General features: G+C 37.0%; 3 protein-coding genes and 1 long non-coding RNA gene across 13 annotated transcripts; 2 read left to right on the top strand and 2 right to left on the bottom strand.

The window, feature by feature from the left end:
* The first annotated feature begins 3272 nt into the window (after window positions 1–3272).
* Window positions 3273–32939, top strand: LOC113056914 (sine oculis-binding protein homolog). Of its 7 annotated transcripts, XM_026223837.1 has the most exons (9): window positions 3273–4022; window positions 10880–10951; window positions 11985–12120; window positions 14167–14364; window positions 17148–17299; window positions 18168–18191; window positions 24451–24534; window positions 27945–30011; window positions 30794–32939. In XM_026223837.1, the coding sequence occupies exons 1-8, from the start codon at window positions 3927–3929 to the stop codon at window positions 29997–29999; spliced, it is 2817 nt and encodes a 938-aa protein (XP_026079622.1). In that variant the 5' UTR covers window positions 3273–3926; the 3' UTR covers window positions 30000–30011; window positions 30794–32939. The 7 variants fall into 7 exon arrangements, with proteins under 7 accessions (XP_026079622.1, XP_026079625.1, XP_026079623.1 ...); XM_026223840.1 differs by lacking the exon at window positions 24451–24534; XM_026223838.1 differs by lacking the exon at window positions 18168–18191.
* Window positions 32940–38628: 5689 nt separating this feature from the next.
* Window positions 38629–42019, top strand: LOC113056918 (uncharacterized). Its single transcript, XR_003277765.1, has 3 exons — window positions 38629–39922; window positions 39999–40040; window positions 40116–42019. It is a non-coding gene; the product is annotated as an uncharacterized LOC113056918 (long non-coding RNA).
* LOC113056916 (rho-associated protein kinase 2-like) lies at window positions 41803–89560 on the bottom strand. 3 transcript variants are annotated; one of them, XM_026223844.1, is made up of 32 exons: window positions 88750–89560; window positions 61027–61108; window positions 59095–59195; window positions 58116–58253; window positions 57074–57334; window positions 56218–56362; window positions 55989–56127; window positions 55786–55877; window positions 54663–54822; window positions 54468–54525; window positions 54258–54269; window positions 54040–54168; window positions 53733–53960; window positions 52738–52984; window positions 52548–52654; window positions 52125–52284; window positions 51711–51871; window positions 50851–51035; window positions 50641–50710; window positions 50453–50556; window positions 50045–50231; window positions 49837–49930; window positions 49550–49644; window positions 49276–49467; window positions 49032–49200; window positions 48617–48687; window positions 47382–47470; window positions 47154–47232; window positions 46751–47009; window positions 46308–46521; window positions 44781–45047; window positions 43017–43236 (listed from the first exon to the last, which is right to left on the bottom strand). In XM_026223844.1, the coding sequence occupies exons 1-32, from the start codon at window positions 88846–88848 to the stop codon at window positions 43170–43172; spliced, it is 4461 nt and encodes a 1486-aa protein (XP_026079629.1). In that variant the 5' UTR covers window positions 88849–89560; the 3' UTR covers window positions 43017–43169. The 3 variants fall into 3 exon arrangements, with proteins under 3 accessions (XP_026079631.1, XP_026079629.1, XP_026079630.1); XM_026223846.1 differs by lacking the exons at window positions 43017–43236; window positions 44781–45047 and adding an exon at window positions 41803–42875 and having other exon boundaries at window positions 88750–88827; XM_026223845.1 differs by lacking the exon at window positions 44781–45047 and having other exon boundaries at window positions 88750–88827.
* Window positions 89561–90792: 1232 nt separating this feature from the next.
* Window positions 90793–94538, bottom strand: LOC113056917 (uncharacterized protein C2orf50-like). Of its 2 annotated transcripts, none has more exons than XM_026223848.1 (4): window positions 93902–94538; window positions 93549–93783; window positions 93156–93195; window positions 90793–91655 (listed from the first exon to the last, which is right to left on the bottom strand). In XM_026223848.1, the coding sequence occupies exons 2-4, from the start codon at window positions 93761–93763 to the stop codon at window positions 91458–91460; spliced, it is 453 nt and encodes a 150-aa protein (XP_026079633.1). In that variant the 5' UTR covers window positions 93764–93783; window positions 93902–94538; the 3' UTR covers window positions 90793–91457. The 2 variants fall into 2 exon arrangements, with proteins under 2 accessions (XP_026079633.1, XP_026079632.1); XM_026223847.1 differs by having other exon boundaries at window positions 93549–93789; window positions 93902–94535.
* Window positions 94539–132581: the final 38043 nt, after the last annotated feature.

The raw sequence follows: 132581 nt of genomic DNA on the forward strand, positions 1-132581 counted from the left end.
ATTATTATTTAATGCATTATCTTAGTGCCATGAGTGTTATGAAAGTGTTTGTAACTGTCCAAATAAAATCTGTATAACCTAAAATATTACTGCTAAACATTTGACAGTAAAATAAATCAGTACTATACATTTTATCTGTATTCACTTCTTTTTTTTCTTTAGATGAAGAATATAAGATTGTAAGATCATGGCTTGCTCATTACAAGGATTAATCTGGCAGTTTGTGTTAATCATAATGCCACACCACCCCATTCTGTTAAGAACCTATAGGTTTGAGAATAATGAGGGAGAAACAAACTGTTGATTACACATTCACACATGCTGCTGTGGGCATAGAGAGACAGAAAGACAAGAAGGGAAAAATCAAGGGCCTCTCTGCTCTCCTCTCTCTTTGAAATTCAATCAATTCGACCTTCTATTTAAGACTGGGTTGCATTACTTTAATCAACAACACATGGCACATGAATCTCAGATTCCCCACTCACCTATTTTGCAGTGAACTGTCTCAGAAGTTATTTACCAAAAGTCTATACAGTAATTCGGACAGACACCCTTATCAACACAGATATAATGCCACTTCCAACGACTATTCATTTCTGAACAGGGTCGATGAAAGCCTTCTCCTTCTGTTAGGACTTCCAGAGATTTTCCAGATCATTCCACACCCACTTCATGCTGTCTCTGGGTTTTTGATATCGGGTTAGGCTGAAGCTACTTATCTGGTGCATAAACCATGAACCAAACCAGTCCAGCCTTGGAAAATGTTTCCTGAGCATCTCAGATATGCAAGCCTTTCCACTGCCTTATTCAAAACCTTCACGTTTAGCATAAAGTTCTGCTCATTTGTCAGCAAACATCTCCACAGGTTAAAAAATGGATGTTTACTGCATTTACAGTTCCTCCACTCAGTCTTTCTAATGGAACTTGATGAAATTATACCAACGCCTAAATAATCAACCATCAGCTACATGATTCCTGCAGTAGAGCTCTGCTTTTTGGGTATCCACATTCAATTCACCTGTCGTTCTTTGTTTGCTACTGTACAGTGTTTGCTCACTACTTCATTTGTCTTTTCGATCTGATCTTTGTCATTCTTTCAATTGTTAACAAATTAAAGCTGTAATCATCACGTAATTAAGAGGTCTGTTGTGCACCATGAAGCAACTTAATCAAACCAAAATTCAGAAAACAACATTTGTCTTTCTATAGAGTTGTCTTTGATAAAACTGGAGGCAAGACAGCAAGCTATTGTGGTATGTTTGAGAGTTCCTGTTCAACCATAGTATCTAGTTTGGGATATAATGGTAAACCTGTGTATAAAGAGGAATTCATGGAAAAAACATCACAGACTATAAGTCAGTTACTGTAGTAAATATAGTATGTTTGGCTCTTATATGCGTATTGAAAACTCAAGGTTCATGCTTGATATGCACAACAGAATTCTGTCATAGCCCCATTGAATTAAACAGCAGTGGTTTAAACTTAAAGAAGCATAAAATTCATCCAAAGTAAAATGACAATAGTGAACAACTGAAAGCAATCTGCAATGGAAACCCACTTGTGTGTACTTTTCAAACGATTGTTTTGTACGTTTTTAATTCCTGAAATGATTTAGCGGAGGCAAGGTTGACCGTCCTTTGGCAGCTGTTGTGTGTTTCAGTGGTGCGCTGTATTTTGCATAGACTCTGTGAGTTACCCGAGTCCCATTAAAAGATACTACAAGGTGAGTTTCTGAATTAAGTTGGGGTGTGTATATTTGTGTGTGAAATAAAGAGAAGCTGCTAACGAGTTGATGAGACTGTTATACATACAATGGGAGAGAATGTTGCATTTTCAAAGCTTCATCTGTCCCTGTGATTGATTATTTTTTATGAACCAATGACGGATTCGGCATCCAGCTGTTTTACATCTACTTTTAATTCCTTTTGTAATACTTCCCTCTTGTAGAAATCCCATAAGTATCTTTTTGAAATGGAGACACACTAACACATGCATTTTCTCACACACACACACTTAAGCGGACACAATACACACACACAATATAAACAAGCAAGGATTACAATGAGAACAGAAAAGGCTGATGTTGTCTCATGACCACACTTTTTCCACCAGGCATTTCCCAAGAGATGCAAATTCCATCCTCTAATCTTATTTGTCATTGCATATTAGAGCCTTACTTGTGTTTACAAACCATATTCCTCTGCACTTGATACACAAGGCTAAGAGCTATGGAATCGAATCGGAGTGAAAGCCAATCCACGCTGGAGAAAACACAGTTTGGCCTGTTAGAGAAACGGGCTGAAGAACCTCCTCTAGTATCAAGAAGAGTAACAGTATCCCTGCTAGAATGTAACTGTTTATCATGGGCTAATGTTCGGCAGGGGCTGCCAGAGCTGTGTGTGCTAAACAATGCACTCATTCAGGCCGTCGCGCATCTGCTAGTGATCTGGGATGGGACGTCGATACGCTCTCAAGGACGGCGGCCTCTGGTCCGATCCAGAGGAGAGAGGAGGTCTTGTGCCATCCTACTCTACATGTGCCAAGCTTGAGAGCCAATTCACCAGTGGGCAGGAGATGGAGAAATCCAGAAGGAGGGAAACGGGGGAGTGATTTATTGAGGGTTAAACATACAGATTATTCTCTTTCTTATGAAAAAGACTTTTTAAAAGTAGTCTAGTAGTCCTTTTTGTGCACTTTAAGATGTCCTCAAAGTGGTTCTTAACCAGTAGATTATGATACCAATATGGGTCCAGTTCTGTTCTCAAAAGGTTGAAGGATTGCAGGTGCATTTTTAAAAAAAAAACTTGTAAAATCATGCATTGATAGCAATATGAAAAGAAAATGCTTCCCATATATTTTGTTGTTTGTGTCAAAGTTAATATATCAGTTAAAAATAATAATAGTGATGATGATGATGATGATGATGATGGTTCACAGCAAATTCACCTGTGCTTGATCCATGTTTTTCCTTTAAACAAATTCAACCACATTAGATTTACTTTGAAATAATTTGCAAATGATTAAAAAGAAAGGACAAGTAACTCATTAAAAAATAATAATAATAATTAAGCTGAAAGGCTAAAATAGTCATTTATTATTTTTTATAAATAAAGATTTATTTTTCACTTATCTTATGCTTCAGTTCAGACACTTTTTTGTGTGTGTGAGACTGAAAAAAGGCTAAATTAAGAGAGTTTTAGGGACATTTAAGTGGGTCCACATGGTTTAAGAAGCTAGTAATATATAAGCACAAATCTCATCTCTTGTAACACATTTGTTTTGCCTCTGTAAAGTCTTTGTCTGTCCCTCACACACACATTCAGTGTGAGTTTTAATTACCTGCAGATATCTGTCTCATAAACACTAACACCAATTATGATAATTCCACCCATTCAAAGATGTTTAATTAAAAGGAAATGATTAGGACCCCTTGACTGTTTTATTTCCATTAACTGTCTTGTATGACAATATCAAGCACCCCCTGCGGAGCGCTGATAACGCGCGCGGGGTGAACGATAACACATCAGACAACTGCACCTATTCACTCCTATCGCGCGACAACCACCGCCACGCGTGGAGTCCTGAGTGAAAACCGATCTGTGGAAAATTGGAGAGGAAATAGTCTTCCCGGGATCAGCGTGGCCGTATAGAATTACGGTGGAGGCCCCTCCCCCTGTCTGGCTCGCTCTTTTTTTCTCAACCTCTCGGTTGGCTTTCCGAGAGGGCTCGATCCTACTCACGCTCAGAGCGCTGAGAAATAGCAGGCAGAAGATGGCTGACTCTACCGGGCACGGTGAGCCCACAGCAGCAGCAGCATCAACTTCACCGGGGCTTCTCACGCGCCTGCCATTCGCTGCCACTCCGCAACTCTGAAACGGCCCCGCCTCGCTCCGGGCCCCAAATATTGACAGAGATTTAAAGAAAACATGGCTGAGATGGAGAAAGAGGGAAGACCTCCGGAAAACAAGAGGAGCAGAAAGCCAGCTCACCCCGTGAAGAGAGAAATTAACGCAGAGATGAAGGTAGGCTGTGCGCGCGCTCTCTCACTGGCGCCCATAAAGGCTTGTCATTTTTGGATGCGTTGAGCGCACCGCCGCTCCGCCCTCGGGCTGAATATAGAGAACCGATTCATTCAAGCGCTGTGTGTTTGGGGTTAATCAACTAAGTTAGATTTTTTTTTTGGTTGCAGAACAGGTCGGCATTATTTTCCTCCCGTTTCTTTTTTTGAGCTCAATTCACACACCTTCTAAACCACTGTAGTCTTGCTTTCCAGTGCTTGAGATGACCTATTTTGTTTATATTGCATTATGGATTTTATTTAAACATATTTGTATGTGTTTTTCTATGTCATGGTGTGCGCGTAAAGTATGAAATGTCCAGAGTCAGATCACAGTAAGGTCTAGAGTGAAATCCTCTTGCTGGCTCCTCTGTAGTTGATGGTAAATCCAGTGCGTCAGTCTCCGCGTCAAACTGCTGCGTTACTACTACTACTAGCGCGTTACTATCACTCTGCTAAGCAACACAAAAGCATGAGAACAGAGTAAAAGTCAATAATGAAATAGAAAACATGTTGGAAGGCTGCAGCTGTCCAGCTGTTCTGATGGGAAGCGCTGGTCACTCCAGATGTTCATCTGTTCAACACTGACTGAGCGCTGTCTGCTCGTGACAAATGCACATTTAATAAGCCTTTTGGGGTATTTGGTATATGCAATCATAGTTTGGTTCATTCAAGAACTAGGAGATTCTTTCACTTTTTTGCTCCGTTTGAGCAGAGCCGTGCGTTAGTATGTTTTGAAGGCGCACACAGGCGCTTTGTCTCCTGGTTTTGTGGAGCTCATTGTCTGAAGCGTTTGCATCAGCTGCCATGCAGCCCAATGTTTTGGAAACGCCAGAATTTATCTGTGCTCTTTATCAGATCAAGCTACATTCATTCTGATAGCACCATCGTGGTATACAGGGACGCATTTAATTGGTGTTATTATTAATTTGATAACGTGTTTCGGTCACTGTAAACGCGTGTGTGGCTTTGGTGAATTTGCTCCGTTCGCTTTTTTTCTTGTTGGTGATTATTTGACGGAACCTGCGCGAGGCTCTCCGGTCCGCCGGGGCTTTAAATTTGACAGATATTGATCGACCTGTAGCGGAGATTCAGGCGTGCGTCTCCCCGGTCTCCTTAAATGCCACCGATCTTTCAGTTTGACATAACTCACACACACACAAGAGAGAGAGAGGGATGCAGTGCTGCCCTTGCAGAAACTGACTTATTCTGGAGCTGTTACGTGTGAGATGTGAATTATTGGGGGTTTGAGGGGCCAGGACTCTCTTGATTAATCAGTCATCACTTAAAAATAATGTGTTAATTGCTATTTTATGTTTAGAATAATTTATTTATGATAATTATACATTTTCGAACTATGAATCTTGACGTTTCATTCAGGTTATTCTGTTTGACTTCATCTATCCTTGCATTTTCATTAAAAAAATGTATATAAAAAAATAAAAATAAAAACACTTCAGGTTAAGTAGACAGAGGTCCTCACTGTGATATCATTTCCTGTTTATGTAAAATGAGAACAAAACAGCTGCATGCATGTTGCTTACATCACTGACTTTGACTTGGCCTGCAATTTTTTTTTTTTTTACAAATAAATAGTTAACTGTTTTTATGATAATAATAATAAAAAGGATGAAAATTTAGTTTCAAGAATGTCAGCATTTTAATGACACCTTTTTTTTTGCAGTCTCCTGATCATTACACCACTTGGATGTTTTTGAATATCCATTTTGAATTTTAATTTATAAATAGAAAAAAAAAATGTAATTATCATCAAGTTATTTATTATCTGTTTGAATATTACTTGCAGTTGTAATTAATTGTGAATTTAAAAAAATATAATAGATTTGAACAAAAAGAAAAAAAAACTTTGATCTGTAAGATTTTATTTTTATTTTTTATTTTTTTGAGGAGGATTGCTGCTTCAATGAACTGAACTGAAAATACATCACTGCCTATGTAACACGTTCAGACATTGTCTTTCACACTGCTGACCTTTCCTTTAATAAGGAATCAATTTTTATACAGTCAGTTTTTGTCAGAAATGGATTGCTGCTCAAATGGGGTGAATCTTCCATTCGCTTCCAATTTTGTTTGTTTTCCATTATATTCTTTCCTTTCACATACAAAAAGTAGAACAAATAAAAATCTGTCACAATCATTATCAAATATAAACATGACAAATTAAAAAAGAATTGGCATTCTGTCTGGTTATGGAGACCTTGAGGACAAAACTTGACTCAAGCTGTAATATACCCATCCTTGTCACCTGAGTGAGGTAGACAGCAGCTTATAGAACTCAGTTTATAGGCTGTGGCTTATAACAGCTTGTGCACTACTCATCTTTAATACACTGAATTTAGTGCATAGTTCAATGATTTCAAACAATACTTCAAAATCTGTCACACACTTTCATCTTTGTTTTGGTCTGTAATTTACTATGCTCATCTCCAAAGGTCTGTGGTGTGTTGGCCTTGTCAGGGGTGTTGTGTGCACCAGTCAGGCACAAGTCTGTTATTTTATCCGTAAGAGTTGTCATTTTTACCACAGAGCTGTGGATAAAGCTGTGGTGCCTTTCTTTTGACAACAGCAGGATTATTTTTTTGTATGACATAAAGATATATATTCATCTCACAGACCACCTATACCCACCTATATTATAATGCATGCAACATGCATTATAAATTAAATGACAAACACATAGCAGAATTTATTACATATACATTAACATTAACAGATAATACACTAGTCATTGATAACATATACATACACCATATCAAAACACTGCCGGTGATCTTTAGTAACGTATATGAACATGCAAATCAAATTAGCTGAGGATGCTGGGTAATGGGTGGTACAATAGTTTGTACACACATTTAAAACAAATGAATAATGTGGTTTATCTTTTTTGTAATTTAATGTACAAGATGGACTAAGGCATGGAATTTCTCACTTAAATGCTTCATCATGGCAACTTCTCAAATAAGTGACAGAAGTTGAACCATAATTGCCTCAGCTATCCTGAAACAGACAGGTGTTTTTCACAGCCAGAACGAACCTTCTTACCCTGCAATCTCTCTGATCGGATTCTGCAAGTTAAATTGCCTCTTGAAATGAATAATGAAGAGTATTTTTTAAGGCAGTTATTCTGTTTTAAATGTTTTAACAAAAAAATTAGAGGATGATTTTTAGATTCCCCAGAGAACCTTTCAGCAGACAGTTCTTACAAGAACCATTTTGGCCTATTATGAGAAGCATTTCAAAAATCTGAAAAACCTTTTGAGCAATGGAAAGTTGCAATGAATATTAAAGATTATTTCTAGAACCACAAATGCCAATAATGACTCTTTATTTTAAGAGTGTATAATTCAAAATAGTGGTCCAACAATATTGGTTTTTCAAAGATTTGGTTTCCCTAATCCTGGATACGTGGTTACATCCATACAGCAACATCCCATACATCTTCACCAGACACATGCAGGTGCCCTAGATACCCCATGCAGATACCCCATACAGTTACCACAGACAGACCACAGAGACGCCACCACAGCCGAGGGCGGTGGTCCCATGCATATGCAAATGGGGCAGACGAACAATGTGTGCGTGTCACGCCCCACGCAACATGAAAAACAGGAAACAGCAAAGCCATGGAGACAAAACAAAACTTTTCCCCAAACATTTGCGTCAACAGACACAGATCAGGTTCTGTGGAATCAAAGCTAAATTCGATATGCGGTGTAGAGTAACCAGAGGAGGGTTTAGAGCAAGGGTCGGTTTGAGGGGTCTGAGATACATGCGCGAACAGGTGTCAGTAACAGAGCGAAAATCACAGTGAGGTTGAATACTTCCATCCCAGCTGTATTATCGAATGTGTCTGCCAGCTTCACTCATTTTTCATTCTTAAACTCAGTGAGTTCATGCTTTCCACTGTGAGCAAAACTGTGACTAATACCCTTTCAAAAGGCTATAAATATAAAAGTAAATAAGGGACCTATTAGCTCTTGTACCTTAAGATATCACCCCAGTGACAGATTTGATTCCCTTTTTCCTTAAAGTACTTATAAATTTAGGAAGATCAGTTGCTTGTTCTTTAAAGGTGAAGGAAAAATCTTTTGTCACAGTCACTTCCTGTTTGAGGGTCTGTACCTATGTAAAAAAAACTCACAACATGCAGAACCAAAGCATACTGTAACAGATAAAGAGCGTGTGTGTATAAATACAATCTGTGTTTTACTCTGCACTTCTCTCTTATTGCCTCAGTGAGAACTTGAGACTTGAGCATTATGAATTTCTCCCTCTCACGTATCAGATTTCCACCAACACACACACACACACACACACACACACACACACACACACACAGCCTATGAAGAGTCCCTCACTTTGGGGCTGTTTAAAACAAATCTTTGTTTAATTTTGCTCTTACTTACAAGAAAAGAGACAAAGGTAAAAAGGCAAAAAGAACGAACCAGAGAGATATGGTAAATTGTACACAATCAGGCCTTGTGGAGGAATATACCTCTGAGAGAGATACACAGAAGAGACGTCTGTGAGAGTGTTGCCTTCATCTCCGTCTGCTTTCATGTGCAGCATGGTAAAATAAGGCCCGTGCTGGTGATTGCCCCGGCGGAGAGGGGGATGAGAGAGAGGGAGAGGAGAAAGGAATGTATACAGCAATAGGCAGCCTAAGCTGTAAAAACTGAAAGCTGAGAATACAGGCCGGATCGGATATCAAGGAAGGTAGATGGAAATGAAAGCAGAGCATAGTGGTGGTAGTGGGGGGGGGGGGTGAAAGAAAGAGAGAGAGGGTATGGAAGAGAGAAAAAGAAAGTGATATTCAGTATGAGAGAAGGACAAGAGAAAAAAGCAAGAAGGGAATGGAAAAGTGCGGGTTGGGAGGAGAGGAGAGAGAGAGCGAGACGAGGAGAGAGCGGTTGGTCAGAAGGAAAGTTAGTGAAGGGAGGAGGGAATTTTATCATGGTGTACAGTGACCTACTCTTGTTACTGCGCACAGGGTGTCCGATTCCCCCCGCCGCCACAATCATGGTGAACAGAGAGGGAATGAGATTTGCTGCTTTGTATCTTGTAACTTTTCTAGCTGATGTTTCAGTCTAGCATGAAAAGCATTTTCTCCAAACATTCCCAATTTCATTTAGTCTCTATAAGAGAGGAAGCACAGTATATTTCTCTCTATCTGTTTTTTTTTTCATAGTGATTTTTTGGTTTTATCAGAGCGTGGGTAATTACCGGGCGGCCTTTAGAGGGGAGGAGTGCAGGGAATTTCAGATTGCAATTATGCATTTGAAGTATCGTTTAGTGCAGAATCCAGAGCCTTTGACAGAACTCAAACTGATCTGCAGCACTATTAAAGACTAACTCACAGCAGTGATGCACATGAGGATGTATGTTGAAAACTGTCAGTTTTCCTCTGTGCTTTGTAACACCGTTTTCTAAACTTGTTTTGTAATGGCTACATGTGCATGCATAGATTTGTGCATGCAGTTTGATTGGATAAAATAAAAACATTAATTATAGTAAAATATATAACAGATTGGCATTAAACTGTTATATAACTTTAGGTTTTTCTCCATTTTAAAAAGAATTTCAATCAGAGATCCCTAAACTAGGGCCTGCAAGCTAAAGTTGTCCCATGATGACCTTTGAATTGGCCTGCCATGCCAAATCACAAAAGGAAGAGAAAAAATAAGGGGGAGGGGGGCATGAAGCTTCTTAATTTCATGTTTTTTTTTTTCATTATTATTATTTTTTAAATATAAACAACAATATAAATAAATCTGTATAAAATAATTTGAAACTATATATATATATATATATATATATATATATATATATATATATATATATATATATATATATATATATATATATAATTTATTTATTTTTCAATTTAATACATTTTAATTTTCAAATAATACAACATTTAATTTGGCCCAAGGCCCTCAATCAAGTTTGTTTTTTTGGCCCTTAATATTTAAAAGTTTGAGCACCGGGCACCCTGATTTTAATGAGAATATTTTCCTTACTTCTGATGATAATTTCAACTCCCTTTCTATAATAAATGTATCAAAATTGTTAAAATAAATTTGTATTTAAAAAAAAAAAAATTAATAATAAAGAATCACTGTCCCCAAGCCCAATGTGACCTTACCTTTGACCCTGTGATGAGTATGTGTGACCCCTTGTTAACTCTGTTAGTCAGGTGAGCCCTCTTGAGGAACTGTTGAACCCCTCTAAAGTCAGCTCAGCTGGTGTTCCCAAACAATCAGACCTCTAGAAGTGTCCAAAAACTCTTCAGAGCGGAGCTCAGGTGATACAGCTCAGCTGCTGATACAGTCTAATAGGGTTTCCTATGGACCTGGTGTTATTACTGCTTTGTGACTGACCTTGTGAACCCAGTCCTAAAACTGACACCTCGCCTTACAGACCAGAGGCAGGACAGACACCTGGTGGCCATACATCAGAAGTGCAGGGAAAGAGTGGAGAAGGGCTGTGCATCAGTTTGTACTGTAACTCATACATGTGTGCTTTAAAATATGTTGCACAACGATCCAGTAGTTATAAAACATTATATTAAATTATAACATATAATATTACGTTAGAGTGAATCCCTCATTTAGCCTTTTTAGATAACATGTCTATGTGTGTTCATAAAAGCAGTGTGCACTGGTGAGTCAAATACAAACCACATTAACTGAGTATGTATATATCGCAGAACATATAACAACAGTATGCTGCTTGGTAGGTAATGTGATTAACTGACAGTTTCTGTGTTTGATTGACAGTTGTTGACTCGTGTCTCATCAGGTCCCGTCCAATCGGCCCCTCCCAGGGGCGGGGCAGGCAGGCAATCTCCATGGCAACTCGCCCTACTTGATGGTGAGAGCCTCCCTCAGACTGACTAAAACAAAAAAGTGAAAGAAAAATACATACATATACAGATAGAAATATCTGATTGTTAAGATGCTCCCTTATGTCTTATGAACCCACTGAGATTTGAAAACAGGTGGGAAAAATAATGAATAATAATTTAATATTTATGTATTAGATATTTTAGAATTAATGTAACTTATTTTTTAATTAAATGTATATATTCAATATAATTGTATAATATAATTTGATTTATAATTACTCTATCAATTAAACTGTGCTTTACATATTAGCCGGCTTTTATTCATTAAGCAAATATCTACTAATATATTTGACAATATTTGACTCTTTTGAGGTAACGTTTAAATATTAGTCAGCAGATGCAGGGTACATGGCTATCAAAATCTCAAAGTATGATGTTTTTTGTCTTAAGTAGGTTTAAGCTGCATGGATTCTGCTGTGGTCCGGTCAAGGCTGATTTGTTAATAATGCTTCTTCCTCTTCTGTTCTCCGGTTGTCTGGTGTTGTTTGCTAGGTAGATGTTTGTTTGATGCCCTGGTCAGTCTATTGCCTCTTCAGATTTCTTTCTTAAAGGGATATGGAGCTGAAACATTTGAAGCTATTTTCAGTCAGATTTGGTCTATCGATGAGCTAGTGGATTTCTTGAATAAAACTATTTTGGCCTTGGTACACAGTAGTCATGCAAACATAGGATTCCCTGTGGAGATTTTGTTTATCCGCTTTGCAAATTCTACCACATAGGTTTTTACATCAATTGTCTCAGCGCAGTACACCTCCCAAACAGACTGCAATTATTTATTCTTTTAGATTCAATGTGTGTGTGTGTGTTGGCCATTTCTGTGAGAATGCATTATGAAATGAGTAATTCTGTAATCAAAAAATAGGCTTTAGTAGAATTTAACTGATACGTGAGCACTGTCATTTGATTCCTTACAACTTAAAAATAGTTTAATATGAACAGCTTCTAAAAAGTAAAGTTGCATTGTTAAATTGTTCTCTCTTTTGCTTTCCCTCTCTGTAGAGTTTTGCCGAAAACACCATGAATGAGTTGCTTGGATGGTACGGGTATGACAAAGTGGAGTTACGAGACTCGGATGACATAGAGATCCGCAACTACCCTGACGGAGAAGTGCGGCAACACGTCTCTGTCCTGAAAGGTGAGAGCTGACACAAATACTGAAATGGATCTCTGAAAGGCATGCAAAATAAGATTTACACATACCGTAGCAAATAGATTGTCTCAACGTGTTCAAAAGATAGGGGCTGGTAAGATTTGTTTGCTTTCTTTCTGGAAAAACAATTATACTTTTATTTAGCAAAACCACATGAAACTGATCAAAAGTGACAGTAAGGATGTTGATAATGTTACAGATGATTTTGATTTCAAACAAATGCTGTTCTTTTTCTTTCCATTAAAATAATACTTAAAAATGTATCATGGTTTCCACAAACATTAAGCATCACAAAAGTTTACAGCATTGATATTAATAAGTAGGCCTAGTATTCCCTGAGCACCAAATCATCATATTAGAATGATCTTATTTATATTATATGATATTATTAAAATATATTAAAATAGAAAACAGTTATTTTAAAGTGTAATATTTTTTCCCGCATTTCTGTTTTTACTGTATTTCTGATTAAATAAATGAAAAAAAATCTTACCGACCCCAAACTTTTGAGCTATTTCTTTTGATTCGCTTTCTAGACAAGATTGTTTGGGCACCTGAACCCACTCACTTACTTCAAATTTAAATTCAGAGAAAGTCTCAGTATCTAACTATACCTTCTGGACCCTCAGAACACTTGACACTAATATGCATAATTTGCATTCATTTTTTAATCATATTATCATCCCTTAATTCCCCATAGGTTCTTTGTAGCAGGTTAATTTCACAAACCTGTTTGCCACCAGAAAGAGCCTAGGGAATTCTGGAGCAGTAATAAGACTCAAAATCCAGACAAGGACAGGAACGAAAACAAGGACTGTCAGATTTTAAATGTTGTTAAAAAGAGAATGCGCCATTAAATTCCTGAACTTCCTCTGTCGTTCCCCCGAGAGCACTCCGATAAACCCACAGCTTTATCTTTGCACCCTCCATGCTGTCTCCTGGCTGGCCTCTGTGCCAGAGCATTAGAGAGTCTTAAACTGTCAGCCATTTTTCCTGCGGCCCTGTGGGGACAGAGAAAGAGATGGCGAAACAATGAGCTGGCTAATTCCTTGCTAAGTCCATACTCCAGCCTCCATTAAAGAAAATGGTGATTTAGGCATTAGATGGTTCCCAGCTAGCACCACATTTCTCCAGCCTACCACGCCTGCCATGTGATGCTCGCCATAATTACTTTCTGCCGTCAGACAAATCCACGGCCGCAGATTACGATATTTCACTATTGTTGGTTGACGTTGCTGGAAGTGGAGAGATTAGGCGAAAGACAATCAGACTTAATTAACTTGCTTAGCCGTGATCGTCTCTAAACGAGCATGCCGTTAGAGTTACAAATGGGCTTTTCTGCTATCTACCAGTAATCTGTTTGGGTGCCCTCGTTGAATCTTGTCTTATTTGCTGCAGGTGGAGGTGTGTTATGTGTACTATGGGAATGTCTTCTCTAGACTCTGTAAGAGCTATTTTAATCAGTTTTGTGCCATTTTACAAGACAAAACAGTGACGTGATGTGTGCGTTCGAGAGATTGCTAGAGTCCCAGAGTTGTGAATTAAAAAAATAATACACTGATCCTGAAGAAAATATGTACAGTTGTGTTTGAACAGTTTCTTGTGCAGTAAAAACTGAATACGCATACCGAGTCTCACAACTAATTTTACTTTTGTAATGTGGTATTTTCTAGTAAAACAGTACATTAATCAGAAAAAAGTACTTACATTATGAATCAGAATAGAGACAGATATGGATGTGAGATTGTTAAAACAATGACCAAACAACTATATGGTTTTTGTCAATGCAAAATAATGGTTATTTTGATTAAAGGTTATGTTTTTATTTTATTTAAAATAGCAGGGTTTTTTTCTTTCTTTAAATCCATTAAGGTTGTTAAAATTGTCAGTTACTGACTATAAAGACCATGACAGTCAAACCCACTAATGACATTTCCCACAACAAATATAGATCCCACTAACCTTATGTATTTCACACTGTGACTGAATTGTGAAACATAAACGACTCGTCATTACCTCTCTCCTCTCTAGAGAACTCTTTGCCAAAAGCATCCACAGTGGAGAACAGTAGTGGTTCTCCTCCACATGCCAACAGCTCTGGCTCTACTCCGACATCACGGAATGGAGTGATAGCAGAGGCGTCTGCAAACACCTCCTCCTCTAAGGAGCACGGAGGCCTGCCAATCATAGTGCCCTTAATCCCGCCCCCTCTGATCAAAGCACCAGCAGGTAAGAAACACAAACCGCATAAGCATGCATGCAAGTATCTAACTTACAAGTGCACATTTAACTGAACAAAATATATGTGTATTGTATTTATTCATGATAGCTTACACAAGCAGGGTTTTCATATTCGAAATTCCAGGCTACACACATACCGTCAAGTGTTGAGATTTCACACTGTAACTTTATGAACTGTGTGTTACTGTTGCATATTCATCAGACTGATAACATTCATTTAATAATTGCTTGACCATTTGTGAAAATGTTGCCATATCTGAGGTTGTCGTCTTTTAAACCAGACAATGAAACAGTACTGTCCCTCTGTCACTTTAACGCCATGTAAACCATTTCCCTCATATGCTGAAGCTAAACATGTGAAGGTTTTTGCGACTGTACAAATATCATTGGAACAAATATTGATATAAACATAAATGTAAATAAAATGCAGCTTTACTTGCATTTTGACACTAAGAGTCCAGTCACATTGTTGTAGCGTAGCAGAACAAAGTCATGGTGTCTGATGGGACAGCACCATGATGAGGTGCATCCCTAAACCAGTGTTCTGTACGCTGGTGTGTTTGTGTTTGTGTGTGTGTGTCTATGTATGTGCACTCGTATTTATGTGTGCGTTAATGTGTGTGATGTGGTGAGAAACAGATGGTGTAGACTTGCTAACTACCACAGCAACAGAAGCCAACTCCCCCCTCCCTATCCCCGCCCCTAGCCTGTGGCCCTCTTAAATAATTCATGAGCATGCGCATAGTGACAGAGGGCTTTTGAAGTGCAGGTATGTACTGCTCTACCACCGGATGTCCCACAAACACACACACACTTGCACAATCCCTCTTAAATTCAGGATTCGGATGGAGCAATGAGGCTGTGCTGTGGAAAAACAAACAGAATTGCCATGGCAACGGTTTATATTCGAATGTTTGTATTTTGAGGGTTGTAGAGGAACACTTTGAGTCCTTGTTGCTCTGTATGATGCAGTTTGTTAGGCAAGCTCTTTTTATATCTTTATATACTTCATATTTGTATGTACTTTTTCCAGCCTGCTGAATCTAAAGTCATCTTTACAGAGTTTAAGGCTGCTCTGCCTCTGCTCAAAATTAAGTGTAAAGACCCAATGCCACATAAAAAATTACTCAATTATGCCTGCTCCGACCCACCTCAAGCTTCTACTATCAAAGTATAGAGTTGTAATTTAAGTGCAAATGCATGTATGTCAGCTGTGAGCAGCATATAACAGTCTGTATAAAGACACCTAAATGCCACTTCTTTGCCACCTTTGCTGTGTAAATTATGCATAAAAAAAAAAGTTTTTTTTCTCTCTTCTTTTTTTAATGCCTGAATATGGTATGGTTTGAGATTTTTGATGGAACAGTTCACACAAAAATACATGTTTTATGATTTATTTTATGGTTCCAGGTAAAAATGACTTTTTCTTTTGTGGAACACAAAAGGAGATATTTTGTAGAATGTCCTGGCAGCTCTTTTCCATACAAGGAATAACAGGAATAACACACTTAAAAATGAAAATTCTTTAATCATTTACGTACTAGTGTCATCCCAGACTCATTGATTTTCTTCCACCAAATACAAAAAAAAAGAGAATTTTTTTTAAAAGATATGTTAGATATGTTTAGAGCTTGATGGTCATCCTTATCCCTTTTTCCTTTTCGTAAATGACTCTTTGTACGTTTTAAACAGGAACTATGCTTGGTTTGGTGTTCTTTCCTCTGATCTCATCTCCTTATTCTGATTATTTTGATTTGATTGGTCAGAAGTGGATTTGATTAATGAAATCTGTTGTATGTTTAGCTTATGGAGACATGTTTAACATAATTCTGAATTGATTTCTATCTCAAAATATAACTCGCACATTACAAAAGAGAGGAGAAATAGAGAGAGAGCGAGAGGAGGTGAGAGGAAAGGTTAAGTCTAATGGGCAGACATTTTCTCTCCGCACACTCAGATTTATCTGATCATTAAGCAGCTGCTAGAGGGTGAGAGTGTAAAAGATCTCTGAGGAGAAGCCATTTGACATGGGCAGATGCATTAAAATTATCACATACTAAATTTGATGTTGTGAGTCCCATCTTACCAAATTCAACATTATGAAAACACCCAAAAAGTTTTCTGTTGTGGCAATGTCAATTACATTTGAATCAGTTGGCTTGGTGTGTGTCTTTGTGGACCCTAGAAGCCCGCTCACCCCATTCCCAAACACACTCACATATGCTCGCACTTCAAACACCCAAACCCGAACACTTGTGCCCGCAAGCTTCTAGTTGTTAGTGGAGCATGCTGGGAAAGATCTAATATCATGTGGCATGCGCTGTGATGTAGGCAGATTGACTGATGCACAAACACAAGAGAAATACATACGTATATAGTCTTAATGTGTGTGGGGTGATGCATGATGACAGGTTTCTCTTAACCCTTTGTGGGCTGGTAAGGGAAAGATTGCTTTTGCTGTTCAAACACCCAGAGAATATGTCTTTGTGTGGAAAAATACATAGTTGTTGAGAAAATTATCTGGTATATGACGTCTGGTTTATACGTATGAATTGCAAAGGCACTTTAGTCTATCCTTCTTCTTGCTAATAACAATAAAAGAAAATCAAAGAGATGCAATGCTTGTATATCTGTGTTCACATATGTTTATGTACTTGAATTTATGGTAAATGTGGTCTCAGTAATATGAAGAAAAACAACAATGGTTTATGTTGTATCTGAAATTTCACTATTTTTCTTCTACATTCTTTCTCTTTTTCTCTCTCTCTCAGAGGAGGACACCTCTAATGTTCAGATAATGTGTGCGTGGTGTCAGAAGGTGGGAGTGAAGCGTTATTCTCTCAGTATGGGCTCTGAACTGAAGAGTTTCTGTAGTGAAAAATGCTTCGCTGCCTGTCGACGTGCCTACTTCAAACGCAACAAGGTAAATGCCCAGTCTCCGCCTCTTCCTGTCCCCTCAGCCAATCAGGCTACTTCTGTCTGATGTCACTTCTTCTGTTCTGCCCTAACCTTCATTGTTACTGAATTCTCTGGCTCAAAACTTTAAATAATTCTTACGTTATTTTTTCTTTAAAATGTTTTATACATTTCAGACAGAGACAGGTTTAAAAAGAAGCAGGTATACAGTACGTAGCAACTCTCTGATAACAGTTCAAGTCATTTTCCAATAAACAGTCTTTAATCGGTTATTTTTGTGATCAGCTTAAACAATATTCAGTTTTTAATTTTCATCCATTATTGTTTTTACTTCACTGATATTTTTGAACATGGTCAGTTCACAAAGACAAGCTGATGGCATGAGTCATTTCTACTATTTAATACATTATAATGGATAGAATATTAAACTCATTATTTTAAGGATGGGAACAATTTTTTTATTGTAATTTTTTTTTTATTAAAATACCATAATTTTGGTGAAAATGGGTCTCATGGCCGTGGATTAGATCATCTTTGTGATGTTTTGTGGCATTAGCTGGTTTCTCTCACTCCACCCTGTTTGATAATATTATGGAAATTATAAACTAACTCACTGAACAATGTCTAGCTTTTACTCTGTCTTTTAACTTTGTTCCCATCCTGATTATTTTCTTGAAATTGTGTAAATAATTGATTGTTCCTGAAATTTACCAGAGCATATCTCTGAAAGACTATTTTCCCCTTTTAAAGAGATATTTCCTTACTCAAAAAGTACAGCACAATACACCATAACAGCAGTGAACCTCATTTAGATTTAAACCTCATGCCATCAGAGTGAGACAGATATTGATTGTGTGTTTTCTCTTCTATCTAAGCTTGGATATGTGAGGAATTGCAGTGTAAGTATACTGTGTTTGGATTTCTCCTCTCCTCGTGTGTGTTAGAGACTCTCTTGCACACTTATTCACACACTGATGGAACTCATAATACCATGGACGCATGTAAACACACTCTTAGGCACATACTCATGCATACAAAAGCACACACACCAGCACACACACAAATACACCTCACACATGCATTTGTTCACACACAAGAGTCTCACATGCATGCGTACACACTCCCACATGCATGCATGTTTGTTCACAGCCACCCCTTGCTTAGTGTGTGGTGTGTTTGAGGACAGAGTGGACAGCATGAACAGACCAACGAACATGCAAACATAAGCTTTACTGGCGCTACTACACACACGCATATAAACCTAAATGCATACAGTAGTCTCTGTGTCACACACACAAAAACATATGGATACACAAAACAGACGTTTGTATAAATCTCATAAATTGTTGAGCAGAGTAGATGTCCAGGGGCATAGAGTTTGTATATCTTCTTAAAATGTATAAAAAAAATACATACTTTGCTGTAGAAACCGTAAACCTTATCTATAACAGGTTCTACAGGGCATAGATATATATTATTTACATAGCTAAATATAAAACATGATTTTTTTTTGGAACTAGAATAAAGAACAAGTATATATATGTAGATGTGCATATATATTTTGATAATGTAAATCCCTACTTTTTTAAATAAATTCAAGAAATAAATCAGTTTGAAAATGAAAGCAACTTACAGTAGTTAAAAAGTGTAGGCAAAAACATGTAGTCAGAAAAACGAACCCCTCCACACAAATATAAAATTACTTCTAATTCAGTGACAGTGAATTCACAACTGTTAAGGACTGGCTATATTCATATGTGTGGGTTACATTTCACCCCAAATTCAAAAACAAACAAACAAATAAAATATAGGAAATTATAAAAAAAAAAAAAATCAAATTATATTTTGGTGAACAATTAATGGTTCTAAAAATTAATCCTATTTTATTTACTCATTCATTTTGCATTGTGACATTTCATGACAGTTGAACATTAATTAAGCACCCCAATTTTGATTATTACAAAAAAAAATCAAATTGTAATATTTATCTCTGCTGATTTATGCTGATAAAAAAAAAACAAAAAAAAAAAACCTTGCACTACAGTAATGCGATTCTAATAAAATGCCTAGACATAATAGTAATGAGAGTTTTGTGGGTAAAATCTGCTAAGATATAATGAAGAAGAAAAAAATCAGTATGCAAACAATTTTAAATACTTTAGTTTTAATTTCTTTCTTTTTATTCTTTGAATTTGGGGTGGAATGTGGCCTGGACAGATTCTCTTTTTGTGCAATGTACAGTATCCAAGTTATTGGAGGAATGGCCTGGACGTGTTTTTGTGAGATTTACTCAAACACCGATTTAACCCTATGAAGTTCACATGAGAGCGTGAGGGTCTGTTGTGCATCTGCAGTCTAATTTCCATTGTCCATGTTTTTATTATAAAAATGTCATTAGAATTATGCTCAAAGTCCAGATTTTCATAATTTATTTACTCACGTATAATAAAGAGAACGGGGTGTGCTGAGTGACATCATCTGATATGCGGTCAGTGTAGTCTGTGATTATATAGTGTAAACTGTGAGGTCGTTTTGGCACGTCTGTGGACGTTTGGATGCTGTATCTGGTTCTCTGAGGAGACACGTCTGTGGAATGCCAAACGAACGTCTGGCAGGAGCATGTTCATTTAATCCCACCAATCATAGAGCTGTGTACTTCACTCCTTTGACGATTCTCCTGGCGTTCTGCCACCACTGCGACTCCACCTTTATTTCTATAATTCATTAGGATGGGGAAACTCTATTATGCTCTAAGATGATATGAACATTTTCTCTTTCAGTTTTGTCATGCACACCACAAGGTCAGCTGCACAGATAAGCAGTATTATGTTTGTGTGTGTGAAATAAGACACTGGGAGGGGCTGTGGGGCGGTGGGTCTGCTTGCGGTCTTGTGTTACTGCAGTAAATACCTGCAGCTGCTACATCTGCAAAACTCCAAACGGAAAAGGAGAATGCATACACACACATACGTATCTCTATCATCCCACCGGCCCACCTTGGGTAGTAAAATATCCTCACACCAGCTGCTTCAGGTGATTATAATTCCTCCCTAATAAAGGTGTGTGTGTGTGTGTTTGTTTGTGTGTGAATAAGGAGTGTCCTCCTCAGAGGAAATGTGGTAAACCTCTGTCAGACACGCACGTGCACACACACACACACACACACACACACACAGTATTGTTATTGTATTGTGTTTATTGTGTCAGCCAGTGGGCTCGTTTTACAGTGTCCAAATCCTCCTCAGATTTGCATGTGTGTGTGTGTGTGTGTGTGTGTGTGTAGGTGCTGAGCTAATGAATTTTGACAAGATATTTTTAGCCTCATGAAACCTTAGAGTAACTGAATATTTGGAATACAGAGAAGTGTGCCCATATATGGTGATTTGTTCTGGACTGAGGTGAACAGGACTGAAATGTATTTGTGAGGAGCAAAGCTGAATAAGTACAATGAATTGGGGTCAGTCTAACTCGGTTACAGTGAGAGTTTGTTGTAGTCTAGCTTTAGTGGCAAACTGTGCCATGAAAACAGTTATCAAAAGAACATACAAACTATGGCATAGAACGTTTTAATGCCAGGCATCACAATCAAAAAAGTAGTTGTGTAAAGTATAAATAAGTTCCATATTGTGTTCTTTAGACATGCACACTTTTTGTTATGGGAATTATTAGTACAGGTTTTCTGAGCTTTGGCTCAATTCTAGTATACAATTTTTTCTTTCAACACTTAGTTTCTTGTTAACAGTAGATTTTATTTTTTTTATTCATTTTAAAAAAGGGATATGTGGAAAAAGTACATTACTGTAACCCTGCACAATAAATTGCATTGTAAAATTTATAGAATGTGTAAAACAAACAAACAAAAAAGATCCAAAGGGATTGAAGGAACACATGCTGCTGAATATTTTTTTATGGAAACCGTGCTAACATTTTTTCATTAAGTTTTTTTTTTTTTTTCAAGAATAGAATGTTTATAAAGACAGCATTATTTTATCACAAACAAACAATAGATACATTTTCTGATTATTATTATAATTAATGCATTTACTTATGGAACAGGGGGTGTTTATCATATTGCTATAGCCTTTATTTTATAAAAACAATAAGCAGCTTTAAAGTAAATTTACCATTCAAGAAATCTTTACCCCTAGTAAAATTGGCATACATCGCAATACATGGTATTATGAGTCGTGGTCTAGTGGTTAGAGAGTTTGACTCCTAACCCTAGGGTTGTGGGTTTGAATCTTGGGCTGGCAATAACATGACTTTGTGCAAGGCATTGAAACCCCAACTGCTCCCTGGGTGCTGCAGCATAAATGGCTGCCCACTGCTCTCTGTGTGTGTGTGTGTGTGTGTGTGTGCGCGCCCTTTGGATGGATTACATGCAGAGCAAGAATTCAGAGTATGGGTCACCATTCTTGGCTGAATGTCATGTCACTTATCATTGCTGCATAATGTTCTCAAAACTGTCAAAATTAATTAAACAAAAATGTTTGCCTGAAAGAGAGAGAAAGAGACATTGAAGAAAATGGGTACAAATGAACCTCAGTCTTGGACACCTGGGAAAAGCAATCCTTTTTTAAACAGCCAAGCAGATGGACTCAAAGACAGACAGTCTGACCGTTTTGTGCTTCATGCCATAAAAACGGAATGAAACAAAATTAAATAAATGCAACTCTGCCAATGAGAGCAAGAAAATAGAGGAGTGTAGACTAACTGGCCATATGCTGTGCATGTGTGTGTGTGTGTGTGCATGTGAATGTTGTTCAGTATTTTGGTGTGAGTCATCATACAGACACAAAGATAGTATATAAGCTGAAGAAGCATAGTGAATACTAAAATCACCTACAGTACATTGTGAGGACAGCCAGTGCTCCAAAACTGACTAAACCTACTAAATAATGTCTTTGTGTGAGGGTTAGGACAGAACATACCAAGTCACTGGAAATGTGTGTGTTGGATCTTAACCAGTTAAACATCCTTTTTTTGACTTTTTCCATTAATTTCTTCATCTACTGGTTCATTCATACTTCATTCTTCCCGGGCTCTTCTTCTGCACCGTGTGCCTGTGTGTGAGTGTGTGTGTGTGTCAGGAGAAATTGTAACTCTCCTAAATGTTAGATTTGATTACAGTGTTAAAATCTGACAGAGCGTAAATTATAAGCCAGTAAATGGTGATGTTGAATTTATATACACATATCTCATTAAAATACTCATAACAAATGAGAACATTCATACATCTATAACCAGTAACTTAAGTTACTGCAGGTTTACAAACGTGCAACTGATTTATTCATTTCTATTTCAAATGTTAAAGAATTAAGATTGTTAAATTACTTTATCTCTGAAACAAACTCTTTTAGCTGTGTGTGTGTGTGTGTGTGTGTGTGTAAGTGTCGAAGCTATTGGGCCTCTTCTTCCTCGGGTCTTGTTGCCATGGCGTTGTGACGGGTGCAGGGTGATTATTTCATAGCTTCTAGCCAGGAGAACAAACATACACACTCTCAAATCACTGTCTCACACATACATAGACTTGGCCACTCCAGCAACTCACATATTAGCGGACGCAGCCTGGGCAACATGTCGGAGCAGTGGAAAAATTCTTAATTAATAGGGTAACAGGTTAATGTCAACTAACAAATGCATTGCTTTACTCAAATGACATAGAAAAACAAAAAAACGTATAATAATCCTAATACTAATTCATTTGATTTCGATTTGACAAGTGAAATGACACGATGTATTTACATTTTTCAGCCAATGAAAACCTTGTTGTCAGCAGATAGATAGACAGACAGACAAACAGACAGACAGACAGATAGACTGATAGATAGACTGATAGATAGATAGATAGATAGATAGATAGATAGATAGATAGATAGATAGATAGATAGATAGATAGATAGATAGATAGATAGATAGATAGATAGATAGATGAACTTGTTGGAATGTTGGTGTTGGTTAGGTTTAGGGTTAGGGTTGGTGTAGGGCGATAGAAAATACGGTCTGTACAGTATAAAAACCATTACGCCTATGGAGAGTCCCCACAAGGATAGCTGACCAGACATGTGTGTGTGTTTGTGTGTGTGTGTGTGTGTACAGGTGTTTCAGAAAGTGCCTCAAATGTGTTCCCATCTCTGTCCTTGGAGAAGTACATTTTACCCGGCAATGGGCAAAAGGCACAAACACACACACACACACACACACCTGGGTTTGGTTGCGTGATGCCCAGATGGTGGCTGGCAGAGATGTGGTTTCAATGCTAAAGCCCATGTGGCATAACACACACTGCAGCAATTTGGGGCATGTTTTACAATACGGAGGCACAGAGTTGTCTTCACATACACTATCAAACTCTGCAGTTTTTGGTTACTTAATAAGCCATCAGGTGCAGTGAGTTTTGTGTGTCTGCATTTGGCTTCATCTGTGATTGTGTGTATGAAAGAGGCTTCACAGTGCAAAAGAATGGCTTGTGTGGTTATTTCTTCGAACACCGTCATGCCTCAAGTCATTAAGACTGCGGACATGCCATTTGTGTGAGTGTTAGAGTGTATGCAGCCTCATTAGTGCTATATGTAAATGAGTTGGCTCAAGTCCAGGGGGGTCACAGACACTACACAAAATAAAGACAGAAGATGGCACAAGTGTGCGTATGCGGAGACTGATGTTCTTCAGTTTTTTTTGTGAGTGAGGTGTTTGTCAGCAGTGGCATTCAGGTCCCCAGAGACAGAATAAAACAGTGAGAATATGAAGGATACTCTATAAACTCATTGTTTTATTTTAATTATTTCAGTGCTATTTTATGATATTTCATTTATTTTAGTGTTGAGTATTTCAGCTATGATTTTTCCCCTAATTTTCTAGAATATTTCTGAATCTTTTTTTGTTTTTTTTAAGAATCTGATATAATTGAAACATGTACTTGTTTGAGTCTACCATACTACTATATAACCTTGGGTTACAGAATTAGAATGTAGACAGACACACTCACACAGAATGTCTCTTTTTTCTATATGTCTATTCAGGTCAGCACGTTGTTTTTATTCTCTCACACCATTTCCTCATTCACATCATTCCTTCTTTCTTTTCTACATCTGTTATGTGTGTGTTTATTTTCAGTTTTGGCCATGCATAAAAAGGGACATTATTTTTTTCCTTTAGGCCAGAGAGGAGGAGGGCGTTCCACACCACAGCTTGTCCAAAGACACGCCCAGACTTGTCCTCAAGACAAACAGCGATGTGCTTGTAAGATATAAACCATTTAACACCCCAAAATTTGAGATGTATAAACAGCCAATGCATACTGATTAAGATGATTTAGATTTTAGAAAGACTGTATGATTGTGGCCATGTCTCAAAGTCTTAAGTCTAAATTCTAAAATATGGTATTGACAAGACATTTGTCTTGTTTGTTCTAATATATCCCTTAAAAAAATAAAGAAAACATACTTATTATAGTTAAACAATGGTAACCACAAATTAACCATGGTTTTGCTACACTAATGATGGCATTTGTAGTAAAACTGTGGTTATAAAAATGGTAATCTTTATCAATATCTATGAAAAAAAAAAACACTTGGTTACTACACATTTATTTTAATAAAATCATGGTTATTTTGCCAACTATTTTTTTATTGTGACATTACTGTATTACTATAATTTTTATGTCGTAATATATTTTTTCTGCATTAAATTGATGAATATAATGTCACAGTTAGAAACCTAATGACTTTGTATGTGCTTGTTTTATTTCGGGGTGAAATATGACCCATAAATTCTTTCGTAAATTCCTAAAGACTTAGCACTTGACACAAGACTGGTCAAATCACACACCTGCACTGTTAACTCAAGACTAGATCGTGAGGTGTTCTGCTTATCTACTTTATTAGCTGTAGAAACAGTTTGTTACTTCTTTCTGACATTCCATATTTCATGTTTTTGTTTAAACATTGTCAATCTGCATTGAATGTTACTGTTTTCCACATGAATGGACAAGTGGGGTAGGTGTGTGTGTATAAAATCAGCATATGGCTGGTCGAGAACAGACACATTCTGGGGCCAGAGGGTGTGCATGATGGGAAAAGAAAAGCATTTGCACAGAAACTTCCTCTCTAACGTTGAGTTGGCAGCCGTACGTTAGCAGGTAATTACAGTAAAAGAGCGTACAGCTACTCGCAGCATGGTCACGGACATCAGCTTAACGGCCACAGCAGAAGTAAATGACAGTAATTTCCTCTCAACCATGTTAGAGAGAGAGAGCAAAGCTAAATAAGGGTGAGTGAAAGATTAAGAGAAAGAGAGAGACAGTGGAGAGAAGCGAGCGAGAGAAAAAAGAAGTCCATTAGGGTAATGTGCAGTAAAATTTCTCTTAGAGAGCCATGACTTGTTAAGTGGTCTCCATCTGTCTCGCTTTTTAAACTCAGGAAATATGAAAATCATTTATAATTGAGAATATCCAGGCATGCCTCGAGCTGGTTTATGCGTGTTAACTGGCATGGTCAGAGCTCCCACATTTGAAACAGAGCGAAGGATTCATTAAAAAAATCACATTGATTCATGAATGAATGGTGTCTGTCAGCTTTATTTTTCTCCGCATCATCCTGCGGCAGCCAGCTTCTTCCATATTATATCACTTCAAGTAATACACTAAAGATTGGATTACTGATTCAAAATCAGATGTGTATTTATTTGTATGTATATATGTCTTTTGATTTGTTCTAAATAGATACTTTCATTAATCAATATTTTACTATAATAATAGCTCAACATCCTTCATTGGTTAAGAAGCAAAAGTAATATAATAAGACTTTCTTCTGAGAATATATTTTGACGTTACCCACTTGTTTTAAACATAAACCTCATTAGCATAAAAAGATACACTGTGAGGTCTTATTTTATGCAGTTATCCAATGTAAATTTATCTTGCTTTAAGTATGTTTGTTTTTACTGGAAAATAAGGTTAAAAAACTGATTAAGAAACTTGTGTCTTGGAAGTAGACTTGTGTTACTATACAATGTGTATATATGCAAGTGTGTCTACTTCCAGCGAGCCTCCCTCTTTCTCTCTCTCTCTTTATCCGTGTGATGAATGTCCATCATTGACAGTAGTGGCATATGATAAATGCCTTCATTATCTTCAGTGGAACTCTGGCTTTGGCAGTCAATTCACTAGTCTTAAGAGAAATCTCTGTCTCTGCAGTCTGCTCAGGTAGGCCTGAGGCAAATCATATTCTGATTCGGATTCAAAAGCGGTATTGGCATTAGCCAATGCATTAGTAAACAGTACACACATTTGGACACAACACATATCAACCCAAGCATGCATAGGGCTTTGTAGCTATTGGATTTCCACTGTGTTCAGCTTGTGTGTAGTTATAGCATGAGAGTGTCATTTGTTTCTACCTCATTTTGGGGCAAATTCAAGAATGTAGCACATTACCATGTAGTATTTTAGCATGAAACATGCCTGCTTTCTATGTTAATTAGGCTTATTAAAGACACTAACAATAATAGTTCTACCACAAGCTAACACCCAGAACCGATTCACAAGAATTTGGGTGTTTGCACCATTACTTAATTTGCATAAACCTAGTAAATTTGGGAGCTAAAACATCTGAAGCAGTCCATGCAAATGAACAATGCAATTCATTCTTTGTGAATCCCCCATTCTGTGTGCAGTTAGTTGTGTTGCCAGGTCTGTCTTTGTCGACCTGTCTGTCTTTATGACAAGCCAATGTTTGCAAAATCTCTTTCTATGTACTCTACTCGCCAGGCCTGAGGCAAATTTTCTCCACTTAACTACTTTGACTGACCTCCTCTCTGGAGAGTGACAGCCTTATCAATTCCAAGACAGTTTTGTTGAGTGATTGGACAGACAAAACTTTCCTGGCAGAAGGAGTGTCAAAGAAAAGGAGTGAGACAGAAGCAGTGTTCAGTCATTTAGTAGTATTTCTTCCTTATAGAATAGTTATGACGATGTTTACTTGTCTATTTTTTGGCCTGTTTATCCCCCTGTTAAGTTATTCTTTGTGTTAGCAGTAGACAACATATTGTTTAATTACCCAGAGTTCCCCAGTTCTGTCTTACTCTCACATGTACACACAACCCACATTTTCTGTCTCACAGGTTTAAGCCCCTCGGTCCTGTCTATCTCAGTCTGTTGTCACTGTCTTTCTCAGTTAGTGTCACCTGCAGTGCCACAGATACACACTCACATACACACACTCAAAATCCACATGCATAATTGCCCCTTGAAGGGAAAACCTTTTAGTAGTGGCTGTCAGAGTTTGACCCTGCAGCTTGCCTTGGGCAGCTGACTCCTGACATCTTGTAATGAGTGTGTCTGTGTATGTGAGGATGCATGTGTCAAAAATACTGAAAGCCAATGTGTTAGGACGAGTTACAGAACAATAATCAGAAAAATACACAATAAGAACCCTTTTAGCATTATATATATATTATATATATATATATATATATATATATATATATATATATATATATATATATATATTAGTAATAGAGAAGGACAGTCATACTCTTTTAATGATGTCTTAGTCCACAGAGAGTGCTTGTATAAGTATGCTTTAATATAGACATTGTGAAGTATTAATCTATAATTTAGGTTGTTAATTTTGTGGTTGTTTATGTTACAGGTCTGCGATTGGTGCAAACACATCCGCCACACTAAGGAGTACCTGGATTTTGGAGCTGGTGAAAGACGGCTCCAGTTCTGCAGTGCAAAGTGTCTGAACCAGTATAAGATGGACATATTCTATAAAGAGACTCAGGCCGCACTGCCAGGGGGTTTATGTAACCCTCCTCTCCCCACGAGTGATACGATATCGGAGAGTACAGCGGGTGTACAACTCCTTACACCCGAGTCCTGGAGCGCACCTCTAAATGAGCTCCGCAGTCGCAAGGCACCTTCACCAGGGGGTGCCACCACTGTAGCGGGACCTTCTGGATCCACCTCGGGGTCGCCATCTGAAACTGGAACTGTTTGTTCATCCTCGTCCTCATCATCCTCGTCCTCATCATCTACGAAAATCCCCACACCGCGGCTGCATGAAAGCCCTGCGTTAGCGCCACCTCCTCCTCCACCACCGATAGCAGGTTTACATCCAGCTCTGGGTGTGCCGCCTGGCAGCCCGCCGATGGTGATGACACCGCGTGGCCCAGTTCCTCTCCCTCTCTTTATGGAGCACCAGATGATGCAGCAGATCCGCCCTCCGTTCTTACGTCCCCCAGGCCCCAACAGCCCTCATTCCAATCCCATGATTCCTGGCATTGGGCCACCACCTCCTCCTCGGACTTTGGGTCCTCCATCAAGCCCTATGTACCGCCCGCTCTTTTCCCCCCACATGCACCCATCCTCCAACCCAAACCTTCCTGGGAACCCTCCGGGTATGATGCCACATCCCGGTGGCCACATGCCAGGCTTGCCTTTCCCCCCAGTTAACATGATGCCAGCTGGACCCATCCCAGTTCCACCCATTATGAATATTGGCATACCTTCTTTAGCCCCCCTAGTGCCACCACCAACATTATTAGTGCCCTATCCAGTGATTGTGCCATTACCGGTCCCCATACCCATTCCAGTGCCCATACCCTTCAATCCGCAGGCTTCTGGTGACCGACCAGGAAATGATGGAACACTTCTGAATGCTGCAAGCGAGCGGAGTGCTTCAAAAGCACCACCATCATTTTCTCAAAGCACCTCCAGAGGGGAGGGGAGGGACTTTCAGCAAGCCCCTCCCACCTCAGATACATTTTCGCCAGGATTTTCCAAACAGACGGAGCAGGGCAGGGCAAACGTGGCAGAGCTCATGGTTAAAACAGAGAACTCTGGTAACGGAAGCTCTGGACACTCCCAGAAAGACACACCAGCAGATGGAGTCATTGATTTAACAACATGTCGCCGTTCCCGGCAACAGCTAGTTATCCAGAGGGTTGTAACCTGTGTGCAGGTAAAAGCAGAGCCCGGGTTAAGCCCACCACCTGCAGTTTTGGGTGAAACTGAGGTGGATGGGTCAGCTGGTACTAGCACAGGTAAAATAGAAGATAACCACAGAGACAGTAATGCTGAAAGTCCGTTGGCTAGCGTGGCTCTGCCTTGTGCCGACCCGTCCTACTGCAGTGGCACACCGCCACTTTCCCATCCAATCACATGCAGTGACTTCTCTGTTCCTAGCAACACCACCACAGCTAAATCGGAGCCTGGCTCTGCTACACCCTGCAATGTGATTGTTAATGGGAGCTGTAATGTGCCTCCAACAGAGAGTTCGATCAGAACACCTCTGTTAGAGCAGCGCCCTCTAGTGGACCCCTGCCGCAGAACTGCCGCTGTGTGCGACGAGCCTGCGGGGGCTGATCTAGAAGGAGAGGACCTGAAAGAGAACAGCTGCTTAGCAACAGAAAGAGACTCAGCAGGTAAGAGAAGCTCAAATGACCAGTCTGCCATTACCGCAGTAACAGGGGAGGACAAACCTCAGAGCCCTGAAGATGCCCCATCTGGTGAGGACCATGCCTATGCCCTGCCCCTAATGCCCAAACCTGGCTGTGTCATTCAGCCCGTGCCCAAACCTGCTGACAAAACCGCTGCCATTTTACCCTGTGGCTTGACAGCACCATTAACAGGAACCGTTCCAATGGAAATGGAGCCTCCACTGAAGAGAAGGTGTCTGCGTATCCGCAATCAGAACAAGTGAAATAGAGGACAGGTGAGGATCAGATTTTGTCCACTTCCTTAGTAGTCTTATGATTTACTGTATGTCTGCCTTCATTCTTAGATTGCTTTAAGCGCTATAATGCCAGTATAATGCTGTACATTTTTCTGCTTTTTTTCTTTTTAAGATTTTTATAATAAAGAAATAGATCACGCAAAAATAAAAACAAATATTTAAATATTTTTTATTTAAACACAAAAAGTAAATTTTGAGATGAATTTTGTCCCTCTTTTCTATACAATTAAATGTTTAACTAGAGTATTCTTAATTCAAAAGGAAGCAAAAGCACCATAACATTTTCACAAAAGTTAATGTAAGTCTATAACTCACTAATATATCTAACATACACTACCATTAAAATGCATGGTGATTTTTGATAAAAAAAAAATAAATAAATAAATAAAACATTGTATCTGATGAAATCTCTGTTTCTGAAATAATTTTTTTTCAGGAATCTTTGAAGAATAGAAAGCTCAAAAGAACTGTATTTATTATAAATATCTTTATTGTCAATTCTAATTAATTTTAATGCATCCTTGTTGAAATAAATCAAATATCATTTTGTCAATTTGGAGCTGGCAAAACTTTGAGTTTAGGATGAACTATCCCTTTAATACTCTGGAAACTCTTAAAAATTTTTCCTGAATGATCTTTTACTCATATAAATAATTCAAACAGATCAAAAAAGACCAATAAGGCTGTCTGCGACAATTTAGCAATTACTCTTTGTTTCTCTTATGTATCTCTCTTTTATTTCCCCAACCTCTCTCTTATAGAAATCACCATCTCACCAAAGGGATAAAGAGACCTGCACTGCAGCAGAGACCATCAGCTGTCCACAGACTTAATCCACAATCCAGTCAATCAAGATGTCAACCTTGTTTTCTCCACTTTTCCAAACACGCACATACACGTTGCGACAATATGCACACAGATCATCCGGATTGGGCAGCAGTCTGCTCCGTCTCCACCCCTTTCGGCTAAACAAAGACTGACACAAAGTGTTAATCTGGGAAGTAGATCGGACGTGATGTTTGACCTTCAACTGCGATATCTTCAGGCAAAGTCTGTTCTCAGTCTGCTAGTTGATGGAAGAGATATTTCTCATCCTCTCTACTCGACCTGTCCATCCATGGTCCATCCATTGAGAGGAGTTTCCTCTACTGTTTTTGAGGTGGCATTACAGTGTACATATACAGATTTCTAAAAAGGCGGAGATTAAGTCAAACACAATAGGTCTGTCAGGCTGCCAATCAAACAGGCTCATGAATAACTATAATTTGGAACAGGGCCGGTCAAATCCTGCCACAGATGGATGGACCAGTTTTCTGCTTTGTGTGTGCATTCAAAGAAGCTCGGTTTAATCTGTCTGGATACGTTTGGATGCTTCTGATTCAATAGTTTCCGTCAGAAAGACTAATACAGATGCAGAGTTGCTCTAAAACTCTGAATACTCTCTCCTCTCAAATCTTTCTCCCCCTCACTTCCTCTGACTATGTGTATCAGTATCTGCAACACCAGCAAAACACTCTGTACTCTTTCTTAACCTCTTTCCTTTCTCTCCTTTCTGAGGGAGAGGTGTTCTGGAACCGGACACCAAAAAAGACAGGAAGAGAGAAACGTACACACACTCTTTAGGGAGTACAAAAACAGAAGGATGGAGTGAACTTTCATTTCATCCCTGGAAAGAAACTGGAAACTCATCTATCGTTGGAGAAGAGAACCAGAAGATAAGTAGTCTGCATTACTGGAGAGCAGTGTTTGTGGATGGTTTGCTGGTTTATAGTGCAATTACAATTCATTCACTCAATGATTTGATTGAGGATTACAGGGTACAGGCCTCACCAAGCATTTTGGCGAACTGTTGGCTGCTAGTTTTGCAGCCACTGGCTTGGAGACTGTCCCATCCAGTCTGTTCAGTCACAAGCACTCATTGCCACGGTGCACGGCTCAGCGAAGAGTCGGTCTAACACTGCTGGTGGGTTGTGTACACACTGTCCTGATGTATCAGATGGCTTAGATGGAAATCAGTGTCCACAGGGGCATTTGGGTTGGATTTCTCATTATTTATATCAGTATCCATCTTATTGCAGTGCTCTTATTTAAGAAAAATCCCTCCTGGGTTTGCTATCAAGAGTACAATCAAAACCAGTGGAGAGGTCAGTAAGCGTCTTGGGCAGCTGTGAGCTGGTGTCAAGGGTACATTCTTGAGGGTTTTTTTATGCTCTAGTTTTTCGCCAAGTCCCAATCAGTGCTAAATTATGTTCATCACTTCCTTTCCAGCTATGGTTACATGAACAGTTTCAGTTAGTTCCAAGGTGCCTCAGTATAGCATTCACTTACACAAGATGCCAAGAACATTTAGCTTAAAGGTAGACTGGGTTGGTTAGGTGGACATCGAGCCAAAATGATTTTAGTTACACAGAGTACTGTTAGAGCTGAATGCATGGTTAGCACCTGGGTGCATAGGTTATTTGTTTTGACTGAAGTGGAGGAGTGAACCTTAAAGCCAAGCGTGTGCGTGTTTGTGTGTGTTTAATTGGGAGGTGTATCCGATTTCTGGCCAAAATGGAGTTCAGTTTGACAAAACATTCAAGTTTGCCAATTTATTTTGGGAGAAGGTCTAAAATTCGAGTCAAAAATTTGTCAAGCAATGTGTCGGACATCACAAGGGGGATGAAATAAAAAATACACAAATCAAAAATACACATTATTTGACAATATTGATGAATACAAAAGTTTCAGTCATACATGGAAAAAAGAAATAAATGAAATATTTTAATTTAAACAATTTCATTAGAACAGAATTTCAGATCAGAGATTCTTTGCTTTACTTTTTTTTTTTTTTGCTTTTTTTCTTTACTTAAGTCACTTTGATATACTTTTTTATTTTTGTTGTTTTTATTTACTTTTTAATTGTTTATTTTTTTTTTTTTACCTGTTTTTTTTTTGGTTACTTTTATCCTTTTTTGTTTTGTTTTTCATTTTCTTTTGTTTCTATCTTTTGGTTTTCATCTTTACTGTTGGTGTTTTTTTTCTCTGATTACTCTCATATAAACTGAGTTTAACTGGCCAACACTGACCCAAATCTCCCCTGCAACCTTTACCACTTCTCTCTCTCCCTCTTTTCCCCTCTTCTTTTTCTCTCTGCTCTTGGACAACGTACAAAGTAGAGTGCAATCCTACCCTATTCCTCTGTACTTTTTGTTGCAGGATTCAGTTTCACAGTGGTATATTTTTTTAAGAGCAGGCTCAGAGGTCTAATTGTGACTGGTTAGAGTAAGGACTGGATTTCTCTCTGGGGTTTGTATGTGGTGGAGTCTCATTCCAGTGTCAGATTTAAACCCACACACACACACACAAACACACACACATTCCTGTGTCAGATTTATTTTGTCAGTGCTGATTCGGTTGGCTGACCCTCCTTCTGGATGGAGGTGTTACAGAGAGCAGATTGATAAAAAGCGCAAAATATCAGACAAGCATAAACACACACACACACCAAACACATGGACTGAGTGTGTATGTGTGTGTGTGTTTATAGGAGAAACAGTGAATCTCAGTGTTGATCTGAGAATCTTGATACTGTGTGTGCGGCACAACCAAACGTACATTACATGTCTGGATTGGTCACAAGGAGCCAGCAACAGCATCATATGTCACTTTCATTATTGACTCAAATTTCCTAGCTTTTTTCCTCTCTCTCCTCCTCCTCTTTCATTCTCAGCCTTTTCACTTCTCCCCTCTTATCCCACCTCAGAGAAAAAAATAAACAATTTAATCGTTAGATGAATCTTAAATAAGAACATAAGACACACTGTAAGATATAAAGTCACAATTATAGGAAATATAGTTGCAATTATGAGAAATATTCTCACTGTGACATAATGTAGTTGACAAGACAAAGTTGCAATTATGAAATAAAATGTCTCAATTGCAAGTCTGCTTTGTAAGATATACAGTAGCAATTTTGCCAAATCAAAGCAGAAACGGTGAAACAGTCACAGTATGAGATTTAAATCTACAGTTGGGAGTCACATTTCTTTTTTACTCTGATATCCAGATGTTCTGTTAAATTTGTCACTCTGACCTATACACTTTTATTCCCATTTTCAAACTTACTTCCTCTATAACAGTTTACTCTTTAGAGCAGCAGTAACAGCTTGTTTATGTTGATTAAATGGGTGTTTGAAGGACAATTTAAGGTCATGTCATACTGAAATCACTTCCTATGGCTGCACACACCACCCAAACACCCATTACACATCTCACAGACATGAAATATGATTTTTTTTCACTTTCCTGTGTATGTGTATATGTGTGTGTGTGCTTGTGTGACCTTGCTGTTGTAACCGGAGCAGCACAGACTGGGCTGGGACAGATATAGCCCTGAAACCCAACACTGTTGTAGTGTCTGCGGTCCCACGCAGACAAGACAATGACACCAGCAAAAAAAAAAATCGTGTGTGTGTGTGGGACATAGCAGATGAAGCTGTCCTTGACAACAACAGAGAGACACTGTGTATGTATGTGTACATTGTATGGGAGAGATAGTCATTGCACTTATGGTAAACACTGTAAAACTGTGCGTCAGCTATTATTAATGGCCACAAAACAATATAATTTCTCTCATGAAGTTCCAGTAATCTTAAAAAAAAAAACTCCTATTTGATTGCTGTTCAGTGCTTTCTAAATGGCATGATGGTGATCCAGAGTTTCCAGAGTGCAAAATATCTAGTGTCTATTATGGGATTGCCAGATGTTCCTAAAAAATAAAACTTTCCCCCAAACAAGGCCGAAATAAGCAATTTCTCTCACCAAAATACAACACCGTTCAAAAGTCCGGGGTCAGCAAGACACAGCAAAAAAAAAAAAAAAAAAAAAACAGTAAAACCGTTAACATTGGGAAATATTATTACATTTTAAAATATCAGTTTGTTTGAATATATTTTAAAATGTAAGTTATTCCTGTGAAAATGCCATGAATTGGCAAAGCTGAATTTCAGCAACTATTACTCCAGTCTTCAGGTGTCACATGATCCTTCAGAAATCATTCTAATATTTGTATTTGGTGCTTAGGAATGATTTCTTATTGTGAGTGTTGGAAACAGTTGTGCTGCTAATATTTTTGTGGATTCTTTGATGAATAGAAAGTTCAAAAGAACAGAATTGGTACTGACACATGATAAATTTAATGCATCCTTGTTGAGATAAAAAAAAAAAATCTTACTGGCCTTAAACTTTTGAAAGGTAGTATGAGTCAAAAAAATAAGCTATTTTCGTATGAAAAACAACCAAAACATGAGAGTTAAATGTGGAATCATGTGCAAACAATTGGGGATATTTAACAACTGCTAGTGGTCGGGTCACATGTTCATGCCATTAGGGGCAAATAAATACAAGACTTAATTTTGAAAATAATAATCCCAAGACAATGCGACCCTTACAAGAAACTTCATAAAAAAGGAGAAAAGTTGCTTACAATTAAAGGACATGGCAACATTAGTCCACTAGAGGGAAGCGAAGTGTGTTCTGTCAGCAAGCACAAAGAAGCACAGATGAGAGATGCAAGGAGTTAAAATGAACTGAAATAACAAACCATAGAACTTGTGTGCAATACTGTAATCCTAGAGCGTTTCAAAGGATCTACTAGAGAGGCGCCTGTTTCAGTGGCCAAACTGTCTTTCAGCCCCGAGGCTGGGTACAGAGAGAGCACTTGGCTTTTTCATTCACCAAAATTAGTCATTCTGAATGTTTGGAGGGCTTCTGTTTAATCAGACAGGGGGAACATGAGCACTGCTGTGGCCAAAGATCAGCCACACGCACAGAAACAAGATGGAGATGCAGAAACCCATCCAGCCCAACTCACATACCAGCAAAACCAATCAATCAGTGCATCCCTCATCGAGCAGTGTTATACAACTCAAACCAAACAACAATCACAGCAACGTCAGCTCTACTGTAATGATGTCAAATCAAGAGAACTGGAAAAATGAGAGGCAGCTTAGATGTGAGTTTTCAACATCTATAGTATGTGACAAAGGGGTCAGTAATATCGCGACACTCTTGTAGCCATGTAAGAAATGTTTTTTTTGTTGTTGTTGTTTTTGTTCATCATTCCTGTGGGCGGTATTAAGAGGATGGCTTTGTCAACAGCCGGAATTATGCAACAACAAATTCTTATTTCTGCGCTCTGCGTGAGAGACACTATGCCTGTGTAAAATAACAAGAGCAAACTGCAGTTTTTAAGGATCTAATGTTAAAAGTTTTTTGAGGCGAACATTTGAGCTGCCTTAATTATTTGTGCTCTGTAATTAACAATGCCTGCTTGTTTAAAAAAAAAAAAAAGCAAAACCCACTTTGTAAAAAAATAAAATAAAAAAACAAACACACACACACACACACACACAAATAATAAAATCAACTTTGTTATCTGGCTAGTATGGATGTATAGATGCTTTGTCTGTCCTGTATGAATCCGAGATTTTGCTAAATTTGCCCACCCTCACCTGTCACACTCCTTTCACCCGAAATCTTGTACATTTAACCTTGTTGTTGTTTCTCAATCTTTTTTGTGTACTTGGAGAACATTTTAGTATTATTTATTACTGGCAAGCCTTTGCATTAATAAAGAGCAAGAGAGATGGTTCTTTGAACAGGGTAGCAAGAGGCAGCAAAGCTGCTCAGTGAAAGTATGTCTGCTTTTCTTTTTTCTAAATTAAAGAAGGAAACGGCAAGAGTAAAAAAAAAAGATAAACTTGTCTTTTGATTATGAAGTTGTTATAAAACTTGTTGCTTTAAAATGTATAATTTTTGTGTTGTAACAGTATTTGTTTAACCCAGTGAATTGCTTATTAAAAACAAAATAGAGGCACACTCCAATTCTCTTTTCTCCAAGAGTGCTCTTCATTGTTTTTATTTTGATTGCTTAGTTAATTGATTTATAGTTGTGTCATTTTCAAATTATGTTGACTTTCTAACTTGAGACATAAATTAATAGACTTATTAATTGGTTATACTATAAAATCTCAAAACACGACTGAGAAGACTAAAATTAATTAATTATACCAATATTTATTTTTTGATTCAGTAATATTTCATGAAAGCAGGGGCGTGTCTAGAGCATTTTCAGTGGGGGGGGGGCCATGCTGGGGCACTGCCTCCAAATGGGGTGGCCGCCAGTGACCAAAAAAGCTAAATTCTACAGTAAATCCTATTGATTTGATTTGATTTTTTACTTGAATAAAATTACTTGCAAAAAAATGCAGTAATAAAGCACATTTTTTATTAATTTCGTTTTTTGTCATCCCTGTATATATCCATTAAGTTACATTTGAGAATAAATCATTTTTACATGTTTTTTTATTATTTTAAAGAAACTCCCTATATCTTTACTTCTTTTCATGGCTTGGCACTGCTGTCTTCCCTGCCTTCAAAAGAAACACTTATATGTGTCTGTTATTCTCAATCTAAAAAAAAAAAAAAAAAAAATTCAAATTGTGAAAGAAATGCACAGAATGCATCCATGTCATTTCACGTGTAAATGAGTTAGGCCTGACAATTTAACTGACTATCAGTTGCTCTCATGCATTAACAAGTACGTGTCACCAGACAATTATTATTATGGAACATTCTGTGCATATTGTAATTTGGTGCAATCTTGCTATGTGGTCACTGTCACAAAATAAACTGATACAAAATATGCAAATCAACATGACTGTATATTTTATGATAGCGCCCAGCGTATTTTACTTTATTGTGTTTTATTAAACGTTGACTGAACATTCGATTGAAATCAACCACGACCAACGCGTGCAGAGCCTGACTGAGTAAAAACAATGATCTGAGAAAACCATACAAACTTATTAAACCAGCTACATGAAAGGTTACCTACCAGCTCTGTTTGGAGTCTTGTGATGTGTCGTTCTTGAACGATTCGAATCTTTAATGTGACTAGGGAAGAACGAGTCGTCTCTATGACGGCGACACTTTGTTTATTTTATTTAACATTTTTTACAGTTGATTCTAATCTTCAAAAATTACCTTGTTGTATGATTTATGTCTTTTGAGTTCACCCTTCAGATTAGACTATAGCAATGTAGTGTTACTTGTTTAATTAGGATTCAAAATGTTATTATGTCCTTTTGAGCAAGCATCGTATACATATATTAGACCAATTTGTCAAGTCTGCTTGGAAAAGCAATTATTATACCAACAAACTCAAAATTGAATTAAACATTAAGCTAGGATATAAATACTTGGATTATATAGCCTAGTGTTTATTTACTGATAGACAGTCAAAAAGACAATTTAATCAATATTTTATTTATAAAAAAGGTTTTATTTATTTATAAAATAATAACACCACAGATCCTAAAGAAACAGTAACAAAAACAGTGACAGAAATGTCACAAATAGCGCATGGATCAGTCACGTGATTAAGGAATTATTTGAACCCGAAGACTTGTCAGACAAGAGTTAATCACAGACTGAAGACCCAGGTAAAGAATATTTTCTGTATCTTTATAGCATTTTAGTTTTGTATTGTTTGTAGTGTGATCAACGTTTGCGTAAGTACTAGATGTGTTGGGGTAGTACCACGTAACATTTTAATTAGATTTTGCTAAAGTTAACTAAATGACTCGAAAAAAGATTCGTTCATTTTGCTGAACGCGACTCGAAAGTAGGAGTCGGTTAAATGATCCGAACTACCCATCACGAGTGTCTCGACTTCCCACACTTTATAAAGTAAAAGTCCAAGATCGCGACGAGCGTTGACAACGCTGCACTTCTTTGAATCGCGAACTTCAGTAGAGACTAATTTTATTGCAGAAAAAATTGAGAAAGATTTCAAGTTGTTTTGGAAGGATGTTCTTTTTGGCCCTTATGACCTCAACAGAACTAAGACTAGGCCTAATGAAACATTCATTATTAATTTCATTATTCTCTTTGCAAAATTTTACATTCATAAATGTATTGCGCATTCCAAAACATCTTTTATTGCTTTTAACATTGAGGTCAAGCAATATGTCAACACGATTAAGTATTCTCTTAATCAAAAGGCAACAAAAACTGTGAAGGTGTGTAAACAATTTGATATATTTTTGTAAGTCCGTACTTCCCCTGGCAAAATGTGATGATGTGAGTCTTTTGTTTATTTTTTGTTTATGTTAAAATACCTGCAATGTTGGAAACTGCACAATATGTTATTTTTATAATGGAGATGAACGCTCATGTAAACTGTGCAATTGTTGAATAATAGTCTATAGACTGATTGGCCATAAAATGAACCAATCACAAGACATCTTATAGGGGGGGCACCTGGTGTGGCCAATCGAATTTCCCCCCCCCCCTGGCCACCACGTAGACCCGCCCCTGCATGAAACCATGAACTGAAACAATACATTTCAAACATTCTTGTTTAAGTCAACATTTGTGATATAACACAATGTAACACCAATGACATCCAATTTGCTAAATCAAAAGGTAATTCAGCGTCGATTCAACCCTGGTACCTGACGTTGTTTTAACGTTGAATCAATGTTGAAGTGCCAACTGGGATATGTTAATTTAGATTTGTTCATAAAATAATATAAGGTAATGTTAATGCTAAATACAACATTTAATTATTTAACACTTACACATTTTTTAATAGGGATCCATTGTTACATATTGTATAAAGCAGGGTTCCCCAAACCATGACTTTAACAGCAGTAACCACTGGATTGTAAAAACTTTTGAATGGTAATAAGTTTTCCATTTTGCCATTGTCTCTCAGAGTTTGTGCACTTTCATTAGTGCTGGCAGTAAACTGGCACAGCTTCAGTGTCTGTGGCACTCAAAGGACTCTGGTCAGGTCAGCGGCTGCACTCTCATCTGGGCTCTGGCCACATATACATGCCTGGGTAAGTGACACGAAAGAAAGACTAAGCACTTTTCCAGTCTGTCGTATTGATATTGAATGTTTGCTCTGTTGGTCAGCACGGATCTTCACCACCGTCATCACCACAGGAGACGCACAAGGTCAGTATAAGAGCTTCCTGATGCGATGTGAACTGAAGTGAAGTGTTGATTGCCATCTTTATCTTTCTTCTCCAGTCCTCATCCGGTTTGTTGTCATGAACATGTGGGTCACAGTCACAGTCATCTACTACACACCTCATGCAGTGAAACAGGATTAAGGAGATGCAACTTTCTGCATACAGTTTGTCTCTATGTATTTTGTCTGCTTTTTTTTTTTTTTTTGAAGAAGAAGAGGAACTAAACTAGATTCAGGCCAGGTGCTATTTGTGTGTAACACTTTCTATGTTGCAATTTAAAAGATTTAAGGTTTATTGACTTTGCGTAAATGTGTACAAGCAAAATTCTTACAATGCTCTGGGTTTTTCAGTTGATTTAGTCTTTCCAAGGAAGTTTTAATCTGTGCTTTATATTTATCTATATATATCTATATATAATATATATAATATGTTTAATTCAAAATTCAAAAGTGATGACTATATTATTTGCATTTTGATTTGCATTTTGATGGCTTTACACTTTGATACTTATGGTCAGTTTAAGTGTAAAGTTTTCCACACTTTTATTTTGCCGCCTTGCAAGCACTGGTATTTTCTCCAGAACATGCAAATAGATTATGTATCGGGATGTGGGACAGTGTTCTTGTTTTCAGTATAATTGCTATAAATCTCATATTCCTGTGAAGGAAAACAGATATGAATGTTATAGACTCATGTCAAATGATGAATCGTATTTAATACAAGTATATCAGAAGTCTGACCAAATAGTGTTATGAAACAGTAATAACATTCCTATCCTCACTTATTCCAACACTTTCTTATAATTCCTGGTAGTTTTCTTGCCTGTACCTCCCTGCCTTTTCATGTTCAGATATACTGTGTGTTTTTTTTTCAGTTGTTATACTGTAAGAAGTTTAGTAAGTCTTTTTCTTTTCAGAAAGGAAAATATTTTGTGCGCAATTTTCAAGCTTTTTAAAACTGATGAATGATATCAGGTTGCTGAACAGATGGTTTACTGTAGTTCATAAAGGGGTGATGTTTACATAGGCTAAAATATGCACCATTTTTATATCGAGCATAATCTTTATTGATCTGTATTATATGGCGATATAATGAACACGTTAATTAATGCAAAGCTAATAAACCATACGACTCTTTTGAACTCTCCGGTGTTCTAGTACAAACTTAGAAAATTATTTTAATAACTATTGGGTCTAAAGCACAACTAATGTTTCTTTTGGGAGTACTTTAAAATATGTTACTTTGTATTTTATAAATCAATAAACATTCCTTTAATGTGCAAAAATGTGTGATTTGTTAGAAAGCTGCAGTAAGTAACCTTTGACGCTCTAGCGGTTAATAAACAGAACTGCTTGCGTCTTGCGGAAGAACATCGTAGCCGGAACTACTTCTCTCATGTTTTATACATTTAATTATCCGAATTATTATTTTATGGTAATCAGTTGAACTCCCCAGATAATCAAGTGTTATTTGAGTGCAATAACTATCATATGTGTATTGAGAATGTATGTTATTCCTGTGATTAAAGCGGAAAGAAAAGTACAACCACATTGTTTATATTAAAACTTTACTTCCTTTTACTACATTCACAGCTATATACCTATTTAACTCACTACTTTGTTTACAAAAATAAGCAAATGTTATACAGGGTTTCAAAAACAACACAGCTACATATGCTTTTCATTTTATGGTCAAACAGTACATCGATATAAAACATGCAAATCAGGAGGCAGCGCTTTAAAATAAAAGAAGTGCCCAGACCTGTATAAATAGCAAACCAACTGGTAAGATGGCAGGTCAAATATACGCTGTATATTCATATATTTATATATATAACGTGTAAAAGAACACGGATATGCATTCACAGCACATCCAGAGATACACACTGTTTGGTAGGATGAAGATACACACACACACACACACAAAAAAAAAAGACCACTTCAAATCACAAAATTAAAAAAACTACAAAATACTTAATGAATTTAAATGTGGTTTTCAGACATTCAGACACCGTCTTATGAACATTTCAGTTATGTGCTTGCAAAATGAATCAGTTTTTGGCGCAAGCCGTAGCATGGGACCCAAAATTTCGACTTTTAACAGCTGATGATCAACTTTATATGATGACCGGCAACAAACTGACTGCTGGAAACATTCTAGAAACTCCTGCCACATGTAAAGCTCACATCTAGATGCTGATCTCTGTTAATCATACCATCATGTCCCGTTAATTAAGGTTCCTCCTCCGATTACATTCGACTCACACTAGGGAGTGAGCAGCACAGGTGTCCAAGAGAGCATTATGGGATGCATTCATGATCAGAGAGGGTTTAATCAAGCTTTGATGACACAGTGGAGTAAAAAGTTAAAAACACTACAAGAAGAAACACTACTTTCATTGCATTTATGAAGGAATGAGAAACATATGTAGTGTTTTCTAGCCGTTTATGTGGTGTGTGTTGCACTACTGTCTTAGCCATTAAAGACAGCGGTCAGACCCAGCTGTCATCCACATTCTGTGGCCGGTTCAGTCTTATTGTTCAGGTCAACTCTGGCCTCAAATGAGTAAGAAGTTTGGTGTGACGCTGACCCTTCAGTTCTGTGTAGATCTGTAGTGCTCTTGAAGTCGAAGCAACCGTATGCCCAGAGAATAAAAGCCATACCACGACAGCAAAGCCTTCATCAATATTTGTGCATCTCTCACTTTTTTTGGATTTGCCAAAATGTGCGAAAAGTTACGACAAAGGTCTTTTGTTGGTGTGACAGGAAGAACCCCAAATCACCATGTAGCAGCACCAGAATCCCAATAAAGGGTTAACTAGAGAATGAGGGAGAAAGAGAAAGTTAGTTTCACCACAACCCAAGAGGAATGAAAAATCCTTTGGTCATTTAAAAAAAAATCACCACAGAGTGCCATCAAGCTCAAGAGAAGCAGATTAACACACCTGCAAACACACAACAGGTCTCAAACTTTTATTGCAAAAGGGAACAAAACAGACCTAAAAAATAAAAATACTGTTTTGATGCACGTTCTCTTCCAGTTTTTTCCTTTTACAGTACAGCTGAAATGTCTTCTTGATAAACAGTTTGTAAACATTGTAATCAAACGGACTCATTTGTTCAGAAGGTTGTTGGTGGAGTCTCCTCGCCTCATCTTTGGAGTGTCCAGTCGAGGGGGACTAGGGCAAGAGGGTCAAAGGTCAAATAAGAAACACAAGCAGGCCAAATACCAATTCTCTGAACAAACCTCTTCTTCATTAGATTGGAAAAACAATTCAGCTTTGCATTGGAGGGCAGAGGGTGTTCATGAGAATCGGTACAGAAACTTCTTTTGGATTATGGCAAATTCTCCATATCCCATTTTGGCCAAATCTTTCACACACAAAGAGTTAACACACTCGCATGCTTAAATTAGCTTCAAAAGCAAACGAAACCCACTGCACACAAAAAAATAGGCACTGCATGACTCTGTTCCAAAACCAAGTGAGCAGTTTAGTGTTAGCATAAAAATATTTACACATACAATAGCCTACACATACAAATCTTGGATAAAATATCATTTTCAATTGGATTCAACTGGTTTTTATCACTTTTTAATAATAAATTACATTTATGTTTATAATTAACACCACTTTAATATAATTTTATGGTAACCCTTTATTTTAAAGGGATAGTTCACCCAGAAATGAAAATTCTGTCATTAGTTACCCTCATGTTGTTCCAAACCCATAAGACCACGTCTTTGTAAACCGTAAACAGCGTATCCTATCATTTATTGTGTCTGTTCAGTGGATCATCTCCAAAATGGCGCCGGGGTAACCCTGATTGAGTAAAGACACTTGCCGTCTATGGGAGGGTATATCAAAAATATCTTAATTTATTCTACATTTAGCATTCAAAAACATTTATGATATCAAATTACTAGAATGACTGACTGTTAAGATCCCCCTCTTATGCATTACATTACAGCAAATAATCTAAATGCTGCCAAAGCAGGTGGGTTAGGAGGTTTTGGAACAGAGCCCCAATGTAAGTAGTTACCCTGTTTGAACCCTACACATGCTCCTCAGAAATGAAACATATGGTCATAATCTATATCATCCACGTCATCCAGAGCCCAGTGCCAGTCCTGAAGCTCAGAATCCAGAGGCCTGCAGGTGGAGGAGAATGAATGAAGCATTGAGCCAAGCCTTCACCAACCTCACTACAGACCGTCTCGGGAAGGTCTGGAGGAAGTTAGCTTAGGTGACTACTTGGCACATAAGAGGTAATTACTAGAACTAAGCTGAACCTTAAAAATAAGACTGGCCACGGCTTAATGTCTGCTGAAGCTGTAAAGGCTGTACATCTGTATGCATCTTGAGTTTGGTACTAAATGTGCAATCAAGTTAAAGACACAGGCCTCTCTGTGAGACATCTAATGTATACTTTCAGTATTTAGTTACTAATCACAATTAAAAACCTGAGTTAGATACAAAAGACAAAACGTGCTTCGTTAATGCCCAAGCTGTTATCTTGCATCCCAAGTTACAAAAAGTAGCCCAGCGTAACACTGTTTAAGCTTTATATCCAGTTAGCCACCATTAGCAAAGACCGTCAAGTGTTATTCTGCTAGTTAAGCACTGCGATTAAACTGTGAAAGCTCTTGAATGATGTCACTGAAGCATGCTAAAGCTAAACATCCATCATCCAAACTTCCAAGTTGGCCTTGTTCTCCTCTCACCCCGTGCTGAATTGGGGGTTGAACGGGTCTGGAGCACAGGGTCTGAGACTTTCCTCTTTCTTGTCCATGTGCTCTTTGTGGCATTTGATCTGGCATCTCTGGCACTCCAAGGCCAGAGGAGGTTTGAACATGTTCCACAGGGGTTTGGTACAGGCCTCACAGTTGGCAGGAAAGTGGTAGAATAAAGGAATAAACTCATGGCCCTTGTGGTAGATGAAGCCAGATTTCTCCGGACATGCTGTTGGTTCCTTTACGTTGTGCACAGACCTGTGTATCATATAGAGTAGCACTCTAGTGTGTAACCGGTGTTAAACACGTTTCTAGCGCTTCTGCATTGATTTATATGAACAGCCGTCTTAGAATCAAACATTACAGAACAAGATGGTAAAGAGACAGTTCACGCAAAAATGAAACACAGTAAATTGTCATCATTCACTCACTCTAATGTTGTTCCAAACCCGTACGACTATTTATTCCATGCACCAAAAAAGATATTTTACAAATGTAAACCAAGATTCATTTTTTTCTATAAAAATGAAAGACCGTGACCAAGAACCTGCAAATTATTCTTTGAAATAGTAAACTGAGCAAAGACAACTAAAGTAATGTTTTCCAGAAAAAAATATTTCAGTCTTTTTACTTTTTCTTTTAAATTCAATATGTTACTTGTTTCTTTGCAAAAATGTGAGATTTCTTGTGAAATTTATAACATTTTCTGACAATTGTTTCAAATTAAATTCTACAGATTTTTGTTTAGAGTACGAAAAAATGTCACCTTGACAGCAAAATGATAATAATATGGAAGGCCGTTTCTGCCACGGAAAAATAAAACAAAAAAATCCTCACAATTGTGTTTCAGTTTTTCCTTTATAACACGCATATAAACACGAGATATAAACTCGACATTCTGAGAACAGTCTATTTTTCCCCTCAGAAATGGACTTCATCCTCGTAATTGTGAGTTTATATCAGAATTTATAAGTCAGAATGTAAGAAAAAATCTGAATTGAAAAAAAAAAGCTCTGAATTTTTTTATTCAGAGTTGGAAACGGGCTTCTATATAATACACAATTTAAGATGTAGCGGAAATTACACTGTGGGGAATAAAATCAAGGTTTTCAGGAAAAAAGAGAGAAAGAAAAAAACAGATTCATGTGTATACGTGTAATTGCAAAACCACTTCAAAAGAGCTTTTTTCCATTTGTAAAATACTACAGATTTTCTTTTTTGTATTGTAGGTAAAACAGCGGTTTGGGCATTCTGCTAAACTTATTGTGAGTCAACAACTTGAGAATGAGTAAATGATGACAGCTTTCATTTTTGAATAAACTGGACTGAAAGGATCTGTGAATGAAAACCAGGCCTTTATGTAATCCTCTCTAGAGACCGACTGATGAGTCAACAACCTGGGCAATGTATTTGAACTAGCACAGTGTAAACTCATGAAAACACAAGATAAAACTGGACACAGCCAAATGATTAACTGAATTTTGCATTAAAGAAGGCATGTCAGGGCTTAGTGCTCACCTGGGTTTGCTGGAGGGTATTTGTCGGCTGGGTCTCCTCATGGATTGACTGCTTGGTAGTTTAACAGGAACTCTGGGAGAGGAGCGGTGAGGGGCTTCTGGTGCTGGAGGTTTTTTAGGGATCTTCTTCATGAGCCGACTAAGCCATTTCTGCTGGTCCTCCTGGGACGATGCTAACAGCAGCAGATTTTTGGCCGTAGACACGTCGTAGTTCACTAGAGATAGACGCAGAAAAGAACAGCGGAGGAGGAGAACAAAAAGTGAATATATACACACACACAATTGCATAGTATTTTGCTCTATCTAAAAGTAAATCCTACTTGAATAAATACTTTACAATTGAAAAAAATGTTTCTTAATATATCCTAGGGTTTTCCTGGAGCAAGTGAACCTTTTTTTTTTCTCTAACTCATTAAGGTAGTAAAGAAGAGAGTCCCTTCTCACCTCTGCAGGGAGCGATGACTTCCTCTTTCTTGTCCATGTGGTCTTTGTGGCACTTGATGTGGCATCGTCTGCATTCGAGAGCTGGAGGTGGTTTGAACATGTTCCACAGGGGCTTGGTACAGGCTTCACAGTTCGTGGGGAAGTGGTACAGGGTGGGAATGAACTCATGACCCTTATGGCAAATGTAGCTGGACTTGTCTCCAGGAAGAGGTTCCAGTTCTTGCTCTTTCTTGCTCTCACCCTCATTAGCGTACAAGATCTGGGGGAAGTAATGAAAAGCCACCAGATGAGAAAGAGTCCTTAGATTACCCATTATTCTTAGGATTCAAATATGATTTTATAAACTTTTACAGGTTTCAAGTTCCCTGATACCCTGCCTGTGTTATCTGTGGTACCAATATACCTGGAATATTCTGGGGATCTCTTTGGCGTCAGCACGATAGACGTCCGTCTGGGTTACCGAACGCACATGGAAAAGTTTACTGTCAAGGAAATACCAGAGAAAGTAAGATAATGACAAGATGACAGAAATGACTTAAGTCAGTCAAAAAGATAAAGGGCAATTTTTCTTTTACACTGGGACAAAATATATTTGTGTAATCAAATGGATTTAAAGAGTTTAAGCACTCACTCTATGTCCAAAACCATGTAAGGATTGGAATGCTCTTTGTCCTGCTCGCTGTTGTAGAAAAGAATCTTCTTGCTGCTCACCACAACATACTAGATGAGAGAAAAGAAACAAAAGACTTTCTAATTTCTAATGCAAGGGTATAAGTGTCTAGCACTTCAACTCTTGTGCTTTGGCTCCTGTTTGCAAAGTCACTTGAGGTTTAGGTAGGGCTGAACGATTATGACAAAAATCATAACTGTCAATTATTCCCTCAAATTTGTTAATTGTGATTATTAATTACGATTATCACAATTTACGTTGAATTATGTTTATACCATTTTTTGATGCAACTGCATGCCATATTTTTTATATGAAAATAAACAAGCTGAAAACACTAACTGAAACACCTTTAGTGCTTTTCTACAGTTTTAAGCCTCAAATGTCAAATATACATTGGATTGGTGTCTTCTTTAAAAAAAAAAAAAAAAAAGGAAAAAATTCTTAAGATGACATGTAGAAAGAAAAAAACGTATCTTAAGCGTACAAAATAAAATAAGTGGATTTTGAATGATTAATTGCCACTTTGAACGATTACGTAATTGTGGCATCCATAAACCCGATTGGAAATTTGATTCATTGTGCAGCCCTAGTTTTAGGTTTAGTCCAGGTAATTAGTATTTGTCATGTGGTCGCATGAATTCATAATTCAAATAGGACAGGTTTATTAAATAGTTACGTAATGTAGATTAAATAGTTACGTAGTTAATGTAGATTTCTGAGGGTGCACTATAAATAAATTCATAAATTAATCTATTACTTTTCCTACATAATTTTTAACAAAAAATATTGGTAAAACATATATTTGGGAGTCTTAGACCTTTCCAACGATATATAGTTTGTCAAGATTAGATTAGATTTGTTTGTAATATAGTATAGTCAACGTAGGCGTCCGTTTTCGGGATGGGGTGACAGTTAACAGGTTAATCCTTTTGCTTCAAGATAAAACTGTACACATTAATTTAGCCTAAATAATCACTAATCCACCATGATGTCATATGATACCATAAATTAATAAAAAATCGATCTAAATTAAATAAATATATTATCAAAAAGTTACACTTTTTTATGTTTCACAGATTACTTAAGTGACTGGTCCATTTTAATGTCATGTTGATGTTAATACTATTGCACTTTTTTAACATCATAGCATCATAACATCTTTAGCAAACTACTTGTTTCAAACATACAAAACATACCTTCCTTTCCCACCCGAAGCGTTTGGTGTTGTTCCTCACTGGTAAAGAAAGCCAACCCTCCAGTCTTGTCTCTGTACAACACACAGAGAAAGACATGTATAATAAAACAGAGCAGTTTTATAAAACTACATCAGAGAAAAGCCTGTCAAGAGAAAGCATAAGGTCCACGCAAGTCTTAAGAGGTCAAAAGGTCATGCACTGAAAGCCATGCAGATCACCTGTAGGGTCAGGCTCTGCAATGAGGTGAAGGGTGAAAGATCAAAAGTTGAACTGAGAACCAGACCAAAACTAAGCAGAAAGAAAGAAGCGTGACTTGGAACGATGTGAAAAAAAACACAAGGTAAGTGAATTAGAAAGAAAAGTTATGAAAAAGGAAAACATAATTAAAAAAGTTTGGAAAAGGACTTCATAGTACCTGATAGTGACTCGTCAGTGTCCATGTCCGGGCCGCTGCTCATACTGGCAGAGTCGAGCGACTGGATGTTAAGAGAGTTCAACAGGCCGCGCAGCTGCTCAATATCACTGTCTTTACTGTCCAGAGCCATCTGCAGCTCGATACGCACCTGAGACTCGTCTGCCAGTTGCTGCAGGAAATAAACAAGAGTAAGAAACAAGCACTCTGGCTATATGTCAAGACGTGTGCCATTTTTCAGACATACCGCTTGCATGTCGTTGATTTCTCTCTGGTATTTGATGATAGTGCTGTTGAGCTTCTCCTTCTCGGAACGCAGCTCCAGTTGCAACTTCCTGTTTTCTTTCTCCTTCCTCCTCACGTCCGTATCATTTCCACGGCGACTTCCACCACCTCTGACCTCCTTTCTGTTCATGATCTCCGCCAGCTTGTTCACTGCCTAGAGTAAAAAGCCAATACAATTTAGAAAAAGTAGTAACTGAGGCAGTAAATACAAATCAACAAGCTCAATTGGATTGCACCTGTGTTTTGAGAGTTCTCTCCGACTGAAGCTGTTTCTCAAGGGCAAGTTTCCCTTGAGTGATGGACTGCTCTTCATTCTTCAGATTCTGCAGGTCTGAAAATTAAAAATTCTCTCAGTCATCACAGAGACACATAAAAGCCAGATTCAGCCCCTGTGAAACCTGTTATTCAGCTGGAAACTTGCGTAAACAAATCTAAGTAAAAACTAATTTTAAAATAATTTTAAATATTTTTATTTTAAAATGATCAAACGAAGTAAAAAGTATATAAGATCTGGGTAACTTACAGTCCTGTGTTTCCTTTAGCTTGTTGTTGAGTTCTTCCTTCTCATTGGCCAGGTTTGCCACATCATTCGTCAATGTGCGATTAGCTTCCTCTAACTGTGGAAGGATGGGACAATTAAACCCAACTCCATCCAATGCCCTCAAGACTATTGCAGATCTAAATGTGATTTCTGTAACAGCGGCTAACAGCTGAAGTGTGGTGTAACTCACTGAGATGATGGTGGTGTCTTTTTCAGCGAGCTCCTGTCTGTGTCTGGCCATCATCTCTTTGATCTCCAGCTCCTTCATGATCTTCTCCTTCTCCAGGTCAGAATACTGCTCTTCTGCAATGGAGCGCGCCAGCTGCTCCGAATCAGCTTTCGTTAGTGTGATCTCCAACTGAGCCGCAAGAGAATCCCTGAGAAAAAGGTACAGGATACTGAATTTAAACCAACATGTAAACAACACATACCTTCCACTTGCAACGTAAAAAAAATGAAAATAAACAAACTGGTATGGGTATGATATATTGTAATAGTATTTTTTTAAATCTTGTCATTTAAGTTTTAATAATGAAACTGAACACCTTTTGCACACTAGGCTATGGTTTTTCTGCTTGTTATTGAATGAAGATCTTACCTTTCCTCCTGAAGCTCCTGTAGGTTCTGTTGCATGTCTTTATAGAGTTTATTTTTCTCCTCACACTCTTCCTTCAGCTCCCGCACCTGTGTCTTGTACAGCGTCTACACACACACACACACACAGTCATGTTAGACCTTTGAGTGTTTATTTTATTTCTGGAGGGAAAGAGTGTTTAGACTTCTTACAGAGAAATACTGCTCTGCCTCCAACTGATCCTGCAGCTCCTTCATCTGCCCATCAGAATCCTGACGCTCCCTAGGATCACAGAAAATTGTCTAATATATGTATCATTTCAATGCTTTTGCAAAAACAGAAGAGGTTCTCAATCACAAACTTAAGTTATGTGCTTGTGAGAAAGGTAATAAATACGAAAATCTTATGCATGTGTTGCATACTTGCGCAGTTCCATATTTTGTTTTTCCAGGCTACGTTTGATTTCCAACAGGTGGTTTGTCTCCTGTTTGAGCTGTTTCTCTGATGTTCGCAGGGTGCTAAGCTGCTGGTTCTGGACCTTCAGGTCATTCTGAGTCAAAGTGCGTTTCTGAACCTCTTGCTCGATCTTCAGACTCTGATTCTTCACCTAGAGAGAGAGAGAGAGAGAGAGAGTTGCAACAACTTTTATTGCGATGAAAAAAACAACAAGTTTTTGTTATATATGATAAACATGCTTCAAATGAAATGAAAGACTCTGCATGTCAAAAATAAACAAGTAAAAACTACTTTCCATTATAATACAAAGAAACAGTTATATTTAAATAATAATAGTTCAAAATAAACGGATACAATGCTATTTAAAAGTTTGAGAACTAGTAAGGTGTTTAATGGTTTTGAAAGAAGTCACTTTATTCTCACAGAGGCTGCATAAATTTGATTAAAATTACAGTAAAATAGGGAAATATTACAATTTAAATGTAACGGTTTTCTCTTTCTATTGAAAACACATATTCTGCTTAATGTTTGGTGGAAACCATGATGCTTTTGTTCAGGACTCTTTGATGAATAAAAAGTTCAAAAGAACAGCATTTATTTGAAACACCATAAATATCATCGCCATCACTTTTAATCATTTTAATGCATCCCTGCCCCTGCGTAAAGTATTTAAAAAATGACCCCAATTAATTTTTTAACAGAAGTGTAAATAAATAAATAAAAAATACAGTTTCATGTCCAGTAAGAGACATTTACAGCCATTACATTTGATCAGTTAACTGGCCATCTGCAGTGGTAGCAGAAAACATGGATATCCTCCACACACCTCTTCTGTGAGTCTCTCCTTGTGTCGTCGCAGTTCATCTAGTTTCTGCAGTGACTGTTTATAGTCGCAGTCAAGCATGGAGTTCTTCTTCTCCAGTTCTAACACCCTGTTCTCCACACGCAGTTTAGAGGAACGCTCCTCCTGCAGCTTCTGTTCCAGCTCTAGGGGAAAACACACACATACACAGACAGACATGTTAACCAGCCATAAAATCTTTGTTAAATGTTTTAGAAAACAATTCCAGCAATTCCTCAATCAAATCTCCTTCAATGTAGCCCTTAAATCAAAAGCACTGTACTCTCCACTGCACATTTCAAAGTAAACTGAACTGTCAGACTTCCTGTTTCAATAGGAAATATGGAAACACACGTAAAACAATGTTAATTTCAATGGATCTTTCATCTCTTTAAATACCCTTCACAGCTTCAGATTTTGCTCCTTCGATGGACTCGCGGATTTTGTTCTTGTCGGCAAGTCGAGCTTTTGTGGCCTTGTGTGCCGCCTCCTCCTGCTCCAACCCCTGCTGCAACATCTTCAGCTTATAGGTCATGTCAATCTGGTTATTGCTATTCTCCTATTGGGGGCATAAAACGAGGGGGAGGGACATTAGAAGAGCAGTTGGACATAAAATGCAATTAACAGAGAGTAAACCCCAGTAAATCAAGTCTGTAGCTTTCTAATAGCCATTTGTGTACAACATTAATTCAGCAGGGAATGCTGGGAAGGATCAACACTGTGCGGGAAAGGCATTAATGACGACTGAATCCACAACTGTAGCCTTTAATGATGTCACAACTGTCTCAACGAGGAAGGAGGAAATGAGAACGACTTGTTTACCTTTTCCAGATCTGTAAGCTTCTCCTGAAGTTGTCTCTTCTCCGTCTCAGCTTTAGATAGTGCCTGTCTCACCTGTTTCACTTCCTCCTCCAAACCAGAGATGCGTGCTGAGGACAAGAGGTGGAATGTGGGTGAATATGGTTGAGTGTGAAGTGAACACACACATTCAAAACAGAGGATATGCACTTACCCTGTAGATCAGAGATGGTCTCAGAGCCCTGGGTTTGCTCACGTTTCTCTGTGTCCAGCGCGGCCTGCAGGCTGATGTTGTCTCTCTCTAGCGTGAGTTTGCTGTTCTCTAGCATGCAGCATTTGTCCTGCAGTTCTCTCACGTGAGCCTCCAGCTGCTGCAGCTGTTTTGAGCTCTCGGTTTGAGTTTTACGCAGCCGCGCAGCAGCATCAGTTTCTGCCCGCAGTAACGCATTTGCCTCATCCAGCTGTCAGAGAGAGAAAGAGAGAGTTTATAATGAGGACATGACGCTATGTTTCTAGGATCACTCCGTTACTTGATCACACATGAGAAAACACACAGCCACGTGTCGCTCCAGGAAGACTGAAATTCTGGGAACTCTATTTTTAAGTAACTGAATGATGCTTTTAACAGATGCTGTATTAAGCATCAAGACTATGCAACAAAATGTCACAAGTATAAAATATACACACAAATGATTCATTTCTAAACCTCTAAACTAATGATAAATAAATATTTATTTTATATATTATATTAATTACAGTTTAAACATTTGGGGTTGGAAGTCTCTTTTGCTCTCCCAGGCTGGATTTATTTGATTAAAAAAATACAGTAAAAAGTTTAAATTATTAAAATGTAAAATAACTTTTCTATTTTAATATTTAAATAACTATCTTGTGTATTTTACAATGTAAGTTATTCCTTGGCTTTTTTCAGTTTCCATTATTCCAGTCTTCAGTGTCACATCATCACACATTTTTTCAGGATTCTATGTGAACAAAGTTACAATACCATTTTTTTTTTTTTTTACATATTTTGTATATCACATAATAATTTATCGTTACAGGCACTTTTGATCAATTTAATGCATCCTTGCTGAATGAAAGCATTAACTTCTTACAAAAAAGAAAACTTACTGACCCCCATTTGTTTGAACAATTATATATATAATTATTGAATCAATATATATCTTTTTTTCCCTTTAACCCACAAACCTGTTTCTGCAGGTGGATGTTCTTCTCATTGGAGATGTGCGAGTTCTGGTTTTTCTTCTTCATTTCATCCAGCTGATCCTTCAGACTGTTCACTTCATTCTCCAGGCAGCGTTTGCGGTCCGCTTCACTCTCTGCCCTGCGGTGACTCTCTACGTTCTTGTGCTGTAGGAGAGCTTTCTCTCTCTCCAACTGTCTCAGAGTCGTCTCCAATCCTTTTCTGCTATTTATCTATAAACACATGTGGTAAGATAACTGCATATTCCTGCACACAAATTGCTGAGATCTCAGAGATGAAACATCCACTCACTTCTTCATCAAGCTCTTTGGTGATCTTCTCTAGGCGGCTACTGTTGCTTCTGTATTTTTGCTCCAGCTCATCTTTGGCCTGCATTTCATTGTTGAGCTGCTCTTCTAGAGAGTGAAGTTTCTTCTGGAGCTGAGTGGAAAATAAAGCAGTTTACTGTAACTGTATGAATTACCTAACAAGACCTATATATATTAAGCAGACAGAAAGTGAATACTTACTGCTAAATTGTCCTGTGGGCAATAAAAATAGAAACAATTAAATGTTAGAACCAATTCTGCAAGAAGCACTAATCATTTTAAGTTTAAGTCTCATATTAAGTCTCTAACCACCAGGGACTACTTTATGATGTTAATCCAGTCTCTACAGAGCATAACACAGTTAAAATAAATGTATAACCTGATGAAGGTGGGAGTGTATCGGTGTCATACCTCTGTCTTGGATGCTGGGTGATCTTTCATTGCTGAACTGTTAACAGCATTCAACAACCTACAGAAAAACGCATCAGGTAATCTGTGACGGTAGTTATCAACTGGTTTTGCATCAGGACAACAAGTACAGATCCAATGCTGGATCAAGAAATGGTTTATTGTGCAAAAGTGAAAAAAAAAGAAATCTGGTCTTACTGGTCTTCTTTAAAGTAGGTGAACCCCACAAATGGCAGCTGATTGCCAACAAAGGCTTTGGATATGGGAAAGGTCTCTACTTCTCCTTTATCTTCCTCTATCTCATCGAAATTACTGGTGTCTATGTCACTGCTCAGCTCTGGAACCACAGGTGCTGCAGCTGGAGAGAGGATGGACAAAAAAGGGCCACTGTGCATTTATAACAGCTGATGTAAACAAACACTTGAGAGTACAGATAATAATAATAATGCTCATAAATGCACACTTCTAACTCAGTCTTGCTTTGTCTTTAGTTGGGTAACACTGGAATACGAATGTGTATTGAGCACAGTTATTATAGTTTTAGAACTTTTTCATTTTGTTTTTATTTTGTTTTATATCAGTTTAAATGGGTTTGTTTTAATGGGACACAAATCGTTGAGGTGTGCACTAATATTAATACTAAATACTGATACTACAAATATTTTCTGCAATAGTTCATAGCTTCTAAAGAGAGATCTTTTAAAAAGAACACTTTTTATTCAAAGAATGATATCAATACCCTTGTAAAAAAAAATCTTAATTAAAAATAATAATAATAATAATAACGAAAAATAAAGTGGTACAGAAATAACATCCTTTCAAACAACATCCAAACTAACTAAATGTAATGTTTTTGGACACTTAATTGCGTGTTAGTTTCAGCTAAATGCAATCGGCTAAGATAATATTTCTATTGAATAAATATAAATATTTATATTCTATATATTCACATGAGCTTCAGTATGTCAAAATAGTGTGCAAAATATTATTAAAAAGGTTTATTTTAAAAAGAACTTTAGTGCACTTCTTTAAAAAAAAAAAGTGAAAAAAATGTATTTAATAACATTTAATTCATTATTTTATCATCATTTATTTTAATTTATATGTTAATATTTGTTCAGTTGTGCACTTTTTCCACAAGGGAAATGTTCAATAAAGGCAAGAAAGTGTGTGAGAAACACATTCATTCTCTTTATTGATTTTTTCTTTTTCAGTTATATGACAAATTCCATAGACATTTTATAAGAAAAAAAAAAGAAAAAAAAAAAAAGAAGAAGTTTTCTGTATGCAAAACATGCAAGTATAATGGACATTTACTCACTCTCTCTAATGGTGCTGAAGGTCCACTGGTCATTTTTAAAGAAAGGATGTCTTTTAATTTCTTCTATGCCATTTCGACCCAGGCGAACCTCCCTACCAAATGCAAACATCCGCCAAAACATTTCGTCAAACAGGCGTGAACCCTTGCAGTTGACCATCAATCTGGAAATACATGTACATCTATCTGTGCATGTAAAAGCTCACCTCTCTGTCAGAAAGGCACAGATGATGTTTTTGGCTTCTTGAGAGATCTCAACGTCATCAGGAAAGTTAAGAGAGTTCTTATGGTCCATAATCTTACTGTAGGTCCCCACCAGAGAATCGGCGTAAAACGGTGTATCACCTACACACACAAACATTTATCTAATTGAATAAATCAACAACACAAAATGCACAATGTAGGCAAACGCACAGATTCTTATTTCTGACTCACCAACCAGCATCTCGTAGATAAATACTCCCACTGACCACCAGTCACACTCGCGTCCGTAGTATCCGTCCCCTCCCTGAGACTTGAGAACCTCCGGCGAGATGTAATCAGGGGTCCCGACCGCAGTGTCACAGTGAACCATCCCTGTCTATCATCAACCAATCAATCAATAAGACAACTGATAGGATCTTTGTTGATCTAGGTCTAGAGACTCAACACGGCACCATATACAATTTACAAAAGTACTATCACGTTACATTAAATCACACACAAACGGATGTGTACTGGCACTAATTCAAACATTTTTCTCAGTGTGTAGTTCCACTTCTCTACTCTAGATGGCACTATAGTATCACTAAGCAGTATGTCCAGTCTAGTTTTTGTGGCTGGACTGTGGCACTAAATGGCAGGGTCAGAAATTAACCAGAACTTGGGGGAAATAACTAGCAATAAAAGTGACAAAAATGCCCCAGATATGCAAATTGTGGGGCAAAAATTTTAATACATAAATAACCTTGTCCCTGTCATGAATTACATTTAATCTTTATTCAACATAAACTGAGCATTTTTAAAATATAACAGCTTCTTAGCCTCAGTATGACCCTAAGACCTCTGAACCCATCTGCGGTTCAAGGAATGAGAGGAAGGCTGGGTTTTTCTTTGCTTTTTTTTTAGTTTAGACAAGAACTGGCATGTGATCAAGGTATTTGTCATGCAATTACATCCAAGAGTGACCTAAAAATCCCTGCATCTAAGGTGAAAGCGCCTGGTCAAAAGTGGACCAGAGCGAGCCTGAGATTTTGATAACTGTCTGAGAACTACAGAAATTTGGCATTGTGATAACTGGATATCCTCTTACCCCATCCATTTTCATGCAGGTCCCAAAGTCAGCAAGTTTGAGGTGTCCGTAGCGGTCCAGCAGCATGTTGTCCGGTTTGACGTCTCGGTGAATAAAGCCCATGGAGTGAATGGCGTCCAGAGCCAACACAACCTCAGCAGTGTAAAACTTTGCCCACTTCTCTGGAACATCGTATGTACTGGTGAGATTGACAAGATCTCCTCCTGGCATATATTCCATTACCATGTAGAGAGAACGATCATCCTGGAACGCACAGCACAGCTGAGGAAAGATGAGAAAGAATTGAGAAAGAGAAGAGAATTAATATTAATTCATTAATTTATTGATTGTGTTGTGATCAAACTAGAGATACTTATATATATATATATATATATATATATATATTAGTTTAATTAACATAACACACTTTTACTTTAATTTTAACTAGAGCAGCTAGCTAATTAATGAAATATAATATGATCGTAATAATCATAATAGGAATCAGTAAATTATTTATTTCATTTTTTATGTTTCTTAAAGAAGCCTCTTCTGCTTACCAAGGATGCTTTTGTGATACAGTAAATACAGTAAAAACAGCAAATCTGTGAAATATAATTACACTTTAAAATAACCGTTTTCACTTTAATATAATTTCAAATGTAAATTATTCCTGTGATGGCAAAGCTGAACATTCAGCAGCCATTACTCCATTCTTGAGTGTCACACAATCCTTCAGAAATCATACTAATATACTGATTTGGCTCTCAAGAAACATTTCTTGTTATTATACAGTAAATGTAAAAAAAAGGTATTCTAAAAATGTATTATTTTGATCAACGTAATGCATCCTTGCTGAATTAAATTAACTGCTTTACATAAAAACCTTACTGTTCCCTAACTTTTGAATGACAGTGTGCATTCATGTGATATTTAACACTTGGAAACATCATATTCCTTAAATTCATAGATCAAACCATAGTGAATATTCGTGTGTGAAAAAACATTGTTACACATGAGAGAGGACAAGTTTTTGGTTCCAAAAAAAGATATCAGTGGATCTTACCTGCACGACCCACGGGCTGTCAGCAAACGCCATGATGTCACGCTCCTCCCAAAAGAAGGCAGAATCTGAACGCTTGATCATTTCAAACTTGCTGAGCACCTTCATTGCATACACCTTCTGAGAGGCCTTATGCCTAACCTACACAAACACACAACCAGATCATAACAAACTACATCACACACCTTCCGCGAGAAAACTAGCCAGACGTTCACTAATGAATTACTAATAATCTACATTATTCAATTTCTAACAGGCCTTGTACCTCACTCCCAAAATGATTTCAAAATAAAACTAATACATACTCTGTGAGAGGCTGTTTTGCCTTCGACACAGACAAGCCACATTTTAAAGCACCCACTGATGTTGTGCTTCAGGCATAACACACCCACACAGCCCCTGTCAGACAACTGACAGAGGAGAATACTGGGTAATAATCATGTTGTTTGTGTCTGCAGGCTTGTCCAGACATATCCCACTGCATCTCTCCCCTGACTATCACAAACACACACCTAAGAGTCACGACACAATAGAAAACAACACATGCTTTCTTTTTCATATCTAAATACACAATTACATGAGGTCCCATTCAACGGGGACCACACAGAACTGCTTGCAGCATTTGGATGAATGTGCACAAACTTAACCCATCCATACAGATTACACATTACTTTAAGTTTGGCTATTAATAGATCTAAATTATTGCAATTAATTTCATTTTAATGGAGTTAACAGTGCTTTCAAAATGTAATGCATTGAGAAACATGTTGATGCCACAGATTTATTTAGCAGTGCATGTGCAACTTATATGTGCAAATAGATTGCCTTTGCACTAAATTAACTAATAAAATAGGTACAGGAATATAGCATCAGACACAAAAGAAAGAAACAGTGGGAAGAATTTGTAAGTTTTCTTAGCAGTCAACATTTATACATCTAAATGCATCTTGAAATTCTTTTAAAGACTTGAGTGTTTCCTTACCAGCTGGACTTCTCCAAACGCTCCTCTACCGATCACCTTCACTCGGTCAAAATCATCTGGCTTCATCTGGAGCTCCCTTATTTGGCCCATAACCTTCTCATCTGTACACACAACACATTAAAATCACATTTCCTTGGTCATGTCATGAACAGACAGATTTAGTTTTCAGACTGACCTGTCAGGTCTTTTAATAGTAATGACTGACTAATTTAAAATTTACATAATTATAATAAATAATATTCAAAAATAATAATAATCATATAAAAAAATAGTATTATGGGCCAGTATTTACCCATAATACCCCTTAATCAGGGTAGTGCCATAATAAATTTTTGACAGGAATGAAAAAGAGGCTGAGGAATGGAAGTAAATGCATTCAGTTGATTGTACTGTTGACAAAACGTCTTTCAGAAAAAAAAACTTTTTTATGTCAAGACTCCATAAAACAGACTTAATTTTGAAAGTTGTGCGCTGGATTAATTACATTATTTAGGACCTTTATGTGCAAGCCATTGTAAAGACATTAAATCCATCCCTCTCTGCCTCATTTTAATTTACATTAAATTCAATATGATGTCTAACCTGACTAAGGTCTATTGGCCAATTTATTGAAGTGTTTTTAAATATTTTTAAGCTTTTTCTTTTTGCATAATTTCCATTTGTTATCATTAATGTTATCATTCTTGTTTTTTGCGAGGAAACATTACAATAGATATATCTACACTCTCTCTGTCTCTATCTCTCTGTATATATATATATATATATATATATATATATATATATATATATATATATATATATATATATATATATATATATATGTAGTAAGTATGCATAAGTATTTTAAACACACACATGAATTATAATTGGCCCGCAAAAAGGATTCAAAGATCCTTAGTCATTTTTCTCATTCGCCCCCCACAAACAAATCTTCAGTATATACTGTAAAGTTCAGTAGTTATTCATCAGAACATTGAGCACATTAAGTGTGAAATCAACATCAGGACTGACAATGATCAAAGGCCAGTGCAGAGCGTTCACACAGTCTGGTGGATGAGAGGACTGTTGAGTCACACACTCTCTTCCAAACCAAACATTATAATGTCCATACAGCCCTACTGGTCTCCATGACAACAGGCAGAATCGGGAACAAAATCGGGACAGAATGTGATAATTAGTCAAAAGTTTAATAGCGCATGAATAGAACACAGTACAAAGATGCATTCACACAGACATGGTACTGGCTACTGAACTTAAACATCACTGATAACTTTAATACAATAATTTTAATACAATACTTTTGTGAACAAATGTCAAATTAGATTAACTGTGCTGAAAAATATAATACATGTAAGCATCCTTCCAACCATTCTCCAAACTGCTTTCCCATGGTCTGACATGAGGATGCTGAAGCCTGTCCAAAGGTACTGGGCCACAGGCAGGAGGACTGGATGAGTCCATCACAGAGTTAACATTACAGCCCCTGGTATTCACATACGGTCTCTAATATTAACCAGACCAAAACTTCTTTAGCTTATGAGAATGTGCACATTCAGAGCTGTACAGTCAAACTTTGCTTAATGTGCGAGACACAAAAATGAAAACCACAAGTGTCCTGAAAAAGAACTGCACAGGAAGTGCATTACAATCCTCCATGACATCAACTCCAAGCCATTTCTTCATACCCAACACACACAAAAATGCAGTTTTCACAGTCTGTGTTGACAGGTCATTATTTACGTGATGAGCTTTAGTGTTGTAAAGTGAGGGGCCCAAATTAGGAAGAGCCACTCAAAACAATTCGACTCAAATAAATGATGTTGATGTTGTAGCAGGAAGCAGCCTCATTGTAAAACTTGATGCCACCATTAAGTATTTCCTTAAACCGCAGAATAACACAGAACAACAATCAGAGAAAAACACACTACTCACATCTGTTCAAGAAGGTCTCGATGTTCTTATTTTTACGCAAGGCCGGAAAGTCCAAATCTAAAACCAGGGCATTCATGGAATCCTGAAACACAAAGACAAACACTTTGAGTAATGCATTAAAATAACAATCTCCTTGCACACAGCATTTATTCAAAGTGAACGTGTCTGTGGAAAAACCTTGGAAAATTTGTGAAGCAAATGATCTACTGTTTTTTTTTTTTTTTTTTTTGTCATTTCTAACTTCTAACATTTTTACAATACCTCTCATTAATGCCAACCTTTGTTAAAACCGGTTTGTACCTTCCTTATAGATTTCAACTTTTTTTTTTTTGGCAATTTTCAAGCAAAAGTGCTGCTAGCATCCTATATGATGTAAAAATCAATAAAGGTCCGATCAAATTAACTGCTGCATAAGGCCAGTATAGAAGAATTGCTCTTAATTCATATATTTCCTTAATTCAAAACATGTTTTAATAATATAAAACCACATGTGCTATGGATGCATACATATAAACGTCTCACTTCCACTCCACACAACAGAAGAATGTCAGAGTATCAGAAGCTGTACATAAAATTAGAAGCATTTTATGTAAATAGTTGTAGGCAAAAAAAAAATGTTTATTTGTCTGGGGGAAAAAAAACAAATGTTAAGCGATATCCATTTTACTTAAACCCTGAGAATGAGAATGGAATGAGCTACAGACATATTTCAAGGACAGGAAGTTTAATGGCTAGGCAGAACTTCCAGCCTGAAGAAAATAAGATTGATAAGTCAGCAAGGCTTTTCAGGCAGTAGATAATAAAAGAACATCCACTTCTCAGAGGCTGATCTGACAAGTCATTCATCATTTTTTTACCCAGCTTTTGTTACCCAGAGCACACTTCACCTTTTTTGGGCATCTAGATGGGCATCTGCCCTGAGGGAATGCAGCGTATAATGAACGGAAATGCATTTAAAACAATTAAGCAGAGATTGAGGCCACCGGGCCCATGGATGTGTTCCTGCACATGCAGACTGAAGTGTCGGCTGCTGGTTTCTGCACTGCTGCGCTTGTAAAGTGCTTTGAAACAAGACCAGGTCTGTTGTGACTGACATATCAGGCATGGTCTCGCTGGAAACCCTTCCCGGAAAACCCTTCGGAATGTCCAGCAGCCACACCTCTCCCCCTCCCTCCCTTTTTCTCTCTCTCTGCTGCCCTGCCTTCAACTTCCAAAAGTTCTCTACCCTTTACTGCAAAATGTGAAATATTTATGGACACAAATCTTCACTACTTTAATAAATGCATCTCTTCTGTCTCACTTTACTCTATAGCAGGGCAGGGAGAGATTTATCAGATAGATCCAGCATTGTTAACATACTGAAGATTTTAGTGTACTTTTTACTGCACCAGTAGGCCAGATTTGCTCAATGTCATGATTAAGTACCAGTACGAGACATTTTAATGACATATGACTATTTCATATTTTACCAGCATCTAATAATGATGGTTCTGTTACGCCATGATGATTTTGCATCATAATGATGATGCTTCTTTGGTTTGGGAACAAAAAAGGTTTAGTGAATTAAATATAATGATATCATAAAGACTGGATGCTACATAACAATGCAAGTTAATAATTAAAATAAAATACAAATATTGTTATTATTGATATAAGTTTATTGAATAAATAATTTGGACCCACTTTATATGAAGTGTTTTTAACTACAATGTACTTACATATAAACTATTTAAACTATTTGCACTTACAAGTTTTACGTTGTACTTATTACATACAAACATCTGCATGTAATTAAATCTATAATTTCTGTAATAGCATCAAAAACTACACTGCTGACCCTGCACCCCTACGCCTTAACCAGAACATAAGACCTCTTGTGTTCTGCATTAAAAGTAATTTGCAATAAAAACCTGAAGTAATTTTTTTTACCTAACAACTTTTTTTAATGCAAGTCCATAGTAGTTAAAATAATCCAATATAAAGTGGAACCAATATTGTATTTGTTTAAAAAAAATAATAATAATAAGTTGCATACAGATATTAGTTTTGAGATTTAAAGAGTCAATTCTTTAAATGAATTTAAATGAATTAGTCCAAAAGACAAATCTATTAAACCTGTTAACTGCTTTGACATATTAAATATACTGCTGAACTCTTTAGGAAACACTGCATAGCTTCATGGGACTATAGCTAACGTTTGATTAAACTCTTGTGTGTGCCCGGCCCGCTGAATTTTACCATTATCAACAGCACATTTCCCAGAACAGAGCACTTCAAATATAAAACTTCTATTTAAGGAAAAACACACCATCTATCTCAAAGCACACTTCGGCAGGAAATGACACCTGCCAGCAGAGGCTCCAGTGACACTGCTGTAGGGTCATAGTGCAGCTTAGAGATGACATCATTTCTTCCAGTGCCCCCCTCTCCTATACAGCCATCAGAGACATGAAACAGAACATACCAAAACACACCAAAAAAAACATTTAAAACATGAGGATGGTGTCAGGTATGCTGAAAAGCCCCAAAATACAAGGGGCCACTGGTACCCAAGAACACACATGTAACCCACCTGTACAAACACCCACAAAGGACAACCACACTGGATTTAAAATCGTGGCTCCATTTTCAACCCAACAGACGCAGAGTTTCAACTTTTGCCTGTGATTTGCTTAAAAGTTTAATTTGAAAGAGTGTAATTTTTGCACCACTAAATATATGTCATTTTGCACATTAACCTGAGACAAGTATTTTAACACTTAACCTTTAACAGAAGGTTCTTAAAAGAGCTGATCAAACCTCTGTTGATGTGCAAAAGGTTAGCCTTGACCTTCAGCCTCTACAGGCCAGGAAAAAATAAAATAAAATAAAAAAGCATTGTATGTTGTGAATACCATATCTTTAAAGACTTCAATAATTCTGATGAGGTCATTGGAACCTCTTCGAAAAAAAAGAGAAAAAAAAGTTTAAATGCCTATAAAATTATTTATTTATGATATTCAGTGTGCCTGAGGGTCTAATCACCATTAAAGTATTCAAGTTACCCAGCACATGGTGGAAGAAAACCCTTTTTGTGTCATTCAAACAGATGTGAAAATGTGTTTTTCTTCCATGAAATAAGTGTTTGACTCACATGAAGTCCTCTATTATTTTCGCATTACACTGAAAAAAACAGGTTACAAAAACTGCAAATTTACAAAAAACATACTACAGTCAAAATGACAAAGCAAACATACAAAAAAATATCTATAAGTGACCTATGACAGACTATGACCACATATGATTTTGAGTTATAGACTCACACATTAATGAAGAAAAAAAACCACAACATTGTTATGAAACATGCATGAAATTCATGTTAATGCAAAAAGCAAATTAAAACACTGGAACATGAGTGGGAGTTAAAAATACTGCATCTTGGCACTTTGACATTACCTCTCGCACACACACAAATGGTGAGTCACACCCACCTACACACACACAACCTCTAACTGCAATAATGACAAATGATTATTCACGCTTCAGTTAAACCTGCAGACATCCTCTGGTTCGAACACCCCTTATTCTAACACTTTCAACTTCATTTTACTGACAAACTCTCAGCTTATTAGTGCCTCTGTGTGTAGCATTTAGTGGTCACTGATACAACATAATGATTAGCAGACCGATATTTGGAAATTTGAAATAAGCATCACTCAGTGTGTAATAAAATAGTCTGAAGTCCGAACAATGAGAGCAGAGGTTTGCAAAAATATGTGGCTAAATTAAACATCAAATGAAATATGAAGGAAACTGGAATACAGAAGTTAAATATTATTGAAAAGATTAGAGTTCATCTAACACAGCGAGTGACATCGCAACATGCAATGTGCCAAGGTGGTAGGTTCATTGCACACCGTTTACAGTAGAAACGAGAAATCCTTTGCTTTTGCATACTAAACTATATTCTGTAGTAACTTCTCACCATCATGCAGCCTGACGCATTTAGTTAAGAGCTTTTTAGGAAGCCAAACACTTCAACTGAACTGATGCTGACGCCAGTATCTAGAGAGAAGAGTGGCAGATGGCAGATATAACATAAATGGTTATATTATGTAATAAACTTTTATGATGGCAAGGAGACATTCTGAAAATAAATTTAAAATGCTGCTCAATATTTACTACAACCATTTGATCAGAAAATGTTTATTATGCATTGACAAAGGTGTTGGCAGATTTTGGAACAGACAAAAATGTAACACGCACTTCTGTAAATCCACCAAGCAGTTTTCAATCAATGCAGATAATCTCAAAATAAAACATTCTGCTGTTTAACTGGTCTGGCAGATGCATTGGTGTGTCACTAGTATCAGAATTTAACAGTTGTTCACACTTGCTAAGAGTCATTTCCTGAAACCTATAACAGTTTTCAAAACTATCTGTGCGAAAATCAAAACCACTTAGTAAAGGTCTGGCAAAATGTCTAGACATATGGCAAAAAATAAAATTAAATTAAATAAATATATAAATAAATCTCCTGTCCAGGGATTTCTTTATTTCATTTTTATTTCAAATTTTTTGCCATGGATTAATCATAGACAGTGGTGGACGAAGTACACAAGTCAAGTACTTGAGTAAAAGTACAGATACATATAATAAAATATTACTCCAGTAAGAGTAAAACTACTCCTTTTTCAATCTTACTCAAGTGAAAGTACAAAAGTACTCGATTTTTTTTTGTATTTATGTAAAAAAGTACTGAAAGATAGATGTTTGCAATTTTATATAGGCTACTTAATTTAATTTTATATTAGCACATATTCTTTTTATAATCCTACTGCTCAAAATACCCAGGGTTTTTTCCAAAATAACCACTATATGGAGTCAAGATATATTTTTGTTGTTGATATGGACTACACTGATGAGAGTGATGTTAAAACTGTGAAGCTTACACTGTGATGTACCTGAGAGAAAACAGAGATGACCATCTGATTTTCACCAGTAAGAACAAAGTATTTTAAAGTTTGTTGTTTTACAGAACATCAAAGTTACAGTACAGACCAAAAGTTTGGACACACCTTCTCATTCAAAGAGGTTTCTTTATTTTCATGACTATGAAAATTGTAGAGTCACACTGAAGGCATCAAGGGCTATTTGACCAAGAAGGAGAGTGAAGGGGTGCTGCGCCAGATGACCTGGCCTCCACAGTCACTGGACCTGAACCCAATCCAGATGGTTTAGGGGTGAGCTGGACCGCAGACAGAAGGCAAAAGGGCCAACAAGTGCTAAGCATCTCTCGGGGAACTCCTTCAAGACTGTTGGAAGACCATTTCAGGTGACTACCTCTTGAAGCTCATCAAGAGAATGCCAAGAGTGTGCAAAGCAGTAATCAAAGCAAAAGGTGGCTACTTTGAAGAACCTACAATATGACATATTTTCAGTTGTTTCACACTTTTTTGTTATGTATATAATTCCACATGTGTTAATTCATAGTTTTGATGCCTTCAGTGTGAACCTACAATTTTCATTGTCATGAAAATAAAGAAAACTCTTTGAATGAGAAGGTGTGTCCAGACTTTTGGTCTGTACTGTACCTCTATATATGACATGATAATGACATGATAAGTTAGGAAGAACATTAAGGAAAATATAATTATATTTTCATAATGATTTTTTCTTTCTCAAACCTTGTCTGTGGTTTAAAAACACCCCTGGCGAAACGGGGTGCATCTCTTCCCACTTTGATAATTACTGTAGTTACCATGTTCTGAACATCACATCCTTTCTTTTCTACCCAGGTGTAATCTACATACATACATATATATATATATATAGGTGGTTGAATAAAAATATTTGGACATTATAAAAAATTCAAAATCCTAGATAGACAGTTAGCATCAGCTAACAATATTTACTTATTTTCAGTACGGTTATGAATAAACATTTATGTCTGTCTACTCTTCTAGTTAATCCAAACAATATACATATGTATAACGTTACTGTTGATAAACAATATAAAAACAGACGTCACATAGGACATTTTAATAAAACTGTTTAACATTAGGGCAGCGGGGAATTTGAACGTGCATGAGTTATTGTATTTAATCTGTGTTATTTAAAGTTTTTTTGTTTGTTTTTTTACCTAAAATTGATGCGTCTGCACTCGAGCATTTCAGTGGGCTTAAACAGATCACTCTTTACAACGGATTTAGTTCCCAAACAACTGACAATTTTGACCTAAATATGATTTTCAGTTACAATAATTAATCCTAAATTTCGACATTAATAACTTACTTTTAGCAACATCAGACGCACGCGCGCTCACAAGATCTCCCGGTTCTTACTTCTGGAGACTCGCACTAAACGGTTCATTTGAATCAGTGAGTGGTCGACTCCAGAACAGCTGCTGCAATCGGATCATTCTAATTCCTAAACGAATCATTTGGTGCGATTCACGATCCGATTTAAAAGTTTATTTTGAAAAGACTCAGTTCGTTCATGATGAATCAGGCACCGCTTCTGCGTGTCGGAGCACGTGATATATTATAGGGAGTAACGATATGTTTTATGAAATGTAGTGAAGTAAAAAGTACGATTTTATGCTTTGGAATGTAGTGAAGTAAAAGTAAAAGTCACTCAAAATAAAACTACTCCAGTAAAGTACAGATACTTGAAAAATGTACTTAAGTACAGTAACGAAGTAAAGCTACTCCGTTACTGTCCACCACTGATCATAGAGCTCATTTTAGGTGCCTCAGGTGTTCAAATATATTTGTTATACATTATACAGGTTCACGTGTACTCCGTCTGCAGTGCGTATTCAGTATGTGTATGCGGTGCAGAAGCAGCAGCGAGAACGCATTATTGTAACGCGAAAGCACATTAAAATAAAATGCGAGCGCAAATCTCTCCACTCGCACGCAGATTTCCTCTGCTCTGTCACAAAACCAGACTCAGATTGCTCAAATACACACTGCTCTCGCCCGGAGAGAGAGCGCACATTTAAAACGCGTCTCCTCTTGCTCAAACTGCATCCTGTGCACTCACAACTCTCTCTATGCTCATGTGCTTGATATTAATTATTTTTGCACCTTATTATTTATAATCTTTTCTGTTCACATCTTTCACTTCTTTTACCAAGTGCAGTGTGAATGCTCTTATCTGTTAACATGGGCTTGGAAAAAATACGCATCACAGACAGTGTGTGTGAACCTGGAGTTACGTAGACCTATGCCCAGTCTGCTCTGTTTTCGCCCTCAATTCAGGCATGCAGCGGTCTGATCGGATAGCATACTGCGGGAGGTCGGGGTTGCAGAAAATCATGCTATAAAGCGATTTAGAAATCACACATGCTTAAATCATGATTTTATGATGTTTTCAACTAATTGCACAGCCCTAGTTTTTAGCCCCGCCCAAAAAATCCTGAACACAGAATTGGTGAAAAACTGTTTAACTCTCTAAATCCACTAGTCAGTATATAATTTACAGTCTTTGTAATGTGTATCAGCAATACATTTGTAATAGGGGTGCTCCGATCACGATCGGCCGATCGCCATGCGCATCTCGTCAGTAAGGCTGACGCATTATAAATGTTACAAATTAGGGGTGCTCCGATCACGATCGGCCGATCGTTAATGCGCATCACGTCAGTAAAGCCGGTTCTCTAATCAGCGGTTAATTCCATCAGGTGCGTGATTTCACATAGAGCAGATGTAACTACACAGAGCCGTTGTTAATAGAGAAGATGCGCAAATCCACTTCATTTTCAGCGTTTTTTGGCACATCTTCTCGGTTAACAATGGCTCTGTGTAGTAACAGCTACTCTATGTGAAATCACGCACCTGATGGAATTAAATAGAATAGAAAACCGGCTTTACTGACGAGATGCGCATAACGATCGACCGATCGTGATCGGAGCACCCCTAATTTGTAACATTTATAATGCGCTCATAAACAATTCTCAGAATTGGCTTTTCAGGGACTTTAAGACTGGGGTAATGGCTGTAGAAAATTCAGTTTTGCTGTCAAAGGAAAAAATAAATTTTAAGGCTGCACGATTATGACAAAAATCATAATTTTTAAATATTCCCTTGAAATTGTTATTGCGATTATTAATTATGATTATCACAATTTACACTGAATGATGTTTATACCATTGACTGATGCAACTGCATGCTGTAGTTTTATATGAAAATAAACAAGCTGAAGACGCTAACTGAAAACTTTGTGTTTTCTTTTCGGTTGTTAAGTGATGATGTAAGAAGCACTGTTTATTCATATTAATCATTTAAGCTAAATGCTTTCAAACTTACGGTATACACTACAGTTTCCGTGCTCACAGCGTCCCAAACACAAATAATTTTTATATATTTTTTTTTATATTTATATTTTCATTGTCTGCCTATCTGGGACTTCGGTATGGAGTTAAAGGTTAAGATTATAACTTTTTCGCAAGTATTCTATCACATTGTGAGTTTATATTAGCACCTTTTGTTGTTTTCTCGTGGTAACTGATAGAGCGTTTGGACACGGAAGTGCTGCTATGTGACGTCAGACTTAACAAGCGAATAGTATTAAGCCTCAAATTTCAACTATACATCAGATTGGTTTCTTCATTAAATTATAAAAAAGTAAAAATATGAATAGGATTATGATGTTATACTGAGACTAAAATTAAAATAATGGGAAAAACCCTTAAGATAACATGTAAAAAAGAAAAAAAAAATATGCATCTTAGCAACGCAGAATAACATAAGTGGACTATGAATGATTAATTACTGCTTTGAACGATTATGTAATTATGGCATCCATAATTGTAATCGTGATTAGAAATTAGATTTGATTACATTGCGGTTGCACAAGAACCTTCGCATTACAGAGATTTCACTAGGAGAAGATTTCCTAGTCAACAATAGGCAGGCAGAGAAAGTGTCAGAGGGCAGGATATCTGTAACTCTTAAAGTATTGGGAAAAGGTTTCCTGGTTGTTTTGACTGAGGGGGCGAGAGGAACAGCTGCTGTTCCAGAGTAAAAATGGACAAGGCCACTATCACACCACCTTATATGGCCGTGTTTCTCCTATCTACCCACAGAAAGAGAGAGAGAGAGAGAGAGAGAGAGAGAGAGAGAAAGAGAATGAAAGGAGGGAGGGACCTGATAAGTTCTGGAAAGAATTAAAGGGTCAAACGTTACAAGATACTTTTATATATTAATCTTCTCATTCAAGAAAGAAATATGGCATGCAACACACAGTAAAGAGGGTTTTCTTCTTAAAATCTGTCAAAACAGAAATCAAAGCTTCATTATGAAAATACAAACATTTTCTGCATGTGTGCTTGCATTTGGATTCTTATAAACCAAGTATTAGTTAACTAGTTGACTAAGTTGAATTTCCTGTTATCACTGAGAATTTCATCAGCTGCATTCCCAATTGATTTCAAACTGACCTCTCAAAACAGACTGTACACATTCCTATCAGTCAAAGTCATTACCTGAGCAACTTAGGACAAGAACTGCAAATGATTCTGGTTACTCATTTGTTTGAAGTGTAATTTGATAATTGTCCAACAAACCACTTTTACTTGTGGTGGGGTCTCTCGTAAAGTAAAAGCACAATTGTGCTGAGTAACAGAAATAAAGTGTTCCACTCCTCTGTCAATCCATCTATCCTGTAGTGGCTATTCAGTGAATTAAATGTATTGAAGATGAATTGAATGCAGCGTTCCTGCTCCTCCCTTTGGCTAATGAATGCGCACAGACACAAATTAATGTGTGCAAGTGCAGTATCCACCTGTGGAAAACAATGAATACTGTCTGTTTTAGAACAAACATAGTGGGCCGCCTATGAAGGCAGCATTTTTTTAAAAACCTTAAAATTTAAGCAAAATCAAAAAACAAGTTTTTTGTGAAGTTATTTCAAACAAAATAAGGCCAAAATGAAGTTTGTTTGTAATTCATTTTAAGAGACAATCATCCTCCCAAACTTAAGGGCTTCTAAATTGGCTGTTCTTAACAAAATTCAAAGCTTAATGGTCTCGCTGTAGTTTTCTACCAAAAAAAAAAAAAAAAAGAACAAAGAAGAACTTGTTGGTTTAAAATTAGGAAATTAAGACAGCAAATTTATTCACTCGTCTATTAATCCATTTATCCTCCAGTGATATCTAATAGTAAATTCTATCTAATAGATTTTAATTTAGTAATAATAATAATTATTATAACTAGTATTATTAATAAAACAATTGTAATTACTAATTATTACATTTATTGTTATTATCATTATGAAAGTCATGTTTATAATTATTATTATTATTATTATTATTATTATTATTATATGTTTTAGCCAAATTGTGCAACCTACAATCTAGCACAGCAAAGGGGAAATAATTTTTCCCAAAATTGTGCAGCCCTAAAAAAAAAAAAAAGATCCAGCAAAAAATGTAGAAAGTTACTGAAAGGTCAAATTGTACATTTAATTAACAGCGTGGAAGTTAAAATTTACTATTTTATCCAAAATTTGTGTTACAGGAACTCATTTGCGAGTCACTTCACAACAAATCAATATTTTTGGGGAATTCTGCCTACTATAGGTACTAGGGCTGTCAAAATTGCTCAAAAAAGACGTTCGAATATTCCCTCTAAAAAAAACACGAATATTCGAACTATTCGAACATCTGGTGGCGCATGTTGTCAATAACGCGCATTACGTCAATAAAGGGACAAAATAATACAAAGAGACATAACTACTTGTATAGGTAGTCTATTTAAGTTTAAACATAACAACGTAGCCTATTACCCACACAAAAACAAGGAAATCAATTAATGGCCAAGACTGCAGACCTCACGCTCTCTCATCCTCACGTTCTCTGCGCATAAAGGTTTAAATAAACAAACAAATTTTTCAGTGCTGATCAAGAGTTTTGTGCAAGTGATTTAAGGTCGCGAATTCTTTCCCAAATATAGCAGGCTTCATTCAGTGATTGAAACAAATATTATTAATATGAATTGAAGCTTTACAGAATATAGAACTGAGCGAGCTGTGCTGTGGTAAACATGGAACTTTTCCTTGACATGAAACGATAAATCAAACCTCGGGTCCATTGCTTGACAGAACTCCCAGAAGCCTGCCCCATCCGCGATACTGATCGGTCTCATGTCCTTACAAATTAACGAAATTAATTTATCCGTTATGGCCTCTTGTCGTGTTGCAGACAAAGCGCTTGTGGCGGGCGATGCACAGTAACGTTAAGTGACAAGACGTGACTGTTTAGCTGGAGTTCCACACATTATGCCATGCTCATTTGGGAGCACATTTTTGAGATGTGACCTCATGGTTGAATGGTATGCTAACTGTATTCTGAATAGCTTGCATACAACTTTAGCTTTCTCTGCTGCGGTCGAGTTGCTCTGCGCTTGGCTGGCATCTTCCATGAAGACGTGTCAACTTTCAGCAGTGATGCTGTGCCAGAGACAGTGCGACTCCTGTGACCTGTCCCTGAACCTCAGGCGCGCTAGCGCGCCCACTCGCAAAGCAGACAGCCACGCCTCTACTACCGCGGGCGTTTTTTCCACCTTTTTTTTTTATTCGAATATTAATTTTCACCTTCGAAATTAGTTTTTTAAAACCTATTCAAATATATATTTGAATTTAGAATATTCGTTGACAGCCCTAATAGGTACCAGTTATGAGGTTTCATTTAATTTACAATGCCTCCTTAGAAGACAAATGCCTATGTATGCTGTAGACACAAGATGCCTCACTGGTCTTGGTCTTAGAACCACTGTGTGAGGGGATGCCACACTTCAGTTTCACTGCAAAGAGATCTTGTAACTCCTAAAAAAAATTATACATTATTTATGAAAAGTGACAAGAGCTACATTAAACCATTACACAGCTGCTCATCAAAAATATGATGCTGAATTACAGCAGTCAGCAGAATCTCCGTCCCTCAGAATCAGAGAATTTGAGGTACACCACATCACTCCTTCCCTCGAAGACACCCATACACACCTGATAAATTCAGCAGTCTCCATAACTCACGTGTTTATATGTCAGCCAGAAAGATCGCTGAAGAATGTAGATCAGTGGTTTTTCCAGTTTTAAATGAACTCTACAGCATGAAGCTGGTCAGCATCGTACCAGCCTTGACAGGTTGCTAAAGAGTGTTCAACGGCATTCTCTAGCCTCCATTAGTTAGTCAGACATTTTAATTAGCCTAATTTGCTAATGCCACTAGTCCAGTTAAAACATGTCTCATTCTTCAACCACACAGAGATAGGATTTTACGAACACAGAGCACACCAATAAAGCACAATTCCAGTGGAAATTGAGACACGGACAAGGAACATTCAAAACATCTGTTCATAAATTACACTGACAACGATCAGTTTCAATCAAAATGGAAAAAAGCTTGTCAGAGTTAGTGAACTATTTCATAAACTGGTTCAGACAACAGTTTCCTCAAATATCTACAAACTATATATACATTAGTTTGTTAAAAATTATCAGTTTCCACTAGGGCTGGGATAAATGATTATTTTTTCAACGATTAATCAAACGATTATTTTTTTTCAATGCATCGATTAATCTAACGATTAATTTTTCCAGACCGATTCGATTTCGCTTATCTCCCCATTAATTGACTACTAACAATTTATACATGTTGATTTACATATCTGAATTAAAAAAAAACATGAATTCCTTAACATTGCAATTTATGTTTATTGCTCTTAAAATTACAAAATAAAAGATTGACTAAGAATGCATTACTTTGCACTTGTATAGAGATAGCATTCAATAAAACCTTGAAGCCTTGAAAACACATAGCTTACTGAACACATAGGGCCTAGCTTACTGAAAAAAAGTTCTTCTTTCAGATGAAAACAACAACAACTTGATGTTTAGCATTCAATAAAAAAGGTCACCCAAAATACTTGTTTAGACCAATTGAAAGAATACAGTAACCAATTTAAACTTGAGGGCTTTAAGCTAATACAGAGAGTGCATTTCCCAAAAAAAAAAAAAAAAAAATTAACAGTGGGAGCCAGCAGCCTGTCATGGAGAAAAAAAAAATCTCTGAATGCTCCACGTGAAACTTTGGCGTTCCGCCCTTTTTCTATCGTGTCTAATGATTTTGGTTAATATGCACGAGGGAGAGAGAGAGAGAGAGAGCGCAAGACAGCGCTCGTGTAGTTTGAAGACTGTGAGTGCGCGAGCGCACGTGAAACTTTGGTGTTTCGCCCTTTTTCTATCGTGTTTAATGATTTTGATTGATATGCACAAGGGAGAGAGAGAGCAAGAAGCGCTCGTGTTGTTTGAAGACTGTGAGTGTGCACGCGCAGCCGGGGCTCTCTCTCGTACTTACCCTGACAGGCTCAGCAGTCATTCTATTCTACATCACTACCGATCAAATAAGGATTTGACAGCCGCCAAAAAAAAGATCAATGAGAAATAAAAACAGGTCGATGAATCGATGCGCATATTTTGCGTCGACGTCATCGATGACCTCGACGCGTTGTCCCAGCCCTAGTTTCCACATAAATATTAAGCAGCACAACTGTTTCCAACATTGATAATAATTAAGAAATGTTTCTTGACCACAAAATTGGTGTATTATAATGATGGATAATGTGACACTGAAGACTGGAGTAATGCTGCTTAAAATTACAATTCAAAATATAAATATTTACTTTGTTATATTAATTGTAATAATTCATAATATATTACTATCTTTTTATCAAATAAATGCAATATATAATGAGGGTTTTCCTTCAACACGACTAGACAGAGGTCTTCAAAACACACATCTCCTAAAGATGACACATCTCACGTCCACCATGGCAATCAGATAAAACTTAATGACAACACACAACATGGGTGTGGAACTTCTCTTCAGCACAATAGCATATCATAAAACAACATAAACACCGCTGCTGTCCGGATGGACATTAGACTGGACTACAGTGTACATACTGCTCACCTGCCGTCTGCTTACAAAGCTCTGTAATAAATACATCTTGCTGAGAAGCTCCATTTGCCCTCTAATCACTTCTGAAGCCACAGTTGGGCAGTTTTCAATGTGGTTGATGCATTCTGGTATTTTACACCAAGAGGTTTGGTATAAAGAAACCACATTGGCCGAACCTTTTATTTCAGTCACAATTTCTGTTCTAGGAAAGAGGTGTTCAGGGAGAACCTTTTGACAACCTAATATTTTCTCAGAAACCATATTTCAGAAACACAGAACAAGTTATTTCATTAAAAGATTAGTTCACCCAAAAATTTAAATTCTGTCTTCATTTACTCACCATCATGTTCCAAACCAATAACACTTGCATTAAAATACATTATATACATTAAATACATTATAACATCTATTTAATTTAATAGTTTGCATTTTAATTATTTACGACAAGATATGTATTACAATGCACATTATGAATACTTATAATGCATTATTCCCTTTAAAAACTCTTTATAATGCTTTCTTTATAACGCTATGAAAAAGCTTTAAGTAAAGGTGAATTTCTCCAGACCAGTCTAAATAAAAAAAACAAATACTATGACAGTGAAGTTTCAAAAAGCACACATGAGCATCACAAAAATTTATGAAAGTTTTTCTATATGAGTGGATGATATTTAAACTGATATCTTTGATATCACGTTGTTATTCACTGATAATATCCAACCTTGAGTCAGTGAGTCTAACTCTAAAAGTGAATCAAATGTTTCAGCCTAGGACTGTGAATAGGGTTGGGTACCAAAACCCAGTGCCATGGCACCGGTACCTATGGAACTGGTATGCACCGAACTGAATCAAAACGTAGCCATAAACTGTACACAAATTTGCGATCGCCTCAGAGTCAGTCCCCTTAAATGTCATATGAAAACGGCTGCAGACCTGTCTTCTCACCATCTTTCAGCGTGCTCTTCAATCCGCTGACCACGGCGGAGCAGCGAGAGTGGACTCAAACAGAAACAGAGGACACATGGTGTGTGTTTATCGATGATGTGTTAGAATATCTGTATCTATGCAGTTTGTTGTCATAAATAGTTTGCCAAAGGTAACGGGGGAGCAATTGGTTTCTCATCTACTGTAAAGTTTTCTCTCCGTTCACCCCTCATCACACCACAGCTGTTTCCTCCAGCGACAATCAAGCCCTTAACACGTATGTACGCATACTTTAATTACACTTATTTAAATAAACTTAATTTAATTATACGTACTCTATACATACAGTACTGTGCAAAGTCTTCGGCACATTAGTATTTTCACCCCAAAGAATGGTGTTCGGCCAGTTATTTATATCTTTTGCTGTAGTGTGTCACTAGAAAATATTAGTTTACATTTCCAAACATTCATTTTGTCATTAATTTTAATAATCATCTAGTGATATTTTTGAATGCACAAACAGATCTCTGTCTGGAGCTCTGGCTGTTGTCAGACTGCTTGTGCATTCAAAAATATCACTAGATGATTATTAAAATTAACTGGCTTTAAACCCTTTTTTTGGGGTGAAAATACTAAAGTGCCCAAGACGTTTGCATAGTACTGTACTTTACAAACAACATTGTTGCTACTTTATAAAGAATGACCATACAGTCATTCACAGAACTGATTATCGGTTCTGGTACCATTTTAAAAGTATCAAAATGGCACCGGTATCGTGAAAAAACCAAACGATACCCAAACCTAACTGGATAAATTTACTTGAAAAGATTTAGCACAAAAGAAGTTTGTTAACCATTTTTTTTTTTTTTTTTTTTACAATATTACGTTAAATTCTCTTGTAAACTAGCGAGATTTCATTGTTTTTTTTTTTCATTGAAAAGAGTGAACAGGATTTCAAAAGTATATTTTTGGGTTTTTCACAGATAAAAATATGTTTGGAGCAACATGAGGCTGTGTAAATGGTGACAGATTTAGATTTTTGTGCACTATCATTTAAATGTAAAATTACACCAAAAGTTAATGTATGTAAATATCAGGTGTCAGAGAAACCTGATCATTCTTGAGAAAAGTTTCAGGTCTAAAAAGAGAAAGTTGTAATTTGTCCTTCTTCTGGAGACATTATAATCCGCCTGCAGCCACCCACACACACACACACACACACACACAACAGAAGCACAACTTCTTGGATTCTCCAGCAAAACAGTAGCTTATGCTAACGGTGTTGACATACACAATACAATATCCAGCTCCACCAGTACAAGACACAGGATGTGTACGAGTATATGGCGAGGTCTCATCAGCACAGAATCTAATGAAATTCCATATCTATTATCCAACATACAGTGAAGAGCACAGGACAGGTATGAATGTTAGCAGCATGAAATCACATCTACTCTCCCACTGCAAAACAGATCCTCTCCTGATGAGATTAAACCTGCTGCAGACTGATAAGATCCAACAATAACAACAAACAATAACAGTAACAAAAACAGTATCAGGATCCAGCTGGAATCCTGCTTATCCCAGATGTTCCTGGATAAACCTTACAAACACAGCAGCTTTCAAAGGAGTCTGTGTGTGCTCATGTTATTGCTTCAATGTGGAAGACGTGCCAGTTGTAACGCTACAGTAAGATAAAGGAGCTGAGACACCAGCACACAGATACAGTTAGGGCTGGGTATCGTTCAAAAATTTCTACATCGATTAGGGTTGGGAATCGAAAATTGATTCAGATTCCAGAATCGGATACTTAAGGTCAGGAAACGGATACGTGCTGTCAATTTAAAATTTTGTATTCTGCCTGTTGAGTCTTATTTCATCTGTGAGGACCAGACCTAGCGATCCGCCAGGATCTTCCTCACTAATCTAAGTGCTCCAAAGTTTGGCTTCATTTGCGATCAGAAGTCAAAAAAGTTATAATTTCTTTGATAGCTAAACATGCTTTTATCACGCTATAATCACGATATTGACATTTATAGGGGTGTGACGATAACCGCATCACCGCATTAATGAGATGCCTACCGCGGTGTGAGGTCATCACCGCACTTTTTTTTTCTTTTTTGCTGAAAGTTACAGGACTGCATATGATGTGTGATTTGAACTATAAACACATTCATCTTTGCTTATAATTAACTTTTTCCACGAGTCCTATGTTCAAGGGCTTTTGGGGAAAAAGACCACATCCTGAGCAAGGGAGGGACAGTCCATTAAACATATGGGGGATTTTTTTTTTGTGTGTCTGATTTTTAATTAACTGCTAGCCATGTTTCAGTACTTGTAATGTTTACAGATAATGTTAAATTAAATACACACAAACACGGGCATAAAACACATTAGCGTAACTTAAACCATTGGAGTTAGTTAGATTTTAATTGCATATAAGCCTACCCGTAGCTATCACTTCATATGGTATAGGCAATAACCGTTGACAGCGCTATAAAGAATATAGTGCACCTGCAACACAGCGACTATTGGCAAATGCCTCATTCATTGACCCAAGATACAAGGACATCAACCCACGATATCACGTTAAAGAAGCGCTCCTGGAGGAGATGCTGGCAATGCCCGAAGAGCGGCGTGATATCGGGGATGGAGAAGCTGCAATGAGTGCCGCTGCGGCTGGAGAGGGAGAAGGAGAAAGTGCGCCATCTTCTCCTCCAAAAAAAAAAAAAAAAAGAATCTTGCGGACCTGCTTGGAATGAGAAGAGCACAATCCTCCATTCCGGTTCCAAAAGTAATCCGTGCAGACACTGAAGTCACAAGGTATTTGCAGGAGGAAGCCCTCGATCTGCACTCTGATCCACTTGCCTGGTGGCGGGATAATCAGGCTCGATTCCCACGTTTGTCAAAAGTGGCAAGAAAATATATGTCGCTACGAGCGCTTCATCGGAGCGTGTATTCAGTGCGGCTGGCAACATCGTCAACCCGTTAAGAACCTCGCTGAAACCTGACAAGGTTAACATGTTGGTTTTCCTGTCACGCAACATGAAGACGGAAAAATAAAAGCAGCAGCACGATTCACTTAAGCGGCCCAACAGACAAACACTTGTTCACTTTATGTTTTGTTATTTTGCACTTTAAAAAAGGTTGTTCATGTTTAGCCTATAGTTAACCATTAAAGGGACAATAAGTAACTTTTTAGGTATTTTATTATCTAAAATCAATATTTTTATTCATAAATATGCCCTCAATGGTGTACAAATACCTATGCCAATGTTTAAACTAATCCTTGTAAATGAAGAATTTATTATCTTTATATACATGGGACGGGTAGGTCGACAGAGGCTTCCATGTAGTTCCGCCATCTTGCAAAACTATAATAGCAGAGAGGGACAAAAAGTACTAAGCCAACGCATTTCCACAGCGCGTTTTCAGTCAGAGCCAGAAACGCAGGTGCAGAGCAGTGAGAGGCGCTTGAAACTGCACCGGCAAGTTTAAAAGTCTGGATTGCATTCTTATTATGGACCATACATATGCCGGGCCACAGGAGAAGAAAACATCGTCACCAAAACAGTCAAAAATAGAACGTAAAAGGAAACGTGACTTTAGATTACAGAAAACAAGAGTTAATGTCGGGGAAGCTTTTTCTAGGTGGAAAGAGCTAATGCTTGATAAAGATTTCAAAAGAGACGCTGAAGTGGCCAGTTTTCTTCTCGACAGGTAAGTCAGTGTTACAATCTATATTATAATATTTTTTTTATATCTAACAATGCATATAATTCAGAAAATATAACGAATAAATTAGACATAACTACTAATTACAATATTTCATGTTTTCCACAGTCAGTAATTCATACTGTAACATTCGTTTGTTTATGGTCATGTTGCAGTTTGTTTGAAATAACACACCTGTTCACCTGAAGGAAAACTCGACGAAGTGCTATTAGAAGACATCCTGTCAAAGCTTTTTTGTACATATCGCCTACCGTAGATGCAACGCGCATTTGAAAAAGCGAGGCGCTGGGGAGCAAAATTAGTTTGAATGCAAAATACAATTTCACCACTAGATGGGAGTAATTCCTACTTAGTGTCCCTTTAATATTTAATATAAATCTTAATTTGTTTATTAGTTTATAACAGAATACTGCTTTGTAATTATTAAGAAGAAAGTTTAATTTTAGCCTAATCATTAGTTAATTATTAATATTTACCATTTAGTATAACTGTTACTGTTATTTGTTTATTTGTTAATAAAGAATACTGCGTTATAATTATTAATTTCCATTGTAAGCATATCCATCACAAGCTGCATGCGTTCCTCAGTGTGTGATGCAGCCGCCTGGGGATTTTGTGTGTGTGTGTGTGGGGGGGGGGGGGTTTCCGGTTAACCGCCAAATCGCGATTCTTGTTGCTTCATCACCGCGGTAAGAAAAAATCCCATACCGTCACAGCCCTAGACATTTAGTTTAAAAAAGTTGTCATAATACAGTATTACAGGTTTAATAACTTTTTTCTTATAACAAAAATAACTATTCAATAAAGCAATACAGAAAAAATACGTATAGTTAAAAGTTTTTCACAGATTAAAGTGCAAAAGAACTATAAGGACCAATAGGTATCACTTTACAATAAGATCTCAATAGTAAACCTTAGTTAATTCATTAACATTCACAATGAGAAAGTAACATTTGCTACAGAAGTTATTAATCTTTGTAAAAAAATAAAATAAAATCTTAGTTCATGCTAGTTCATTAAATTACACAGTTGCAACTTTAGATTTTAACGATTTATTATATATTAGAATACCTAAGATGAATGTTTGATGAGATAAACCAATAAATGTTCAGAAGAATTTTCCATTGGCAGTTTGTTAACTAATGAATTAAGTAATGAAGCCCTAATGTAAAATGTGAATGAACAATAAAGAAACAAAACACTTTCAAACAATATCTAGGGCATGTTGTAGTCCAGATTAAAATGTAAAAAAAAAAAAATGTTTGAAATTAAATAGCCCATTTAGTCTAAATATTTAAGTATTTGGTGCTATGATGAAAAACACAGCAAATCCACAAATCTTAATGGCTATTTAAATACGTTCTAGAAAGTACCAGCTGCTTTATTAAGTAGTAGCATGCTTGTTTACATCAGTACGCACACATGGCTTTCAAGCAGTATACAGCGGGGTTGTGCAATTTTACCAGTTGAAGGGAAAAATATTTTTAAAAATGCATTCCAAATTCTGAATAATTTGTAACATATAAATTATTCACGGTATTTAGAAGTGCCCACGATATCAATATCGTGCACATTCATCACCGTGATATATCTCATTAACGAATACCGGCACATGTCTATTGCAAATACAGACTTTCAAATCAACACTTTCAAATTGCTCTTGCAATTGTCAAATACTAATAGATCTGCACCACGCGTCTAGTCAAAAACAAAGGCTAGTGGCTGCAGGCTTATTGGCTTACTCACACTGATGAGATTAACCCCTTAAGTATCGAAATTTGGTACCGAACGACGCAACGTTTTCTAAAACTTGATGGCATTGAGGCAATTCGGTCAGTTATCAAAGTCAATACAGAGACACTATATACAGTTACAGTAACAGTGAGGATTCAGACACTCAGAGATGTCTTAATGTTTCAAATGTCTGGTCTTCTGTAAAATCATTTTTATAAAATAAGAATCTTATATTTAACAAAGCTGAATTTATTTGATAAAATACAGTAAAAACAAAACATTCTCTTAAATAGTATTATAATTTTTTACTATTTTAATAAATTAAAAAATTTACCTATGATGCAAAGCAAACTGACCTTTCTATTTTTTGATGAATAGAAAGTGCAAAAGAACAGCATGTCATATAAAAGTATTAATGTTTCCAAAAAAACACTCCTTTGACCTCCAAACCCTTTTCTATTTTCTTTTTGAAATTCAACAAAATATGTTTTTGTTTTTTGAAAGGGAAGTCATGGGTGTTTCTTCAACTATGGCACTTTGGGTCCTGTGAACACATAAAAACTCTGATGTATTGTGTTTAATAGCATTGTGTGGTGGTAAATCCACGTTCATTTTCAGCGTTTATTTGCGCATCTTCTCAGTTAACAATGGCTCTGTGTAGTAACAGCTGCTCTATGTGAAATCACGCACCTGATGGAATTAACCGCTCATTAGAGAACCAGCTTTACTGATGAGATGCGCATTAACGATAACGATACATTTGGGGGGGGTACACTTAGTTTCGTTCAAAGAAAGGTTAAAAGTCTGAGATAAAAAAATATACAAATGGTTTAAAGGGATTTAAAATGCTTAAAACAAACATCATGAAGGCAAGGTAAAAAAAAAAGTTTTAACATGAAAAAGTAGCTTGTTTGCAAGCTGCAAAACACAGGTCTAATGTGCATGTGCGAAACAAGAATGGAATTTGAACACTGTGGTCAGCATCTCTTACCCACTGCAACCGTAAAAACACACACAAACCATACAAGCAAACGTTATCCACACACCTCAAGGGAAGAAGGGAACAGAGATAAGGCCCATCAACATTCCAGGCTACAGCGTGACCACCAGTTTATCTTAGCCAGACCTATTCAGGGTTGCAAACTAAGTGTCTAAAAAACACCCCGCAACTGAAACATTCCACTTTAACCAAATCCAGAGCAACACAAGACCTGATTTTCCGGGAATAAATAATTGCAGTCTGGTTTTTTACGGTTAGCTGTGGATTGTGCGTGCTACAATTATCTGTGTAAGCACCACCTTTCTGACAGCCACTAAATAAATGACAGAGTAGTTATTCATTAACCTTACCTCCTGAGCCTGACCTTTGCCCTTTCTCTCAGACCACACTGCCACCTGGAGCAACTTAAACTGTACAATGCAACCAGCTAAATGTTCTTCCATCATGTGGATAATGAAAGATCATTTGTTGAAAGATTCAAAGTTTTGGTTTTGGTGAGTGTCAGTTCATCTTAGAGGAAGTGTAAAACACCCAAGTTTAATTGCTGTCCTCTAAATTTAGCAGGAATATTACATCATCAGTATTACATCATCTTCAGGTGAAGTGGAGAAATCCACTCTCTGGAATGTCGGCATGGTTGCCATTTCTGAATTTTCAGTTCAACAGGTCACATCTGGATTAGAACACTGTCACAGAATCCTCAGTAAGTGCATTTATATGCATGTTACAAGTTTAATTTATGTCAGATTAAAACAATTTTGCATACAATTTTCAAAATGCAGGTTATTGAAATTGTGAGCGATTTTTTTCCATCATAAAATTGTTTTACTGAAAATAGATAAAATCTTCTAGTGAAACAATATACTTCTCTCTGGACTTCTTCAATTATTTTGTCCTCGTAAACCCCAGTCCCTTTCCTACAACTGACTACAAGCTTGCATTCAGATCTGCTGCCATCCAATCAACAACCAACAGATTAAACAATTGACTACATTTATTTCCTTTTAAATATTCTGCTACATTCAAATGTATTTGACAATACAAAGAATGTTCCGTCGCTATTTTTGTAACTTGACAACTTTAAAGGTGCCATATGCAGAAATTGAGGTAAAAATATTCATAACATGACCTACACGCATCAAAAGAATGAGAAGAAATAAGGGCGATGATGTCATTAAAAAAATGTCAAGTTATAGTGCTGCAGAGATATCAACCTTAATTAGCATTAGCATTACTAGCCCCGGCCCGACAGGTGTCGTAATACCAGTTTCGACCATGGGAGGCGGTATGCGGGCAACATAACCAACCTGCAATACACGAATAACTCGCACGGCTTGTGGGCGTGTACTTGAACCTGATGTCAATCGTGTGGAAAGTACAGCCCAGTACTACTTCATTTCAGTTCAGGGAAGAAAGAGAAATGATGTCTCAAGCCCTTGGCAAGAGACCCCTACCACCACCACCTGCTACAGGGAAACAACCGCGCTCGGAATCACAAATCAAATCCGATAAGAAAAGGAGCCGACCCAGAGTAAACATCGGCACTGTTTTCAATCGCTGGAGACAACTGATGGACCATAAAGAAATGAGGCTCGACTCCGAACTTGCTGTTATGCTGTTAGTATTTCGCTAGAAGTTTGTTTTATATGTTTGTGTATTTGTTTTCAGGAAGTTATAACACAGCAATGTATCGAAGGCTGTGATAAACGTGCTAATGTTAGCGATGGCTAACCGTAGCTGCATTTGATAATTAGCTAGCTATAACTTAACGTTACCCATTTTATTATATCATAACTAACCTGCTCTGTCTAGTATGTTGGTCTCCGTGTCCTGTTTGCTTCGTGGTTTTTCTGTTCGTGAAAAATTGATGTGTGGCGTGAAAGCGTGTGAAAAGAGTCAAAAACGCTGAATGCTTGAGAGTTGGCACATTATTTCCCAAGAAGAATAAAGGACAGGTTGATTATTGCTGTTTAGCGTTTGTATTAATCTATGATGTGTCCCTGTTTGCGTACAGGGACATAAAAAATAAATTAAAAGTGATATGTGGACCAAGGTGTCTGAGATCGTTCATTTTAAGTAAAGGATCCTAATATTTCGTCCACAACAATATTTAATGAGGTTAACTTATTACTCCTTGTGGTTAGTCTGCACGAGATCAACAAGCTTGTTTGCTTTGCGGCCGCTTTAAATACAAAATAAGCATTCGATCTACGTTACAGTGTCTGAGCGCTCACAAATCTTTCTGCAGCGTCGTGAGCAGAGCGGCAAGAGCGATTTTTGATGCTCTAGAAGCCAGCGGTGTGAACGCACAGTTAGGCTTCGGCTATGGCTGTAGTGTTGTTGTGAAAGTAGGGGCGGAGCATAGAGACTATGCCGTTTCTCGTTTGTTACTCTAGAGTAGACCAATTCACTACTGCCCCCATCTGTTATGGAATGTGGAGTATGACTTGATTTTTTTTGCCAAACATTACAGATGGCACCTTTAAATGTCACCTAAACACTTAAGTCTAAACTGAATTCATTCAGTCTGTTTTTTACATGCACAACATGTATTTAATCTTTTTAAATATTTCATTATGCACTGTTTTAAAAACACTTAAAGTGTATCTCCATTAGAACTCTGCATGTAAATAGTGGACGAACGTGTCACAACAGAAAAACTTTTATTTTGAAAGCACTGACAATCTATCCCCTAAATCCTTTATTTAAGGGAAATATGATTCCTAATGTGCCCAGATTTTTTTTTCATTGTTTTTAACCATTTCCTTTTTTTTGTGTGCAAAATACTATAAGATTCATTTTAATACTACATTTTGCTTACAATTTTTATGCATATGTTATTTACTACCTTTTAATATAATACTACCTTTTAATATATACACACACACACACACACATTTACACAAAGGTAAAAATACAGTTTCTGACATTAAGTTGATTCAATAACTGTTGGAACCTTATTTGTGCTTGTAGTGCAGGATTAAAAATGGTCACAATAAGACAATGTAGTAATCAGAGTGAAAAATAAGGCTTACATTAGACCGTAAATATGGAATGCCTTTGGAAACATACCTGGAAAATTCAAAAAGATTCCTGATGAATTCACTTGGCATCACTCTTCCAAACACACACATACTGGCTAAAGCGGGTATAATCTCAGGCTCAAATACTTGATTTAAAGACTTGAAATCAATCGCATTATGGTGGATAACTGTCAATAATCAGCTTGAGCTATAATTAATGACAAGTTAAAGAATTACGAGGCGGGTGAAAGCAAAGAGTAAGAGAGAATATTTGTATTTTCGGGGGTAAGAAGTGTTTGCTTTCCCAACTTCTTGTTGGAAGAATATTGCAACCAAATGGAAATATCTGTGATGTGTTTTCTAGAATCATCTCGTTACAGCTAAACACTCTCACACAGAGCTATCTCCTGCCCTGAGCTAAACCAGAGAGGGACTTGAGCTAAAAATGGCAGAGAAAAAGACAGAAAGAGAGAAAGAGACTGAAGCCTGTTCACTCCCACTCACCGCTTCCCACTTCTCCTCTGCTCATCTCCTCCTCAGGAAACACACACATTCTTCAGCTGTGGAGAAAGTCTGTCTCCAGCACTCTTATAATGGACAACACACACACACCTCCTTGATTAACATACACACACCGATTCTCTAAGAAAGAATGATCCACATCTTTCTCTCAGAAACCTGCTCACAGCTTAGACCAAACTCTGGCCCAGAGTCAAATCATGCTTCATCAAGAGTCTTTGGAGAATTGTTTAGTTTTGGACCAGATTAACTTTAATCAGCCAGACAGATCTGATATTATACATGAAGTTTATGCATGCAGGAACATTCAGTACCAAAAGAACTGCCTCCTTGACTGCCACAAATGAATCACTTCTCTTACTATGAGCAGTAAGTTTCACAACTACTTCATGTATCTGTGATGAAGTCCAAACACATATGTAAAACTAACACAATTATTCTGATAAAAAATACTTTCTTTAAGACATGCAAATAGTTTTTTTATCTTATCCAAAATCATAAGTAATCCATTAATAGGCTGGTTTCCCTGAACAGAGAACACTATTGTTCTGTCAAATCATGACTGTTAGTTTATGTATCACAACCAGCCCAACACAACAACACTGATTTAACCAATAGCAAGAGTTTGGGGCAGGACTAAATGTCATACTAACCAAAGGTTTATAGGGGAGGGTTTGTCATTTTTTTATTTTAATTTTTTCTGTTTAATGTTATTATTGTTGCAAAATTAAACAATTAAGCATTAACTATCAAATTTAGGACTTGACTAGTGGTAAAACTATTGGAATCTGCCAATAATCAGTATTTGTCAATAATGTACAGTTTCTTTTCAATTGACATGTTTGCTGCATTTATTTCATCAAAAATATAGTAAAACAGAAATATTATTTTACATATTAATTGAATGTTTTCTATTTTAACATTTTAAATGTCATTTATTCCTGTGATGGCTAATATGAATTATCATTAGCCATCTTTCTAACAATATACACTACAGTTCACAAGTTTATGGTCAGTAAATTTTTATTTATCAAAATTTTCATTCAGCAATTTTTTTTTATTCAGTTAAATTGTTAAGACGTGATAGCAAAGATTTATACTGTTAGAAAAAATATATATTTTGAATAAATGCTGTTCTCTTAAACTTTTTATTCATCAAAGAATCTATCACAATTTCCAAAAAAATACAAAATAAAATGGCAGAACAACTGTTGCCAACATAGATAATTCTAATAATAAATCAGCATATTAGAATGATTTCTTAAGCATCATGTGACACTTTATACTGGAGTAATGGCTAATGGAAATTCAGCTTTGCATGACAGAAATAAATTATATTTGAAAGGATATTAAAAAAGAAACCATTATTTTATATTGTAGTAACAGTTTGCACAATTACTGTTTTTTTTCTGTATTTTTGATCAAATAAATGTAGCCTTGATGAGCATAAGACACTTCTTTAAAAAGCTTTACAAATCTTACTAATCCCAAACTTTGGACCGGCAATGTATAATGGTGCTGTCAAACGATTAATAAAAATAAAAGGTTTTGTTTACATAACATATACTGTGTATATTTATCATGTACATATAAAAACACACACGCATGTATACATTTAAGAAAAATATGTTACATTTAGATGTATTTATATTTATATATGATATAATTTATATGAATATATACACGTGTGTGTCATATATATATATATATATATATATATATATATATATATATATATATATATATATATATATATATATATATCATAAACACATATATTATGTAAACAAAAACTTTTATTTTGGATATGATTAATCGTTTGACAGCAATAATATTAAATTGATCCCAAACTTTTAAACAGTAGTGTAAATATTGCATACAAAATTTTTCCATTTTAGCTCAATTACATTTCGATTGCTTATTTAAATTACGCTAGATCACCAATATATTGGCTATTCTGCTCTCAAAGTGTTTAAGTGATTGAAAAAAAAAACATATCAGTCGAGCATTACAATTAATTTATCTTGCTTTTAAGTCATTTATAAGTCACAGTCTTCTAAAAGAAACCTTTTAATTAATTTTAATTCAGTATATATAGTTTATTAATTTGTTCTGTTTGATGGTGTCCCCAAAAGGTTTTCTCAGATTTATCTCACTTCTGGCATTCTGCCCATCTTCTGTATTTGCGACAGCTGTGTCAGAAATAAACCAATTGACAAGCTCTCGAGATATTATCACTTGGCACCAACTGAGCCGCACGTGTGACCACAAACACGTAGGGACACTAAACCTTCAACGATACGTTTTCAAATAAATGAAGTGCACTTCGAAAAGATTAGAATAATCTGTGAAGATTTCTGCTTTCAGAAATGTGTGTCCAGTACCTTCACCTGCAGGCCAGTTAATAGTAGTCTACTTCCAGAACCAAACAAGCCATCGACCGCAGGAAGGGGAAAATCACGAAATTGTCATGTTGTAGGCCAATAATATTACTATATTTGGAGCGAGGCAACAGCTGAACTCAGAACTTGACGCATCATAGTTATTCAAATATGGCAAGTGTACGTGAGACATACCCTAACATACGTGGAGACTGGGACTTGCGGTTTGCCACAAGTTATTGACAAGGAAAGTAGGAAGTGAGACGATGTTTAAGTACAAATACCGAGGATATTAAAGGATACACCAACGTGCACACGGAGCTTCCTCGCAGTTGGTGTTTCTGCAATGCAACATGAACATCGCGTTTAGGTTGTTGCTATTTCTTTCATTTCCCCCCTCAGTGTCACTAGGCAACAGATCTTCGAGGCGCATTAAACATTCATGAAAAAGGACGGTGAACTTACCAGCAAACTTTCCACGTTGATCGCAGACCGCGGCTCTTTGAGCATGGCTTCCAGTTGTCTCAGCCGGTTTTCCATCCTTCTCTCCGCTCCTAGCGACATTTTTGCTTTGTCCTGGCGCCAGTCTGAGCAATGATGAGCGATCTGCCCAACTTTTCTGGTTCACATTAAAGATACAAGATCTTCTTTCAAGTTGTCGAGCAGCGGGCCTAGACAGCCTCCGACTCGCCTCCCTCCAAAAAGTACCCCGGGCTTGTCCAGAATAAAGCGGAAGAAAAAAAATAATCCAATGGGAACGATTGAGGTTTTCCAAACTTTCCCCTCAAAACAATCTATGAAGTGGTTACTTTAAATAAATGAGCGGAATCAAACTTCCCATCCTTTAATGCGAGCGTGCCATCAACGGCGCGATAAACTTTTAATTTTGAGAGGATTGAGCAGCAGGGCGTTTTCTGGGCGCCCCTCTCCTCTGCTCCCTCCCCTCGTCTCCTCTCCTGACTTCAAATCTTCCCCAGTTCATAAACAACTCCGCTGTTGTTCAAAGGCGATCATCTGTTGGAGTCGACCAGACCACAAACTCCAACGCATTCCTACAACACACTGACTGCGACGTAAAACGGAACCGGTGCGTTTTATTAATAATTCCATATAAAGTGAATTATTTTAAGTTACTCGCAAGCGCTTTCCTAAAGTGTCTCGGCATGTCGTTAGTGGATTAGGTCGCTCGCGCCAGTTCCGCGGATCGGTTCTTCGGTATTCCAGCAGGTAGCTCGAGCCTCGAGTTCGTTTCTCTGACATCAACTAGTGATGTCCGATGCGTGAGCGAATCGTTCTTTTGATTCGGAACTTTTTTAATGAATCAGTTTATCCAACTCACAAAAATGGTCCAAACGATCCGCTTGAGCGGTTCTCGGTTTAGCAACTAATACATTGAATTAAGTTCTAATTACTAAATTTAAATGAAATTAAATTGCAATAAACGTGCCTGAATATGGCTTATATGAAGGTTTTACATTAGGCAATAAGCCATGCTAGGATATCAAGAATCACGTGATGACGCAAAATAATTGTAGGATCGTTTCTATGGATCGTTTATGTAAACGACTCTTTGAAATGAGATGGCCAAAAGAACCGATTCGCTCAAATGAATCCATCACTAACGTCGACAACAACAGTCGTCTTTACCCATAAGCCTCTCTTCTTTCTGTCTCGCCCACGAACGGCGGCTCTCGGGATACTGTAAATATTCTCCAGTGGATAGCATTCTCACACCCACCATATATCACAGAAGAATCACAGAACATCACTCGGCTTTTAGTTTAATTCGTTTACTTCACATCGTTTCTAAACACGATGTTCAGGAGTAATAAAGGTTGTGCTGTAATGTGTGAAATAAATTATCAAATTATCGCATTTAATCATGTTGCTGCAGAGAGGTGTATATTGTAAATTGTCTTTTTATTTGTTTATTTATGAAGAGAATCAAATAAAGAATTGCATGTAGCTATATGAAGTTTTCAAATTAAATGAAATGCAATTGGTCCTCATAAATGGCCTATTGGTTCATTCATAAAATTCAGAGTCCTTTATGAATTTATTCTCAAACCAATTTCACTAAAGCAACAAAACCTAGAGTTTTGAAATGAGTGTAACAGCGACCTCCTGTCGGTGTAACTCCGTTATGAAGTACACTTATTGATATTGTTAAGAAGGCAAATTCTTCCACTAGAGGGCGCGTTTTATCTCTAATGGGACACACATGAGAAACAACCCGGCTGTAGTAATATTACCTTAAATATATTTGGTATCACAAGCCAGATTAAACCGACTCCCCATTTTATGCATTCCTACCCTTCCTCAAGTTTCAAATCAATCATAATTATTACACATAAAATTACTGGGAAAATAAAAAGTTCAAGCCTTTTGGAGCTGCAGTGATCTGGCCTGTCAAAAACATTTCATCCCTCTTTCTCTCAAAGAGTACAAAGAAAAAACATTTGTGAATGTATTTCAAAATCTGTGGCCAAAAAGAAGGCACACAGTGTAGCCGCTTAAAAGGAGAACAACTTTATTGGAATATAATTCGGCAAGATCAGATTTATATTTTTCAACATAACAAATGTAGAAGGTCTTGGCAAAATATTCCAGTTCTAATCCTCTAATGTTCCATGGATAAAATGTCTAAATTGGCTAGGACTGTTTGTAAACTGAACTGTGAAGAATTACCTGACACATCTAATTCCTCTTTTCTCTTGAGATGCAAACCAATCTAACCCTTTCAAGTACAGAAAAATAAATCTCTCTGATCTAGGAGTTTTAATCCAGTTCTGTAACTAATTAGCATTTATACACTGAGTAACAGTGTTTATCTAAAAAATGAATATGCAAATAGTATATTCTAAAATCAGGATCATCTTTTTAATGCCTTTATCAACATATTACAGTACTCTGAGGGATGCATATTAATGTCAACAGAAAATCTATAAAAACAAGCTCTCAACACACGAACAAACAACAAACACACCCATACATACACAGGTTGGCAGCTGGTATTTAGGCTGTCGAGAGAAAAAAAAATTTTTTATAAAACAAACAGCCAACCACTGAACAACCTTGAGATTGTCTATAAGTAAAGGCATGACAAACAGAACGACCCAAGGGAAGGTCTCTAGAGAATCTCTGCTAGAAGGTTTTGCTTTGCCTGGTAAACCTCAGCAGGGTAGCATCTCTGGATTCCTTTTGGTCTTGCGGTGGTTTTCTGTCAGGATTAGCAGATTGTCCAGGTAAATCAGCTCTTTGCCCAGCTCAGTGTACAAGCCGCTGCCAAACATTTGGTTTCTGGTGTTTGGGACTCTGTCTGAGTATAAAGACACCGAGCTGGAGAGAGGAGTTTCTGTATGTGGATGACCCTGTGAGAGTGACAAGGAAAATACAACTAAATTTAAATACAGGCTTAATAATGCAGCTTGAGGTACTCCATCTGATCAACTGATCATGAGAATATTCACCTAGAATAAAGATGAATGATAGTTTTAATGAAATAATTTTGATAATAATAAACGCTTCGTAATGCACCTTGAGCATGGATTATATAAATATGTGACCCTAGACCACAAAACCAGTCATAAGTAGCACGGGGATAGCAACAGACAACAATACATTGTATGCATCTTTTATGCAAAAAATCATTAGGATATTAAGTAAAGATTGTGTTCCATGAAGATATTCAGTACATTTCCATGAGTATAATTATCAAAACTTAATTTTTTATTAGTAATATGCATTGCTAAGAACTTTATTTGGACCACTTTAAAGGTGATTTTCTCAATATTTTTTTAATGAGTTCCTCAGATTCCAGATTTTAAATAATTATATTTGTCTAAATATTGGCTTATCCTAACAAACCATACCTCAATGGAAAGCTTATTTATTCAGCTTTCAGATGACATATAAATCTCAATTTCAGAAAAATGGATCCTTATGAATGGTTTTGTGGTCCAAGGTCACATATCAATCATTATCATTATTATTACTGTAGTAGTAGAAATAACATCATGTGAATATGGGGGTGGTGTTGGTGCAGTGGATAAGCCACATGCCTTTGGTGTGAGAAACCCGGGTTCAAATCCACTGTGAGACACCAATGTGTCCCTGAGCAAGACACTTAACCCCTAGTCAGAGGCATGTGATCTCTGACATATATAGCAATTGTAAGTTGCTTTGCGTCAGCTAAATGAATAAATATAAATATATTAAATCTGGCCCGTCCAAAGAACTACTTAACTAACAAAAATTAATGAATACATGAATTAATTTATTAGAAAGAGCAATAACTAAAAAATAGATACAAATAATTATAATATAATTTGGATTAAAAATGATCAAATATACACTCCTGTTCAAAAGTTTGCGGTCTGCAAGATCTTAAGCACACCCAATTGCATGAATTTCATTAAGAACACAGTCAAAACTCTAATATTCTGAATATTATTACATTGTTTTTAATTTGATTATTACAACTGTTTACATATAATTTAAAATATTATGTGATATTCAAAGCTGAATATTCTTTCTGAAAAGTCTTTAGTGTCACATCATTTTTCAAAATCATTCCAGAAACCAGATTGTTTTTTTTTCTCAGGATTATTAGATGAATAAACATATCAAAATAACAGAATTTATCTGAATTGTAAATCTTTTGTAACCATAAATGCCTTCACTTTTACTTTTGATCAATTTAATGCATCCTTTCTCAGAATAGAAAATTTTTCCCAAACTTTTAAACAGTACAGAGATTTATTTTTGCTGTATATATTAATTAAATTGACTTTTTAACAATATTTATTTGCTAAATAAATAAAACTCATTAGTAACAGTTCTGGGTCATCACTGATAAGTGGGTTTCTTACCAGCTGGTAAAAGTTCATGAGGAAACTCCAGTTCTTCTCCCTGTAAAACAATAATGAAGCATTTTACAGCATGATCTTCTCCAGACAATACGATGCAATTAATTATTTAGAAGCGAAATTGTGATCGTTTTATTATATGATGGAGTTTCTGTGTACAGTAACCACGGCTCTATATATACAGTAGTTGGTAAAGAACAAGAGATGAGTAACCGTAACGCACACCGTCCAAGGGGCGCCTGCTCAACCACAATTCATCCCGTATCAAATAACGGGTCAAACAATGACACATTTAAGGGATAGAAAAAAAGAGTAGTGTAACTCCAGGGAAAGTGAGAAAACAAACCAGCAACTCCATGACATTTCTAAGAAAGTGAATGCAATTTTCTTTCTTACCATTCTTTCACACCGATTCGCTCCGTGCGCACAAACTCTCTCCAAACTTGGTCCTGCTTTACCGGATCTCGGGTATCGTCGTCTTGCGCTGGTATCTCACCGGTGTTTCGTGTCCTGCCCGCTGAATGTCTGAACACTGAGCCTGAGGACTGAGAGGCGAGAGGACCATTGGGTCGGTCCGGTAAACGGTACCCAGCTGAAGTGGCGCGCCGCATGCTTCCTTTCCTATCCGGTCCTTGAGCTCGTCAGTCAAACACAAATATATATTTACGCCACTGTAAAGTCTATTTTACCTATTTAGCCATTTGACTTAAACGTTTGTCTTAATGTAAAATATTTTCTTTTTAGCAGACCTGTCTTTCTCTGAGTTGGATGGAATTTGGTGCGCCAGTTCACAATCCGAGATCTGCTGCTGGTTCCGCTGCCGCCCGCTTGCGCAGAGATTGGCTCTTGTTTACCCGGTACGTTTCCCCGGGAAACAGTCGTGCGATGCTGGGTACCCTCTCAAAGCTTTTGTTAATTCACGAGGAGGCAAGACAATCCACTGCAACAAAGCAGCAAATTAGAATGACAAAAGCCAAAGACTGACAGACTGGTGACATAACAGTGTACGTGGGCCTACATAAAAGAACAGCTATTCAACCAAAATGTTCGAATATGAGAGGGGAAAAAAAGGAAAAAAGAAAGAAAGAAAAAACACACGGACATATTCTTTTTTTCCCTTATGTACAACTGCATGCAACAGACAAATAGTAGCATGTTGTTGAAGTTTGTGGCAGTAGTTAATTAATACAAAGCTGCAGTTTTGTGCAGGTAATCAATGCCTGTGCAATGATGAGAACAAGTATGTAGACCTACTCAATAGAACAAAAACATGTCTTTAAAGAAAGATTCCTTTGCACACAGGATAGAGGATGATACTGGAAATCTTTTTCCAAACAATAATGAATTGTTACTTGGTGACATTTGACTAAATGAGAGGTTACTGTGATCTGCTCTGTTTACCTAAAAAAAGGCCTGTAACTACAGTAGGTTTATTATTATATTTATAAATAGTATTATATTTATACAAAAATAGTTGAAAGTAGTTGAAATAAAATAAACATTTAATGAAATGAAATACAAACCTGATTTCAAAAAAGTTGGGACACTGTACAAATTGTGAGTAAAAAAGGAATGGAATAATTTACAAATCTCATAAACTTATATTTTATTCACAATACAGTAGAATATAGACAACATATTAAATGTTGAAAGTGAGACATTTTGAAATGTCATGCCAAAGATTGGCTCATTTTGGATTTCATAAGAGCTACACATTCAAAAAAGTTTGGACAGGTAGCAATAAGAGGCCGGAAAAATGAAATGTACATACTGTATAAGGAACAGCTCCAGGAACAATTTGCAACTTATTAGGTAAATTGGCAACATAATTGGGTATAAAAAAGAGCCTCTCAGAGTGGCAGTGTCTCTCAGAAGTCACGATGGGCAGAGGATCACCAATTCCTCCAATGCTGTGGTGAAAAATAGTGGAGCGATATCAGAAAGGAGTTTCTCAGAGAAAAATTGCAAAGAGTTTGACGTTATCATCATCTACAATGCATAATATCATCCAAAGATTCAGAGAATCTAGTACAATCTCTGTGCGTAAAGGGTCAAGGCTTGAAAACCATACTGGATGCCTGTGATCTTCGGGCCCTTAGATGGAAATCACAACATGGGCTCAGGAATATTTCCAGAAAACATTGTTAGTGAACACAATCCATTCTGCCATTCGTCGTTGCCGGCTAAAACTCTATAGGTCAAAAAAGAAGCCATATCTAAACATGATCCAGAAGTGCAGGCATTTTCTCTGGGCCAAGACTCATTTAAAATGGACTGTGGAAAAGTTGAAAACTGTTCTGTGGTCAGACGAATCAAAATTTGAAGTTCTTTTTGGATAACTGGGCATATGTCATCCAGACTAAAGAGGATGAGGACAACCCAAGTTGTTATCAGATCTCAGTTCAGAAGCCTGCATCTCTGATGGTATGGGGTTGCATGAGTGCGTGTGGCATGGGCAGCTTACACATCAATGCTGAAACGTATATCCAAGTTCTAGAACAACATATGCTCCCATCCAGACGTCATCTCTGCCAGGGAAGACCTTGCATTTTGCAACATGACAATGCTAGACCACATACTGCATCAATTACAACATCATGGCTGTGTAGAAGAAGGATCCGGTTAGTGAAATGGCCAGCCTGCAGTCCAGATCTGTCACCCAAAGAAAACATTTGGTGCATCATAAAGAGGAAGATGCAACAAAGAAGACCTAAGACAGTTGAGCAACTAGAAGCCTGTATTAGACAAGAATGGGACAACATTCCTTATTCCTTAACTTGAGCAACTTGTCTCCTCAGTGTTCAGACGTTTGCAGACTGTTATAAAAAGAAGAGGGGATGCCACACAGTGGTAAACATGGCCTTGTTCCAACTTTTTTAAGATGTGCTGATGCCATGAAATTTAAAATCAACTTATTTTTCCCTTTAAATGATACATTTTCTCAATTTAAGCATTTGATATGTTATCTACTGTATGTTATATTCTGAATAAAATATTTAAATTTGAAACTTCCACATCATTGCATTCTGTTTTTATTCACAATTTGTACAGTGTCCCAACTTTTTTGGAATCGGGTTAGTAAAATATTTAAAAATTTGACAAGTACTTAAGTAAAATAACTAAAAGTAACTAAACTAAAACTAAAAACTAAATGAAACTATATAGATATAATTAAAATAAAAAAACTACAAATCATAAAATAATGACACGATTTAGCAAATCGACTGAACGCAATAGTACATTGAGGGAACAAATTAGTAAATCGTCTGCACAATTTATTTATTTTTTCTTGAATGTCATCTGCGGGGCTCCGTACAAAAATTTTATTTTTGTAAAACATTTTAAATATACAGTATGTGCCCCTGGACCACAAAACCAGTCAAAATGGGCCATTTTCGGAAAATTAGATTTCTTCTTTGTCATCTTGATGTTGTCATGTATCCTGCCTGTGGTCTTCCGTCCACTCACCACCAGAGGTCGCCTTCTGATTATACTGATTTTCACAATACACCAGGGGTGTCAAACTCAATTCCTGGAGGGCAGGAGCTTGTTCCAACCCTGCTCCAACACAAATACCATGTAATTTTCAAATAAGCCTGAAGGACTTGACTAGTTGGATCAGGTGTGTTTAAATAGGGTTGAATCTAAACTCTGCAGGGCTCCAGCTCTTCAGGAATTGACTTTGACACCCCTGCACTACACCAGTTGGTACACGTCACCCTGGACTACATTTCCCATGTTCCATTTCACTAATCACACTCTCACCTGTAGCCAGTCACACACACAATAAATATGAGGCTCTAAATATAATTCAGGGCCCAGTATTGTAAGCCCTCATTGCTACCCTATCTGAAAGCTACTTTATGGATCCTGCTCTAGTTTTCTTAGTCATAATCTTGTCTTGCCTGCTTTTCCGTGTACAGATACTTGTCTGTGTATTTTGGATCAGCATTTTGTCTTGCCATTCACTCTGTTTGCCTCTGCCTGGACTATTGCTGGGTACCTGGATTATCTCTTATTGTTTTGCGTTGTTAGATTATGTTCGCCTTTGACCCATGCCTGTTTACTGGACTACTCTTTTGTCTTGCCCTCTATATACCTGTGTGCCATTGTCTGACCCTAGCCTGTTTTGGCCACGTCTTTAAATAAAGCTTTGCAAATAGATCCGCAAACCTCTTGACCTGTTCTTCCCTTAACAGATGTATGCTTGTTAGTATAGGGCAATATTTGGATGAGATACAACTATATGAAAATCTGAAATCTGAGGGTGAGAAAATGGCCTTTAGAGTTGTCCAAATGAAGTTCTTAGCAGTGCATATTATTACTCAAAGTTGATCTTTACTTAATACCCTAATGATTTTTGGCATAAAAGAAAAATCAATAATTTTGGCCCATTCAATGTATTGTTGGCTATTGCTACAGATATACCCATGCTACTTATGACTGGTTTTGTGGTCCAGGTCACATATTTAAAACATGTTTTTTAACTATTTAAATGACAGTTTTATACTTTTATTTAACATTTTACGTTGTCCCAAGTTAATACTATGCGAAACTTATTAAAATTAGCTTTGAGTTGTTTTCTTAGAGCATGCCATATTATTTCTAGACGGTTCATGTCATATAATGTCTAGATACGTTTTTGACCAGCATTTGACCAGATTATTGTGTTGCTAAAATCCGCTGTCTGAAAAATATTATTTATTCTTTGAAGTACTATGCAATGTTTCTTTAATATTGTTGGAGGTGCTCATTTTATGGGATGTTTTTCTTGTTTTCCTGTTGACCTAAAGGGGGCGGTGTACTCCATATTTTGCGTGCCAATTTATAAGCAGCAGCAGCTGAAGGTTAATTACCCAAATTTAAATTATGGAGATAGGGAGAGAGGGGAATGTAAAACATTTTAAAATTTTCTCGCTGAAATATTTTTAGAGAGCAGTTTCTGCCTTTCTCTTTCAGGGCTGTGGGATGAACTGAGCTCACACACTGTGTCACAGCGTTAAATAATTTAGTTGAGTCCAGTAAAGCCTATGATTCACTGTGACAGTAGTTCTGACTTCAGCTTTTGGGGTACAGGTCATGTTTGAACCTGCTGTGAGTCAGACAGGTTCAGTTCTGCACACCATAGCAGATAGACAACATCATATTGGACAGGGCTTGAATATCCTGGTTGAAACTATGAAGCTCTTTTCCATATCAATTTATTTCAATAAAAGAACTGTCCAACTTTGTGTCATAGCAGTCAAAACTATTGCCAGGAACAATAACACCATGAGCAGCCTGCCTAATTTTTTTCAGTTCTTTTTTTTCTTTTCTTTTTTTTTTAGTTGCTTGAATTGTAGTTTAAGCCAGTATTGCATTTATGAATCGAATCTTTATGACTGAGAAGCAGTCCTGTCACATGGATCTACTGTTTAAAAAAATACAAATACATGTAAATGCAAATAGAGTATTTCTATAAAATTAGCCTGATGATGATAATAGATTATTTAAATGAGTAAATAAAGGTTATTTATTGGCATCTGTGCTTCCATAAATAATCATTAATATCCATGGAACATTCACAAAATAGGTCCTTTATAGAGGAAAAAAAAGTGTTTATTTTAAGAACTGTTCTCTGAGAGATGATACTGTCAGACAGGTTAAGTTATTAATAGAAAATGAGTTTTCATCTACAACATTTTCATGTTTTGACCTTTTGCTTCTGCTTTGAAGTGCAATACTAATATTTACTCAAGATACATTTTTAGGATAGAAAGCGTCTCATAACCATTATCAAAAACTTTATGGATACCAAGGCATGTAAGACAACTTTTAAACATCCTGCCAACCCTCCAAATTGATTTGCAAGAGCCTTGTGGGGTGCTGTAGTCTTCCAGCCCATTTTAGGCAAGGCTTACTCATCACCCCCAACCAATTACTGCTTTTCACCAAAAATGCATTTAATGAAATGATTAGAGACAATTTTTCCTATGGATAGATATCCGATTCCTGACGCACGACACCCACACACATCTTCCCATCAGTCTCACTCAAAGTGACAAAATTGTTTGAAAAGGTGAAGAGCGAGAGAGATGAAAATTCCTTTCTGAATGGTACAATAAGATCAGAGAAGGGCTATTTCTGGCAGTTTTTACCAATCTGACACTGTCGTTTCATTTAAAGTCATTTGACTGAGACTGTGATCCACAGTTCTATCAGGAGTTTGCTTCTCTGATCTGGTCTTTGGAGACTGCTAATTAACTTAGATAGAGTTTATCCCCATTTCCTCAAAGGACCTCCTACACATTCACAAAGTAACTTTATTTTGATCAGATGGTGAGAAAACATCACGTTAATGCTGTCTGTATGATACTGGACTATATGTGTGAGAGGCAGCAGGGAAAAAACAGCAAAAAAGGCAGACAAACAGGTATATGTGTGTGTGTGTGTGTGTGTGTGTGTACATGTCTAGCAGTGAGTCAGTGTGTGTGTGTATGTGTGTGTGTACAGACTTAAATATATGCCTGAGAAATGTTCACTGGCATGAAAAATTGCATGTGGGTGTTTAGAGGGAGATGTGGTTTATTTGGTATCCTTAATATCTCAGAAATTTAATTAAACATTACTCTGTGTCCCATGGCAATTTAATAATTCAATACACCGTATAACCACAGATAAGTAACTTAAAGAAAAAAATACTATATTTATATCTTACTTGGGTGTTATTTTAAAAAAAAATTATTATTATTATTAAATCACCTGATATAAATCTGGGCTCGGTTCCCCGATAACGCTCACTCTTAGCGCTCTAAGAAGACTCGAAAGATATATCTTACCAAAGTTGTTTCTACTCCTAAATGTGTTCCCCAAAGTGTCCCTTAGGAAGCTTCTTAGCACGCTGTCTCTTACGTTCGACTTTACAAAGGCTTTACAAATTGCTCAGGAATCAATTTTCCACTTCACGCATTCAAGGTGCATTACAGCATTAAGAAAGACAACACGTTCTATGCAAACAAAACATTTCTCAAATTATTCCAGTAACATTTATTTTAACATAGTTTAAGTTATCAGTAAAATATAGACTATAAATTCAATTATCAAATGGTCAGTAATATATTCACACGATATGTTGTGACGGTTAGACAAACTGTGTATCCCTCGCTAATCATCCACCCTCCTTATTCCATTGTGCCACTTGTGCCGCTTCTTGACATGAGTTTAACGACTTATGTAATTGTAAAAAATTATGTAATACACTTTTATATTAATGGTAAGGTACTTTATTGATTGGCAAGCAGCTGCAGTTACTTCGGTATGGATTGCCATTGGTTAATGTTTTCAATAAAAAGCAACCTATCTACAATGAACAGAGAGAGAGAGAGAGAGTTAGATACAGAATATGCTGGGGAAGCAGTGTAAAAAAAGGAAACCAAGCTTCTCGTCAGAGGAACTTTAAAGGGGGGGTGAAATGCTATTTCATGCATACTGAGTTTTTTACACTGTTAAAGAGTTGGATTCCCATGCTAAACATGGACAAAGTTTCAAAAATTAAGTTGTACGTTTGAAGGAGTATTTTTGTTCCCAAAATACTCCTTCCGGTTTGTCACAAGTTTCGGAAAGTTTTTTTCGAGTATGGCTCTGTGTGACGTTAGATGGAGCGGAATTTCCTTATATGGGTCCTAAGGCACTTCTGCCGGAAGAGTGCGTGCTCCTGTATAGCGAGGCTGAGCAGCACAGACATTTCACTGATCAGAGAGATTCACTGATCAGAGCGAGAGCGTCGCGAAAAGTCACAAAAGAAGTGTATTTTTGGTTGCCAGGGCAAGACAACCGTGCACAGATTACCAAAAAAAAAACAGCATTAAGGGACCAGTGGATGGAGTTTATTTTTACAGAGCATCAACAGAGTTGTGCACGTGTTTTTGTTTGTTCCCTGCATTTCGAAGATGCTTGTTCACAAGGCCCAGTTTGACGACGGATTTGCGTATCGTTTATTTCTGCAAGGATGATGCAATCCCAAGGAAAATGGGTCACGATCGTGTGTTGGAACCGCAGGCGGTGAGTAAAACTGCTTCAAATATCTCTGCCTCCTTGTTAGTGTGTCCCCTCCCATGCCAGAGACCCGGGTTCGAGCCCCGCTCGGAGCGAGTCGTTGCTGCTGCTGCTTTCGTTCAGTTTCAGCCTCTTGATCTGATTCTGGATCAGAAATAAACGGCTGAATCTGACTGTAAGCCATGGTTTGTTTTGGATGATGGGTTTTCCCTCACGGTAATGTCACAGCTTCCACATCCTCTCAACGCAAAAGCCTATTCGCACTCGTGATTCTATAGCTCCGCCCACACGCCACGCCTCCAGCCGGTCGTGTTTTTCCGGGAAAAATCGGTACAGACTATCTTTCTCTTATGAATATAATTAAACTAAAGACTTTTTGGATTTATGAAGGATGCAGTACTACTCTATATGTACTCAAGATTAACAGGAGATTGAGTGAAAACGAGCATTTCACCCCCCCTTTAAGTTTTTCTGGACCTTGCCACTAGGTCGGAGATCACACCCCTATATGGTCCACTATAACCTGCATGTTTATGGACGTGTAACCCTTTCGCGATATGTACGCCTGATCAATCACAGATGGATTAGCGATATGGATGAGTGTGGCGCAGAAGGGCGTTGGTGACAGTGTGGACGCACCTCCACACCGAGGTCTTGCTTAGGCCGTAGCCCTCTCCGTCGACCTCGATGAAGCGCTCTGTAGCAAAAAACCTTAGCGCTGCACACAGATAGACTTCAGGACTTAAAGCGAAAGTCTGCTGCGTTAGCCTGGCAAGCGCAGGTCTGAGAAGGTCCAGCAGCTCCATAATGAGTTGTTTTGGGAGGCAATTATTTTTTTAATATAGCCATGTCAGGCAAAAAGGGCTTAAGTTTTACCTTATATAAAAATTTACATGGACTAAACGGCTCCGTGGCCAGTGCAATCTTTGATTCAATAGGGCTTGGGTGCCGCATTGCTTTCTGGGACGTGGTGGCAACGTTGATGGCCTCGTGAATGTAAACATACAGCAAGTCAAACGAGAGGAAGCAGAGTTGCGAGAAAGAAAAAAGATGTTAAAATCAATAGGGCTTGGGCGCCGCATTGCATTCTGGGACGTGGCGGCCATGTTGATGGCCTCGCGAATGTAAACATACAACAAGTTGGACAAGAAGAAGCAGAGTTGTGAGAAAAAGAAAGATGTTAAAATGGCGAAAAGGTTGTGGGATTTACAAAGATACGCTAACTAGGGATGCCAGGGACAAAATCAGCACTATTAACAGTTTGGATCCATATTAAAAATTCAAAACAAAGAGTGGAGCACCGACGACGACTTGCTGCCGCACTTTTGCATTACAGATATCTTCGGCTACCTTGTTTGTTTGTTAGCGCCTACACTTCAGAACAGTTCCGAAGCTACAAGTCATCGGAGTCTCATGTGCAGTTCACAAATGGGTGGGTTCAGGAGCTGCAGATCATAAAGACGTTAAACAGTGGGAATACAGTAATCCGTTGTTCTGTCGATTTGTCCTATGCTATCAGATTTTCCTACCCCCCACTAAAACCGTGGGTAGTACAATGCTACTGTAAAGTTATGGTTTATTAACGTCTACACCTACCACAACCCTAAACCTACCCTTAACGTACTGCAAATACAGTAATTATGTGTTATATTCGTGGTTGTAGCTAGAAGGGATACATCTACAGGAAACTGACAATAACTATTATTTTCTACCAATTAGATTGCGTTTTTATTAAAGTCCACACCTACCCCAACCCTAAACCTACCCTTACAGTAATGCAGATACATTAAATATCATTGTTTAGCATGAGAAAAAAGGACGTGATATCGATGTGCGCATGCGCAGTAAACCCGGGTAGGAAAATCTTATGGGTAGGATAAAATGTCAGGACACCGGATAAAGGTAAGCTGCGCTCCACCTAGCTCCTAGTTTTGTAACCATTTGTGCTAACAACCATATACACACATACTTTTAACTATGTGTTTCAAAAGTGTAGTTAGTAGTTGTCAACCCTCCCGTTTTTTCTCGGGGTTCTCACGTTTTTTATATTTTCCTGTAAAATATCCCGTTAGCCCTTCCATTGGACCTGTCAGTCTCTGTATTGTTGTCCTGTTGCTAGCCCCTTGCCCTTCCAGCGGACAGATGTTTTCAAAGCATCGTTTGCTTACTTGAAAGCAACCTTAGCATCATGTTGGGCTTTTTAAGATAGCGTTGGTTGTTGTGAGAGCACTATTTCATGCCAATCTGTAAGGAAAGTCACGTTAGACCTTGCTTCACAACTCACTTAACGTTAGTTAATGCAGTAGTTTTGTTGTACAAATTTTTGCTGGCAGCAGAGGGATAGCAACAGAAATATGACTATATAAATGTTCCCGTATTTTGGATGAGTAACCCAGGAAATTTCCCTTATTTTCAATGTTGATTTAAGTTATATAAATTAATATTCAGATGTTATGGTCTCCGTGGTCGCGCCTCCAAGCAGGAAAGCAGTGGAAAGTTAATCCATTTTCATTTTTTTTTTCCACTGTGATTATATGTTGCGCTGTTACACACCACAATACAGCAATGGTTTACCATGGTTGAAATCGATTTTTAATTAATCACATTAAGACACACGGCTGTGAGGGAGTACGTCTAAACACTGCGCAGTAGTCCGAGTAGCAGTAAAGGAGGCCATCAATATGGCGGCCACGCCAAGTAATGACGTCACGATGCCCAAGCCCTATACAAGGACACATTGGATGGCTGCCATAGTTGGTCGCTTACACCACCATGCTTACCCATTTAAAAATCTTAGCCATTTAGAGCCAAATTGTTTGCCAGATTTTAATTATCAAAAGTGATTGCCAATTCGCTTCAATTACATTACGAAATAGCCTAGGCTAATCACCACCTTAGTTCTCATACCACATAAAGTCAACTTCATAAATAGGCCTGTATCCATTGCAAACATATTTTACTATTAGTCTTAAAATGTCCATAACATAAAATCATTGTTGAGCCACAACATTGTCAACATACCATAGTTTGACTTGTACTGCGCTGCGCTGATTTCTAAAGACTGCTGCACAGTGGCGGCGACTAGCGTCTTGAGCTCAAACAACGCTAAGAGAGAGCTTACGAATGGTCCAGACCAACCTTACGAAAGTGTGACTTACAGAAGATATACTTAGCGTATGAACGTGCCACGAATCATGCCATAACGTTAAGAGAGAGGTTAAGGAATAGGTTATGAACTACTTAGCGATAAGAATGTTTTGGTGAACCAGGCCCTGAAATGCATTAAAATACACCAAAATCTGTGTGTGTGTGTGCATGTGATTGTGTGTTATTCTCCCGCAGGTTCTTTTCCAGCAGTGTGATCACATCTGACAGTAGTCAGTCATTATATAACATTACAGATACAATAACAACCTGTCAATTATAGAGGTATACAAATCAACAAAAAGGTGACAATGTTACTATTTGCTTTAAAACAGAAAATCCATTGACCAAAAGTTTGCAGGTGATCTTAAATGATTCATAAGTTTGCTTTCAAATTCCCAATTCCTAAAATCCTTTAGTATACCGTGTCAGTTGTATATGTGATGCTACTATGTTGGTCTGATTATAAGAAATGTTCAACTGTATATCAAATGACAAGCAGCAAAGTAAAGAAAGTCACCAAGAGACAAAGGCACAGAAAGCACAACCACTTAAAAAGATTACGATTAGAATTAACTGCTGAACATCATATGAACATATGAACATTTTCTTAACATATGATCCTGGTGGATCATATACCAAAACATCTTCAGGATTTTTTTTAAATAACATGTTTATGTATTCTTAAGTTAAGGAAAGATCACAGTCACATATGCACAACATGTTTCTCCTCAATATAGTTTAGTCACATGGGATTAATAGAGAGATGGACATGATCACTCTTGCCTTTGGCCTCATCATTTCTACCGGATCACAGGCCAGGCCTGGAAGCTAAAAGAGTGTGCCGGCAGGCCTATAATTTATTTAACCTCATTTTAAATGAGTTTCTTAAACTTGTTCTAAAAGTACTAAGAGAAATTACATGAAGCACAAAATGTCTGATGGAGAGCTAATTGAAATGTTGCACTAGTTTCAGTGTTGAATTAGTTAATTAATTAATTGGTTATTGCATTGCACCTATACAGTATACCCATATTGGATGGATATGCATGCCATTTACATTTTTATTATACATTTTTTACTGGCGCAAAAAAATGTCATTGCGATTGTCATATTAAGTTAACTTTAGTTTTGTGTCAAGTATAATTGTGTAGTGCTTTTTACGATACAAATCATTGCAAAGCTACTTTACAGAAAATTAAGTTCTACAATATTTAGTAGTCGCTTATAAGTGGTGACTGTCAGTTTATGTGCATATGGCAGAAATTTTGGAAACAATTTTGACGTAGTCAACCAGATGATGAACACTTAACAGCAATTATTGTATGATGCAATCCCACTAGTAGAAATATTTGGTAGTTCTGTATGTTGTTTCAGGGTTAGCATCATCTGAGGTCCTTTGAGGGGTTGGCATCATCTCATCTCAGGTGTTCTGGGTCCAGATTGGAGCTTGTGTAAATCCTGTGGCAAAACAGAGAGACAAATAGAAACATAATTTGTGTAGCTGCTGTTCCAACCAAGTAAAATTAATTAGTTTAACCCAAGCTAAAGAATAATAATGCATATTTGATCAGATAAAACTGCAGTCACAAATTCTGAGATGCATTATTCGAATGCTTGACGAAAGAGATGTGTTTTTTCATCTAGATTTTAAGAGAGAGAGTGGATCTGAACCCCAAACATTAACAGGAAGTCTAATCCAGAGTTTGGGAACCAATTGTGAAAAAGCTCTACCTCCTTTAGTGGACTTTAATATCCTAGCGTTTTGTGACCTTAGCGAGCGTGATGGATTGTAGCATGGTAGAAGGCTAGTTAGGTACGCAGGAACTAAACCATTTAGGGCCTTATAGGTAAGTATTAATATTTTGTAACTGATTCAGAACTTAATAGGTAGCCAGTCCAGAGACTGTAAAATTGGGGTGATATGATCATATTTTCTTGACCTGGTAAGGACTCTAGCCACTGCATTTTGGACAACCTGTAGCTTGTTTATTGAAGATGCAGGACAACCATCTAGAAGTGCATTACAATAGTCCAGTCTAGAGGTCATGAATGAATGAACTAGCTTTTCTGCATCGGAAACAGATATCATGTTTTGTAGCTTGGTAATGTTTCTAAGATGGAAGAATGCTGTTTTTGTAACATGGGAAATATGGTTTTCAAAAGACAAGTTGCTGTCTTATATAACACCCAGATTTCTTACTGTAGAGGAAGTAACAGGACATCCGTCTATTTGCAAACTGTAATCTATGAGATTCTGTGTACTGTTTTTTGGTCCAATAAGTAATATCTCTGTCTTATCCAAATTTAATAGGAGAAAATTATTAGTTATCCAATCTTTTACAATTTTAACACACTCTGTTAGCTTAGATAATTTAGAACTTTCATCTGGTCGCGTTGGGATATATAGTTGAGTATCATCAGCATAACAGTGAAAACTAATCACGTTTTTTCTAATAATATTACCAAAGGGCAACATGTATATTGAAATTAGCAGAGGACCTAGGACAGATCCTTGTGGCACTCCATATTTTTTACTAGTGATAAATAAAATGACTCCCCATTTAAAAAAACAAAGTGGTAGCGAACGGACAGGTAGGATCTAAACCATCTTAGAGCCTGCCCTTAAATACCTGTATAGTTTTGTAATCGAACTATGAGTATTTATATATATTTATATATCGAATTGTGTGGTATTCTACTGTGTGTGTGTTCTCGAATTGTGTGGTGGAATGAACATTTGAACAGATATCAGGGTAAGTTCTCACACATTTTACTCCTGTGAATACTGCCTAAAGTGGATTTTAGGCATAAATACAGTGGCCGTAAGTGCTCAACGTGCTGCAACTTCAGAAAACACATGCAAATAGAAAAGCACCAGCAAATCAAGAAAACATCTTCATTAGTATGACAACAGGTGCTGCAAATGCTCACAACACAAACCAGTTCATTTAACAGACACAGTACATTTAATGTGCAATAATGGGCATGTTTTTGCGCAGTATATGGGTTAAGATAGCATTAAATTAAATAAATCATGTTTTGAAAAAAAGTGTCATAAAATACCAAGCAATTGATTTTTTTTTTTTTTTTTCAAAATTACAAAAGGATTACAATTAAAACATATGTGTCAGCTTCCCCCTACCTGGCTGACACTTAAAACACTTCATCATATAGTTGATCAAAGTTCACCATATAGTTGACTCTAGTCTGAAAGTATTCTACAGTACTGCGATTACCAATAGACAATCCAAGAATAAGATGATGTTACATTTTTTGTTTGAATGACAGAACTCACAAAACATTTAAGAGGGATCTTTAAAACCAACATATAAAACCAGAGCTAAAGAAAACACATACTTAACTCTAGATTCTAAACCTTGTGTGCGATTAAATTAAACCCATTTCACAACTTCTCCGTATTACAACTCTCCTCAGTCTCCCCAAAATAATATGCAAAAAAAATAAAAAGACAAATAAACTCTTGCAACAACTCCTTTTGCACTGCGCAGTGAGTTTAGATATTCTGTTCAAAGATGCACAAAGAACAATTTCACCAACAGATTCAGTTCCATCCTTGATTCAGTTGCACAGGTGCATTTACACTGCACCCTGTCATCTTGGTTTTTGCCCTACAAGAAGTCTAAACTATAAGGGGAAAGTTCAAAAAGTGACACAAATCGCCTCGCAATCAAGCGCTCACTTGACTTGAAATCACTTGCCTTTTTTTAGCAGCGCAAATCCTTTTTCCGCTTGTGATCTCTAATGAAGCCCAGGCGTACTGAAAGCTTCCAAGCAAGAAAAACAAGAAAAAAGATTCAGTCAAGGTAGATTAGACAAAAACATTACTTTAAAAGATTCAGAAAAACATCTTTCAAGGGTCTGTACTCAACAATTACACATAATAACAGAAGAAACCATTTACAATAAGCCAAGAAATGTCAAAACACAGGGGTCAAATAAGGATGTGTCATCCACCGTGTCATTCTTCCTTTTATTTTTCTTAATTCTTCCTCCTACATAAGATGGGGGGGCTTCCGTCGCACACCATGCTGACCCCTGACTGATAATGAACCGGGGATGGACCCTGCAGTTACTTTTTACAGCAAAATCCTTCCTTGGGGTTGCAGTCTGATGACCCTCTCCAATGCTGTTATATAATTGCTATTTTTCCCTGCATCCTTTCCACAGAGAGATGGAGGCATGATGACTGTAATTATCCTGCCGCAAAGCAGACAAATCGGGGCGAACGGCTGCTGCCCGCCTGGCAGAGGAAACAGTAAAACCTTGTGTTCTTTATTCCCTTTCTGTTTTATTCTGTCCCTTTCTCTTTCTTTGCTCACACCTTTCACCAATTACTTCAGCAAAGCCATTTGAAATTAAATATATTTGCGTGTATTTGAAAGATGGAAGGGTGTGTGTGTTCATATTAATGCAAGTATGGCTGTGTTTGTAAGTGCAAATGCGAGTTGGGTTTGATAACTTCTAGCAGTTGAATTGAGCCCCTGCCTCACGGTTTCCCTTAGATACGACTAATCAGCCATTTAATTACACAGGCCTCTGTTTGTATTCAGCATTTAGGGGCTTTTACATGCTTGAAGGCAGTAATTAAAAACAAGTGTGAGAAAAAAAGAAACATTGAGGGAGAAGAGAATGACAAAAGACAGGGCAACCTGATAATTTCAATAAGAATGACAGTACAACGCTTTAAAAGCACTAGTCTGTCTTTTGTTTTTGGAAACTGTCATACGTTAAGTGCTTTCTTTTTCTCTACAGTTGTGCCTCTGTGTGTCTCTGTGTTGTTTTGCATCCTTATTTTTCTCCCAACACCTCAAGTTTCTTCAGGCGACAGGAAGCTTGAGCATACGACTTGGTAACCAAGCAACAACATACCAACCACGCTCTAAAATTAGGGAAGTGATGACGTCAAGCCAACCAAAACAAAATCATAAGAACATTAAAATGCACATGAAAGAGCAAGGAACACTCACACTGACCATTTGGATTTCATACTTCAATCAACATCATGTTAACTCTATGATTTCCTAATAATAAAGCAAAATAGAGCTGCCATAAGGCTGCACATCACCTCAAAAGTAATACACCGCCAATCATTTACGCTACTGAATAAAGTCATGCATCAAGGAAAAGCAGCATTCTGTTTTTAGTAAATTGGCATCAAGCTATAGCACCTCGGATGGAACAAACAAAGCTTAATTTTCTGTTCCAAATCGCTTTAATTACTGTGCTAATCTGTCCAAATGAGATGCATCCAGGGTATTTATTTTGTTAAACAGTAGGCAGTAGAACTAAAAGGGCTCCAGAGTGCATAGAATGGATCATTTTGACCTCTTGCTCTCTTAGTTGCTGTACACTGAAACAGAAATAATGGAACAAGTCATTGTTCATTGTATACATTCAATAAACCACCTTTTTAAAAAAGCACCTTTATGGCACTTTCAACCACCCAGTTGAGCTTCGTCTCACGCAGCCAGACTTCTGATGTGGCTTGAGGTCTATTTCTCATTGCATCTTATTCTTTCCAAGTGCCTCCTACTAAAGACCAATTTACACCCAAGATAACTTTAAACTATAAAGTTTATGACCTTTAAATGTAACATATTAATAATCGTTGTAATCCTATGAGAATAGGGAAATCCACACCACAATCACATATCTGTATACAGTATAATGATAACTACACATAAATAACTGTATAATGATACAAATATAGCTACACGTACTAATGATTTTGTTGAAATCTCTTTCAGAGCTAATTTTTTATAGATAAAAACATTGAGCCAGTCAGAATCCACCTGACTCCAGCATTTAAAGTGGCATACGACAAAACTGTGTGGTTGTTATAAAAACCAGAATGTTGTCGTTCATTGGTGCGGACACTAATATAGTTATTATCATTAGTTATTTTTATAGTAAAATATGTTTTAAGACTGATAGCGATCATCTGACTGACATCTTAAAGCAAGCCTATGTAAGGTTTTAGTTTTGTTTAGTTTTTTTAATTGAAATATCAGTTTCAAAATCATTGTGATGGTACAATGAAGGCAAACAAAGTCTGTTCTGGAAATATAAGTATATGTTTGGCGAGCAGGTACAAAATTACACTAAAAGTGTGAAATGCTTTACGTCAGCTACAAATGCACGCCTACAGCTATCCATATACAGCAGTGACTTCCGTTCACTTAACTGTAGGGGAATCTAAAGACAAAAATACACAAAACTACAAGTTTTAAGTGTAAACTTTAAGTTTAGTCTTGCATAGCCAGACCTTCAGATTGACAGCAAAAGGTCTGTGTACATTGGCCACTTTGAATGGCCAAGGCCCAATATGACTGACAGGTTTTTTGTGCGTGTCATGTTAAGTGGCGTGGAAATGTTGCCACAGAAAAAGACTGGTGTAAAGTAATACATTCACAGGCCTACTAATCATTTTGCAGACATAAAGCTGTAACTCAGAAGACTAACTAGAAGTTCTAGAACTACTAAAAAAGAAGATGGAAAATGACAATGAAAAACAAAAGACGAACATGGAAATAAATAAATTATATATTTTGTACAATTAATTCTATTTGTACCACTAACGAGTTTCATTAAAGAATATAATTTAAAAAGCTTAAACAGGGAGCTTGATTTTTTTTTGTGCATAAAAAGGCAGGAAAAACTATGATACTTCAGGAATTAAATGCTAACATCTTCACTGTTGTATACGCCAATGAAAAGAATCACCAGACTGGTATTAAATGGGGGTTTTCCATGTTAAAGAGAGGGCACATGTGCTCTGGCACACAGAAAGCTGTAATTAACTCTGATAATACTGTGTTTGTGTATATTTGAGCAGCCCAGCTACTAGCCAGACTGTCCTTGACTTACCCTAACACTGCCAGTTTTATTCTCTCAGGCCAGTTCTCCCAACTCTCTCCTGACTCTCCCACTCTCTGTGGCTGTCTCTCTGTCTCTCTTTCGTCTCTCTCTCTGTGAAGTTAATCCTTTTAGAGTTATCACCTCCACACCAGACCCTGCTCGGCTCCCGGCTCTCCAAGACACAGAGATTCTGTCCCAAGACACTCAGCAAACAGATTTACCCACAAGAAGCGATGCTCTGATAGAGGATGGAAAGATGATGAACAAGTAATCTTACAAAGAAAAATGTTATTCAGAGAAGGGAGGGAATGATTTCTTTTGATGCACTGTTTGGAGAACTCATGGAGCAGAGAATAGGCTTGAAGGACATTTTGAAGACTTGTGTATGTGGGTCAGGACAGCATGAAAGAATATGTAATTCTAACAGCGGGGTTTCTCCCTGAAGTAAAGAGGCGAAGCAGGTGTTTGAGAAATATTTAAGATGATCCACAATGCAATATCTTTAATGGATGTGATTCCTAAGGGAAGCAATGGTTACTATAAACTCCCTCTCAGAAAGATAACAGGGCAAAAATATAATCTTTTATTGAAACATTTTGTTGTGTCGTACAAACCTCAGGCAATCCATGTCTTAAGAGGTTTTTAAACTTTTTATGCCATGGATCCCTTTGTGACACATAATCTCTTTGTGAGGGACCTTTTAATAAAATATAAAGACAGCTGTATACTTTGTTCACATTGTGTGTGTGTGTGTGTGTGTACTTAATGAATAAGGCTGATTTGTGTTAGAAAACTATATGAATACAGTCTATAAAAAGGCATGTTTGCAGAATTAAATAATTGTTTTTCTGATAACTGTAATCATTTTATTTTATTTTATTATATGAAATGAAATGAAAATGAAAAAAGTTTTACAGATCCTAAAAAAAGACAACTTTCAGAATCCAGTCACTGCTATTTTTTTTTTACTGAAAATACTTTCTCAAAAATATAAAAGTAAAAGTACATTCAGATACTTTATGCAAGCACCGGTGAATATAGAGACAAATATAACTTTTTTTTCTCAGTGTTGCTTATTATTAACTAAAACTATAACTATTCAAAATAATTTCACTAACTGAAGTAGTGTAAATATAAAACACAAATTTTAGATGGAAAACCAAAAATTACTAAATCTAAAACTGAAAGAAAAAGTAAAATTGCTCAAAAAATAAATAAATAAATAAAATAAAAGAACATAAATGAAAATTCAAAATATCAATAAATGTGATAATATTATATAATTCATAAAATAACACTGGTTTCCCTGGAAAGTGTAACACTACGGTGCTTTCAAAACATAACTTTGAGTGGCGTGAGTTTGGGGCGGGACTATATGTTTATCTATCAGATGGCAGTGGAGGAGAGCATTCTGGAAACTTGTTTGAAAACAATCATTATTTGTGCCTTTCCATGTGGTAGCACTACATCTCTTTGCTCAACCCTTATCCAAACGTTAGTAAATCTACAAGAATTCTGTCAGATGGAGTTTTTGCTCACTAGAGAATGTGTGTCAGTCATAAAGTTCTGCTTCTTTGCCATTGCATTCATTTTATTTGTGTGCAAATGTTCACAGAGAGTTTGGCAGAGCGGTCTCTGCGCAGCCGGAGGATCAGGGCCTGTGGGAGTATCAGCACTGCCAGATGCATTTCGGTGTCACAGCAAACCTCTTTCTGTCAGAACATTGTTTGATAAATTGATCTCGCCCGTCGTATATTCTTTTCAGATGCCACACAAATTGATTATGGGACACTCTGTTAAAATATAAATACTGTTTTGGACTAGCTGATGACTCACAGAGAAATTGATGTATTGGAACTGCAGGATGTGAATCAGAACTCTATACAGGTCAGATCGGCATTCACTACAAGTTATGTTCTGCACAAAGGAGGCCCATAGAACAACAAAAAATTATTCTAAAGTCTGAAAGTCTGTTACTAAAACCTTAGAACCTTTAGTTTCTCAGTATTTTAAAAGAAATCCTATAAGTATTACACACTATTTGCACATGCTAAAAAAGCCATTTAATAAGTTGCACTCAGACGCTCTGAATTACTAGTAAGCAGAATATTGTGTTTACATGTTTTGCTCTTATTTATTTATTTATTTGGAATATTTTAGAAGCCTTATCTGAGCAAAACTCTCAAGGACCTGACAGAACCTAGGATGCTCCTGCTAAATTCAGTCTAGGCAGCACATCAAAGTTTAATGAGAGCATCAACTTCACAGAGAGCTTTAAACACATCACATAAGTAAAGAGAACATCTGCACACTCATTTATTTTACAGATAAATATTTTGACGGTTCTTTTTGATGTTTTATTTAGTACTTATTTTTCTGACCTTATTTAAGTACTGTATTATGTTATATATATTTTCCTGTGTGGAGCAAATTAAATTAAATTAAATTAAATTAAATTAAATTAAATTAAATTAAATTAAATTAAATTAAATTAAATTAAATTAAATTCTCGTTTTTTAAACATGGCATTGTGCACTGAAATATTTTTCTATGTACTGTAGTATTAATTATTTTAGTATAAATATTTTGGTGAACATAAATCGTTTAACAGATGGACGTACACTATCGCTGAAAAGAAAGAGAAACCAGTAAAATACAATGTGCTTGATGGGACAGAATGTTACATTACATTTATATACATATCTACTTTTAATTCTTATTTTATTTAAGAAGTTCTAAAAAAAAAAAAAATTTAAACAGTCTATTTCCATACCTAAGCAGCTTTCAGGTTCACATGAACTTATGTAACTAACCCAGCTTCTCCACAAACAGGTAAACAGCGGGAGCAATTCCTTCCTCTGACCACCATAGCATCTAACGATCAGCAGGACGATAATCACTCTAAAATGACGACCGACGGCTCCTCGAATGGCGTTGTCCAGGCAACAAGACCCCCAACCCCTCTCTCTGCAGCCATATGCGTAGCTCTTTGTAAAGAGCTGTTATTTAAAGCTCAGGAACAAAAAGAGAAAAAGAGGGGGAGGTCATATGCACTTTCTACTCTCAGTCTGAAAAGTGTTGCACATCATGAGAAAGGCCTGAGAAACTTTAATCATGATTCTCTCACAGGTTCTGTTTCTAAAGCCATTCTGTGAAAGCCCATTTGTGTCCTGCTCACATCAGTGAATCAGTGTCTGATTCATTCAGGACACTCGTCCAGACCATAGCTGCAGACGGGACCTTACGGTGCAGTCAGCGGGGAACAGACCTCCCACTGACAGGTGAGAGAGAGCCCACATCTCTCTCGCACTAATGGAAAAGCCACAGCAGTGTGTCGCAATTATCAACAGAAATAGAAGAAAAGAAATATCAAAAATTTAACTTCTGTCATCATTTACTCACCCTCGTGTAGTGAGGCAGAACAAAAGGAATTTTTAAGTAAATGCTGATATTTCTTTACATAATGATTGGGGTTGTCAAGCAACAAAGAGGACAGAAAGAATAATAAAATTGCCATAAAAGTGGTCCATAAAACTAGTGCACTATAATTTGTCTTTCAGTGCCATACTCTGTGTGAAGAACAAAGTATGAAAAGTTACGTTTTTCCATTTGGAACATAATTGCAGTGAATATTAATACAGTATGGGCTATACAGTGTGAAACCTAAAAGTCAAAATAATTCAGTCAAATAGGTTAATTTCACTCAAATATTATTTAAAGGTCAAAATTTACCTAAATGTACTATGATGATCAACCCATACTGCATCAGTAAGAAGCAGAACAAAAGCAGATAAAGATGAAGAGTTCAACATGCGGTAATTTCTCACTTCACTGCTTTATATGCTAATTTGTCATATTAAGTCTTGCCAGAAACCATGATCTTACAGTCTGGCTGCATGAAGCTGAAGTCTGATGTGTATTTACTAAGGATAAACAAACGCTTTAAAGCCCACTGTGACAGCATCCCTCCCTCCAGAGATACAGAACTCCTCTTTCACCTCTGTTATCTCCTCTGGGCTGACAAAAAATGTGTTTCCTTTCTCTCTTTTTCTCCTAATGATCACTTCAGGGGCTGCTTCACCCTTGTCATTTCCTCTTAAATTGTTCTGACCTTGAACCCAGCACTGTAGGCGTGCAATACTGAGATGTTGAAAAAGACTCCCCAGAAATTCATTTTCCCTGAGGTTTTTTGTCTGTTCCGAGTCTGCATTGTTGTAATTCTGAGAAATTGATATTATTTCATAAACTGCAAGATTCATTCATGGGTCCCTGAAGAATCTTCCATGTTTATCTAAGACTGCATGGATGCCGCATGCTGGAAGTTCATGTTTTATTCCCAAGTGTGTTTATCTCTGTTAGTATCGATCCACTCTAATCCATGTTCTCCTGGTCCACGGCTCTTTTATGGTGTAATGTTCTGTCCCTGGGCACACTATTAAGGCTAATCAATTTCTGCGCAAGACTTAGCACTATAATCACTGCATTGAACTTTTGCTGTAGATCCTAGAAAGCTGCACAACAGCATCATGCGCTACAGAGAGAAAGGAGAAAGTGAGAAGGGTTCCGTAAATCACATAGATTTGGGATTTCAAGATATTAATATTGTAAAGGAGTGCTGCACCAGGCCTAACATTTTAAATAAATAATCATCCCTTATATTTATATAACTATGCATTCTTTTTTATTAATATTCATTATTGAATTCCTGAATTGAATTTGTATTCATATTTATATTCATATTAATATTACTGACTTGCTGCAATATTTAGCATACACACACACACACTCACACATGTTTGTTTTTGTTAAAAGTGGGGACATCCCATAGGCATAATTGTTTTTATACTGTAGAAACTGTATATTCTATTGCCCTTTACCAACCCTACACCGAACCCTAACCCTAACAGGAAACTTTGTGCATTTTTACTTTCTAAAAAAAAAACAAAAAACAAAAAACTCATTCTGTATGATTTATAAGCGTTTTGAAAAATGGGGACATGGGTTATGGCCTCATAAGTCACCCTCTCCTTGTAATACCTGTGTCATACCCATGTCATTATACAAAGTTGTGTCCTGATATGTCACAAAAAAAAGAGCACACACACACACACACATGCACACACACACACGCACACACACACTGTTTTTGTTTTAATTGCCTGAAAATCAGGCTCAATTCTATTTCCCAAGATTATTCAACATGATTTCACTTGTCTGCAGGGAAAAATATATACAGTGATAAAATAAATTAACATGCCTTTCAGGGACTGCAAAAACCACAGCAGCACTGGGTAAAAGAATAAACATGACATTAATAAAATAAAGCCAATCAAACATGTAATTGCATATGCCCTTAGTTTCAAATATTAACTTTATATAATTTTCACATTAGGATATATTAAACAAATCAGTTTTTCCTATATGTGCTGTACAGGCTTTATTTCACACCCAAAGTCTAAACTAGAATTTTTTTTTTGTCTATCAAAGTCAAAAGAACCTTTTAATGTAAAGAAAAGGGGACATTTGAGAACCGTTCCTGAAATTTTTCCACTGCTGCCTAAGGGACTGCACTAGTTTATAAGCAATATGTCCATGACTGAAGTGTAGAGGTGCCCTTATAAACTGCAGCTACAATGTTAAGAAGATGGATTGAAGGAAGAAACTCTTCAAAGTTGCCTTCACTCTTCACACTCAAAACAGTCTGACTCCAGAAGCTGATAAGTAGAGCTATAACAAATCTTAATGCTGAGAATTGAACTGTTACTTCCCGTCTATCTTTCCAGATGTCACTGCTGCTATTAAAACACACGTCAACTAGGAAGCCAGAAAAGATGGATACCTAATGCAAGTTCAGTGCCAAGTGCTGGTGACAACCACCCCGTCCCCCCGGCCTCCAAATAAAAAAAAACAGTAAGGCCACACAAACCAGTGGTGGTTAGTAAAATTAAATACAGAGTATTCTGTACACGTCACCAAGAGGAGTCCCTTGGCTCTCAGAGGGCCTTTAGAGCCTACACAGAGATTCAATCTGAGAAAACCTTTCACAAAGACACTCTTGACTGCTTATTCATAGTCGTGCCCCATGGCCCTTCACTCATCTCCCAACTGCACCCGCTTCAGACTCAAGGGAATATGGACAAAATTGTCTTTAAAAAGCACACCAGTATCTGTGAAGAGCAGATTCTATACGCATGAACCATCTACACATCCAAATCTCACAGCTCAAATATCTATTTTCCCTTCAAAATTCTGCCTGTGTGCTTTGGAAAAAAGTCTGTCTGACAACAAACACAAAAATCATCATACCATAGACAAATCAAGCTTTAAAGGTGGAGGCATTAACATCTGTGGGCAGTTGGAGGAGAGGTAGAGGTCAGTGATAGATTGATGAAAAAGAGGAGTGGGGATGGTGTGAATAATTTAGATTAGTCTTCCCTTCCTTCATTAACCTCTCGCCAAGCAGACCTGCTTCACTAAGCCCCACTGAAAATAGACTGTCATATTAAATGTTCTGGAGTTCACACACAAATACATATTATCTCACACATACTGTACACACATATTTAAGCTTATCATCAAGCATCATCCACTGATTCATACATTCTTTCCCTCGTGGTTTTGTTTAATCATACAATCACAGGCACCAAATTTCTGAGAGCACACTCAGACTGGGGGATTTTTTTTTTCATTTAAATATAAAAATAAATACTCAACAAGTTAAAAGTTTAAGGTCTTGAAAGTAATATATATATATATGTGTGTATATATATATATATATATATATATATATATATATATATATATATATATATATATATATATATATATATATATATATATATATATATATATATATATATATATACATAAACAGACACAATCCATTGCAAATATTTAAGGTTTTACACAATTCTAGGTCACTAGAAGGCACTTTTGTGACATGTCAATTCCTTTATACAAAAGTTACAAAATATGTTCTTGTTTTCGTTGAAGCACAAGATGTTCTTTGGATGTTTCTCACATCATACTGGAGAAAATGATCACCAGGTTTTACACAAACTTGTGAAGCTCATGCAGCTTAGGAGCTTCTGTCATTAAAGCAAAAGAATTACAAACCAAATAGTGTGACTTTCTGAAATGTATATTTTTGTTACTTTAGATTTTCATTTGAGAAATGTTTCATTTTTAAATATCATTATTTTGTGTATTTGGTGTAAACAGAATATGTTGACATTCTTTAATGTTCAAAAAATGTCCTCTCTCAAACACGTTGTTTTCTACAAAGTCCCTCCTTTCGACAAACACAGTCTTTTCTGGTTGGCCAACTGACCCAGTGCATTGTGATTGGCCAAACACTGCAAGCACTCATTGGAAATGTAATGCCCCTTTCCATAATCTTGAGCTTCATCTTTAAAAATAAATGTAAAGACAGTTAATAATGTCCTTAGTTTCACCATCAGTTCAAGCCTGAAAGGGGAACAAAGTCATGTGACAGACACAGTGATGAAGCTCGTATGCGTTTGCAGTACACGGATGGTTAAGACAGTTGACTCCATTGTCTGACCATCTCTCTCTCTCTCTCTCTCACACACACACACACACACACACACTCACACACACACACACACACAAACACACACATGATCTGCAAAACTCCATTTGAACAGTCAATAGCAAATACTTTCAAAAAACAAAAACTAAAAACAAAACATTCTTACAGTAGCTGATTCAGAAGTGCCAGATTGTAGTAGCAAAGTCAGAATGACCTCTTCCCCAAGGTTCACGAAACTGTCGTCCATAAAATGTGCCACTATTCTGTTGACAGTAATCTTAAGTGCTTTTGCTTTCACCCAGATACACACAGCATATCCCTGACATGACTGCTTCAACACTAACTGCGGTTACTGAAACCACTCCTTCTTTCTTTGCGTGAACATTTGGATGGCATTACGCAAAATTTCCACATAGTGAAGTAGACATGTGGGGGCATGTTTGAACGAGCCGTTTTAGGGGGGCACCGCGATGCAGAGTCTTAACTTCAAAAAAAACATCTCTTTGAACTTGAGACTTTAGTCTTTGCACATTCACAGACCTTCTTTATGCACCAAGAGCTTGTAACACTCCAAAGAGAAAGGAAACATTTAAATAGCATCATATCACTTTAAACTGCTAGGCTAATGATATGCTAATTTGTAATGTAAAATATATCAAAGAAGAATGCAAAATAGAAGCATTTTCAATGCTCTCAGTCTGTAACCCATTTACATTTATTCTGGTCTCTGCAGCTTGAAGATGGAGAGATGAGAAGATGGATGGTAATAAGCTCTCCTTTATTGTATATAATAATTGAGGATTCAAAAATCACCTCCCTGCCAAGTAAAGCAACACGACCACAGACCTCTGAAGTCACAGCTGTCTGATATGATGTTGAGTCATTCACTTCCCACACTCTGTGTGTGTGTGTGTTTGTGTGTGTGTGTGTGTGTGTGGCAAGCGATACACTGCATTTCTAGTCCTCTCAAATCACAAATGTAGCACATAAAAGTTTGCTAAGCATTTAATGATGTTGTTTCTGTGTGTGTGTATGAGCTTTAATTACTGATTCATGTCCATTACTGATTGTGCTGTGCACTTTCACAACAGAAGGGTCAGCATCTGAACAACCTGATTAGACAGCGATAACAGAAATAGAGAAAAATGCAGAACAAAAGAGAGAGCGAATGGGGAAAGAAAGAATAAAAGAGAAAGAAAGGAAAAAGAAAGAAAGGTTTAAATAGTCATGAAGCACACAAAATTGTATATTATTCAAATAATAAATGTTCAGTATCTAATATATTCTGTATCTAATTCGCATTAGATATATACTGTATACACACACACACACACACACACACACACACACACACAGTATGTAGTACGAACATACTGTACATACATACATGTGTGTGTGTTTGTGTATGTGTGTGTGTGTGTGTGTGTGTGTGTGTGTGTGTGTGTGTGTGTGTGTGTGTGTGTGTGTCAGAGATGTTCACAAGTCTTTAAACTGGAGTCTGAGTCCGAGCCGAGTTTAAGTCCTTTAATGGATTACTAAAAAAATCCAATTCAGAATACTTATGTATTGAAATCTTCCTACAGAGCTGTTTTAAAGGTTATAGACAAAATATATGATCTATACTATGAAATCTATACTATTTTATATATAATAGGGCAGTCAGCATTAATGCGTTAATGCATGCTATTCCTTTTACAATCCTTATCGTGCTAAAAAAATGTACGCAGTTAAGGCAAGGCAAGTTTATTTATATAGCACATTTCGTAAACAATGGTAATTCAAAGAGCTTTATATAAAAGAAAGTAAAATAATAATGAAGAAAAATAATAACAAGCAATTTTTAAATGTTTAAAATGATAAAAAAATGTACTTATTTAAAATGAATTTAAAACAGTTAGAAAATGATTTTACATAATAGAAACAGTGAAAATATAGTGCAAACAGTTCGGACATTGCACAGTGCTTATATTCTGTGAGCATATCTGCAATATCATTAGGTCCTGAAAACTTAAGGCAAAATTGCTGAAGCACAATTTCTATTCTAACCCTTTAACCCAATTTTGCTTCTCTTCTTGAGATCAGATCATTTTAAGCTGGTTAATTCTAAAGTTTTCAGTCCAATGATCCAGGAACCAAATGCATTAAAACATACCATTCCAAAACAGTGCTAATATAAAGGAAACCAGGGTGATTACATCAGAGATTGCAGAGCTATGTCATAGTTATTGTCTCTGAAGAGGGTGAACTCTCACACGTCGCGCTGCGTGAAGTAGGCTAAAGATTGAACGGATTGTCAACACATCCAACTGCTGTATGGCCAGATGAGACACAAACTATGGTTTCTCAACTGGATAACCAGTCTCGCTAATAGAGTTTTAATGGATGAATACTGCAATCAAGGTCAAGATGATTGTGGTGGTATACAGGAGTCGTACAGTAAGCAAGCGTGAGTCCTTTATAATAATACTTGTATGAGTTCTGTAAGACGTACTGATCGCATTGTATTTATACACAGCACATTTCTGTACATTCACGTTGTTTCTACTCACATTCACAATAATATTTAGATATGTCATGTTTATGTTGCTGTGTTTAGTTATACTGAATGGATCTGTGTACTGTATGCAGTCAGCAAGCGGTTGGATTAGTTTTTTTTTTTTTTGCATCTCCATGTGGTACTGTTTGTTATCTTGATTTCTCTCAAATGTAAAAAAGCTCTTGAAAGTATATATACTATAAAAATTAGATTTTTTTTTCATATGTGCTTATGGGCTCCTTTGGTGTCCTTTTGGAGAGTCTAAGTGTCCTTTTTAGGAAATAAAAAAACTTACAGAAAATACAGATGTCTGTCAAAACACCCTTTAATCTTTTGATTTACTTTGCTTGACAAAATAAACATTTGAACCAAGATAAATGGTCTATGCTTAATTTCATGAATTGTGTGATTAATCATGATTAATAACAGAAAAAGGCTGTGATTAATTAGATTTAAAAAAAATGTATCGATTGACTGCACATATACATACACACACACACACACACACACATTGGTAATGCTGAATGTTTAAAAACAACACACAGTAATATTCACAGACAAGACAGATGCAGTTTCTTGCATTTTAGATGCATTCTAAAATGTTTTGGTAAGAGCAAATCTGCTAAGAGCATTGCTGTACATATTATGCACTAAAATCTGCAGCAGCCACCGGCACAATGTCTCTGGAAACTCTCACTAAATATTAAAAACATGTAAATTGAGTCGTCTGTATCTGTCTATGAAAGAGAGAAATGATTTTGCCAAGGTTGAGTGGACTGGCAGAAGGCTTCCTGCTGCTCCCCACGTCCATCTGCAAGAGAAAAACTCTTTTTCTTTCTCACTGAAATACACACAGCAACCTCTCCACTGAGCCCATGGATTATTGATCAATGTAAAGAGCACAGGCCACAAAATATAGACCCTTTCTTTAAAAAAAAAAAAAAATGAAGGAAGGAAAGAAAGAAAAAGCACTTTTCTCTTTTCTGAACATTTTCCATCTTCTTCAGCTCAGCAGGAAACTCTAAATACCACCAAACCATTGAACAGAGAAATTAAATGGAAAGTGAGTCAGGGAGAAAGGAAAAGAGAGTGAAAGATATTGTTAGGGATGGAGAGAGAGATCCTGATAGAGGTTGGAATGAGGACATGTAAAGGTCAAAATATAATAGCCATCCAATTTCACCTGCTGTCCTCTAACAGATCATGTAAAGCAAACAACACAAGGAGAGAGCGAAAACAAGAGAGGGTGTTTGTATGCATTATTCACTGCAGAGTAAAGCTTATCATAAAACTCTAATCAAATTGACTTTACTTTTTTATGCATGACATTCATTATAAAAAAATGTTGGTTCCAGTATTCTTTTAACAAAACTATGTCTTCCTCTGAAACAGCATAGAATTGTGTAAAATTTGTGTAAAATGTAAATATCTAAAGAGTGCATTTACTTTACAGAGTTTTTTAAATACGTGCAAATACAAAATCCATGGAAAATGGAATGTAATTTAGCTCTAAATTACTTAATTCTGTCAGTATTGTCGATTGCACAGATACTATTTGAACTGAACTTAACTGGATGATGACATCACTGAATCAATGATGAACTGACTTTAATTGGAAAATTGAGTGTTTACTATTGACCTTTTGCATTATCGACACAATTTTTCTGTTTAACACTGTAAAGCTGCTTTGAGACAATATAGTATAAAGTGCTATATAAATAAAGGTGACTTCACTTAAAACATGGAACAATCCAAAATACGGTTTAAACTGTGTAAAATCCTTCAAAATTCCTTCACATTAACTTACATTTTCTTAGAGTGTAGCCAGTTGTCTATTTACTCAAACTCAACCCATCATTGTCTGAAAAAAAAAATAGTTTCTTCAATAAACTTAACTTAATTAAGGAAACATTTTCCATGCAATTAATTTAGGGCTGTATTAGAAGCCTAAAACAAGTTCATTTAAACAAATGTTTTATCAAACTACTTAATAGATTTCAGTTACTAACTAGCAAGAGCATTTTAAAGACAATTACATTTATTACCATCACATGTAATATCAGCAAGTAAGCAAGTAAGAAGAGACTGGTCTCAGTACTAGCATTAGCAGAGTTATTGCTCACTGAATGCAGGAACACATATATATTGCAATATATCACATAGGCACCAACAGGCTAAGCATGAGCTCCCCAAGCACAATGGTAACCATAAAACTCCAGATATCATCATACTAAGTCCGTCAGTAAAGTAAAGTAGATGGCTTTTCATGCAACCCATTTGAGTCTGCCTTTTTTAATAACATTTTCTCCATATTCCCATCTTAGCTCAAAGAGGTGTTCATTTCAAATGAAAAATCAAAAAAATTAAAATAATTACACAATGGGAATAACATCTATTTATTTGAAATGTGTATTCAGTGTAATGGCATCTGCCTAGTTCTCCACTTCACCAATTCAAATATATATTGGCTTTAAGTGCATTTATTTGGCTACATATCACAAGACCTTGAATTATATAGTATTTAATGCAGTTACAGTTATTTTAAAGCTATTAAAGTTATCTATAGAAACATTTGTAATAATATATACTGCTGTGGTGTGAGGTGAAATGGAGAAGAGAGGTTTCTTCTTTCATTTCCAAGGATATTAAAGGATGAGATGAACTTTACCCAAGACTCACTGCTGAATGCGGATCTATTTCAGTAATCTCAATATGAAACTCAAAATGCTAACAGCACAAGAACTTCCATGTGCGGTGGTCAGAGTTGTCCTGTGGAAACGGGCTTTTCAAAAGCATCTCTGGCTTCGAAGCTGAAGGCAATCTGAATGAATTTTTATTTCTGCTTCTACTGGGGCTTCAAAGGAAGCTGTAAAATGTGAGAAGAATAGGAAGAGGCAAAGAAAAGGATGAGAAGGTAGAGTTCAGATTGGTATTATCAGCTGGGCAAGACATTGCTGATATCAAGGTTGTATAATTTGCATAATGCTGAATTAGCCTAATAATGGACCATATGACATCTCTCACAAATCCTCAAGAGATTCCCTTTGCCACAATCACTCACATATTCACATCTTTAGATGACATCCTCTGTGTCTCAAAAGGGCTTAAATGTAACTTTACATACTTATCTCGCTATATGCAGATCCATTAGGGGCTTTCGCACCAGAGGAACCTTGTCATAGGTCTTAAAACTATTGAGTGAGAGAGTGAATTTATTCAATTTCTGAATGGATTATACATAGAGTGCCAAGAGTGCTCCCCTTATAATCACTAAAAGCTACACTCATATTAGTTCATTGCGATTTCACAAAGTGTCTCTTTACGTGTTTGAATTGCTCTCGCGGTACTTTAATGTCATTCGCTTGTTAAGTCTGATGTCACGTAGCACCAAATATAAATATAAAAAAATGTAATTGATAAAATAATCGAATTATTTGTGTTTGGGATGCTGTGAGCACGGAGACTGAAGTGTATACCCTAAGTTTGGAAATGTTTAACCTAAATGTTATTATGAATAAACAGTGCTCATAAACGACTGCTGAGGTTGTATTCTCAAGTGAAGCATGTTGAGGCTTGGACCTGGAAATAGTGTTTCCTACGCCACCACTTAATAACTGAATACGCCAATCAATCTGCTCAGCGCTGACGCACCTCAAACAAGCCTATTCTAAATTTACATTGCATCTACTACACTTTATTTGGTATACCGAGATGATTCGCGAGCGTGCATAACTCAGCACTGAACAAATTCCTGGTGCTCAAAAATTGATTTTGATCGGTGAGTGTATTCTGCGTGACTAAATTAGCCCCTTTCACACTACATGTTGGACCCGGAAAATTGCCGGGTCGCCTTCTGTGTGAATGCAAACACATCCCTGGATTGATTCCCTGATTGATCCCGGGTCGGGGACCTAGTAACATTGCTGGGTTCAGTCCTGGAACAAAAAAATATGTGCAAACTGTAATGAAGCAGTAAAGCTGAAATAGTTCATCAGGTTAAGTGAAAGTTAACGTGCCAAGCATTTTCAACTCGTACACTAAACGTCACACCCTGATGTCACGTGTCTTTACAGGTTATGTGTGAACGCACTAGACACGTTTACTTTCACTTAAGCTAGCAGACGATCCCAGCTTCAGCGCGGATAGTGAGAAATGAACTGATCTTTGCTTCATTACAGTTTGCACATATTTGTTTCGTCGTGTACGTTGATCTGCCTCTAAATATCTGCATTCGATAACGCGCATCATCACTACGCCACACCCTTTACGGCATTTGTTCTGGCTTTTGTTCACACAACGCTCGTTCCAGGACTGAACCTGGCAATGTTACTAGGTCCCAACCCAGGATCAATCCCAGAATCAATCTTGGGACGTGTTTGCTTTCACACAGGCAAACCGGCAATTTTCTGGGTCCGATGTGCAGTGTGAAAGGGGCAATTGATACATCCCGATTTTAAGGAGGAAAATGCTCACATGGTGTTGACTGATTAATTAGCACATGGTTTGTCTCAAATAATGTTAAAAACTTGATTTTCATTACTTTCAAATATATAAAAATTCATTTTAAATAGTCACTAGTCATTCATATAAAAAAGATATTTTAAATAGTCATAATAGTTCACAATATTACTGTATATACACACACAGAATTAAATATGAAGTCACTAATATCAATTAACTTTTTTTTTACATTAAAAAAATATTAAAATTTAATAAAAGCAACAGTATTATATATGCAAAGGAAAATTTTGAAAGTACAAAAAAATAATAATAATAGCATAATGAATTTATCAGTGGTGGATTACATCCTTATCTCCACTCTGCAAAGACATCACATTGCCAACCACAAGCAGTAATGAGTTCAGAAAAGACATAAAAATATGCTGCAATGTGTAGAGTACATACTCAGGGCGTGATGGGCTTACAGTCAATTACGAGCTCAATACAGAACAAGCATTTAAGATAAAATCAACAACCACAGCACCCACAAGACGCTTGCTTTGTGGCTGAAACAGCTCAAAGAAACCATAAAAAAAAAAAACATCTTTATGGCACGGCTGGGAAAATTAAGTGGACCACCTCAAAATTTATTTATTTAAATGGTCATCAGGACTTTATTTCATTTTATCTACAGAAGGCCTGGGATAGTGATAATGAGATTGCATTTTGTTCTGCAATATATTTGAAAGAGATTATGGCTTTTGAATTCACAAATACACACATGCACTGCATTGCGGCAGGTCTTGCTATGTTAGAGCTGTTACACTGCAAGAATTTGCATCTCACACATCCAATTCAACACACATACACACACACACACACACACACACACACACACACACAGGGACACTGCTAAAAAAGACACTTGAACATACACACACTTTCACATTTCATGTGTGTATGTGTGCTGCCAGTAATAGACAGTAAATCTCCATTGGCTCAGTTATGCACATCTTGTCACAACAAGTACCTGAGCATCTCTCTCTCAGTGCATCTCTATAACTAATCATAAAAGGGCAGCAATTTTGTGGTAAAAACTTGCACATTTCATACTGGTTTGGTATAAAGACTCATTTCGACCAACAAAGTTCAAACAGAGGCTATAGAGAAGCATGTTCAAAAGCTTTTAATGCATCATACTTTTATATTAAAATAAATTCACAGAATCAAATAACACAATTTACAGTTCAGTGGTGGTACCACAACAAAATGTTACTTTTTAGTTAAAATTAAAGTGGTTGGCACTATCTTGGCATTGAAAGATTTTAAGTCATATATTAGAATACTGGCTTGCCTTTCTTTGTTATTCCCAGTGCTTTCAGTCCTGATTTTCCAGCTGCCATGAAAAACATTGGTCTCTTGGCCTGGTTAAAAATAGAGATCTCTCTCAAATACAGTATCTTGCTTTTTCTAGGAAATACCTTAAGATCTTTGCAGCAGATATTGGATCAATACAACATCCCGAGAACCCATATCTTCAAATACCTTCAGATTTGTCATTTTATACACTCTCTGTCTGATAAGGGAAAACTGAGACTTGAATCCACTGGAACTGAATAGACAAACTTATCTGAAATAAACAATGTCTTGCCAGATTCATATGCTGCTTCTTTAGAGAGTTCAAAGAATGTTGGGGAAAAAGGACCTAAGTCATGGCATCCATGCTGACTGGTCTGTTTAAATGTGGGTAAAATTTGGAAAAATAACAGAAATGTATTGTGGCGAGTGGGGCGGGGCCGAGAGGCGTGGAACGAGGAGTGAGGCCAGGTGTAGTGATGGAGATGAGCTACACCTGAGCCCCACCGCTAGTATCGAGTCCCACGTAGGAGATGGAAGGATATAAAACTGGAGTGACGACCGTGAAGGACGAGAGAGGACCAGGCCTGGGACATTATTTTATGTTTTGGCTTTTATTTGTGCGCACCAGTCGTCCGTGAGGGCTGGTGCGCCGTTTTGTATTTATTTATGAATTATTAAAATGCTTTTTGATTGTGCGCCGGTTCCCGCCTCCTTCTTCCCGATGAATATGGAGATTTGTGTATTACATGTATATTATAAGGTATTTAAAAAAAGGTAATCAAGATGTCAAAATATACTAATGAACAAAATTAGAGAGTAGAGTACTTCTATTAGTGCTAACTGTTCAAAAATAACATGGTATTAGTACTATGTCCAAAAGCCTATAGTAGTATCATTGTATAATTTTTGGGCTAATAATTTACAATAAGGTCCAATAGTTAGTGCAACATTTTCTTTACAATATTTACTTTTTTTAACAATAGATAATGAAAATACAACTGTTCATTGCTAGTCCATGTTAGCTCAGGTCCATTAATAGAATTCAAACCTTAACCAAGACTAATAAATGGCTTACATATTTGCATTGTTAGTTCATATTGATTAATGCATACTTCTTGTAACAAATAGAACCTTACTGTAAAGTGTTGCCCAAATTTTTGCTCGTTTTTTAATAGGTCTAGGACTTTCTAACACTAAAACACAGAATAAAAGCTTCTGTTTACTCACACGCAAATCTTTCCCAAGGCCCAGTTTGAAAAAAGTTCTCATTAACACATTTATCGAGGACCGAGACAGGAATGAAACAGGTCATCCGAGGAGACATATAAAAGGTGGTATTGAGTTTTCTGAGCCTTGGATACCGAGCCAGATGTTGATACCACTGCTGAGTCAGTAATCAGTGCAGCGATGTGGCTAGAATGACAGGAGTCCCATGTCGATGACACAGGAACTTCCAGAGCAAAAGCTGACTGTTTAAAAGATGGTTTGAGGTGAATGAGGAAGAAAGTTTTAAGTCTAACATGACGCGAGTAACAAATGAATTCACAAGCCAGGAACTGAAGCTTCCTGTTGAATGTTTTTAGCCACAGCCGGAGTTTAATGACTGTGTTATAATGAACTCAGTTGGGGTTATATGTACTGATTTATGTACTGCTTTAAACTCATATTGACTGATTATTAAAGTCACAATGTCAGTGTTCTCTTCATCAGCTTTTAAAAAAGCTAATCCAATCTTAACAGAAATTAAATCACTTGTTTTACTTAAAGTGAATGGCACAACAAGAGCATAATGGCTGACTTAAATCTATAAATACTTGGGAGAATATGGGGCAGAACTAAATTATGAATGTAAAAGGGAAGTTGAAAGTGTCCATGAAAGGATGAAGAAGAGACAGAGAGGTGAGATCAAGAAAGAAATATGATCTGAAAAATATGAAATATGAACTGTTTGTAACTTTATATGGAATGTATAGTGTTTCGCTGACCTGTTGTCACCGCTTGTGCATGATGCAGCTTTTACAGTAAAATAGTTTATTGTAGCTTTCCAGCAGCAAGGTATAGCCTCCCTACTCACCCCCCTAAAAAAAAAAACAACTAATGGTTTTTTAAAGAGAAGCTTAACTGTAGTTAAAGGGTTAGTTCAACCCAAAAATGAAAATTATGTCATTAATAATTTACCCTCATGTCGTTCCAAACCTGTAAGACCTCCGTTCATCTTTAGAACACAGTTTAATATATTTTAGATTTAGTCCGAGAGCTTTCAGTCCCTCCATTGAAACTGTGTGTAGGGTATCCACTGTCTATGTCCAGAAAGAGTAAGAAAAACATCATTCAAAGTAGTTCCCATGTGACATCCGACGGGTTCCGTTAGGACCATTTTTTGAAGCATAAAATAATACATCTTTGGTCCAAACCATACGCAAAACTATTGACTTTATTCAGCATTGTCTTCTCTTCCAGGTCTGTTGTGAGGCGAGTTCCAAAACACTGCAGTGTAGTGATATCCGGTTTGCGAATGAATCACTCGATGTAACCGGATCTTCTTGAACCAGTTCACCAAATCGAACTGAATTGTTTGAAACGGTTCGCGTCTTCAATACGCATTAATCCACAAATGACTTAAGCTGTTTACTTTTTTAATGTGGCTGACACTCCCTCCGAGTTCAAACAAACCAATATCCCGAAGTAATTCATGTACTCAAACAGTACACTGACTGAACTGCTGTGAAGAGAGAGCTGAAGATGAACACCGAGCCGAGCCAGATAACAAACGATAGATTGACTCGTTCACGAGTCAAGAACCGTTTCTGTCGGACGTGTCCGATTCAAGAACCGAGGAGCTGATGATTTTGCGCATGTGTGATTCAGCGTGAAGCAGAATGACACACAGAGCATCTGAACTGAACTCGTTGCGTCTGAACTGAACTGGTTCTTTTGGTGATTGATTCTGAACTGATTGTTATGATATAGCTAATGTTATGAGTGCAGGTAACCGAAGGCTTGAATGAAGGGCAATCAACACAATGACGTCATTTCGTCGAGCGCAAAAGAACGGCGAACCGTTTTCTTCAACCGTTTTATTGAATCGAAATGTCCGAAGAATCGGTTTGCGGAAAGAAACTGAACTTCCCATCACTACTGGTGATCCGAAAACCGATGCAACCGGTTCTTGACTCGTGAACGAGTCAATCTTTCGTTTGTTATCTGGCTCGATCTCGGTGTTCATCTTCAGTTCTCTCTTCACAAGCAGTTCAGTCAGTGTACTGTTTGAGTAAATGAATTACTCCAGGAATATTGGTTTGTTTGAACTCAGAGGGAGTGTCAGACACATAAAAAAAGTTAACAGCTTAAGTCATTATGGATTAATGCTTATTGGAGATGAGAACCATTCAAATGATTCAGTTCATTTGGTGAACTGGATCAAGAAGATCTGATTACATCCAGTGATTAGTTCGGACCGGATATCACAAAACTGCTTTGTTTTGAACTCGCTCACAACAGACCCGGAAGAGAAGACAATGCTGAATAAAGTCGTAGTTTTTTGCTATGCTTCAACAAATTCTAACGGACCCTCTGATGTCACATGGACTACTTTATTGATGTTTTTCTTACCTTTCTGGACATGGACAGTATACCGAACACACAGTTTCAATGGATGGACAGAAAACCCTCGGACTAATCTAAAATATCTTAAACTGCGTTCCGAAGATGACATGGAGGTCTTTACGGGTTGGAATGACATAAGAGTGAGTCATTAATGACATAATTTTCATTTTTTGGGTGAACTATCCTTTAACCTACTTTGAAACTTGTCAAGCTACAAGCTGCTCTTAATTTAAAGCAGCTTCTCCAGAACTGAGAATAGAACCACTGTGTGAGCGAGTCTTCATTAGCTTCTGGCTGACTAGTGCGTGTTAATGTTGACTTTATACAGTGACATTAAAGAGAAAGAGGAAATGGAGGGGAAGAAGTGAGTAAAGTATAGAATGTGGAGAAAAAGGTCTATAAAGAAGGGGAATCATAGTGATTACAGCCATTTCCCCGTATCATTTTAACAGCCTTTTGACATTTAAGTCTCATACACTTCCGCAAAGAACATATCCTTCAGGAGAAGCTGATATTTAAGTATGACAAAAAAAATGGTAGAGGGAAGAAAAAGATGCTTTTTCTGTTCATGGTTAAGTGATGTTCACTGCAGTCTGCTGTTTAGAACTAAAGTGAGCAGTTACCATTCTTCTTCAAAAGGTCACTTTCAGGTCGGCCACTTTAAGATATGTGATTAAATGCCCAGTTGCTTAGTGGCCTTGCAATATGGAAATCACCGGGCAGCTAATTAGAATTGATCCGATCTGCATGGGCTTCACTGATCTGTATTCCACACACAGACTCGAATCAAACACGCACCACCAACATCCTGAATGTAAAAAAATAAAATGTCACCAGATTTTTAGTGACTAACAGCCAAAATATTATCTGTTGTCAGAATATTGTACATAAACTACTTTTATGATGTTTTTTTTCTATTACAAAAAAACTTACAACACGGGTTTAAGTAGAAAACAGAATTAAATTTTTTTTAAACAACTCATAAATGTTACTACTGAACTACGAACAGTATTAGACAGCAAAAAAAAAATTTAATAATGTTTTCATTATAATGTTTAATCAAATTCTTGAATGGATTTTGCTTGACAATCCTCATAAGGCTGCAGTTCTCTCAGTTGGTTGTGCATCTTTTTCTTCCACACTTTTTCCTCCACTCAACTTTCTGTTAACATGCTTGGATACAGCACTCTGTGAACAGGCAGCTTCTTTGGCAATGAATGTTTGTGGCTTACCCTCCTTGTGAAGGGGTGTCAATATTGTCTTCTGGACAACTGTCAGATCAGCAGTCTTCCACATTATTGTGTAGCCTAGTGAAACAAACTGAGAGACCATTTTGAAGGCTCGGGAAATGTTAGCAGGTGTTTTGAGTTGATCAGCTGATTGGCATGTCACCATATTCTAATTTGTTGAGATTTGTTGAATTGGTGGGTTTTTGTTAAATGTGAACCAAAATCATCACAATTGAAAGAACCAGTGAATTTATTTAATACACGAGTTTTACAATTTGAGTTGAATTACTGAAATAAATGAACTTTTCCAAAACATTCTAATTTATTGAGATGCGCCTGTATACTTCAGAGCATTCAAGGCTTATTGTCAAGAGGATGGCTTTATGGATTCACTCTGCTTGTTCTACACACACTGTGCCTTTCATTTGTTTGTTGTGCAGAGAATGAGGTTGTTTTTCAGCCTGCAGGATGTTCAGAGACAGAGAGAAAACAACACAAGCTCTCATTCATAAAGCCTTATTATAACAGCTTCTCTCAAAAGGCATGGTGAGATCAAACACACTCAAACTCACCGCATTGCTTTTTGCTGAAGCAAGGGAGATTTTGTTTTCAACATGTATATCCTTGTGTGTGTTTTTTTTTTGTTT

Source organism: Carassius auratus, chromosome 38, assembly GCF_003368295.1.
Source record: "Carassius auratus strain Wakin chromosome 38, ASM336829v1, whole genome shotgun sequence".
NCBI lineage: Eukaryota > Metazoa > Chordata > Actinopteri > Cypriniformes > Cyprinidae > Carassius > Carassius auratus.

Coding starts and splice junctions, on each gene's coding strand:
- LOC113056916 (XM_026223844.1), bottom strand. CDS start 88,848: ATGTCGCTAGGAGCGGAGAGAAGGATGGAAAACCGGCTGAGACAACTG. Junction 51,036..51,710: donor AGGAGAGACTCACAGAAGAG/GTGTGTGGAGGA, acceptor CTCTCTCTCTAG/GTGAAGAATCAGAGTCTGAA. Junction 49,931..50,044: donor AAGACACCACCATCATCTCA/GTGAGTTACACC, acceptor ATCCTTCCACAG/TTAGAGGAAGCTAATCGCAC.
- LOC113056917 (XM_026223848.1), bottom strand. CDS start 93,763: ATGCGGCGCGCCACTTCAGCTGGGTACCGTTTACCGGACCGACCCAAT. Junction 93,196..93,548: donor CGAATCGGTGTGAAAGAATG/GTAAGAAAGAAA, acceptor ATTGTTTTACAG/GGAGAAGAACTGGAGTTTCC. Junction 91,656..93,155: donor TCATGAACTTTTACCAGCTG/GTAAGAAACCCA, acceptor TCACTCTCACAG/GGTCATCCACATACAGAAAC.
- LOC113056914 (XM_026223837.1), top strand. CDS start 3,927: ATGGCTGAGATGGAGAAAGAGGGAAGACCTCCGGAAAACAAGAGGAGC. Junction 4,023..10,879: donor AAATTAACGCAGAGATGAAG/GTAGGCTGTGCG, acceptor GTGTCTCATCAG/GTCCCGTCCAATCGGCCCCT. Junction 18,192..24,450: donor GATATGTGAGGAATTGCAGT/GTAAGTATACTG, acceptor TTTTTCCTTTAG/GCCAGAGAGGAGGAGGGCGT.